Source organism: Rhopalosiphum maidis, chromosome 2, assembly GCF_003676215.2.
Source record: "Rhopalosiphum maidis isolate BTI-1 chromosome 2, ASM367621v3, whole genome shotgun sequence".
In the NCBI taxonomy this organism is placed as follows: Eukaryota; Metazoa; Arthropoda; class Insecta; order Hemiptera; family Aphididae; genus Rhopalosiphum; species Rhopalosiphum maidis.
Window position 1 is genome coordinate 40287287 of NC_040878.1, and position 144179 is coordinate 40431465.

At 30.4% G+C, this 144179-nt stretch overlaps 3 protein-coding genes across 5 annotated transcripts; 2 read left to right on the plus strand and 1 right to left on the minus strand.

Moving 5' to 3' along the window:
* Window positions 1-2452: 2452 nt before the first annotated feature.
* LOC113555028 (ecdysone receptor-like) lies at window positions 2453-42499 on the plus strand. 2 transcript variants are annotated; one of them, XM_026959307.1, is made up of 8 exons: window positions 2453-2686; window positions 5884-6802; window positions 34574-34960; window positions 38373-38500; window positions 38575-38739; window positions 38816-38974; window positions 39050-39272; window positions 39367-42499. In XM_026959307.1, exons 2-8 carry the CDS (start codon window positions 6295-6297, stop codon window positions 39609-39611), a joined length of 1815 nt encoding a protein of 604 aa, XP_026815108.1. In that variant the 5' UTR covers window positions 2453-2686; window positions 5884-6294; the 3' UTR covers window positions 39612-42499. The 2 variants fall into 2 exon arrangements, with proteins under 2 accessions (XP_026815108.1, XP_026815109.1); XM_026959308.1 differs by lacking the exons at window positions 2453-2686; window positions 5884-6802 and adding exons at window positions 24429-24733; window positions 26504-26949.
* A 4217-nt stretch (window positions 42500-46716) lies between these two features.
* Window positions 46717-59592, plus strand: LOC113555031. 2 transcript variants are annotated; one of them, XM_026959312.1, is made up of 6 exons: window positions 46717-46846; window positions 46943-47011; window positions 47254-47346; window positions 58712-58780; window positions 58992-59084; window positions 59410-59592. In XM_026959312.1, the coding sequence occupies exons 2-6, from the start codon at window positions 46952-46954 to the stop codon at window positions 59527-59529; spliced, it is 435 nt and encodes a 144-aa protein (XP_026815113.1). In that variant the 5' UTR covers window positions 46717-46846; window positions 46943-46951; the 3' UTR covers window positions 59530-59592. The 2 variants fall into 2 exon arrangements, with proteins under 2 accessions (XP_026815113.1, XP_026815114.1); XM_026959313.1 differs by having other exon boundaries at window positions 46775-46874.
* A 3070-nt stretch (window positions 59593-62662) lies between these two features.
* Window positions 62663-103185, minus strand: LOC113554103 (reversion-inducing cysteine-rich protein with Kazal motifs). Its single transcript, XM_026957796.1, has 15 exons — window positions 102968-103185; window positions 100420-100469; window positions 83918-83998; window positions 77393-77432; window positions 76084-76244; window positions 71942-72182; window positions 71452-71588; window positions 70002-70260; window positions 69087-69363; window positions 66875-67383; window positions 65960-66164; window positions 65672-65829; window positions 65236-65363; window positions 64870-65132; window positions 62663-63344 (listed from the first exon to the last, which is right to left on the minus strand). Exons 1-15 carry the CDS (start codon window positions 103065-103067, stop codon window positions 62930-62932), a joined length of 3024 nt encoding a protein of 1007 aa, XP_026813597.1. The 5' UTR covers window positions 103068-103185; the 3' UTR covers window positions 62663-62929.
* Window positions 103186-144179: the final 40994 nt, after the last annotated feature.

Below are 144179 nucleotides of genomic sequence, written 5' to 3' on the forward strand. Positions count from 1 at the left end.
GTATAACTTTATATTTTTTTTTCATTATTATTTATTATATATGGGTTCGTGTTCGTTTGCCTCGTTCAATATATAGCGCATGTATAATTTCAATATAGCAACATTGACCGCGAACATTGTGGCTACACATGTATACGTATGCTCTACTCCTTGTCTGTAAATATTACGTCGAACCGGCCGCTGTAGACTTGAAACCGTAAAAGTGAAACAATTAGGCCAATGCGGATATCAATTAATTTGCACATTGCACGGTATCCGATTATACGTAATTGTTTTCAATGAGATACTGCAACGGTTGTTGTTTACGTACATTTATTATATTAGGGTACCAATATAATACTGCACCGGTAAATCGAATGGAATTACTAAGACCTACCTATAAATATTATTATACATACTCGCCTCATACAAATTAATTACGATTTTTCTTATATACATATATATATATTTGTATTGAAATCGTTAAATTTACGATTCACAGTAGCCGCACCTGTTGGAAAAATAATATCGAATTAGTGTTATTTTCACTTGTATTTGCGGTGTGTTTACGTATAGCGCGCAACAAGGTATGTGCTACCGGTTATTTACATAACTGCAATGTACATCTTATGACCTTTGAACAGATCAAATATAAATGTATATTATTCTCTTTTTACCAACCATATTTAACACAAGCATCATATTATACCATGTTCTGCACACAACAGACGGCGGTTATAATAATATGGTTAAGCGCTCGGCATAATTATTAGTGTGGTAAACCATGTAGAACTATACATATACGAAAAATCATTGTTAATAATATACGTACTTGAAATCTAATTAAAAGCGTGGAATCGTATTGTGTTATATACCATAATAATTTAACGTATGCATTTATATATATACAGCGGTGGATTTCATTCGTCGTTAGTTGATGATGATGTTTATGGTAATAATCGTTGAATATTATATAATAATAACTAATACCGTGTCCGAACTACGCATAGTAACTGTGTGTAGTGTACTGTTTATCGGTAAAAATAAAACAATTTCATTGCTATGTGTTCAACACAAATTACAATATTTCCCGGAAATACTTTTACGATGCGTGCTGTGTAAAAAAGTCGAGATTATAAAAACAACACCGTACGGAGCTGGATTTTTATTATCACTTATCAGTTTCTTTATTAGTCTATGTTTTCTATGGCTTGTGTAGTGGCGTGTTTAGAATTTTTACATTTTTACGTCCTGTGTTTTCGTACGACGCGTGAAGCATTCCGCTCGAAATTTGCATTAGGTATAAATTGTTATTACTGTTGCCGCTACGAATTCGTCTAAATAGTACCTAATAAATTATAATATTTACGCCTATAAATAAATGTTTTGATTTCACCGACGAAAAGTTTCGGTATTACTGTAATTTTTTTTTTAAATTCGAGCAACGAAAATATAGAACGAGTTTTATTGGAAATTCGTTCATTTCATATCGTTCGACTAAACGAGTAATTCTTTGAATCTCCGATGAATCGGGTCGAAAAAAATCAGCGCATAAACATAATATACTCTCGCTCGTCTTCGGCCGAAAGCGAATACGTACGACGTAAACAGCCGTACTGCTGTCGCGGTCGTACGCACGGTTGATACTTATAACTTTGTAAGTTATAGTGCACGTGTCATATACTTATCATCATAATAAGTACTTAGTACCAAACGTTTCACAACTTTATCGTGGGCTTGTGCGGTAGATTATTGTTATTGTATATTAATCGCGCGTGTAGTGAACGTTATTTAAGCGACGATTTTGCAATGGAACTCGTGTGCGCGATCATTCATTAATGCTCGTAATGCGCTGTATACGTTGAAACTGGTGCAGTTTTGTTTGATGCGCCGTGTTGGGGGTCATGGTTCACGTCGTCGTCTCGTCGCAGAGACGGGCGGCGGCGGCCGTGACCGGCAGTCGGCGAGAGTGAGTGGTCAGGATCTCTGATCGTCGCCGCCGAGTCGGAGGATCTCCTTGTACCGGTTTTTCCGACCGCCGCTTACCGTCTTTTTCCTTTCGCGCACCGCCGCACGCGCAAGTACGGTTCACGTTTGGAAATCGCTCGCGCACGTTTCCACGTCCGTCCGCCGAACACGAACGAACGATCGGGCGGCGGTGGTTGCCACTGATTCCCCCCGCCGCCGAACCGTCCCGCGACCGTCTCCGTCCGACGACCGTTCACCCATTCGAGCGCGGAGCGCGCACGGGAAACGCCCGGCGCGCCCCTCCGTCCCACCACCGCCGACGTCGCGTCCCCGACCCGCGGACGACCGACCGGCACCGGAGTTCCCCACCATCCCACACCGGCTCAGCGAACGGCGGCGACGACGACCGACCGCCGACGGGGAGCCCCGATCGCGCGCAGCGGCCGGGCGGCGTGCGGTTCGCGTTACCCCGTCGTGGCGTCGCCGGAGCAGTACGCATCGCGCCGTCCGTTACGCACCGTCCGTGTGTCTACTCGTGCGACCGCCGCCGACGATTTGGACTACGATCTATTCGATTCTCACAGTGACGCGAGTGAAAACCGCTCGTGCATGTTACATCGTTATTGGCTATATTATTTTGACGTCCGATATTTCTCGCGCCGTCGCCGGTTGTGTCGCCCGAATAAACCGTGCGTGTGTTGTGGTGTCGCGTTCGAGCCGCTTTCCTTGGACGGACGTGGTTAGTTATAATGTGTACCTACTACACACATCACGCTATTAATAATAAATATCACTTATAATATTATGATATTATTTTTTCCTCGAAATAGCACACGGCAGCGTATAACGTATCGTTGAACATGGTTTTTTTTTTACTCGTACTGATTATCCCCACGGTCCGGTGTAGATGGATTTAGGTGCCCGCGTTTTCCGTCCGCTCGATTGCCGGAAAGTGGAAACGCGTTTCTACAGGTCATAATAATTATATCGAGATCTACTCGGCCCGCATCGCCGTCGTGTCGTTCGGTGCGTGGGTCCGCGAATTTGGGTCATTATTTCTGCTCGTTACAAACGCTACTTTTATGCCAACACCGCGTATATTGTGTACCGTCTATATATTATTATTATTATTATTAAATATTATTGGCGAAAGACAACAAAAACAAACTCAGCTGTCGGAAAATCGTTAACCACCCTCGTCTCCCCCGCGGAGTTTAAGCGTCGACACTCTTGCGGCGTACGTTTTTCGCGGGACGCGGCGCTCCGTGCGACACGCGTCAGGTCGCCTTATAATCTTTCGCGTGTTGTGTTGGGTTCCACTGCCGCCGTGACGAAACTTCCGCCCTGCGAGCACAGTGGTGGCGATGACACACATCTGCACGACAGGACGTGGAATTCGTGTCATCGTCACCGTCGACGTGTTTTCGTAAACCGCCGTTACTGCGTCGTCGTTGTTTACACGTCACGGACAAAACCACCAACACCCCTCCCCACCACAGTCGAGCCTATAGTTCCGTTTGCTGTGCGTGGCCGCCAAGTCTGGTGCATGTGGCCCGGGCATGCATCCCAAACGTGATCGCATCTGATGATTGTTTGTGTCTTATTACTGTCATACCGTTCATCAAAAACGTTCTCGACACTCGGGGAGTCGTACTTTCATATTTTCTATACAACGCTAGTAAAACAAGTCCCCGTTTGGTAGACAAGTAAACACGAGTTTTCAGATAGTCAGAATTGAAATTTTATTGAATAAAAATAAAAAATGTATTGGTTGTCGCTGAACGAGCAGGGTTTTTGTTGTCTTTTCAGTGCCGATTGATTATAGGTAGTTGTATTTTAATTTACACGAAGAAAAATAACGTACCTGCGTTAAATGGTGTTGTGAGCATTCGTTTTTAAAAATATGGTTGACAACGTGTTGACTAAACTTAAAATTAGCTGTATCGATAAACTTCGGTTTTATTTTAGTCATACGTTAAATATGTTATGATGCATTTTGTGCGAGCGCGTGCTATTTATAGAGCTAATTGAATTTGAACTGTATGTGTCTTTGAGATTCGTGTTTACGAAATTACTCGTCGTTGCTAAAAATCTTAATTGGCTCCAATGCACATGTTTTTTTAAATTAAAAACTCGTATGCCAAACAATTAGTTCGTTTCTTGTCCATTGTAAACGACGGCGATATTTGTTTTTCGCTTTCCAGGAACGGCACTGTTCATTTTTTATGGACAAAAAAAAATATGACCATAGTGCATAAATAGTTATGAATGTAACACATCAAGTCGAATCAAACGAATCTTGACGGTGGTGCGGAATACGAAATCTAAAGAGAAGTCCCTCCCCCATAAGGCTCGCTAACTATAAACTTTATAATTTTGTTTGACCAATTTTGTTCTCCCGGAAAATAAATCTGTCACAACTATGATGATTGTTTAGTGAACACTACCCACCAATGTTTGGTGTGACTAAAGCGATATTGTAATAATTATAATATTTCAGAAATTCTTCAGTGATGACGCGCTTCTGTTGGCGTTTCGACTATATACTTTTATTTTAACGTTCTTACATTACACAGACTTGTTACAAATCACGATCGTGTTATATGTGCATAGTGTATTATTGTTTACTATTCAATATTGGTTTCTATTCTTTCGTTTTATAAATTAACTGCGGCCTCTGTAATATCTGCAGTATACAATGATCAATCAAAACGGCTGTATGAGTCACAACAAAACTACGACCACGGGTGCGTTATCAGGAAAGCAAGACGGGAAGTTTCAAGTTTCCTCACCTGACATTTTATTTTGCGGCCAATATAATTTTGCTCCCTCCCTCAACCGTTTTAAACGTTATGTTTGAGCTTAAATATTAATTTTCTATGTGCTATTTACGTAATTACTACTTTATGATTAAAATATTTATCTTATTTTAATAGGCAGGCCATTTAAAGTTTTGTTCATTATTATATGGATATTACCAGGGGTGACGACCCAGTATTTTATAACAACAAACGACCTTAAGCCATTTTATTATACTGAGATTGGTATATATATTTTTCAGTAGTACACAAAAACAAATAGTAAACGATAAAATGTACTTGATAATCTTTATTTTATTTAAACACAAACACAGACGCACACCTACACATATAATATCGAATCAATATTTTCTGGTAGCTTATTCATATAGTATAGTTGTCGTCTTGATCTTGAATAGCATTTTATAAAATATAATATGGTCTATGTTAAGGTTATTACTTACTATAATAATATATACCTACCTACCAATATATTTAAATATACAGATTGTAAAATGGACAATAAGTCTATTATAAATAAGCATTTTATCATTAAATCTGAAGTCTGCACTGGTGCATATTTTTATCACATTGTACTATAATTTATTCACAGATTTCTATACTATAGTACCGAATATAAGTATGGAAAGAAGTAATGAAGTGCATGCTTTAACTAGTATACTATGGAGTTTCTTTCTGGAACTTCTATAGTGTCTTATAATAATCACGAATTAATTAAAACAAGGATGATGGACGTATCCTTGATTAATATATATATATGTATACCGAATTCCTACAATATAATAAATATTATTATAAACTGCATTGGTTCGATCATGAACTTATTGTATTAATTATTTCTTTTGGCTCAATAATTGTGGTTTATGACTGTTTAGTATTTAAAACATTATATTTATATTATCGTTCATTAAAAACTAACCCGTGTCACCCCACTGCATAGAACTATTATAATAGGTATACTATCACACGACTTGGTGTTTGACAAAATTCCATCGTCTCCGCTATGTGTTAACTTTTTTTTAATTACATAATGTTCACCATTGTAAAAAACTATAGTGTGTAAAGTTAAATAATTTAAATTACGGTTTCCTAACTCAGCTCGCGTTTTTGTTCGCAGGTCTGGAAACAGTCACAGCAGCAGGAACAGTAACAGTGACAGGCGACAGTGTCGGCGAACGAGACCGTGTATCGCGTATACATATAGTGTCATAGTGTCGCGTTGATAACGTGCGAGGCGTATCGTTGAAAAGTGTCGTATCGATTTTTATATTATTATAGTAATACAAAAGTGGTGTTGCCGCGTCGGCCGGTGTGCAGTGCGCGTCTCGACGACGACGAAAGTGCGTGGCGCGCGTATAGGCTGCGGGACATGCACCAACGCGGCGACGTTCAAGCGGACGACGGTCACGACGAGCCGGCCACCATCGCGGGGTGGTGCGCGTAGCGGCCGAATCGCGGCAGCGAGCAGCACGCCGTGCCGGACCGTAACAGTCCATGCGTGATAACGTGCGACCCGCACGCGGCCGCAATGATGGACCAGAAATGTGACGGCGGCGGCGGTGGTGTCGCTGCTGCCACCGTCGGTGTCGGTGGCGGCGGCGTCGGCGGCCTCATGTCGTACAACCGTGGCCGTGGTGGCACTGAGGTCATCATCAAACCCCGTAGTCCCGCTGTGGTGCAGGTGGCCACCGGTGGCGGTTACCACGGCCTTCCGACGGCCTCCGACGCTGTCATCGTGCGCAGCCCGCCGGGCGGCCACTTACCCGGGCCGCAGCAACAAGCGCCCCCGTCACGCAACGGTTGTTCCACCCTGTTCAGCGACATCGCTGGCGTCAAGCGGCTCAGGCCCGACGATTGGTTGGCCGTCAACTCGCCGCCAGCTTCGTCACCCGGCACGTCGCACATATCCTACACCGTCATATCTAACGGTGGCGGTGGCGGCGGCGGCGGCGGCGGCGGCGGCGGTGGTGGTTACAGCACGTCTCCGATGTCGACCAACAGTTACGACCCGTATAGCCCGATGAGTGGCAAAATCGGTGAGTGCTTAAACATAAATTATATGTAGTTTTATGAAATTCTTTCAAGGCAACCCCTATTATAATATTATGTTAAGTACAACGTCTCTCAGTCCATCTAAACTCTCCTCCCCCTCCGTACACCCTTACACACGGCTAATGTCCCGATGTCCGTCTCATGCGGTGCCAACTGGCAAGTTTGAATCTTTTGCATTTTCCATCAGTTCCTTATTCGGCGCGATGCACCCGCGTACACTCTTATTTAGATTTATCGTGTACGTGTGCGTATAAGGTTTTTGTGAAAAACATAAAAAAAAAAAACGACAAGCCTATTGATTCGTTTGTCGAAAAGTATTTTCGTAATTTGGTCAAACGTGTCAACAAGGCGATAAAATTATTTTAATGTCATAGTCTTTCAACGAGTGGTCTACAAGTTTGATGTGTGTAATAATACAATAAATATTATGCGCGTCCGTATTTGCTTGGCCTAGTTAGGAAATCAAACACTTGAAATGCCGCGGCCGCCGGTCTGTTATTATTACCATTATACGTTTTTATAATTACAATATATCGTACGGTCGGCAAATAACCGTGCGAATAGAAAAACAAACCGAATGACCGCGCGGTGTATCGCCTACCAGTTTATAGAAATGAAAAACGGTAAGCCTTGAGATTGTTATTTGCTAGGTGTAGGAATAATATTATAACCCGTACAGCGCGCGTCTCCGTACGATTTTCGTTTTTTTTTCTGCCGGCGTCAATATTTTTCACGAAAAATCATTTTTTCTTTGTATGCGGTTCGGATATGAATAATAATAAAAAAATGAAAAAAAAAAATGAATGTGTTACTCGTTGAATTAGCTACGCGAGTTATACACGCGACTATAGGTATACGTTTATTGTATCTCTCTCCGACTACACTTATACATTTTACTATGTACACGTACAATTTTTAACGACCTTGGTGGAACTAGGAATATTCACGTCGTCGATTGCGCAATAACCAAACGTTTATGTGTGTAAATGCAGCAAGAAATAATAATTATCTCTAAATAGTAATAATAATAAAAAAAAAATTATTTAAACGATTATGATGTGTGTGTGTGTGTGTTGTGCTTATAATACATATATGCTATGTGTACTATATATACACGCATGCATAATACTGTTTTACTATCGTACACGCTGTATATAGGCCACACACACACACACACACACACATATTATTATAATATACGATGGGTACACTCTGCGGGGTATCAATCACGTAATTGGGTTACGGAAATTTATTCAAAGTTCTACGGTTGACCTCTGCGGACCTCTGGGTGCCAAAATGTTTTTTTCTTTTTATTCTTACAAAAGAAAACATTACTTCGTCAAAAATGGCGAAAGAAAATAAGTAGTATCGAGAGCCATTATATATGTCGTCGTCGTGGTCGTCGCCGTCGTCGTTCCGTTGACGTGAAGGTGGGGATTATTAATTTTGGGATAGACCTTGTGTGTTTACACACTATACAGTAATATATATATAATACATATATACATCACACTCGCGCGGACTGATACGAAAACAAATATGTAGGTCATTGAGCCTCGCGTGTCTGTATATCTCTTTCTTTTCCTCTCCCCGCTGCTGCAGTCTCCCCACCACCCCTCAATAACATATTATATATATATTTCATTGGCTCGCCAAGCCAACGGTATAATATTTTTTTTTTTGGTCGTGGTCCTTCATTTTTTCTTGAAAACAAATATATAATATACATAATATACATTATAATATTAGAAACCGCTTATTGTGTGTGTTCGAGATAGAAAATAAAAACCCACTAAAACAATCTCGGCGACACAGGTTAGGTTAATATAATAATAATAATAATAATAATGAGTGATAAAAAATCGAGAAAGGGGAATATATTACTTTATTATACAGCAACTTCATCGCCTGCTGGTACGTTTTCTTTTATTCTCTCGCATCCCATCATCATCAGATAATGATAATATAATAATAATAGTAAAGCATATTTCGAACGTAAAAAATACCTAACGGTACCTACAATAGGTAACAACTACGTATACTCTGTAGTTTTCTTCTTCGCGTCCGTTGCGCCGTGTAGCAGCGCGCTCGTCGGAGAACAATATCGCCCTTGGGTAGCTTAACCTTGGGCGGCCGCGGAACGGTGGTACATTAATATAATATAATAATGTTATATACGAGGGAGAAAGAGAGGAGGCCTTTCTCTTTGTCCATACATCGTAAAAGAACGTTTCATGTAGACCGTCCGCTGTGACAATAACAAAAATATTCGTTATAACGGATCACTGCAGCGAACTTTTTAATTATTTAATATATACTGTGTGCTCGATCTCGATGTGTGCAACGTAGCCACGTAGGTACTCGTCGTCGTCATCGTCGAGTCGATCGGCTAGTTATTACATATTATTATACTATTATTATTATTATTATTATGGTAATCTGTAATATAATGGTTTACGCTCGTTTTTTTTTTATCCGCGATAATATAACTTCTTGACCTTGTAAACTACGGCGAAGGATACACTCAACTGATAAAAATATGTAGGCCAAGCTTTAGCGCCTTTAGCGAGAAGTAAACTTTTTCGCGGTGTCTACTTACATAAAAATAATCGCGAGTGTACAATATATTATTATACAATATTCTGTATAGAGCATGCACTACCTAACTTGACTCTTGTATGAAATATGAATAGACACGACTTAGTAATATTTCTTTTGAAAGACATTGATAAGTTTTATGCTCGGTCATACTATATATTTTATATAATATCATTATAATAGATAACGTTTTTTCGTTTTATTTGTGGTTAGTTTGCCAATAATGATATACCACAACAAGGTTGTGGACTGGTGGTAATTATAGTGCATGATAACTATATCATCAACTCTAGTTGATTTCCAGTTAAAATTAAATCGATGGTTTTGCGTTAAAAAAAATCTTGTATCTATTTAAACACTGAATCCGAGTGTGTACAAATCGAATGAAGCGTGTTTTTAAAAGTTAATGATAAAAAAAAAAAATTGATTCATATTTAATTGAACGCACATTTGTCTGCGAGAAAGGACATCGCTCAAACGCACAACTCAAATGCGGGTTGATGTGGTATGTTTTTTATATTGTACTTGTTTCGTATACGCTACCCGTATGCGCACATGACACATTAATTGGTTGAAATTTTACAGTTTATGACGTCGTGTGTTATATTATATTATGCCGCTCACACACGACCGTCGGTTGTGTATTATAATAATTCATGAAATTCTTCAACTCTTTTCGACGTCTCCCCCCCCCCTCAACCGCCATCACCTCAGACGTGTGCGTGCGCGTGCGAGCGTTGGACACATAACTGTGTGGGCGTCTATTCGTTCAAAGGGTTGTACGAGTCAAGGACTTTCGATCGCGAACGGTGTGATCGTGACACGACAATAATATTATTGTTGTTGTATCGTATTGTGATAGTAATTATTGTTTATCAATTTATCACTAAGAAGGGAAATCGACGAGGATTTCACGAACCGAAGGGAACGCTCGCGCAGTGAATGGACCGAAACGAAACGACGACACGATGACTACGACGATAATAATCGGACCAAGGTCGTTGGATGATATGTTATGATTGTTTTCCTTCGCGGGCCGACGGTTTCAGGAAACGCGGTCGCCCGTCGTCGAAAGGGATCGCGGCGATCAGTCCTGTACGTGTTTTTTATCCTATCAATGTACCTAGGTGCATTATATACTTGTATGCACGTATTACCTAACACGTAACGGGGCATCGCGGTGTTATGTCGGTAGATAAATCATATTTTTTCTTCCCTCCCGGACAATGACGAATACACAATACACTACGGGTGTTCTGTATTGTCACTCCGTAATGAACCGTGTGTGTGTGTGTGTGTGTGTGTGTGTGTGCGCTCGCGCTAGAAAGAAAAAAAATAACGTTTACCACATACAACGACGACGACGACGCTGACGAACGACGCACAGCGTACGCGTTAGATAACAGCGGCCGACGGACGTGACTACTTTTATTTGAGTATATTATTATTATAAAAATGGTGAAACGCCGTCGGTTTTGGGATATTGTTGTACACCGCGAGACGGTATACTCGTACGTTATGTGGGTCATTCGGTGTTTAATATATTATATTATTATTATTATTATAGAAAGGGAACCGACATTTGACCTACACCCCGGAGCCGGTTAACCAGCCGGATTTTTCGTCGTCTACGCGTACGCACGCGCGACTGAATTTTTTTCTCTTAGTCATCACCGTGCACAGTATTTATATTTGCTGGAGAAATAGTCAAAGTGAAATCTCCGTTTTTTTTCCATCCGTTCGTCCGTCGATGAAGTTTATTTATTATCGTCGTTACTACCGATATCCGGTCCGCTGCATCAGCCGCTTTTTTTTTTTTTTGTATACTAACGAGTAATAATAGTAAAAGCGTATCGGCTTCTGTGAATCATATGTAATATACATCATCACGAGAGTATAGTGATCATATTTTATGGTCGTTTATTGACTCGGATGCGTGTGCCGTGTACGACTGGGCATGTTTTATGTTAATATGCCTACATGGCCGATAACTCTGTTTTTGTCTGGCGTGATTTGTTTTTTCACCAAAAATAAACATATATTTAAACGAATTATGTCAACGATTTAACAATACAGTTAAAAATTAACCGTTATCTCTACATGCTTGTATCGTATATTTTTCACTCCGCAGATTAATATTGAAATTTAATTCGACAATATTATACGTATTGAATTCGTAAAACTCTATACTTAAAATAACATCACTTGACATTTACGAGTTATTGACGGTGTTGGTTCACTAGCCCCACTCTCCCATAACTTGATTGTGTGCATTTAATAATTTAAGAGCTTGGTTTCGAATTTCGACGTCTGACCGATTTCCTTCGTGTATAAAAATGTTTTGAAACACGACCGACTGACCAATATTATTTTTGCTCGCTATACCTACCTATCGGACTTTTGCATATTTAATCGGCTCGTTCGACTGCTCGTCGGCCGTTGTAAATAAATAAATCTATAACACTATTATACAAATGTGTTTTGTATTTAATTTTCTTAGCTGCACGCATACATATTTTTATATTATTATTTATATTATATACGTATTATAAGTCCGTATATTATAGAGCGGGTCCGGCGTTTTCTAAAATTAAAATTTCTACGACCCGAGTACCCGACTAAAAATACACACACACACGTCGTACAAGTACGTGCCGGGCGGCGGAAGGTTCCAGTCTACCGGTAGTATCGCGTTGTTGAGTGTTGGTGTGGGGAAACGCGATTGGGAGGGGGAGATGGATCTTTCACTTTTCGAATGGGGACACGGTGGCACTGAAAACCAACAGTCACCGCGGCGGCGGTGGCGTGAGCGGCGTTTTTTATACTTTCACTATATAATATACAATAATAATATATAAAATAATATAATATACCATTTACAATATCGTGAATAACATTGCTAGTCTTTTATATTAATAATATAATCGACACCACCATATACGTATAGTGCGTGATTGATACGCGTGCCCGTCAAAAGCAGCAGCGGATATTAAGAAAAAGAAAAATTAACCGTTTACCCTGAGTTGATTGCTTTTATCTCGAGAATTCGTTAAGAGTGTCTGCGCACTATATTTGTTTTTTCTCACATTGATCTCCACGCACAATATAGCAATTTTTCGTTCAACGTGGCCTTTCTTATGGTTTTAACTTTAGCATTAGAATAAGTTGAGCTATAATTAAACTTAAATTTAAGAACATTATCTGTGTTTAAGCGTGAGCATTTTTTTTTAATGTTTAAATTTGTATGAAAGTTATTAGTGTTGTTAAATTGTAATATTTTACATACTCATATAATTTGTATAACATCGAAATATTATGAAAAAAGCTAACTTACTAACACAGGTCATGTTCTTAGCTTTATGTTTGATAAATAATAAATTCACTATAATAAACAATAACGTAAATGTATCATATTATGAATGAATCGGAGACAGAAAATGAATATTGCGCTGACATGCTCTTATTATAGAATAATATTGTACGTACATGAATCGTTTGGAAACGGTCAGCAGGACCGGGCATAGAGACTATTCGTTTTTCAACAACCTTCGATCGAATGCGCGCAGAAAACACTGTATCTCATCGAATTTATTGTATTAATTAATTTTGTCTGTAGTTGTAGCTAAGGCTAACAGACAATGTACCGTGTTAATATACACACCCGGAGAGAAGACTCGCCTTCGTTGTGTTTATTTCGTTTGTCCGCTCAATCTGCAGCCGTCGTTTGATTAAAAAAAAATAATAATCTCGACTAGATTATACGTTTTTTTGTATTTAATGGTGCCGCCAATTTGTTCAAATACTATAATATTAATATATAATATACGAGTATGTATGGCGTACCATATCTACGACAAACGAACAAAAGATAAATTAATTTTGGGAATCAATTGTTTTGTTTTTATTGTTTTCTCGTCTAGGTATTTTATAGTTTTTCGCGTCTGTGTATTTTTTTATTCGACTAAAACAAATCAAAGTGTAACAGTTTTGTATTAAGCTCGTATGTTTTACGAACTCAACGTGTATTTACCATTAAATTAAAAATCGTTCAAGCCCCTATTAGGTTAAATATTACATGTTAAAATGTAGGTACGTCCATTATCATGCAAGGTTACTATATTATAATTTAGAATATTATGAGTGTAGATGTTGTTTTGGCTTGTAAATATATATTTAAAAAAATTAATTTTATGTTTTATGTTCAAATGAGCAAATGTGATGTACGATGTAGGACGTGGTGGTGTAAGAGTAGTCCCATGACACAGTTTTAAAGATTCTCATTAGTGGGCTTATATATTTTTATTTTAACCTATACTTGACCGATAAACACTCATAAATCGAAAATTGATGTATTAATTACATGGAAAATTGTGCATTTCAATATTTTTATTTTAGTTATTATGTAATTTCTTCCTTCAATTTAAACCGTATTTTTTATTAGATTATTATTATTATCATTTTCTATGAGCAGTGCCAAAAAACACCTTTTATCTATGGATTTTAACCGTGTAATCATACTACAAGTTTCGTCGGCTAACGTCATTTTATCGTTCGATCAAATGCTTTATAAATGTTATGGATAGTAATATTCGTTATTAGTTACTAGTTTATTACTTTATAATAATATGCGTGTACCGGCCGTTATCCCTCGATTCATCGAAATTCTTTTCTCCATATGCGTACACCATTAATTTTCCATAATTACTAGGTACTATTCGTTACCCAACTCTCCCGTGATACATTATTATTAATTAGGTATAAACAGTATATTTACCAGCATAATAATACCAGATTGGAATGTAATAATAATAATCATGTGTCTTTAACCGTTTCAAACTTTTAAAATATCAAATTATTTATTTTTATACTCGCGTGGGTATATAGGCATGTAACAGCCTGTACATATTTACATAATATTATATTTGTTATTTAGTAGTATTATAGACTTAATATTTATTAGTAGTTGGATTTTACGTTGGATAAAATGGATAAAATGAAAACAAATGTACACGATTTCGTTTCAGTCGATGTATCCTTTAATTCGTATATTTGTAATGTATTCAATACAATAATTATTTAAACTGTCGTTTGTTCGCAATACACATATAATAACACACATCTAAAATATTATTATGTACAGCAAATCCAGATAAAATGGTACTGTTATTGTTTAATTAGCAGTTTTTTCATTGATATCTGTAGATCCGGATTCGTGTTGACATAGGTGTTAATGTGTTACAAAATTTGTGATTTGCGTTAACCTTGATAATAATTTTTTATTATATTTTTATAATAATTTATTGTGCGATTTGATTTTCGACAGTCACATTTTCTATTAATAATCTCGTGTATTATACGTGAAGTTTAATTATTAATATTTTGGAAATCGTTGTCAATCTCTCTTCCGAGCGGTTGAAGTCGAGCACATGTTTAATGTATTTGGGCTGAATATTTTTATACACGACACACACACGTGTTGGATTGAAAAAAAATACGTTACATTTTGCCAATGAATCAATGGTTTTGGAAATCGATTGTGTATATTCATACGAGAGAATCTCTACACATGCTGAAAACCTACGGGTCACGACGCCCAAACGGGGGAGGTGTTGAGTAAAAATAAAAACATTTTGTTGCAGTGATTGTTGTTTTCGTCTGTTCCTCCGACTTTCGTAGTTTTGAACGGTTTCGGTGAGCGCTGGTTCGCCATCTAGCGGACGAACAGTGCGTAGACGTCATTCGGTTTGCTACTCGGCCGACAGATAGCATCGGACGTTACGGCTGCTCTGTTGTAACGACACCATCGGGCGATGTGTGGCGTGTTGGACTCGGACAACGCTTATCGTCAGAAGTCAGCCTTTAACAGAATTCCGTATTCAGACACGGTTTCGCGTAACCGACAAAATTAATGGAAACGTAAAGGTCGAGAACAGTTGGACTTTCTATACTTGGGGGAGGAGCTTGGGCTTGTAACTCGCAATTTCTCACCGCGTATGATGTTGGCTTAAGTATGGACGACTCTCCGAATTTGGAGTTGCGATTTCATGAGTACAATGTTGAAGACAATACCGTGTGATGCGATCTGTTTAGATAACACGTACTTTCTATTTTGGTGACCGGCGAGTGTGCCGAGTGCTATAGGTGCTACAGCGTTACAATGGTTGTTCATTAGTAGTGAACCGTTTTCAAAAATATCGAAATAACAATTTCAGTGCAATATGACGTCGTCGTATTATTATCGTCAATTGACAAGCACGTCGGTCAATAAACGTTTTAAATCTGATCGACGTTCGGTCACGCGGGCGTTCAAGTTCCCCTAGCGACACTCCCCCATAGTCCTATTATGTAGCTATACTCGTATAATAAAACGACCGCGCTCTAACCTATACCAACGGACGAAAATATCCTACCCCCATCGGTATATTATGGCGTATAAGCTCGTTCGAACTACAGATAACTATAGATACATTACTACTACTACTACTACTACCTATATTTTATGAGCATGTGTTTTTTTTTTTTCGTAAACGATTTATTATTTTCAACGACCCGGCCCAAAGGTCAATAATATGTTTACGATTAAACACACCGGTCCCCCCCCACTCCAACCCCGGACACCGCCGCCGACGTACTCGCGCATACCCATTGTAGGTCAGCAGCAGCTGCCTGCCAACGCCACCGCGTTTCCCCGCACCGTATAATATATAATAATGTAATATCATTACACTATTATTATTATTATTATTATTTCGTTTTCATTGTCGTTGTAACGCGTAACGTGTACCTCCTATATCATAGCTGTGTATGCGCAGCGTATTACCATTTATTGTAATGCGCTTCGCTCGACGTTTATCGTCGTTATAGTCTACAAATGGTTAAGGTTTTTTTTTTCCACTCCTATGGAGATACGACCTACCGCTGGCGTCGCATATATTATATTTATACATACATACATGTCAATATTATATCATGTATACCTCGTACGTGTATATTGCCTCTTGTCATATTATACTATTTATATACATAATATTATACTTGCTACACTGTAACTTGCAGTCAGCCTGCACGACCGATTAGATTGCGTTCGGTCGATTATCAACACCGTATATACCACCGGCTATGCAGTGTATAAAATTATTACACGCGCCGCCTTATTTTCGATGGTATTATATTATATTATTTAAAAAACCACGTACCCGCCGCCTCGAGTTTTATAATAGTATTACAATGGTGGCGATATACACAATATGTTGGTTTGGGCCGAGTCCAATCAACCTGTCAACCCGTGACAACCGAAACTGATTTTTTTCCGTTCTGACGGAATTCCCCCACTCACCTCAACTTACTGTATCAAACACAAAATTATCACCTCTACCATCATAATCATCGTCATCTTCGTCATGATCACGGTTATTTAAATTATTATGTGCGAGTTATAACACACACGACGACATTGATTTTCCAGCGCATCGTTTATTTTTTCCACGATCGTTTTTTGAATGTTTTTTTTGTTATTGCTATCTCAAGGCCGTTTTTTTCTCGTGAAAAACTAACCATCATCATCAATACTGCGTCCCAGTGGCGAAGCGTCATAGGAGACAATGAGACAACGTCTGCCCACTAAGAAATTAGAAATTTAGAACACAGGACAAATAATTTTATTTTATAAAATATTTACAAATTTTAACGTCATTTATATTATAAAAATGATATATGTTTTAATATTTGTTAAAATTGGTTTTTCGTTGTACAGTTGTCAATTATAGTCTTTGAGAATTATTAAAATAGATTAGATGCGCGCGATACGGCTGTGCGAGTCATTCCAAATATTATATTATATCATGGAGACGTTACGATGCTACGTCTCCCAATTATGGGCGCGCGGGTATAGGGGGGACTTTAATGTAAGTGGGGTTTACTATCTTCGCTATGAGACACGTCTCGCAATTCGGATTTCCTCAATTATTGACATCGCCATCGCGTTGTCACGCCATCGTCCCCTGTAGATCGCTATTACTGATAGCCGATAGGTACCTACGTTTTTTTAATATTGTTGTTTTTATATTATAGTTTGTCCTCATGGATGATGATTAGGGCTCGGAAGTTGTTGCACTTGCATGTTTTTTTTTTTGAATCGTTAGATTTATTGATAGGTGAGCTAGAAATTCGTTCTAAGACACTACGAAAAACATATCAAAAGTTTATAGTGCATATTTTTAGAGCACATTTGTACTTTTGTAAGCGCATAAGTGCATGCATATCTAGTACTTTTTTAGTGCATTAAGTTCCGAGGCCTACTGATGATTTAATTTATGTCATTTCGAACGATGGAATTATTAATTATTCACACGAAAAAAAATGTATTATCGATTAGGTAAAATTAAAAGGGAGGAATCTATGCGTATTAGTGTTATTTTATTCAATGTCTCCCCAACTAAAAACTTAAGCTTCGCCACTGCTGTGCCCCACAAATCCACTTCGTAGGTATACAAACGGCAACACCGATCGTCGACAGCGAACTGTCAGTATCATGTTATATCATGTGAACGTGTACTCATATTAAAGTAAAATACTTTTGTGAATATATTTTTAAAAAACTAAATAGCGTTTTTCACGTCTTCTGAACGTGATGCAGTCTTATTGTGCACCACGCGCGTCGTGTGTGGGGCCGTGGGGTACCCAGGAAGATAATATTGCGCCAACGCAAACCGATAATGAAGTATGCACGTAAATTATTAACTCGCTCGCGTACTTATCTCTGTAGCGAATAATAAAAATATTAAAAATGCTAGCAAGGTGGTTCAGACGACAATCTTAAGATACATTGCACATATTATTCATCGCTCGGGCGATGTTATAACATTGCAATATTGCAGCGGTGTTTACCGGCCGTGACGGTTGTGACGGTTGATGTTACAGTAGTAGCTGTGTGAAATGGCAATGGTAAACACGGAGCTAGAAGAATGTACACGGAACAAATGACCGAATAGTAAAATAGAAGAGGAAAAAGTAAAAAAAAAAAAAAAAAAAAAAAAAAAAAAAAAAAAAAAAAAAAAAAAAAAAAAAAAAAAAACGAGAGGAGAGCGAAAGACGGTCGCTCAGACAGACCACAAAAAGCGCGGCCCATAGACGTAATAATAGCCAAGCAGTTTGTTGTGGTCGTTTATAGTTCGTATATTATTATTACACGAATTGTATGTACATGGAGAATTACGGAGCGTGTGATAATATCTGCAGCCCGGCCTAATAATGCGTAATAATATTTTTACGTTTAGTCATCGTCATCTCGCTCTCTGTAAGATATTTATTATGTATACATATATGTGTGCCCTGCAATATGTTTATGCGTTGTTATTATTATCGCGTGTATAGTTGTCCTTGGAACGGACACGCGCTTGTTCGGGGTGTGTGTTGGGAACATAAATTTATTATTATTATTGGTTTGTGCCGATCTCTGGCCCGGACGCGTATTTTATTAACGTGTCAGTGATTTAAACGTTGGCGGTGTGTATTAAGTGCACATTACAGCTGCAGCCGTCGGTAAATCGCTAATAATATCTCTAACATCCGACGTTACCAGGTAACGCGCGTGACCCGGTTAATAACTGTGGCGATTTGCGTTCGACGACTTCGGATCCAGCGAGATGTGGTCGTGTCTTGCTCGATGAACCATTCGGCACGTGCAAAGTTTGTCTTCGACATTCGGCATTACATAATATGTGCATATTTATTACCCAGCCATACAGTCGATCCGTACAGCTGGTCGGACGAAAAGTCCATCCGGAGGCGGGCGGATAAATACCTTCGGTCGTGTGTACATGCGTCATATTTTTGGACACAATAAACACAATAATAGTATAATATTACAGTTTCTCGCGACCAAACACACGTGCTGCACAATGGCGCCGAGGCCAGAGGCACATACGCCGCGCATTGTTGAGACGCTTCAGTCGTACAATATAATATCATTACGGCGTTTCGTTCGTTCGGCATGACGTGTACCGACAAAAACGTCGTAGGTATACTCGTACGATAACTATAATATGCGCGTGCGACGTGATGATGTGATATGATGTAAAAAAAAAAATTGTTTTCGACAAATTTTAATGGATAATAAATAATAATAATACCACAGGTATACCTACGCCGCTTAATAGTCGTGGTGGGCACATGCTGCAATTTCGTGAAGGTTATCGCGTCCGGATTTGACGTCGAGAGAACGTTTGTCGTCGTCGATATTTGGTGGAGGCCGAGAAAAGATTTGAACGCATAAAAAACACCACGTTATCGATCAGAATATCTAGTGTTATAACAATGCCAGCGGGAGTTGAGCGTATATTTTACGTATTGTTATTATTACGACGTTAACGCATCCGTGACAAGCAAACAGAAAAAAAAAATAATAATGGCGGTGGCGCAAAAACCTATTGACGCTTGTGAAACGTTGCCAAAGAATAATATGTATAATAATAATATGTGCATGCTTGCGAGTTCGAAATAAGAAAAGAAAATCTTATTTGAAATCGGTCGAACGGAGATTCGTGGTAGGAAACCTCGAGTCCTTCTCCGGTGGAAAACACGCTCGAATTACGTATGGTGCTCAATGTTCGTTTTTGTTTTAATTCGATACATACGATTAAGCGTATGATGCTACAACACTCAACGGTTGTAATTATACCCTGAGAAATAATTACTTGCCTGTACATAATGCTTTTTTATTGTGCAATTAAACTGTCGCGTTAATTATAGTTAATTTTATTTTTGTCCTCGTTCGATTGCGATCTGTCGTGTTTTACAACGTGGGTGTTTTGTTGACGACACGATCATTGCAATATACTTCGCCAACTACAATTTATATAGATTTGGAGTTGCAGCTTAGGCATGAGGTATGAATACGATGAAACACATATATTCGTATTTACCGTCACTAATAATAACGTAGAAATTGTACATTTTTATTATATTATAATATTATAATTTGGATAATATTTTTTTAGATAGAAAAATATTTTCCCAAACCATTATCATCTTTCCGGAATCTATTGGCAGAGTGAATCATTTTTTAAACGGATTTGTTATAAATTTAATAACGCGCGGTTGGAATACGCTATTGTGTTGCCTATATTTGCATTTTTAAGGCGCTTTTTGATTTTCTCCGGCTCTTGGCCGATACAGGAATAACGTCTTTAGATTTAGGATAATAATTATAAGTGTTGTATTCTGTTTTATTCCAATTTTATTTAAATTTGAATTTTAGCACACTATACGTTATAAACGGCATCATAATAATTTTGTTTCTATTTTATCTATCTATCTATGATATAGAATAATACTTTTAAAGTTGAAATTTAAGCACCCCCCTAATCTATTTATATATAACCTAGCGGCTAGAATAAATCACTTGTTAATACCAGTAACAGAGAATATTAATATAGCAGGTACGTTTTTAAAAAATAACTTGGTCTAAAAAACTTTATATCTGCAGCTATTTAAATATATAAACAACTTATTACCCAATTAATATTTATAATTTTAAAAATGTTTATACATTTAAATCAGTTTTCTTCCAACTCTAGACTTTTTGATTATAAATCTTTTACAAGACCTTTTAAAAATGTAAAATTATTTTATTCTTTATTTAATTCTTTATGCATGTTTATTAGTGTTGTAATTATATTGTTTACTTTAGCTTACTCTTAATTTTGTACTGAACTCAGACATATATACCCCAAAACAAGGTTTATGCTTAAAGGACTTAATGCAAACATATATACACCTAGTATATTTTTATTTATATTGTAAAATTGTATTGTTTTGCTAAATAAATTATTATTATATATAATAATAAAGATTTTCGTATAACTACTTATCTTCATATATTCAATTGTGTAATATCATATATGTGACGTGTTAGAATTTTTATTTATTTTACTGATTTGCCCGAGGATTGATATTATATATTAGCAAACGTTAATATAACGAGGACGGAGTACAAACGTATTACGAAATCAGACGTCTGATTCTTATTTAAACTATGATGTTCGAACAACGTAGTGAAAATCGGATCGTGGTCATATAAAAAAATAATTATATATTTTTCTTATTAGTTTTTTTTCTCATTCTGATTACTATTCCTTTTTAAAGTCAATGTTATTGCCGTAATTACTCGTATAACTTACACGTTGAATAATAAGATGAAATTACTATTGCGTTCATATTAATTATATCTTTATTCTGTAGTGTGCTATACGCATGTCTTATGATCCATAAATAAAATGATTCGAATTAATAATGTTGTACGAAAATTAGAGTTAGGATTTTAAATCCATACATTTTATCTAAAATATTGCATTTATCATCTAAAAACTCTAAAATTATTGCCCTTGAAAATGAATTAATTTTATAACTACATGTTTGTTAATAGAATGAAAGTACCTATTATTTAATAATGGATGAGATCTGTTTTAAAAATAGAATAAAATTTACATAATATATATATATATGTATGTATTCAATCGAATAAATCTGAGACTAGGTATTTCAAAACTAGATTATGACATGTTTAAGGTATTGTATACAAAAATGAAAACTATATATTTTATGTAACCTTGTCGCACAAGATTTTTGTTTGATTTTGTCATATTTTTTTAATAATTAGGTAAAAAATGACATAATAATTAAAAACTGCGCTGAAAACGCCAAAGTCCTAAACAAATCTGTTGTTAAATTAGTATGAAGATGAAACACATTTTGTGTAGCTTGGAAAGCTCCGTGTCAGAAAATAAAAATAAGATGTAAATTTTCATTGAAATCTTAGTTAATTTAATACCGCTTCTGTGGTATTCTAAACGCGCGTGTTACTTCATCAGTCGTCTCGTATTAGAATAGTCTACTGAAATGTTTTGATTTTGTGAGCAATGAGCATGTAATTAGACTGTATAACATCTTGGACTGCGTACAATAATTATGTGCATTCGTAGAATACTTTTTTCTATTTCTTTTCTACATTTATAAGCACAGATATTCCCTTTTACGTTCAGAAGGTATACGCGCAATCTCCAGATGGTTCGACCAAGCTCGTAAATTGAAATCGTTAATATATATATATATAAAAACTGACTCGGGGAAACGTAGGTCGTGCAGAGCCGTCGTATACAGCCGTTGTACAGCATAAGACCTACTATAATAATATCCCTCCAGAGAATTATTATTCTTTTTTTTTAAACCTCCAAGAAGAGACGCAAAATCAACAAATGAAACTGGTTCTTATGTTTCTCTCTCTTTTTACTATCTATAGTCTATACCTGTTATACACACACACACACACACTCGCGCGCGCAACGCGTATTGCTTAACGAGTTTTATTCACTGCGTGTGTCTTATATTACAAGCACGTCGTAAAGAATGTCTAAGGGTTGAGAACACCGAGAGAGGGTTGTATAATGTATAACACCTGCTGTACCTAGAGGGGGTTGCTGGAGTTCGGCTTTTAACCCCGCGCACTGCAAGGTGTGCATCAAAAACCGCTTCTAAGAAACCCGCCTCCGCGGCCCGCAACCGACCCGCGCTGCTGCTGTTGTTTGGGTTTATCTCTATTTGACTGAAACGTATATATATAATAATATATAACCGAAGAAATAAAATCCGTTTCGATAAGACTATAAACGTGAAACTACCGCTACCGACATGTCTCTTTCTGTCTAATGGTAATAATAATAAAAAAAAATCTCGCAGGAGAACCGCTTGTGATGTGAAGGAGAGGACCGTATGCGTTAGTCATGGATTTCCATGTATAAAAAAATATCCATTAATCATTCACGTATGATATGAACAAAATTAATATTAACCCCTTTAAACATTAAAATGTATGACCACGTTTGAAAAAATCTCCCGACAATCAGCCACGTGATCCGATTATGTTATAACTTTTTACCTACACACACGTCATATATATAATGTTCTATAGTATATGAGTTAATATTATGCGTTTTACTTTTTCGTAAAACATATTTTTCGTCTAATATAAAAATCATTATTACTATTTGGCGTGTCGTCGAATAAAAATAAAATATATCATACGTAATGTTTTTTGATACTTTCTTGAGAAAAATTGACTGAAATAAAGATCGTCTACTTGGTATCTATTTTTTTTTTTAACCGAGTAAAAAATAAAACAACGATTTTCCTATACAACAGTCGTGCGGCATCGAGGTAGGTAGTAAATTATTCTCTTCACACACGCCGTAATAATCGTGTAGTAAAATACGGTGACGCGGGTAGGATAGGCGATGGATGAATAGTGCGTGTATAGGGTAACTCGTAAGAATTTGAAGTGCATCTCAATAATATAATAAATAATAATATATATTATAACGGGTTACCGATTGGACGCATTATATATACATTTTGAGATTATGTACTACGTGTGCTGTTCAGTGTTGTGATGACGCCGAAAACCCGTAGGTACCATAAACACTATTTATATTACTACAACTACGGGTTCGCCGGTTTCGGATATATACAAACGATAAATAAAAAAAACGTTTTTAAACGTCCACGTCGCTGCCTCTGCCGCGGAGAGAGTACTACTTTCACTTGAAAACGTCGTAGCCGAGAGAGTGTGTTCTCACTCGTGTGCCGTAATATCAACGTAAGACCGTAGAAACGCTTGTATTTTCTCGGTTTTTGGTCGATTCGCTCGTCGTGTTTTGTACTCGAAACATTACGATTTTACGACATTATAATATTATATTATTGTGCTTTATACACGGTCGGACGCGGTCGCGGTATAATAATAATATAGTCTTGGTATAGTCGTCATCGTTCGTGTATGATTGTGGTGGGGGTGGCGGAGGTGTATTAAGCGGGCGGGCGGGCGCAAAGTGTTGGCCCTGAACTTATCCCCACCCAGCGGTCGTGACGACCACGGCGGCGGCACTCGCGTGTTGTGTTGATATCGGAGGCCAATGCCGCTGCCGCCCGGACGTCGCACTCTCTCTCACCTGCAGCCGCCAGTTCAAGTTCATCGTTCCGACAGTGTCATCCCGTCGCGCGTTCAAGTCTCCTCTCGTCGTCGTCGTCGTCTCGACCGTTGCGTGTTATTTATTTCTCTGACACTTTTTATCAGTTTTATAGTTTCCGATACTATATATTATTGTTATTCGTCTTTGAAACGTGTGTGCGTTCAAATTTTAATATTAATTTTGTGATCGTATGTGTCAAGTTTGACAAAAGTTTTTGGGTTTCGGTTCGGTATTAAGTGTATTTCGTTTTCGTTGTTACATGTCGTCCCGCTCGCGGGCGGCTCGCTGTACGAGGTACGAGAATATAATTTATATAATAATGGCTTAACGAAATGGGTGTTGTAGTGATATGTTATGCGAGATTAAGTGCGACTAAAAAAAAAATTCTGATTACAAGCATGTGAGATACTTCACAACGACTAAGAAAAACACTGGTTACGGTTTTTGTTTTTTTATTTACCAATTTTTGGAATTATTCAAATTGAATACATATATTTATTCTCAAACTTATCAATACCCCCTTCGTCTTGTGTTACGACCATAATGTGTGTTTTTTCAAGTCAAGTGGTGTTCTCAAAATAATTTGTTACTCTTATAATTGTTTTACTTGATGATGATATATTTACTGTTGTATGCGTTTAGACGTTTAGACGGATAAACAAAAATATAGGTGATAAGAAATATCGATGATACTAAAAATATTATTATACCTGATAACTCAACTCTCAGAACACTGAAATTGCTTTTGAAAATCTTGGCATAGCATATCAAAACGACAACCCAAAATCACCTGTATTAAAAAAATGACATGTTTCAAAGCCGTTTTCGAATATTCGTTCCCAACAATATAGGATATCAGGTACGTCTCCGCGTCAAAAACTTTAGACGCGGACGATGAGAGAAAAAAATATGAAATATGACATTCAGCCGCATAAAACGAAATATAATTGAATAATCGTATACCTACGTTAATTTGTTAATACATTATATATAATGTGGTTACATTAAACATTTATTTCGTGGTGGATACCATATAGATTTCTATAAAGATGACATTGTATACGACGTCGCTCGTATCGCACCTGTATATATAACGTGCGTGGAATGTGGTTTTTTTTAATGGACTTTTTCAAACAGTCGTCGCAATGTGACACACAGACAGGCTCAACATCAACGACCCTACGCCTATATAGTATAATAATATACATTTATACACGCGTGTTACAGATAAACAAATAATCGCTTAGCGCGTTCTTAATGGGCCTGTGAAAATAAATATAAAGATAAACACTGCTATCGACCGCGTTTTCAGCAATTCGAAGGTTTCGTATAATATATAATATATCGTATCGCTATCCGCGCTCCTTTTCGAATAATTATTTTCGGGACTAACACAATTTCTATCGTGCAACTGTCGATTTCTTACCTAGATCTTACCGATCGCGTGTGTAAGTACGGACAATCGTCCCGACATCTGCATAACATAATAATGTTATAATGTTATATCGCGGTGTAAGGAAAAAAATAAAAAACCGTATTTGATGGGCCGGCGATGGAGCACAAAAGATTCTATTGTGTGCACGCAATGACGTCACTTTATTATTAAATCGCTGCTGGTTCCTCGCGTACATATTATAATAATGTAATGATATAGTTTAATATAAGAAACGCATTCACGTGATGTTACTGCTGCTGTGTCGTAGCGACGTCGTAGAATAAATTATAACAAAAAAAAAATAAGTAAATTAATATAATTTTCACTGTCCTTCCTGGGATAGACCGGCTTGGGGGTGTAGACAGAGATATTGGCTCTCCAGATGGGTTATAGGTTTTATTTCCGGTATTTCCTCCCATTAAGGTTTAGAAGTCATAATTATAATAATAACATAATTTCGTTACAAGTCCCAATTCGGGAGAAGTTTTTGGTATATTTTTAAAATAAACCACACGAAAAACGGTGGCGAAACACGTTGACGGGTCTTATCACACAAACACATAAACAAAAACACAATGATACATGTATATATTATATATATAGTGGACGTTTCCGAACCCGTTTTACAGAAGTACAGCTACTACTATCCCGGTTATTTGGTCGTACTTCCGCGGTCGACCTCGCAGTCACGACCTACGGCCCCTAGTCGGCCGCGCCTCCTCTGTTATTCACATGTAAACCGGCCGACTCGGTGACATGTTGCGACTCGCGTCGCAGAACGATGGGGCCATGACTTCGTCATCCGAAGTCACCTCGTCGTCATCGTCCTCGTCGTCGGCGGCTGCTTCTGCAGGGTTCTCGGCCACCAGTATGTTTATCAACGCATTCTTCAGCACCAACATCAACAGCCCAATGACCCGGGAAAGCTTTGAGTTTCTGCAAGACCTCGACGACAGCTTCGGCGAACAGCCCACTTACACTACGCATCAGCAGCGGTATCACCAGGACACCATCATGAACCGGTTCATGACACAGCACAACAACAATTCGTCCACCGTCCCCGTGATAACAACAGGTATATGATGACGGTCACCTACGTTTATTTACTAATGGAATAATTGTCGCGTCGTCAAGTGGTCGAAGTTTATTTTTAATTTACATTGTACACTCTCGTTGTGCGATGACTAGCAGGGTTTGTCGTTCATCACTGACTGAGGGGGAAGGGGTTATTTTAGTATTGTGATTAATGATTATAATTATTAATATGTTCGTTCGTCATCTTATTGTCGTCCGTGCAATGGACATCATAATGTTGATATGTCGATTGTTACTTCAGTATTACCGGTTTGGTTTGGTTAAGATAACAGAAACGATTGTTTCAATACGTATATATCTTAACTCTTGAAATGGTTAAACGGTTTAAAAATTGTTTTAATAATAGTCCGCGCATACATAGGTACATAAGATCTGACTGTATGTGCGATACTCAACGAAATTGCGCATTCTGCAGTTCGGCTCAAGTTTCTCCTCTAGTCTGTATTCCAAGATTATAACCAATCCGCGCGCCGAGGTAATAAAGTATTTATTCCAAAGTGTCGTTGAAAAAATAACTCGTTCTATTGTAAATGTATGTACGATTAATCTTCCATTGAATAAACGCCGTCCCGTGAGTCGTCACCAAATCACGAAAAGAGACTGTCATAGTAATCTGTGTAAAAAAATAAACTGAAAAAAAAGTTGAATCTTATTTGCGACATACTGCAGACGTATAATATTGTAGTGGTGAAGTAGTTGGAATATCTCGAAGAGGATCGTACAACAAACTCGTTGTGAACGTACATTATACAGCAAGTACGCCTACGTTTTGGCCCACAGACACAATAAACGCACACACGAATAAATCCGTTTAAATTCTTCGCGTGTTTTATTATATTTTTTTTACTTAATATATAATGCATATATATATTAAAAATACACAAGTATTGCTTATTAGTACTCTTGACCCGAAATGTCCCGTTTCTTTCCGTACCAGACGACTAATTTTTTTTCCCGATCCGAATAATTTTTGAGAAACAACTATATAGATAATAATACTATATTTGGCGCTAAACTGCTAAATGACTTATGTAATGAATGCACAACACTAATTATAAGAACTACAGTGTTTGAATATTTTGACGGTTATTTGTCAAAGTTTTTTAATATTTAAAAAAAAACTGATAATTTCATATAAAATAATATTTTGCTTATTTTATGTGAGGTATATATAGACTTACTATACTATCTACCTCAGCACCTTATAATTTTAAACATACATTTAAAAATATATATAGTACCTATAGACATAAAGTATTTTATTGATATAGGTGTCGACTGTCGTTCACTACAGGGCGTAATATTTCCACGTGTGTTTTAATTTTTGTGGACTTATTTATTTAAAAAAATCGTTGTTATATTAGCGAGTAATGACCATTAACACCAGATTATTTTTAACGTATGTTATGGAATAATAAATTAACTATGAATTATGTAAATATTTTTATGTCACTAGGATATTATACCTATTATACCCCTTATAGTAACTAATGTTTAAAAAAAAATTGTTTACTAAAATAAATCACAATCCGTGTTAATGGTTGTTATAATTTATTGTATGCTATTCTGGTTATTAATTTTGTATTATATATTATACTATTTTTTTTAATGCATCTAAAAAAATATTTGCGTTTAATCTATTGTTTTTTTTTTTGTAAAGTATAATAAACCGGTTCCCATTATTTTAGTTAAATCAGACTTATGATTTGTGAGTCACAACCCACAAGTGTATGGGAGTGCACTAATACGCGACAAAATTTCTTAACACGTTCGTGCAACTTCCTTCCGCTCAAGCAATTTATTGAATCCTATGATATGTTTACCGTTAAGTCACGATAGGTTTTTCGATCGATTATTAATTTGTTTCCAATTATTTATCATGCTCATCCGGTTGAGTCTTTTTAAATTCATTATTTAATAATTATATTGTTTTTTACAATAATATTTTCCACAAAGACTTACTTCCTCTTAGTCTTAGAAATTTATTACATTTTTATTATTATTTTTTTTTTTTAAAGTTTTTTCATGTTACATTACTTGTATCATCTGCATATTCGTTTCGAGACATCGTCCCAGTGACAAACACCTTATAGTGATACATAGTGAAGTATAAATCTGTTCCAGTTCACCATTAAGTAAAATATAAAAATCGTTGTTGTATATACTTTTGATTATTAGAGTTTGAATGTTTTGTGATTTTTATTGCTTTTTGACGCTTTTATTGGTATTGAAAAATTTAAATACAATTAAAAATGTACAGAAAAATCATACTATAATTATAAACAGAAAATTAAATATTTATAATTATTAGTTGGGTTATCTATTTTTTTGAGATTTTCGTTACTTATTTTTATATACATACCTGCCGGTTACCAAAATGAACAGGCCTAATACCAAGTATTCTCAAATCCTAAATAATTATTTTTTTCCTTCACATTTTTATTTAAATTTAATAATAATTTATTTATTGCTAGTTTAGATATCGTACAGGTGAAAAAAGGTTTAAATATATTTATATTTTATTATTTTGAATTTTTTCACAGTAAATAAACGTGTAGGTATATTTTATAGAGTTTTCAACATTTTTATTGCACATTTAAGCGCTTCTATAAATATTTTTAATTATCTACTTCTTTTAATATTTGTTGAATTATAAATTCTAAGCCATGTTTATTACTTTTAGAAGAATATAAAAATATATAATTATTTAATAACATTTATTTTACAAATGTACCTTATTACATTATTAGGTACCTGTATTTTTAGTTCTTATTAAGAATTTAATTTCTGACTTCTGTCCTATAAGTTTATATTATTATAGCGTTCAATAGTCTCAAGTCTGTTAACACATTTCATGTTGATATACTATTTAATATGACTTAATAAGAGAGTTCAAATTTGAATATTAATTTTGTTCAACCTTGTACTCGCGAAAATTAATGAATAAATGCCATTAAAGTACTTACAAATTCATATCAATTGTTAACACCACATATTAGAATCGATAAATGATTGTTAGTCATGTGTATTCGGGTGATACATTAGAGTAGTTAATCAAACTGAAAAAACTCGACGGTAAATACGACCCGTGCGAATACCGCCATCATTAGTCATTGACGTAAAAGTTAAAATTATTTTTCAAAACCTATAGGTACTGACCCTAAAGTTAATTAAATTAATTACCTAATTAAAATTACATTTTATATTATTTAATATAGTACTATATTATATCGGTACATGTAAAGCATTGTCTTTTTTGATATCCAAAACCCAAATAATTATATAATATAACATGTTTATTGAGGAGTTTATAAAAAGAGGTAAAGTTTATAATTGCTTAGAGTACATTGTGTAGGTACATATACGTTTACGTGCTCATTGTTCTTACTCGCGCTACCAATTCTATCTTCGCGTTAATTATTTCTTTGCTCATTATTGCGAATAATATATTATTCACATTCGGAAGTTTTTTTTACGTTACCGAAGATTCTCACCATTGCGAAGCACTCTGACATCACCAGAAGCAACAGCAGCAGCAGCAGCAACAACAACAATAACAATAATTGCTGTTCACTTGACCGTGGCAGTAGGAATGAACCTTAGTCGTCGTTCTGTTCTGCCAAATGCACGTGCCTTAGTATACGCGTGTATATCGCATAAAACGGATATTATTATCACCGTCGTCCAACTGGGCAAATATACTTATAAACAGTAATAATTATAACGATTAACATATTTTTTTTTTATCATCTCATCCGTGATATACGTGGATGTCTCCTATAAAATGCAGCCATAGTGTGTATACCTACTTATTGTGTATAACTCTAAAATTCGCGATTTACCTCTTTTGGTCGTGTGTTTCCTCCACAATACGGTATTGTCAATACCATAATTCAGTCAATTATTACTTTTATTTTCACTATTAAAACCTCCATCACCTTGCACTGAATGTTAGCTACATTATATTGTTACAATATATAACTACGTAAACGTAACTTTATTAAATAATCTATTATTTTAGAAATGTGATCTCTTTTTACACACTATCTCTGTTGAATTCTGGACAAAGTCCGATTTGAAAAAAGTCTGTACTTATCTTTTCACTGTCGAAAAAGTCTTAATTTGTTTTTTGAGTAGGTTAAAAAGTAAAAAGTCATAAATTATTCAATTCACAAAATTAGAATATTGTATAATATTATTTAATTATTGATTGTTAAATAATAATTTTGATTATAATTTATAGCCCATACATTTATAATTTAATATTGTATAAGAAAATTAAGTACATGTGTACTGTGTAGTGTAGCTTATAACATTTTCATTTTGTAAATTGAATAATTTGTATTTTTTTACTTTTAGACCGATTACTTTCCATGATCATACCAGAATATTATTATAGTTAAAAAATATAGTAATTGTATTAAGCCTGGCGACTGCCCATAATATTATATTGAGAAAAAAACTTATCACGACAGAAAAATATGTAATAACAACAATGATAAAAGAAAAAAAATTAATCTTGTTTTCCATTTTTGTCTTTCGTTCTGGTTGTTATCTAGACCGCAGATCTTCGCGGTTTTCTGATTCTACGGCCTTCACGGGCTGCGAGTCTGTTTTTTACTCACTTCATACGTCGACGTCTGTTCCGCTCGTCGACCGCACAGATTACTCGGCGAACGAATAATGTAATGTGCGCACAACCGTTTCCGTCGTCAATGTCATGTATACGTATAAATGTAAAACATTAGCACGTAACTGTGAGTCGAATTTACGTCAAAAGCTTTCATTTTTTTCCTCCTCTTTTGATGACGTTTCCTATAGGTTAAACGACGACAACGACGGCTATAATTTCTTCCTTAGGACTTTCCTCAACACTATAAACATTATTGACTACGTAAAAATGTTTTTTTTATTTTTTTTTTATTTAACAACAAGCGCATTACTACTTACAGCTTTTCATTCTTTGCTTGTACACAATACACAATCATCGTCGTCGCCGTGGTCGTTGTCGTTAACCGGTTTCAGTTCTTCGAATTCTTCTTCGTCGCCGCACGCCTTCACCGAGCATATATTATTATCGTTACTATTACCTCTACGACTGCTGCATCGTGCGTTTACTCAAGACACATTACACACACAATATGATACGAAATAATAGTGTTTCATTCCCGTGGCGTTTGTGATCGATTTTTTTCTATACAATAGATTGTTGACGATGCTGTATTATTTTATCATTATTATCGTATATACGTTTTAAATATTGTAATATATATGTACAGAGATAGAAAGATTAACACTCGATAAACCGGTCTACAAAGATTGTTTTCTCCTTGTAGTTGTAGTGGAGCTGAGTTGCAGAAATTTTAAACATGGTATTCGCCAATCGGAAACCCAAAAATTAGCGTACGCTGTGACAACGACGTTGTTGTTCTGCAGTCACGCTTACGTTCAGAAGTGGTTCCGGCAATTAGCGCAAAATATATTCCATTTGCCGCTGGCTTATTGGTGTTCGGAGAGTTGCGTTCGATGAATATTCATTTGATTTTAACGTCGAATAATTAACATCTGTCCCAGTACAGTACGTACGTCCGGTGCGCGAAACCCGTGAACGAAATATGTGAGTAGGTACACGCCAATTTTATATACATTTTATGTTTGCTCTTTGGCGTCTCCGACATCAGTGTGGTCGTTTCTCGCATTGTTTTGTATACAGTCCACACACGCATATTATACGACATGCTACTTGAACGATAGATTTATCAATTGGAATGCGTTCGTTTTTATTTATTTTTATGTAAATGTGCGTGTGCGTGTCGTGTGCGAGGTCTCTCGAGGATTACTGTTGGGCTAGGTCGTGGGGGAAGAAAAAAATGTGCATCTCGCCAGACGTTTAAAAACAACGCACACACGAAAGCAATTAATCTCTTGGGATTTATATATTTTTTTCCCCACAAACCATATAACAATAAGGCTGAAACCCAGTGTGTGTGTTTGTGTTGCGCGATATCTATTCGTTTCTATTTCTGTATATGATATGTTATTACTATTGCGAGAATGCGTCCGTCGTGTCGGCGACTATTGCGAAACGCGGACGGCCTTGAACGTCGTCGTCGTCGAGTGATTTTTTCTTTGGAATAATAATAATAAAAAAAAAAAAACTAGTCTATTATATATCATTATTATTTACTTATCCGGTCGCTTTTGACGTTGCCTTGTATAGTCGTAAGTGCGTCCGTTTTCAGATTTTGGTCGAATGAGAAAAATGAGTGTACAATGATGTAAGCGTCAAAGGTAAAGACGATGTATTAGTTTATATAATACATCATAAGAGCCAACATTTTAGGGATCACAATAGAATTACACAATTACTCGTTGATATAACTTGAAATATTTTATTTTTAACATGAAATCGTGTGACCGGAACACTTTTTATTTCAATAGGTAATAAATATATAGTTTAAAATACTTTAAAAACATTATTTTGTTTAATTAAACACATTTTTACTTTAATGATAAATATATATTTTAACTTATTTATAAATATAAATTAAATAATTAATACACGCATACTTTATTTATAAGTTCAAGAATTTCAGAAGCCACATTGTTTAATAATATAGTTTATTCATTAAACACGTCAAGTTTAAACACTAATCAGGTAAGGTGTTTTAGCTATTCTTATTATTTGATGAAAGCTTACTATAAATCCTTTGAACATTTATAAAATATTATTTTATGAACAAAATTAATAACATAATGCAAAACTATTGGTCATTGATATATTTTGTATACAAAGAAAAAGTGTTTTTAGAGTATTTAAAATACGTTAATCAAAAAATATTTGAAATACCAAAATATTATATTTAAATACACGTATCTGAATATTCTGAATACTTGTCAAGACTGTCCACAGGTATCCCGGGATATCTGCAATCTGCTTGACGTCTAGTTTTAGTGCTTTTTTAAACGGTATTTACCGCTGAAAAAACAACGTTGCCCGCATAATATTTAATGGTATATTCGAGACCCGCGTAAACGAGGCCTCCCTCGTAGGTGGCGGTATTCTCCTGCGGGTTTACTCGGGCCCGCGTCAATTCTATCGCATTTGTCATTACAATAAATAATATTATATGATGGACACCGTTCGAGAACGCACTGCGCAGCGACAAAATAATTACAACGACACGATACTATTCGATTCGAGGGGCATTAACCCCGCGTGACGCAATGCCGCACATGGTATTATTATGTTATTATATTGTATACCACAAATATATACATATATATTTATAATATATGTTATCTGAAAAGATTTTTGGAGGGAAAAGATTTGTGTATAATAACATAGGTATATTTCGTTGTCGATCACAAGGTCACTGGGTTCGTCCACTCGCGACGGTGTCGGTCGTTACCAAACAGGTTTTCGGGTTCTGTTTACTTCCTCTTCTCCCACACCCCGGCCCCTTTACACCACTCGCCCAAGATGAAAGTAAAACATAATATTATGTATAGGTATTAATATTTAAGTGATATATTTTTTATATTGGTATGTAATAATTTTTTCGTTTATATTTAACCGTTATTCCTTCTTTTTCCATTTGCAGTCAAAGAGGAGTTGTCTCCGCCGAATAGCCTGTCGGGAGTCAGCAGTCACTCAGATGGGTTGAAGAAAAAGAAACTCAACCACGCGCCCTCGACCGGCGCCGTAAACACCACGGCATCGGGCCCTGGTGGCGGTGGCGTGGGCGGCAATGTGTTGAACAACCGACCTCCCGAAGAACTGTGCCTGGTGTGCGGTGACCGATCGTCCGGTTACCATTACAACGCTCTCACGTGCGAGGGATGTAAAGGGTTTTTCCGGAGAAGTATCACCAAGAACGCTGTGTACCAGTGCAAGTACGGCAACAACTGTGAAATCGACATGTACATGAGGCGGAAGTGCCAGGAGTGCCGGCTGAAAAAATGCCTGACCGTTGGCATGAGGCCCGAATGTAAGCGTTCATTACTCGTATACTAAAATAATAATTAAAAAATACTCATATTTCGATTTAAAACTAAAATATCGTAAAAAAGCCACCGTAAAAACATAGATAAAGTTCTTAATTTAAATTGGATAATAGGTCAATTCACTCTAATATTGAAGCTATCACAAAGTTAGTTTTGTTGAACGAAAATTTACTATACCGTACGTGGATTAGAAGAGTTAATAAATAATACGATTACAATTCTTACATCCTCTAAGTTAAAATTAAGAATTTGAGTCGTATGCTTACGAATTAAAACTTTTAATTTCTTTAATAATTGAAGAATAATGCAGAATTATAAAGTTTTTGCAGAGCCTGTAAGTTGTCTTTCAAACATAATAACGATACTATAGAAAAAATACAAAATATTCGCCCAAGACCATAACCAACACGTCGCACCAATAATTAAAAAAATGGTGTTTACTAGTCACCTATATACTAGGATTCAATTGGCTCTTTTTTCCTCTTTAGATTTTTTGACTTGATAGGTTCAGTTGTGCCATTCAACATTTTTCTCGTGAAATTTATTAATGTGTATTTGTTATACTTTATTAAAATTATAATTTTTAAAACACAAAAACGGTAACTATACGTGTATTGATTAAGTAGAAATCTGAAATAGGTCTATTAAAAAAAAAAAAACATAAAATTATATTTAATTTTTGGTTACCCACAAAATAATGACATTTAATTGAAAAATTATATATTGCAGTTTGAAAAGGTTCATTAATAATTTATAGATTAATCATGCATATTTTTCTAGAATCAATGACGTTCCAAAAATATTTAAACCAAAAAATTGAATAATAACATTAATAATACAACTCCTTTATCGATAGCTATTGCGTTTGTTTTTAATTAATAATTATGTTATGTTTGAAAAATGTATTAAGAATGCTGTTGCGGGGGCGTGACAAGGTAAGGTTAGACCAGAATAAATACTGAAAATAAGTCTTGAATCAAATAATTTTACGAACGGTTATTTAATAAAATATACTAATTTCTATGTAATTAATGACCACACAATCCGGTACATTGTCTCGTTTAATATGGTATGTATAGTACAACTTCATAGTCGACTAACTATAACATAACATAACTCATAATAACACGGAGTCACGGACACTTAACTTAAACATGTTTCATACTTTCGTGAAAATACGTATATACAGTATACCTACATATTACATAGTATTGTATAATCATGATATGTTTAAAAAAATAACTAATTGATATATTTATAAGTCTTAATTGTATATAAAATACAATTTTCATATTTTAAGTGGGACCAAGAAACGAGAAATATTGAATAGTCTTACAATGTAATATGATTAGTAATTTATTTTAGCAACATATTTTTTATAACTTTTTAATTGAAAAATTAAAACACTTATAGTAGCACGTGGCTTGGAAATTTCACCCACTTTTTATAATTTTTATTTGATACATTTTAATCTATAAATTGATTTAATAAAATCTCGTGAAATCGGAATACGTTGGACAAATCGTATACAGACATAGTCGCCCAAATTATGCAATTATTTATGTAAACAAAATAATCGTTTTTCGAATTCAATGGGACTCGAATGAAGGTCTGCTGTAGGTTGGTATATTATCTCACACTAGCCGAGACGACTGCAGCCAAGTGGCTAGTTTTAAGTTTTTTTCCTTGTGGTTCTTATATATAAGGAGTCCGATGACAACTGTTCGATTAACGTACCTATATTGTTGATTTGTTTGGTTATTTTTTTACTATATATTGTGTGGGGTGTGATGCCAATAGGAAAGTTCGGTGAGTTCGGTTCTAACTTAAGTAAACATAGAGATTACCACTATTATACAAATATTCGTATAATATACTGCTGACAAATAATATTAGTTGTATACTACACAAAATATTATGTTGTGAAGAAATCCCCTTGTGTACAGACGGACCGTATCCGCGACAACAAGAATTTGAATACTTACGCGGTAAACGATGACAGAAAATCGAACTTTTCCAAATCCCCACGCCCTCCATATAAATAATAAGTAGTCGTGTAAGCAACCTTGACCGGCTGTGGTAGTTGTGGCATTGTAGCGAGCTTTTTTTTTATGGTAGGTACATTGACCTTTTTACGCCGTTTTTATACTATATTATTACATTGATATCGATCGTCAAGCGTGAATTTTTACTCGTAATTTCGCACCGCATACTAAATTACGGTGGGTCTAGAATTATTGTTTCTTGAATAATAAATGAATTTCAAAGGCAAAACACGTTTAGAAGACCGTGGTTGTATTACCATACTACCTAGCGCGTGCCCGATTAATTCACGCGTTTTATCGTGCAATTATAATTGCTCTACACTCGTCGGGTGTATCTTTGTTTATTTATTTTTCGTTTTCGGAGGTCACATGCACAAACACTCATCGTCCGTCGTATAATGCGCCATTATAGTGAGCTCCACATTATAGACTTTTGCGTCATGTTTTTATACGAAAATGTTATTTTCATTATGAAACGTCCACGGGTGTTATTATTGTCTTGTTGGAGTTTCTTGTACAAAAATTAATAATAATTATATGCAACAGTATTGTAAATTATTTATACATATTTTATAATAAATAAGTATTAAATATAATTTTTTTTTTTGATTAATGGGTAATTTCAAAACATTTAAATCGTTTGACAAATAATATTCTATTAGCCTAAAATGTTAAAGAATTTACAATGGTTAATTTCATCGACACACTTCCCTTATACATACCATTATCAAACATAGGTATAACAATGTTTATGTTAAGGTATTATTTAATGTGTTGCACTGCTATAATAGCACCTAATTTAAAATTAGATGTTATACACTAAAAATGTGTTCTGTTTTCATTAGGTGCAGTTATAATACAAGTATTTTTTTTACTTATTCAATTGTAAATGTTGTTTTTATAGTCTATTATTTTAATGATTATAACAGATAGTGTAATGAGTATGTTTTAAAGTTTTAAAGCGTTTGCACATTATAATAATCATCAATTAAACATTATGCCTCCGAGTGAAGTCCATTATTTTAATAGGCAATTTGGTATTTATATTAATATTTATCAAATAAATCTTTTAAAGTTACAATATTTCCCATTCATAGTCCCAAGGTAATATTAATGTATAATATTCGTAAATTGCGCATCGGATAAATGTAATAGGTCATTAATATTCTATTAAAATGTGTATTTATAAACATAAAATTCTAATTGTTTTAAATTTTGGTGTGCCATAACATGTTTTTTTGACCTACGAATATTTGTTTAGTTAGGTATACGCCTACCTTAAAATTATATCAAATTATTATTTTAATTAATATACCTATGTATTATTTTTTAATATGACGTTGATTTTTAGGTGTTGTACCAGAAGTTCAATGCGCCGTAAAAAGAAAGGAGAAAAAAGCTCAACGAGAAAAAGATAAACCAAATTCTACTACAGATATTTCTCCTGAAATCATAAAAATAGAACCTACAGAGATGAAGGTAATTAAAATTATAATCACTTCTAAAAAATAATTTTGTATTTGTATCTATAATATAATTATGTTTTCTTTTAGATTGAATGTGGTGAACCAATGATAATGGGCACACCTATGCCGACTGTACCTTATGTAAAACCATTGAGTTCTGAACAAAAAGAACTGATTCATCGACTTGTCTATTTCCAGGATCAATATGAAGCACCTAGTGAAAAAGACATGAAGCGTTTAACAATAAATAATGTACTTACTTGAATTTAAAAAAAAAAAAAACATTTATCTACTTCGGTAATTGTAATTATTTAATTCATTTTTATAGCAAAATATGGATGAATACGATGAAGAAAAACAAAATGACACAACGTATCGAATCATTACTGAGATGACAATACTTACAGTTCAACTGATTGTTGAGTTTGCCAAACGATTACCAGGTTTTGATAAACTTGTAAGAGAAGATCAGATCACTTTACTTAAGGTAGTTATTTTTTATAATAAATTAGTTTTGTTTATATGATTGTTTACATTTTATTAATTTATTCTGTAAAAATAGGCTTGCTCAAGTGAAGCTATGATGTTCAGGGTAGCTAGGAAATATGACATCACCACTGACTCGATAGTGTTTGCTAACAACCAGCCCTTCTCAGCAGATTCTTATAACAAAGCTGGGTTGGGAGATGCCATTGAAAACCAACTGTCGTTTAGTCGGTTTATGTACAATATGAAGGTAGATAATGCAGAATATGCTTTATTGACTGCCATCGTCATATTTTCAAGTAATTATATATATTTAACTCATTTATAAATAAAATTATACTATAATATTATTGGTGTATAGTGATTAATTATTTATTTTTCATATATTTTTAGGTAGGCCAAATTTACTAGATGGTTGGAAAGTGGAAAAAATTCAAGAGATCTACTTAGAGTCCTTAAAAGCCTATGTAGATAATCGAGACCGCGACACAGCAACAGTCAGATATGCGCGACTTCTCTCAGTACTTACTGAGTTGCGCACATTGGGCAATGAAAACTCGGAGCTATGTATGACACTGAAACTGAAAAACCGAGTAGTACCCCCATTCTTGGCCGAAATATGGGATGTCATGCCATAGTAGATTGCTTCAGCTAGTTACCTTGTACCTGGTCACACCATTTGTGTTGCTTGGTATTATTTTGAGGACTGTCAATATTTTTTGTTAGTTCAGACCCCTGACAACCACTTGGCAAATATGTGTAGCTCTGAACATCAATTTGACTATATTTTGTTCTACTTCTTGGATGACTATTTAAAATACAGTTTACTAATTTTAATAAAAATGACATATTGAAAATTAACTATCTATCTAACATGTCAGGTAATAATATTAGTTTACGTGTTGTCTTAAATGCGCTTAAAAATAGCTAAATATATAAAGTTTGAAACTGTAGGTAAATTAGGAGTTGTTTTTAAACACAAGGTGTATAGAAAAATGTTAGCACTCTTAGATTTTGTATTATTATGTTTGAATTCACTCCTAAATCAAGACATAGTACTGTTAAGCAGAATTTGTTTTTAACTAAGAATTTTTAACTATGAGGGTGCTATATTGTTTCTCTGTTATCCTCGTGTGGTTTTTGAGACTGTATGTTTTGTACCTGCGTGTTGGATTTTTTCTTTTTAAAATTATTTATATATATATTATATATGTTTATCAATAAGCCAATTAATTTTATTATAACAAATTTATATAAATATATTTTTTTTTTTTTATATATGAAATGTAAGAAACATCATTTCTATTCGCGAAACTGTGATATTAGTTTATAATAAATTGTATATGATAAAAAATATATTGTGTATACTAACATCTATTAGTTAATAATCATAGGACGTTTGATGTAAACGTGTACAAACATAGGTTCAGGGCTTTAGATAAATGTGGCACTCTTTTATGTACATAATTATAATATTATTATTTTTTTATTACTTATTATTGTTATGCTTTCAAAACCTAAATAAGCAATTCTGTTAATGGAAAGTATTTTATTGCAAGTGTATTTAATTACAAAATATTAGAAACAGTTTTGATTAGATGAAATTTTATATATTTTAAGTACAAAAACAAAATTACAAATAGGAAATTAAAATAGCTATTATTAATGTGTGTTTGTGTGTGTATTGAGATGAAGACTGTAAACATCAACATTTAGATATTTATATTATTTTATTATTATTAATATTTTAGACCAATTGTCTTCTAATTGCTTTACTGATTTCTTTTTTAATGATCAATAACTTTTAGGCCGGTTATCGTTTTCCTTTTTATTTATTATTTTTGTTTTCATTTAACATTAATTCAGAACATTTTTGGTATGGTTCAATAGCTTTAAAGATAGTTTTTAAAATAAAATTTTAGAATTATAAATACTTATACATTTTCCTTTATCCTCATAACCATAATTATATTCTTTTTTTTATGTTGTTTTTTGTTATTGTCATTAAAACCAAATTGATGTATCCTACCAGTGCAATAGTTATCAAGTTTATTAAATGTTGTCCATAGTTTTGTTTTCACAGAAAATCAATTATCTGGTGGTATATAATTATATATTAATAAAATACCAATTTTTCTTGGGTCATAAGTGTAATTGTTTGTTTTTAAGTAGATGAAATAATTATAATATTTGTAAATTAGAGTGTACTGGGTGTTATTTTCAATTATTATTATTATCTACTAAATAACAGTTACTTATCACAAGTTTTAGTTTGAATTTAAGAATAGATAATTTTTGGCTTTTATTTTCTCTCCATCTACATGTATTTATGTATCATATTTTTTGTTGTTGATTTTAAAAAATACATTTGAGTACACTCTAAAACATTGTCTACTAGTTAAAGATATCCACTGTTATATTTCCTTAATATTGTAATTTGTTTAAAAAACACAAAGAAATTAGTTTACTGAGATGAATAGTTAATATTTTTAAAAAGCTCTTTACCAACCGATTCAATTCGAAATTCCTACCTGATATTATGATATTTTTAAGAGATAAATAGTTTATATAATTTGTAGATGAAATGATGTTTTTTACATTCTATTTATTTGAGTTGATATCTTTAGTAAAAACAATTTCATTCATAAACGCAGAAAAAACCGCCACTTGTCAGTTTTAATACAATTATATATTTATAATGTTATGTACATTTTTATGATTACTTTTGTGCAAATGTTAATTCTTAGGAAATTGAGTGTAATTTTAATATTTTTTTTTGTAAAGAATTTTTTTTTTTAAATACCATTGAAAAATGATCTTGTTCTTTTTTATAGATATAAGAATGTGTATTGTCATAAAAATATTATTTTGACCATAGAAAATATAAGAATCCAATGTTAATAATTATGTGTTACGTACAACAGCCTCACGTTTGTTTTTAAATCTCCAGTATTATATTTTTGATAAAATAACAATGAATTCAAATTGTACTTCATCAGAATATATTTGTTCAATATAAGTTTAAAAAGTGGCCTTAATTTGTAGCTAGTACCAAAAGGTCAAACACTAAACTTTTTTGTTTAAAATATCATGACCACCATTGTGAACTGCATTCTGCACCAATGACACTGTTTATGTTTAAAATGTAACTCGTTTGACTTTGCATGTATTGGCAACTTTGGAGTGTACCGTTTAATTTTATCATATCTATGTAAAAATAAATATAAAATATTTAAACAAGTTAATTTTAACTTAGAATTTTTATCACGCATAGAATTTCTAAATTCACTGCCCTTCGAAACAATTAAGCCGTATTTCAGCGCACTTGTGCAGTTAAATCTCACATGCCACTGCCATTTTTTTCTTTTTATACTTAAAAAAAAAATGTTATTACAAACGTTTGATATTGTCTTAAGTAACACGTTAATACTCTCTCGAGTATGTACCATTGTATGTAATCCGTGTAGTTTGTTTAAAACGCTAATATTCTGGATAATAAACAATAAAATCGTTCTAAAAATATAAACGGTGATTAGAATTTTTTGTACTTTTTGTTTTTATATAATATTTTTTACATGTATATAAATACGTAAAGTACATTCTATAGTTGCGCTTTTTTACATTTTGATATTAGCTATAAAACCGAATGTTTTATAAAGTAATAAATTAAAATTATAATAATTCTACTATACCTACTACTACTACTACTACTACTACTACTACTACTACTATTACTACTACTACTACTACTACTACTATACTACTACTACTACTACTACTACTACTACTACTACTACTACTACTACTACTACTACTATTACTACTACTACTACTACTACTACTACTATTACTAATAATAATAATAATAATATTAAAGAACGTGAAAAAAGGATTTGTACTTTTGTAGATCACGATTATAATATAACTACTTACTTTTGAGTGTATATTCTATATAGTGTGACGCATTGTATAATATATTTTGTAGACAGTTTAGACGATTATAATTTTAGTATAGTATACAGTCGTTAACGTTTACCGAGTATGATAATATGTAGGTACAGCAAGATGCTGTAACCGTGATAATGAATATCCGCGAGATGTTAAGTTCTTTATGTCTGTAACTACAGTATGATAGTAGTGTTGTTAGATGCATAGTAAATTACAACAATTATGGTATATATTTTTTTTTATTTTCCATTTTATAATTTTTTTTTTCAATTGGGTGCGCATTAACTCCTCAATGAGACTGACACGATGAGAATTATGTTAAAGATGGTTGATAATGTGTTAAATATCATACGTGTTAATTCGTTGCAGCGGTGAATTAAAAACCGATATCCATCGATGATAATAGTTCGCAGGAAAAAACTTGTAATATTATGTATTATTTTTTTTTCCCAATTGCCTATTGAATTATATTATATTCTACGACAAAATAAAATGCTGTTTTTTCTACATATATCCGCGTTGTCGTGTATAAACATTACACCAGAAAATTTGTTATGATATTATGTATAATCAAAGACGAAAAAATCTAATAGAGTGCTCGTGCAAAAAAAATATTGTATACCTACTCGTACGGAACATTTTGGAATATTATAATGCGGAAAAACATTGTGCGACGAAAACTATTAATTAACACTATCTGTCTATCTATATTCTATATATATATATATATATATAATTATATAATGTACATATTATGTTTTATTAGTACGGACGAGCTGTTGTTAAAATGTACGCGAACGAACTTTGAACACATTTTGTAAAAAAAGAAACATATAATGATAAAAAGATAAAAAAATAAAGGACTATATAATAATGCTGTTTGTTTGTTTTGATATTATATTAATATTAAATTCTACTGCTGATTCGTCGCTGATGCGTCATTTCAGGTATTCACACTTTCAGTCATCGACTTGTTGGTGCTAAAATATTTACAGGCCATTTTTAAATTATTATGTCAGGCGTACAGCGCTAGGACGTATGTGTACAGGAGTTTGCCACTTGTGCAGTATATCTATTATAATATATACCTACTTAATGGCTATAGTAGGTACACACGTGCCTGTAGCCTGTATGTATATTTAAAATGCAAACAACTAGGAATGCAACTTTTAGAGTTTATTTTACTCGACATTTTGCCATTCAGCACGATTTAATGACTATGATTTTTTGTGCGTTTCTCGTGATTGTAATTTATATACAGAACTATACAAACGACAATATATTGTATAATATGTATAAATTATCTTCTTTTGTTATTTGTTTTATACAATATAACAGTGCCAGAAAGCTTTTTTTCTGGAGAGGCGCACTTATTTTTTCTCTAGTTTTTGTTATATTATATATATATATGTATATATATATAACATATATATATGTTATATTATTATTTTTATTATACTTATATATTACTTTATGACTTTTTATAAAACGACATAGGTGATAATACACGAGCGGAATACCTAAAAACAATAAAAGAGATAATTATGAAGAAAATAAGTAAACTGCAATAGTTAAAAACATACCATAATATAACTTTGTAACCATGCAGAAAATTGTATTTGTATTTTTATCTTAAGTCTATACTTTTAGCTAAAGCATTATCTACTACATATTTGGCATTTTAAATTGTGATTTGTTATGTTACGTACGACTTGAAGATGAATCACAGATATCTAAGTAATAACAAATTATCATAGATTACTTTGTTTTATATTAATATCAATTAAATGAATTTCTGTTTACTACATTACAGCAATATGTGGTTCATAAAAAAAATATATATATATTTCAGATGCGGAGGAAGGGGCTTTGACTGTTGACAAATTTGTCATTATACGATTGGTCATCTGTTGGACAACAGAAAAAAATGTATTTGAGAAGTTAGAAAAATTTAAAATGATAAATTTTGACTCGATATCAGCAGGACAGGGTAATAATGAAGTATACCTATTAATAAATATTTATATATATGTATTATATATACATTATACCTTTAGGGCTTTAGGTATAACGTATACCTTATATGAATTATGAATAATGTCTAAAAATTGTACCAACGTTTTTGAAAATAAATTCTCAAGTCGAACATTTAAATATTATGTTGGGCCTGGGTCTGACACGTGCAATTAATATTTGTCTGTATAAATTCTTTCATTTTTCCGCTAAGGAATTTGAATATTTCAATCTTGGTATAATCTGCTGTAGGTATGTAATAATAATATTGTTGTAGGCATTTGACAACGTGTATCTCACACGGTAGAAATGCGCAATAAAACAGAGAAGATTAACGATTTGTAATAAATTCTATACAGATAAGTGATATTTGACAAAATTCTTCACATATAACATTGTATAATACATAATAGTATTTACGTTTACGTTTACGTGCGCATTTTTTGACAAGTCGTATTTATTTTATCTGATATGTTGGACAACGATTATGACTTATGAGCTTGAATAATTATATCGAATTATCGAATGCGCAATAATTCAAATATTTAAGTATTATAATCAATAATATTTTAGAAAACATTCCGTTGAACATTCTTGGAATAATATTAAAACTACGAAATTTAATTTGGAATTTTATCCGTATTCACCCTACAATTTTTGTGGGTAATCTATCGGGCGTCTGGGCCATATACTGTAAACGATGTCCACAGCCAGAATTTAATCTCGATTAAAGCGCGAGGGTGGTGGCGGTGGTCTTATTAATTAAATGTATCCAAGGGTACATGCTGAATTATCTGAGCTGTTGAGAATATTCAGTATGGGTTTCGGACAAATGCTCTTGGGGTTCTTCGTATTCAATTACATCGATATAGTGATCTCCTTTTTTTATATGATTCAATATAAAAGTGACTTTTATGGGACCGATATCATAAGTATATTGTCCAACATATCACCATACTTGCTATGTATACAAAATGTACTTTTTACTTTGTCCATAATCATCGCGGCTTCTCGCGTAAACGACACGGTAAGAGTAATAAGTGAATATAAAGACTCATGTGTTTTTGTTATTATAATAAAACAATTTTTTTTATCTATTCTGATTTGTTTTATCAAATTCAAGAATTCTGATATGTTATTTGTAATTACATTTATTTCAAAATGAATCTTATACAAGTACTGTAATCAATAAGTATTATTAATTTATATTACTTAAATTTTAAAGAAGGTGATAGCGAAGATTAGGTTAGATAAATTGGTAGATTTTTTTAATAAAAAGATTTAAGTCAACTTTTTTTTGTCGATTTTTATTAAATAAAGAGATCAATAGATAATAAGAATGATGTGAATAAAGCAATTTTGTTTATATTTTTGAATAATTATTATTTTCTGTTTTACCTACACTGAATTTATGAGTTATCATTAGGGCTCATCGAAACCTAAAATAATATGCAAATTTGACATAAAAATGTCAAAAAATGTCCTTAAAAAATGACCTAAAAAAATTACGAATATTTGTTTTAAATTAATAAACATTTATTTTTTTAAAAATTGTACTCTTTTTTATTATACAATTCTATATATATTTATCTAAGCTTACAAATAACTCAAAATATAACATAAAAATTACAAAAAGTGTTCTTTAAAATAAAATTAAATAAAATATTACAAAAAAAAATAATAAAATTTAGGTATAATAATATTCACTACAACATGATAACGACAATTGTAATCGGCGAGATAACATTGGATAGTTGGTTACTAATCTTAGTCCGTGGAAATTTTATGTCGCGTTTTTAATTTCATGTGTATATAAAATCATTAAAAACAACATTTATAATTCTAATCACCTTTTTCCTACCATGTAACTATGTGGCAAAGTGTATTTATATCGAACTTATGATTAGAAATAGTAATTTAAATTATTATAAAACTAAAATGTATATTAAATGTCTGATAGATTCTAACTTTTGAATATAATTTTTTTTATATTTTTGTATGCTTACAGAAAAGGAAGATGATTTCATATTTACGGTTGATTAAGATTTCAAGCTTACCTGTAGATGCCAAACTTCAAGTAAATGATGTATTAATTTATTTTGACGAATGATTTTTATAAATAATATTCGTATTAAATGTACCTATTTAACAATATTTGAAAAAGTAATCAAATGTAACTCATAATCGTAACACAACTTTTTATAAAAGTATTATAACATTATTATTTTTATCTTGTTAGTTACGGTTTTAGTTTTTATCTATAATTGAACACTTTTTTTAGTATTAATAGTTTTTATTTTTGTGATAACCAAAAATTAGGTGAAAATGTTCATGAACCAACTAACAGTTTTTGATATGGATAAAATAACAGCTTTTGGAATTTTCAATGTAAATTTGAATCTCGTTATGTCGGTAAGTAGATATAAATTTATCATATAATTGAATATATTATTTTTAAGATTCAATTAATTAAGTTATAAATTACTATAATTTGATGGACATAAACGAGTCGAAAAACTTTGCACGTCCCACGTCCCTCGTATCCTCATAATCATTGTATTGTTTGCAGAATTTGATATTGGGGAGGTCAAGCCATTTAATGAGCTCATTTAATGTTTCGATATACCTAATTGAAAATATTCCTTTGAACTGAATACTCGCAAAATATTATGTCATTATAAGTTGTATAGGCTAAATAAAAAATGAGATAACCGTTTAAAATAATTATTTTACGTGGTAATCTAGTTAGTTAAAGAGGATATAATTAGTATTTATTTCAAAGAAAAGCATGATGTGGCCTCAAATTAAAATTTTTTTTGTATAAAATACTATTATAGTATTTATAATTTTCAAATTATATAAAATAGTATTTCAAATGTATTTTTATTTTAAACACAAGGTTAGTTATACCAATACTATTGTCTATTATTTATCTACTTGTAAATAAAAACATTAATATTTTGTAAGATTATATAAGTATAATTCTATATTATTTAAATTAAATCTTATGTTTGCTAATGAATTTAAAACTATACTAATATTTTTGTTATTAGTTATCGCATACATAAGTTTCGTGTTCGTTACGTGTGTGTTTATTGTAAGTAAATAAGTAATATTATTTGAAAAATAAAAAAAGAATATAAAAAAAATATAATAGATAAATACATATTATTCTACGAATTTATATAATATGTAGGTAATAGGGGTATGTTCATTTTACGACATTTTTTCTTGACTGTACTAGTTTAGTAAGTTTATAATATTTCACAAGTGTTCAAATATACGTACATTTTATTGAAAATAATAATGTTCGTAAATGTATTAATGGCGTATATATATATAGTATATAGTTAGACTTAGTGGCGTAATTTGGAAAACATATCAGGGGTTGCAAAAATTACTCAGGATGCTCAAAATCACACAGAGCAAAATCAACTCACACCCCTAACTGTATAAAAATAAACATTGTCTTAACATAAAATACATTATAAATTTATATAATTATTTTTATGTATAGATGCATGTTGTTAAAAACTATATATTTTAAATTTGTATAATTAATATATAGTACACAAACATTAATTTTATTTAAATTTTAAATCAAATAATCTTTTTAATTATAATATAATAAATAATATCAATCGTTTATAATTTTAAAATTGTAGGTTGTAGCAGTCTCATTGTTGTTCTCTATTTTAATGTATTTATAGTAATAACTAATACATTTACCTTAATTTTTATTTAATTTATTATAGTGAATTGTAATCAATTAAATTATTTGCATTGTTGGAGTATTGATAATATTTAATCTCATTTTTCTCATTTTTTAACATTTTTTATTTCATAATTAATTAAGAGGATGTAATAACCGCCTGAGTTGTACTCCGTCTTACACACTCACGACAGAGCAAATTTTTGTTCACCAGTTTCAATATTGTACTGTTAGTTTTGATATAAGAGTGAACTGACTTATTATAAAATGTAAAGGTAAGATTATTATCTAGAACTCCACGTAGCCTTTTATTGATATTATTATTTTTAAGTAAGTTATGATCATTTTAAAATGTCCTGAATAATAATCTTACCTTTACATTTTATAATAGGTCAGTTCGCTCTTTTATCAAAACTAACAGTACAATATTGAAACTAGTGAACGAAAATTTGCCATGTCGTGAGTGTATAAGATAATGATATATGATTTAATTATTTTTATACATAATTTGAAACTTATTGGTTTTGTTAACTATTTTTTTTAACAGATCATTGTTCTACTTATAACTGGATTGACAACATTGTTACAGATGAAAAACTATTTACTTATGAAACAGTATATGAATAATACAAATTTATATTATGCAAATTTTTCTAAACCATCCTAATACTCTTACTAGTATGTGCTAAAAAACTTAAATCTAGTTCTGTAAACTGTTAATAATTAATTCTTATTGCATATCGGATATAGTTTATTAGTGAATTTAGCTAGACGTTAAACAACTGAATAACTGATAAGTTATTTTTAGGATAATACTGTGATTTTTTTCATTAAAAGGCATTTTGATTTGTATTCAATTATTCATTGAACATATAGTCTGTATTTCTTTTCATATTTAATGTTAATATACCTACATAGATCATTGTTAAGTTGTTTTGCAAATTTATGTTATTTTCAGTGTACTTTCTGAAATCAAAAATTCAGCGGTGAAACTACTGAAATGTTATTTAATACAATAGTTTTAATTTTTATAAATTTTAACAAGTTTTTTTACGAGTATTTAGATGAAATTATAAGTATCCATGAATCATTTATATCAATCAGTGGCGTAGTCAGGATTTTAAAATATAATAATATTAATTTTTTATTTTTATTATATTATAATAAAATATATCGTACAAAAAGTGTCCATTTATCTATTGTAATAATGCTATATTTTATGATTTAAAATTAAACAAATTAAGTATATTATATTAAATTCTAATTTTTCGCTTCAGTTTTGTAAATTAAACATAAATAATTAGATTTAGTATTGTATAGTGTATTACAGTAGTACAGTTGGAATGTAGCAAGTATGATAGAAATCGATTATTTGATATGAATAACGAAAATGTTGAAATCTATACTTTGACTGGGGGGTTAGGTTACGCGCGGTTGTATATAACATATAATATATATGTTCGTCTATAATATTAGTATAGTAGTATCCCACACGGTCAACTTATAATAATAATATAATATTAATAATCATTATATACCTGTATATTTCATGCAAAAAAATACAATATACATTATAGATATTAATCGTAATATTAATTAGAATAAATAGTTGCAATCTTATTGCATAATGCTTGTGGTGGGATGAAAAATTTAAGTTCATTACAATTAAAATACATATTATATATCTAATTCAATTTAAAAAATGCACAATAAAAAAAGATTAACAAAATAATGAACAAATTATACCATTAAAATTTACAATAATTGATATGTACTCTGCAAAATCTAGTTTCCTCAGAAATAACTAAAACATGTTTAAATTATTATAAGTGTCGTAAATATTAATTTTAAGTAGTCTAAATATTTGAATAGCAACAGATTTACAAATTTTAATTCCAATTTGCTTTTTAAAATTTTGGCCAGATATAATGATGTTTTTTTTGTATCGTATACCTATATTGTGAATGAGTTATCTTGGCAATGTTATGTCTAAAATTTAATTAACTAAGTAAAGCATTATACAAATATAACTTTTAATAAATGGGACATTCAGTTCAATATATTCAAGACTATTACAATACATAGATTTTAGCAATACAAATTTAATTAACATATTTAAGGCAATCTTTAGCCTATAAATATGTGAGTAATATGCCTGTCCCAAAACACTAAGTACTTCATAGCTGATAATGGAATATATTAATGATAAATATAGCAAACGTTTAATCTAGTCGTTGAAAATAAATCTTATTTCATAAAAACATAGAAAAATGTTTGCAAAATGTTAGTTAAATAACTAATATGATTATTCCATCCTAATTTATCATCAATTGTTATAACTAAATATTTAATAGAGCTTACCTACTTGTTCAGTGCCCCAAATTCTAATATTGTACAGATTTTACTAATATCATTACAGTTTGACGAGTGAAAACATATTTTGTGACATTTGTTAATAACTTTTGAGCTATTTTTAAAATAATTAAAATTTAATATATTAATACTTAATTGTTATAAGTTATAGTCGAACCAGTCTTTTATAATTTTTTTTTTGATAACATTAGCGTTTTCATACAAAAGATCTATATTTTTATTAGAAAATAATATTACAATATATATTATTTGCTATATATTATAACTAATAAATTTGCATTTACTATAAAGTTTAATAAACCATTAATAAATATAATAAATTATAGTGATGGGTTGAACCTATTTTTTTTTTGGTGTCGAGCCGAGCGAACCCGAACCGAACCGAACCGAACTATTAATATTTTTTATCGAACTTAAATTTAGTTCTTTGTTTTCTTATATAAAAAGAATTTTGAACCTACCTAAATGGTAATAGTTCGATTCGATTTACTTTCATTCTGAGCCTGAATTACCAGTTGTTCGATACGGTTCGACATTCGAACAGTTCGACCAAATCACGAATAAACAATTTATGACTAAGAACAGTTCTCTACGGAACCCCATGTGTAATGTCAAATTGATAACTAAAAGTATTATTTATTTTAAATACTTTCTTTTTGTTTGATAAAGATGATCTTATTAGGTTATAGATGTTACCTTAAGTTATTATTATAATATATATTTTTTTTAGAAGAATAGTTACGATATTAAATTAATAATACTTGCGTTGGTTTCTTTATATTAAATTATTGAAATTATTATTTAATATCCGGATATACATACTAATACATTTATGATTCATATATTGATGATGAATGATCATAATTTGTGTACTCAACAAAATTCTACAGAACCAATTGCTAAGAAACCAATACAAATATATAATTTAATATATAATATAATATGTACAGCTATAAAATTGTTGCTATGAAATAAACGAAAACAGACAGTATTTGTATTGAATAATAATAAATTATTCAATAAAAACAAATACTGTCTATTTTAGTTTATTTCATTTATAGGTTAAATATAAATTGTATAGTAATAAATATTATTTTTCTGTTCAATTAACACAATTAATTTTCATTTTAATACTAAATTTCACCTCAAGGAAAGGCATTCTCACGATGTCTACCGCTTTTATAACAACTCAAAAGCCAGTTGTATTCTTATGCAAGTGTTTAGGCATCATCAACTTTTCCTATACATCAGGACCCGATGGGCTTTTAATTCAAAACACAAACTTAAAATGTTATTCATTTGTCGAATTTATACGACTAACCGCATTACTTATATTTACGTACAACGTTCAAAACCGTGTCTTAATACCAGAGAAATTAGGTATTTACAAATTTTGGATCATCATAATTTCAGCAAGAATATCAGAAAAATGGATAGTAAAGTATTATTTAATACCCGGATATACAGTTATCCATACTCATTAATGAAAACTCTGATATTATATTTTTTGTAATATTTTAAATTAATTAAAATATCCATAAAATACGATTACTTTTAGTGGATGCGATATATATATTATTAATAAGTTTTTGCACAATATTCAATTTTATAATTAAATTTGTATTCTTCAGTTGATAAAACCATGTTAATTTGTATAATTTTTTTTTTTAACGGTTATTGCTACATTAAAAATTAAAACATTAAAACAAAACGGTATTTTGAATGTACTTTCTGAAATTAGAAGTATCATCGAAGACACTTCCGAAAAGTGTTTAATAAAACAGTTATAGTTTCAATTAATTTTAAGAAATTGTTTAAAATCAGATGTTATTATACGTATCTTTGAACCATTTGTACCAATTTATTACAAAATGTAACCTATAATTCAAATTAAAGAAAGTACGTGTATTATATAATACAAAATTCTATTTTTATGCTTAAAATTTGTAAATTAAATACAATAAATAAAAAGAAAGTTAATTATATTTATAACCAGAATACGATAATAATTTACAGGATGATTATTTTATCAAATAACACTCATTATTTCAAAAAGTATTAAAAGTTTAGACAAGCGGAGTAGTGGACAAACATTTTGCGGGGATCACTCCACTCCGCGCGACTAAACTTTAAATACGTATAACTCACAAACTACTCGCCCTAAATTCAATTTTTATGTATCAAAATACTCAAAAAATTATTCTGCTTTGGAATATGAAATTAAAAATCTAAGTTTTCATTCAAAAAAGTAAAGAACTGAAAAATTTATTAGGATAAAAAATATTTAAAAAAAAATCTTTTAATAAAAACGTTGTTTTTTTAACAATTTGAAACTACGTAAAAAAATATTTTCAAAAACATTAATATTTTTTAAAATAATGAGTGTTGTTTGATAAAAGAGTCACTCTGTAATTGTATATATATATTTTAAATTTTTTGTTAGATGAATTTTAGAATTTTAATTTTTGTGAAACTATGTTTTATGTTGAAATGTAGTTGCTTGTAGTGAACGAACAAAAATCTATAAATAAAGAGTACATTTTACAGTTCTGCCGTACAGTAAGAGATGAGTTTAGCTCGTCATTGAGTATTTTATAGTTATTTATAATAGATGTATTTAATTTATATAATTAATATATATTTATAAAAATTAATTGTAAACAGAAAGTTACATACATATTACTGCCTCTCTCCCCATGCAAGTTGGATAATAATTATAGTTTGCAGATTGCTTATCAAAATATAATTTAATTAGGGCACTATGGTCATTGGCCAACCAATGTAAGTATCATTAAGTAATGATATTAATTCATAATTGGTAAATCAATCGAAAAAGAGTTTCCTACTTTTATGTTTTTTTTTTTTTTAATTTCACTAATGTGAGTACTTGATGGTTGAGTGTTTCATCACTTTAATATTTTATGGATAAAAATGAAAAAATGTACCAAAATGCCCCTAAATTGCCTATCTAATGCGCCGTGAATAATGTTTATTTGAAAACCAGGCAGGAATAAATATAAATAAATCTACTATTTAAACATTTTATGCAAATAACAAGTATTATTCCTTTACTTTAAAGAATTTTTGGCGTTATGTTCGTTGAAAACGAGATATAATTAGATATATTATTGGCAATTGTCATATTTTTTTTTTAATTTTGTAAGACAAAATGATTAAACGATATAAGTTACACATGCCCTGATTAGTCACATTAAGGACGTTACTAGAACCATAAATAACACTATTCAATTATAAATACCAACAACCATATCGTTTAGTCTTTTTACTAAACGAGAAAGAAATATGCAAATAAACTAGTACAGGTTGGTATTTAATATATAATATAATATTATACTTTAACTGCTATATTGGTGTTGTATTATTTTAGAATATTTTTTTATTTAGTACCCGTTGGAAATTTATAGGATGTACAATTTATTTAAAAATTTCTTAAATTGCTGATATTTATATAAAACACTGTTGTATAAGAATTATTTACAATTTTTATAGTATCATGTATTATTAGTATATTTCAGAAATTGATGACGTATTTTTAGTAACGGAATTACAATTTATGCTATGCAAAGTGTACAATAACAATTTACCAAAGTATGTCGGAAACAAAACAAAAATGAAACGAAAAAATAATAAATAATAAAAAAAAAATTCAGTGGGGTAATTTATGTTTTTAGTGAATAATCACAGTCAGAATAAGCTATACTGCAATGATGGTGGCACAGTTTCGGTGATTAGGCGCGTTGGCAGCATTGTCGATATATTTGTTCGCGACCATCTTGTGAACGGGATTGGATTAGATGAGCGCGCTGAGACTCAGGTCATTAAAATTTATTGATTTGACTCTAATGTCGCATTTTTAATTTCATGTGTGTATAAAATCATTAAAAACTACATTTATAATTCTGATCACTTTTTTTCTACCATGTGGCCAAGTGTATTTATACCGAAATTATGATTAGCAACAGTAACTGGGAAGTTTAATAAATCATTAATAAATATAATAAATTAAAGTGATGAGTCGAACGTGTTTTTTTGGTGTAGAGCCGAGCAAACCCGAACCGAATCGAACCGAACTATTAAAATTTTTTATCGAACTTAAATTTAGCATTTTGTTTTCTTTTACAAAACAAATTTAGAACATACTTAAAATGATAAATAGTTTGGTTCGATTTACTTTCATTCTGAGTTTAAATTACCAGGTGTTCGATTTAGTTCGACATTCGAACTGCTCGACCCATCACGAATAAACAATATAGGACTAAGATTTAAGAAGTAAGAACTGTTACCACCGAATCCCATGTGTAATTTTAAGTTGATAACTAAAAGTATTATTTATTTTGAATAATTTCGTTTTGTTTGATAAACATGATCTTATTAGGTTAAGGATGCTACCTCTTAGTCATTCATAATACATATTTTTTAGAGAAATAGTTACAATATTAAATCAATAGTATTTGTGTTTGTTTTGTTGTTTTAAATAGTTGAAATAATTATTTAATACCCGGATATACAGTTATCCATACTAATTAATTTATGATTCTTTTATTGATGTTATGATCATAATTTGTATATTCAACAAATTCTACACAGTAAGATTGCTAAGAAAACAATATAAATATATAACAATATAAAATAAAGTAGTTATTATTTTAATCAATAATTTATTATTATTCAATACAATTACTGTCTGTTTTTGTTTATTTCATTGCAACAATTTTATAGAAAGTTAGAAATATTATATTTCTGTTAAATTAACACTATTGATTTTCATTTTAATAATATATGCCTACCTCAAGAAAACGCATTTTCACGATGTCTACCGCTTTTAAAACAACTCAAAAGCCAGTTGTATTCTTTTGCAAGTATTTATGCATCATCAATTTTTCCTATATAATATAATATTTACAACTATAAAATTGTTGCAATGAAATAAACGAAAACAGACAGTATTTGTATTGAATAATATTAAATTATTCAATAAAAACAAATACTGTCTATTTTAGTTTATTTCATTTATAGGTTAAATATAAATTGTATAGTAATAAATATTATTTTTTTTGTTCTATTAACACAATTCATTTTCATTTTAATACTAAATTTCACCTCAAGGAAAGGTATTCTCACGATGTCTACCGCATTTATAACAACTCAAAAGCCAGTTGTATTCTTATGCAAGTGTTTAGGCATCATCAACTTTTCCTATACATCAGGACCCGATGGGCTTTTAATTCAAAACACAAACTTAAAATGTTATTCATTTGTCGAATTTATACGACTAACCGTATTACTTTTATTTACGTACAATGTTCAAAACCGTGTCTTAATACCAGAGAAATTAGGTATTTACAAATTTTGGATCATCATAATTTCAGCAAGAATATCAGAAAAATGGATAGTAAAGTATGTATAATATTAATGATATTTTGGTATATGTTATAGTTAGTCTTTTGAATAATGTTCTTAAAATAAGTAAAAAGTTAAATAATTAGGTTGATATGTAATGAATTCAGAATTATTCCAGTTAAATAGTAGAATGAAATGCAGGGAAATATTATTTATCTTATTTGAACCGGTTAATTTATTATTGAAACTATGGTTATTACATAGGTATAGTTATAATGTTCTTTTCAATAAATTATTTATAAGATATATTTATTTTAAGGGTATATCTTTACTTCCATTAACACCAGATATTTTAATATTTAAGTAGTATTAATCCAAATAATAGTTATCGTAATTTACGCAATTATCATTTTTATTTTAATAGGTATTTTAAAAAAAAATTCCTTTAGATTCTAATGTCGTACCATAGTTTATAGCTATAACATGTTCTATTTCTACATCTTCCTTTTTTTTAATTGTATTTATACTATTATTTTAACTATAATGAAATTTAATTATAATTTTTTCAATATAAAAAGGTGATGGCCGGGCAAACAGATAGACTGAAAGAAGAATTAAATTTCAAATATGATAATCTTATTATTATATATTTGTATAATATTATCCTTTGAAGTAGAGAAAACCTTTAATTAATAAAACCAACGTTATATCACTTATATAATGAACGAAAATAACGTTTGTTTATTTTTATTTAATAAATTTTTCACAATTACTGATTCAAAACCTTAACTACCACATATATATTAATTTTTTTGTTTTTAAAGGTTGATCAACGGCATAATAGAATACGATGAAAAACTACCGGCCATCTTAACATTGCATTTCATTCACCAACGTCCGATTCAAAAAAGATGTTGGTACATAATTTTTTATTTTGTATTCGTATATTATGTTTGTATTGCGTTCATATTGTTAACGATCATACCGTTCAAAGCGATGAACATTACTACTTTTTCACTTTATTTTTTTCGTTTGTCTTTCCTCATTGACGTTACCTTGGCAATTTCATCTTATTTTTACCTATAAAACTTGGAGTGTAGATTCCAAACGTTGAACGGTTTCTGGACACAACTTCCAGACGGATTGACAACGATTTCTGTTGTTGCCAGCGGATGGTCGAACGCCGAAATCACGATTTTGGTAGATAAAACTCGCCGGCTACATGCTGAACTATCTGATCTGTTGAAAATATTCAGTACGGGTTTTGGAAAAACGCTTTTGGGGTTCTTCGTATTCGATTACATCAATATATTGATCTCCTTTTTTTATATAATTCAATACAGGTATGACTTATATGGGATCGATGTCATTGGTATTTTGATTCTAATAAGCCCATACTTGTTCTGTACACAAAATATACTTTTAATTATGTCCATAATCATTGCAGCATCTCGTGTGAACGATACGGTGAGTATGAAAGTTATGATATAGACTCACGTATTTAAGTTAATAAAATAGTTCATGTTATTGATTTTGATTTATCGTATCAAATTCAGTAATTTTTAATTGTAATTTGTAATTACATAACATTCAAAATTAATCTTTTATACATATATCTATATGTACTGTAATAATTATGTATCATTAATTTTTTTCTTTTTGAAGTAAGGGATAGTTTAGATTAGTGAAAAAGGTAGATTTAATAAAATGAAAATAGAAATTGTTTTGTTAATTTTTAATAAAAAATCAAATCAATAAACAATAAGCATGATTCAAATAAAATAATTTTTAAAAAATTATAATTGTTTTTTATTGTTTCTATACTAAATTTATGTGTTAAAATTTTCAATATTAATAGATTTGTTTTTTTTTTATAAAAGATATTATTTTTACTTTTTGTTTAAAGAACAAACTAAAATATTTTTAAAAAGTTATAGGTACATTATAAATTAAATCAATTATATATAATGTTACTTGTTGTTGGATTATTAAAGAAGTTATTATAAATAAATAAACCATAATTTTATTTACTCTGTAGTCATAGTTTTTATAATTTTATAAAATAATAACATTTCAAGTTCTTATTCATTTTTTAGCCATTCCATAAAAAAGCAACTTAGTTAAGAATAATTTAAATTTATATTCCAAGTTTATCATTTTAAGCGTAAAAAAACATTATTTATAATTTTAATATTATAGTTACTCGAGGCTGAATGTTTTGGCAAGAATAATTTTTAATTAATATACTATGATAATTGTTTATGACAATAAAAGGTCTGATAGATTTGTACCTTTGAACATATTATGTTATGTATCTTTTTATGTTTACAGAAAAGGAAGATGATTTCATATTTACGGTTGATTAGGATTTCAAGTTTAGCTGTTGAAACAAAACTCCAAGTAAATTATAAATATATTTATTTTGACGAATGCTTTGTATAAATAATATTCGTATTACCTTTATTAAACAATATTTAAAAAGCTAACCAAATGTAATTCATAATCGTAAAACAACTTTTGATGAGAGTGTTATAACGATATTAGATTTAATCTATAAATAAATACTATTTCTTGTATTAATAGTTTCTATTGTTGTGATTACAAAAATTAGGTGAAAATGTTCATGAACCAACTAACGGTTTTTGATATGGATGGAATATCAGCTTTTGGAATTTTCAACATTAATTTGAATCTTGTTATGGCAGTAAGTAAATGTGAATGAACTAAATTAATATTTCGATATACGGTGAGTTAATGATGTTCCAAGATTCATGACAAATAATAAGATATTTATATCTTATTAAAACAGTATAACTGTTCGTAACACCCAATTTATAATATACCTAGTGCATAGTTAGACTTATTTACATATACATCTTTATTGAAACCTAAATTATTTTTGTTTATTGCAATGGTTCATGTAAATTGACATATGAAATTTACTTCTAATGTAATAATGATTTATGATTTAATTAATTTTTTTACATAACTTGAAACTTATTGGTTTTGTTAACTATTTTGTTTTACAGATTATTATACTACTTATAACTGGATTGACAACATTGTTACAGATGAAAAACAATTCAAATATGATACAGTATATGAATAATACATTAGTTTTTTATGAAAATATTTCTAAGCCATCTTAATATTGCTATAAGTGTGTACTAAAAAACTTCAATTTAATACTTAAATAATTAATTTTTATTCACATATGGAATGTACTTAGTTTATAAGATCATTTAGCTAGACTTCTAGAGTCTATCTGCTAGACGTTATTCATCTTATTAGTTGCTTTTAAAATATCACTGTGGTTTTTATCATTTAAAGACATTCTGATTTTTTCTAAATACAAATAATTTTAATTTATTTTTATTTTATATTTAATATTATCTTTTAATGTTTTTATTTTACTTGACTTATTTACATATAAATCTTTATTGAAACCTAAACTATTTTTGTTTACTGCAATGGTTCATGTAAATTGACATACGAAATTTACTCCTAATGTAATAATGACTTATGATTTAATTAATTTTTTTTACATAACTTGAAACTTATTTGTTTTGTTAACTATTTTGTTTAACAGATTATTATACTACTTATAACTGGATAGACAACATTGTTACAAAAACAATTCAAATATGATACAGAATACCAATTACAAAAAAGATGGAGAATAATATTTTTGAGGAAATGACATATCAATTTGTCTAAATATGTCTCAAAACAATTTAAACATCATTTAAATGTACAACATTATTTTGTTTATTTTTAAAGTCAAATAACAATAAAATATAAAATCGATATGTCATTCCTTCAAAAATATTAATATCTATATTTTTTTTATGGGTGATTTCACTCTAATATTACTTAAAAACATAGAAAAAATGATTTTACATAAATGCGTTTTGGCCATGTTGCGTGTGGCTAGAGAGGGAAAACAAATAGTGCACTGATATCCTCTTAACATAAGAATACTATTTTGAATAATAATTTTAAGTTTTGAGTTAGATGAATTTTAGAATTTAAATTTTGTAAAACTATATTTTGTGTTGAAATTTTTGTTATTGAATGAACAATAATTTATAAAGAAAGTGTCCATTTTATACTTCTGCCGTACAGTTAAAGACGAGTTTAGCTCGTCATTGAGTATTGTATATTTATCTATATCAGATGTATTTGATTTGAATTCAATAATAATTAACTGGAAACAAAGTTGGAAAATTGTAGTTTGATGAATAGGACACTAATATGATAACTGACAACCAATGTGAGTATTATTAATTTAGGATATTAATTGGTAAATCAATAGAAAATGGTTTCTTACTTTTATGTTTTTTCTTAAATTTTAATAATGGGAGTACTCAACATTGATCATTTCTTGATGGTTGAGCGTACTGTCACTTTAATATTGTATGAATAAAAAAAATGTACTCAAATGTCCCTAAATTGCCTATCGAATGTGCCGTTAACTGTATTTATGTAAAAGTATATTGGTATATTCTGTGGTGGAATAAAAGGAGGACATTTACAATTCAAAGTTGTCACCCGAAAACCAATTCAGTTTTCTTTTTCTAACTGAAGTTTTCGGTATTACGTTTTTTGAAGACGAAATTTAATGAAGTGTATTGCAGACAATTATTATAATTTATTTTAATGAGTTTTCACTGTAATAAAGAACGATATATAAATAGGGTGATTCTTTTATCATATTATACACTTATTTTTTTGTCAAGTATTGATTTTTTTTTAAAAATATTAGTACCATTCTTTTTTCAAACCGTATGAAATTTAAAATTTTTTTACCATTTTATTTGATAGTGAAACCACTATCAACTTATCATTTTTAAATGATAACCTATGTTTAAAATGTCATATAATTATATATGAAAATATGTACCTCTTATTATCTATTACCCGTGTGACCATTGGTCTTCAGAAACAATAAGTACATATTATAAAAACCAAAAATCACCAAACATTAAAAAAGTGTTTATCGCTAAAAAAATAACGAAAAATAATAAGTTGAATGTTAAAATTCATAAAAAAAATATTCCTATTATTTTAGCACATTTTAAATGTAAGTTGCCATTTTAAAATCAAAATTTGATAGTGGTTTCACTATTAAATAAAAGGGTAAACAAATAAAGTTTCATATAGTTTGAGAAAAGCATGGTACAAAAGATTTTGAAAAACAAAATGAAACAATGCAATACTTGATGAAATAATGAGTGTATAATGATAAAAGAATCACCCTGTTTATAACTCAATCTTCAACTTTTTTAGTTTAACAGATATAATACTTAATTTTGGATTATGTTCACCTTTTATTGTAATTTAAGTTTCAATTATATTTACTAAATTTCTATGGTAAAATACAAATATACTATGACTGATACTTTTTTTTGTAAAAAAATCATTATTATATAAATTAGTTCCTACTTTAGAAGTTAAATTTACTATTAGTATTTTTTTATTTGATTCTATAGTAAAATCTTCCACAAGCGTATTTATATTAATATAGTTTAATCGTTTCGTTTTAAGAGTTTATAGTATTCATTTATTATCAGTACATAATTAGTTTTTCAATGTCATGTAAACGAAATGTTGTTTTTTGGTTTATTAGTAAATACTGTTACACTCTACAGGTATACTAATATATTATTATCATACTTAACCCGGTTTGAAATTATTAAAACTCGTACTTTAATTTAAAAAAAACCAAAATATAATATAGGCTATTTACATTAAAAATTAAAGTTAGTCATCTGCCAAAAATATTTTGATCGAAGCCAATAATAATAATTAATTGTTAAGCTGTAACAAATTGAAAAATTAATCCTTGAAAATTATTTAAAAGTTTGTTATTTTTAAAATTGTTTGAAAGTTTTAATTAATAATTACACTACTTTTACTTAACATATTAAAGGAATTATATGATAAAATAAATATATGACTTGTCACAAATATATGCTGTCGGCTTATACTAAATGACATTGGTGTAAAATATTAATTAATGACCAGTTTAATGTATATATTACGAATGAAGTTGTTTATACGGTTTTTAAGTCTATATAATATTATTGTCGATCATGCAAGATAGTAATTGGCTGGTGTAGTAATATTTTAATGGTTAGGATTGAATTTCTTAAATTAAAAACATAATTGTTGATCTGTTTCAGCAAAAAAACATTTATTATCAATAAATACATTTGTAAATATAACATATTCAAATAATAATAATAGGTAATAAAAATAAAAATGAATGTTATTTAATGTAAGGAAAACATTACAACATTGTATAAAATAGGCACGTAAGAATAATGCTTTTTTATCACAGCCATCGCTAATAATATTATAATCGTTCTATATATAATAATATTACTACTGTAATAATAATAACAATAATAATATGTACATAATAACTATTACTTACTATCGAAATATTTTTAAACCATACAATATCGAGTTGAGTAAAATGCTAAAACAAAAATGAAATGAAAAATAATAAACAATAAAAAAAATTCAGTCGGATTATTTTTGTTTTTAGCGAATGAGCACAGCCAGAATCAGCGTCATGGAGGCGATGGCGACACTGGCCCGGCGATCGGGTGCGTCGGCAGTGGCGTCGGCATCGTCGTCCGCGACCATCTCGTGAACTGGGCTGGCCGAGATGAGCGTGCTGAGACTCAGGTCAATCGTGACCCGGGGACTTGATGTTTCCACCAGTGTGGACAGTTTTTCCGATTCCCTGATGCAAGCCTCCAGTTGCAACCTGGTTGGGTTCCGGACCGTGGACTCGACCAGTACCAGCAGGTCTTGGTACATGGTCAGGTGGCCACGGACTACGCATTCGGCCACCAGCACGTGCCTGTCCAAAGCCCGGAGTATAGACTTTGTGTTCAGTGCGTTTACCGAAGGCTTTTTCAGCGTATGCATCACCCGGTCGACTTGTTTCTGACTGAAAATCCATTCAATGTACGTTAATTATTTAGAGTTCAATTCACTAGAGGAGGGGACATTTTCGCGACCTACATTTTCAATAATAATATTATAATCAGAAATGAGGAATACTTTTCTAAAAATGTATAAAATACAAATTAAACCGTTGTATGTTTAAAATATTAAAACTAACAACCTTTTAGATTCTGAATGGGGTGATGAATGTATTGATTTTACAAAGATGTGTGTTTTTTTTTATTTTTTTTTTACTTTTGTGTCTGTCATCACGTTTTGGAGTAGTAGTAATACTTCGATTTTTGATTTCAGCCCCTCTTTGAAAAGGAAAATTCATCTAGTTGGTACGTTTGGTGGTCAAAAGTAAAAAATTTCTAGTAGTTTTCAAAAACGTCGGGAAAAACCCTGAAAAAATGACGGAAAAACGGGAATTTTTACGCATAACCACTTTTCGACAAAATCGATTTTTTGATTTTGCTGTAATTCAAAAACAAATCATTGTAAATACTTGAAATTTCCACCAAATTTTTATATTAGCGTTATTTATTTACGATTAAATTTTCAAAATATTTAGAATTTTTTAAGCTACTCATAGCCAATTGAAATTTTCGACTTTTTAAAGTTTTTTTTCTTAAAATGCCGATAAAAAAAATTTGGCTATCCAAAATATCTTTAAAAATTTAGTACAAGGTTTATTATAAGTTGAACTTATCGTAATAAAAAAAAAATAAAAAATCGCTAGTCACAATTTTTGTTTATAAGCATTTAAAGTTCAAATATTTACGAAATATATCAAAATCGCGAAAATTTGCAAGAAATTTTAAAGTTGAAAATTCATAAAATTTTTATGATTTATACCTAAAGTTAAAAAACCCAATACAGGGTTATTCATAAGTTTTTCTTCAAGTAACTGTAAAAAAAAATTCCAGCGTCAATATCAAAAAAATGTTATGAGCGTATGAAATGAAAATGTTTTTCGAAATCATGTAAAATAATGATATATTACAATTTAAATATAGGTAATAATATATTTTCCTACTAATTATCATTGACTGACAAATCATCTCCGTTCAGAATCGTTTTTCGTATACAATGATACCTGTCATTGCATTCAAATTTAACACATCCGTTATAGTGACCAGTGACCTACTCTCCATCTCTACTATACAGCAGAGCGATACCTACTTGCCCACTTTTTTTTTTTTTAAACGATGTAAATTATATTAAATGATGCAGATTATAGAGGTATAGATACAATAAGATCTTATTAAGTAATCACGTTTATTTTAACTCAACTAGGTAGTAGGTACAATAAAAAATAAAATCGATCTTATCAACAATTGGTTAGTTTTCGTTAATTTTTAATTTTTTTAAATTATAAAGGAGAGTAGGTATAAAGAATTTACTATTTTATATTAATTTTATAGCTAAATTTTTTTTTGACGTGATAAAAAAAAATTTTACTTCTCACAGATAATTTTTCTATGAAATTTAATCACCTATTAATATGTTTACGGGGGTGAACATACCTAAAAAGTAAACGCAGAGCTCCGGCGCATTTGGGACAGCAAGCCCCGGGTGGAGTGATACCCAGACATCCTTTTTGGGGCAGTTTCGGGCAGTCTACTGCGCCTTTTGCGGCACAATACGGCCGACCGTTGTGTCCGATGAACCCGGAAGATGCACACGGTCCTGGGTAGTCGACGCTCGCCGATTCCGCAAACGCCGCGCACTCAGATGGATAAGTATTGCCATCTACGCCGCATACGCTTCCCGTCGAATTGCATCCCACCTAAAAATTGACAACGACAGGTAAAAAAAAAATGTTATAGTCACACGGCGAGTCAGCGAAACGACTGAGGACTGGGTTGAGGCTGTTATCTTTGGGGACTTACTAGGCATGGGCCGTTGTAGGCTAGCGTTTTGCCAGACCGTAATAAGTGACACATGTTAGAGTGTTCCACGTCGTCCGTATCGCATACCACACCTTTAGCTGCGTCTTCGCATGGTGTCTTTTCTGAAACTACAAGTTACACATCACTGTTTCGAGTTCTTATATACAAGAGATACGTATCAAGCAATTTTAACGCGAATTCCTAATATTAAATTTGATCTCGTAATATTGTTATATTCGTTCAATATATACCATAAACATCAATAAGTATATATTTTTCTAAAATTGATAATCATTTTAATTGTTTTAGTAGGTTTTTATATTTTTTTAAATCTTTTGAATTTCGAAGGTAGAAAAAAAACAATGTACATAACTGGCAATAAATTTATGAAATGCGTTTTAATAGTTGTCAGTTTATTTTTCTTATAGAGGCTTACCACATTTGTATTGAACACAAGATTTCTTCAACATTGATAAGCACACCTGACGGGCTGGCACGCACCTCTCATCCGATCGACAAGTGTGATCGCCGGCGCAAGGATCGTCGCTCCAACATGTGCCGAACTTGAGGTCCACGTCAGATAGACCGGCACACCTGGTAACACGTAATAGGCACAATATAATATTATGATTAATTAGAAAGCCGGCACAGTTCGATTTCAATAATATCCCTCAAACCATAACCGCTCCAAGTCCGACGGTCAGAGCGAAACGAGTGTACTCACTTGGCTAGACACGAGTTGGGATAAGTGTTGCCGTTGGAACCGCAGACGGGCACGTGGTGAGGAGCGCAGTTGCACGGCAGTCCGGTGTGTCTGTACCGTGATACGGCGTTGACGGTCGTGGGTTCGCAGTGTTTCTTTGTGCAAGTGATTTCGCCGGCGAAGCAGTTGCACGTGTTGCAATCCATCTCGAACGTGGATCCGTGGTCTATAACATCAAACAAACAATCGCTGCTGTTTCATCCAAATGTATAACATAAAAATCATAATGAAATATCAGCCACCGGTTACCCCTCGACTTCTGATAAGTTAACCAGATAACGTTCTATGAAAATACTAGCAAAACATAATTTTTGCGTTCCAATATTAAACATAATCCTAGGTTTATAGATAATATGAAGTAAAAATAAAAACTATAAATTATTATCATATTAGTTGTAAATTATAGTTGTCGACAAATAAATTAGCTAGTAGTTATTTTTAAATTTGTTTTGTATAATAATTTTGTAAGTCAATTTTTAAATTTTTGTAAGAACAAATCGGATGGTCTGACTTTTAATTTCATTCTTTTTTTTTCGAGTGACGAGACAAAACTACCTAGTTCTTCACATTGCGTTCTTAGACACTCGTTATTATTAAATTATTATTATTTGTTTATTTTAATACGGAATAAGTATAGTATATTATAGTGGCTCAGTCTCAATCGGACTAAAATGTATAAGATTATATTTGTTGAAATGGGTTTTAAAATGGTTCCGGGTTATTATACATAATTTCCAAGTCGTTTGGAGGTCTGATTAAGTTTCACGTCGGTTCTACAAACAAATATTATATTAAAGGTACTCGAATGGCAAAACATGTCTCGAGCTCTAGATACACTATACATTCATCAAGTAATGCGTATTTATATTATCTTACCAATCGGTTTGCCAACCAACCAACAGGGCTGCATCTGCGAACAGGGTACCTGCTGACATTTTTCGATGCCCTTCTTCGTGCACAGGCAGATCTTGACGCAGCCCTTTTGACCGTTGAACGTGGGTATGCGAGCGTACGAGTCTTCTGGCACGAGGAAGTGCGACACCTCGCCCGCCTTGCACCCAGCCACGCACCGGTACGGCTTACATCCACGGCCAATCCTGCAGCCTCTGTTGACCAGGCATACAGAACCGGGGGCGCACGGATTCCGCTTGCACGGGGTGGTCACCTCCGGCAAGTCTAACGCTGTGTTCTGTATGACGGCCGTCTGGCTGTCGTGTTGTAGTCGCGGTGACTGCGGCCGAGGTGCCCCGAGTTCGGCGAATGCTCCGAGCGGCACGCAAGGCCCGGAGTCGGGCGACAGTCGCGCGCAAAGCGCGTTCGCCGACATTCCCGGCGCCGAGTTTATCCAGTCCAGGCACGTGCTCAACAGCTCCAGACAGTCGTCGCTGTTTTTTACACAAAAACGAGCGGTTATAATACGTAATTTATCAAGGCTATTGCGCAGACACGTATTTGTTGTGAAAAGGGGTGGGGTTGAAAGCGATCGTGTAACGAAAATTAAATTATTCGGGTCACGGTATAAATTTTCTCACTGTGGCAGGCCTGTCCTGTCCATAGTTTAGTAGTGCAGTGGGTGAGTAGCGAAAGTAATAGAAGTCTATTATTTTGAATGATAACGAATATTTTGACATCTATACTTTGATTAAGAAGTTAGGCTACAGTAATATTTTCGTAACTCGACAGACATTTTTTTTTACGCAATATATAATTATAATTTATTAATATGGGGCAAACGGTAGTCCTCTCGCATCGTTACAGTGGGGTATTAAAATAATGTATATGACGAACTTGTAAAATTTCACGAGTTCAGACAAATATTTCGACAACCTATATTGGCTGTGAGTGTTGTGACGCGTTGTTTGGTATTCGGTGCGCAGAAATGTGTATACTATTGTAGTTCTATTATATAGCTCAGATGACGTATATAATATATAGTGCGTGATCTGACAAAATAATAACAATAAATCAAGACCTCCGTGTGGTGAACGACACAACTAGACAGACGTCTGTGGTGCTTGCCAACAGCTTTATGGCATTGTACGAGACATGAAGTGGCCGATCGATACGAATTGTTTAGTGTTTTCCATCGATATACGCGCGTGCCCGCAATAAAATATCGTCACTGGCGGAACGCCACGAACGTTTGTCAATATCGTGCGTTCGTATATATATTTCTATGTGTGTATGTGTGTGTGTGTGTGGTGTGTACAAGTTTGAAATTGAGGAATTCCGTGTCAACGGTCTGAAATAGTATTAAATGTATTATGTATGTGTGATATTTTTAGTCCGTATTGACGGCAAAAAGTGAGCTATAAATCGGATACAACTATATAATATTCATGTATACTGTTTGGATGCAAAAGACAGAAGTTAAAAAGAATAAAAACCTTGTCTGTAACTGTTGAGTTATCATTTTTTTTTTTTTTTTTTTTGGTCTCTATTCCGATTGTTTGAAATCCGAATGCCGACTTACGAAAACGACACCGTACGCACAAACCTGGCATTACATGTAATCGACGGAAAAGAAACAAAAATATTGGTACTCGTGTTATTTATAAAATATTCGTAGATCCCGCGCGATATTAACCGTCTTTTTAACCGTAAATATGCGTTAGCGAGCTCTGATAGACCAAAACGTAAGTATAACACGTCAATTTTGAGATTCGGATGAGTCAAATTTGTGTTCGTCTTTGCATGGAAATTGGCTTATCAGTTGAAAATAACAATGAATTGAAAAAAAAACAGAGGACACTCACTATTATTGTCTACTATTTTCTACGCGTATTGTACGTTAAATCACTAATTAAAACATTTCATATATCTATACATAGATAATTGTCCACCTAACAATATTGCTCTTCGGGGCAGAAAAAATGTCTAAAGAACGGTATATATTATGTGTATGGGTTTTCCCTAAAATATATTTAAGTTTGCGCGGCTCTTTCACAGTGTCGTATTTAGAATTTCACTATCGGGGAGGGGAGGAGAGCAAAAATGAAAATTATATTCCTTTGCTCAATACCTAAAATAATGTCTCACAAGTCATAGTCAACAAGACAACCTTGAATCGGTGTAAAGTTTTACTTACCGACAGATTTTGTTGACGTGCGTTTGTCTAGTACACGGCCGTATCTGTAGGATGCAGGCGACTGCTTTCCAACTGTCGGGCATGCACTTGGTGATGTTTTTCAGCGGTAACTCGTAGTTGAACAGCGTGATGGTGCCGCGCTGACGCCACAACGTCACATCGTAGTGGGCCGCCTCATCCGTCTGCGGCGAACAACTCCGGAACAGCTCAGTAGGCCGGTTGTTGAATGCCGTACAGTAGTTCAGGCCGTCGCAGCCCAGATCACACGGTTCTTCGACTGTTTCGATACAAAAAGCAAATTGTTTTTAAGCGTCCGGCGGCAATGATCGCGGAAATCGTTTGCAGATTATGTTCATACAATAATAATACACCAATACGTAATAAACTATCCGTCTAAATTCACCAAAAACAAACGGATCATCACACAAGATAACATCCGTACGGTCGTTATAATAATGTCGTCATTAAACGGTTTTCGTATAATATAATACTTATAGGTAAACGATTTTTTTGCTATTAGATCAGATATCGTGATATAGAATACGCCTATGTATATTTATTACAGAAATATGTAAAATTTTACTTATGACAGTTTTATGACGAATTATCGCGCTTTAATATAATAATGCTATATGACAGGTGTGGGCCGTGTGGCCGACATGACTATGTTCGTGAACCATATGGATAAATATTATGATACCAAAAGCTAAAATGTTTATAAATACGTTTTGTAATATTTAATAAATTTTTATAAATGTATACAAAAAAATTCATAATAATATAATGAGCAAATGTTGATTTTATAAATGCTTATATTGCGAGTCGCAAGTTGGCCACCCCTGTTATATAAAGTATAATAATATTTATATTATTATACGAAAATTGCAGAAATCAACGTGTATACTGTATGCTTACCGTCGTCCAAACACTTGAGCAATCGATCTTCGTTAGGATGCGACAAACATTCGAAATTGAAATCGTTCCACGATGAAGACCATTCATTTGTAAACGTTTTCAAGCAAAGTTTGCGACATCCCGCAATTGTCGCCTTTTCACAACAATGTAGTTTAACGCTATCCATGCCGAGTTTCTCTATTTGTGACATCGGTGCAGGCGCCGACGTATCTTTCTGCTCGGCCCGTTCGCTTTGCAAGAAACATTGCCAAAACCGGTCCTAAAATGGAATAATCGTTTAAATCCGACACGTCAAGTATTATCTACCTAAAACGTGTATAATAAATTATTCCTGAATAGTAGTAGAGTGATTGATTTTATCCTAACCATATACAGTTGTATATTGTTTTGGGTTTTTGTTTTATTGACGTGTGAGTGACGTGAGGTCTTAATCCTAATACATTTAATTTTTGAGGAAAATTAGTGATGCGTATATAATAATACGTGTAGGTATTTAAATATATAATTTCACGAAACGAACAAATTGAACAAATGGTATAATAGTTATAGTTGTAGAATATTTTATTGTTTAAATTTATAATATTAATGTAAATTCAATAATAATTATATTTTATCTTTATTACAATTTTAATCAATTTATTATTCTAACATCATATTATACATATAACTTATGTTTTTACGGCTATTATATATAGTTATTAGTTAACATATTTTTTGAAAATATTGTGTTCATTTTTTGAAGATTATTTAATTTAAAAATTAAAAACATGTTTCACAACGAGAATAATTTATGTAAACGAATAAAATTATGTGATTAAAATTATAAGAAAATATTAAAGTGTATATCGCCTAGGTTAGGTTAGGTAATAATATTTTTTAATATATCGTTATCTTACACTGAATCAATGACTATAGCAATGCAATGAATAATAATTTACTATTATGTTAATCAAAAAATATGTGTAAATTCCGTAAAAATAATACAATTTATCAAACAAAACACTTTATTATTTTGTTTCCCATCAGTGAAAATTTAAAAATGTTTGTTAAAATTTAAAAGGATGTTTATAGTTTTTTTATAAATGATAATTTTGATTATATTTTAAAGTTATTATCAGATTTTACACGATAACAGTCCATATTATAAAGTTGAAATAAATGTGTTGTATTAGAAATATTAGATGCTCATGTACCTAACTATATAAAATATTTAAATCTATTAGAAAAAAATTGAATTGTGGGAGATTTACTATATTTTGTTTAAAAAACGGTTAAGAAAATAGAAACATAAATATAGCTAAATAGTATCGTTGTTGGCAACCTTAGACACGAATTTGTTGTAGTCCGTGTATTAGAAGGAAAGTTAAGGTAACCATTCTACCATACAGTATACGCTGGCGTACTACACCATTGAGTATGTAATGTAAGTGTTAAATCTGAATTTACTCACGTCCAACGACGGCGGTCCGCATCCTCTGCCCTCCAAACTGTCGACTGCCTCGACGTCTGAGTCGAATTTTCTGCGCAGACTGTCCTGACAGGCCTGTTCACACTGCGTATCCGCGGCTAACTTACAGCAGTGCAGGTCTGCAAGGCGAAACGAAATAAGCCAATATCATTAAGTATTCAGTTATTATTATTATTATTATTTCACCCTTTCCATCCATATTCCCAAAATCAAAGATGACTTCTATGTGTGTTTTTTTTTTATAAATCTATTATATCAAACATTTTGTCGTGACTAATCGCATACCATTTTCTAAAGAGTTGGAGTGACTGTCTATCGCCTGTTTATTAACGGTCGAAAAAAATATTTTTAGTTTACGTTTCATGTCTGATTTTAAGAAGCCAGAAAGAGAGTAAAACAGTATGTTCCATCCAATCCCGCCCGATCTGGATGCTTATGATACAGGTATAAATCTATACACCACCTAACTTACATTTGTGTCCGTCGGACGATGGTTGTCTGGCGGTTGTATTTCGGGTACACCGGCGGTGCAACTCGACCGATGTGGTGGCTGTGGTGGCGGAACGCGTGTCTCGACGATCGGCCGAGCACAGATCGAGAATTTCCTGGTTGACTGCGTGTCGGTTGATGGATGGCGTGTTGGCTAGGAATTTCTCGCACGCGATCTGACACTGCGCCGCGTCCGTATTGTCGCCACAACACGTATCTTTGACCTACAAAATACACGACGAGCATAAATAAACATGATATATGTATATATATTATTTAATACGCGCAGTGAGTTTGACAAAAAATACCCACGTAAACGCCCACGGTTTAAACATAAATACTATACAGAGTGATTATTTTAACAGTCGCATAATATTTTTTTACCCTTTCGAACGGCAGTGTGTAGGTATATCGAATTTCATATTTTTGAGTAGAATTTTTTTTCTGACGTATAGAAAAATCGAATTTCTAATCAGTAGTGAATTATAGTTAAAATAGTATTTAAAGTTTTGATGCAAGCGGACGCAGCGGAACAACATTTTAGTGGGCATCTACTCCTGTTTCTGTACCACCCATGTCTATATGCACACCTAGTAATAAACTACAACAGGGAAATTCAAGGTTTATGTATTGAACCTTTCAGTGATCTATTGAACTTAAGTGTATGGCATTTTCCAACTAAATAAAAACAGAAAAAAAAAACTGTGAAAAATATAACTGAACGTGGTTTTGTTTAATGATATCAGTTTATGATTTTATGAATACTAATGAGTATTCAGATGGTATCATAAGTTCTAAACTTTTGACGGGTGGAAACGTATAGTGAGACATATTGTACACAGTATTATTAAAATAAGTCTTGTGGGCACACACGGAACAAAACCCGCGACCCATCAGAGAAACAAATATTTCGTCGGTCCTTATAATATGTTTAGTCAAATAGGCTCAAATCCAATCATAATAATCATATAATATAATTAATAGTATCGTAATAATTGTAATCATTTTTTAGAAAATGACCAATGAACAATGTTCTCGAGAGCAGCCGTTAACGTGTAGTTGCAATGTTTCACTGATCCTATTTCGCTAATCGCTTCATATTATACTATATTTTGTTTCGTTTGTTTGTCAGCGTAACAGAGTGTGAGAGTTCAATCATATAAGACACACACATTTTTTCGTCCAAATAAAATTAGTTTATCATACGATCGGACGAGAGACGGGCGTAAGAATACTATAAATTGTATTAACAGTTACGTTTACTTTTGAATGATGACAATTAATAACAAACAGAATCGGTATTTTATTACGTGATATAAATTTCGGTCACTCTGTATAATTATGGTTCTCCAACGACGTAATGAACCATGTGTGATTATTGAGACGCACTACTGTTATGCCATGTACCGAAATAAAAATCCCGTTAAATCGTTGCGGTTGCTTTGACATAAATTTTAAAGAATATGAAAACGTTTACTTTTACACTCCATAATTATTCGCTTTTGTATTGTATTATTTGTATAAATAATAAATTTTATTTAAATTAAAATATTGAAGAGTTTATAAATCTCTGTATCACTATTAAAATACGATATATATATACGAAGGATCGTAAAGTATACAATTATAATTTAATCTATTATCTTTAGCTTTAAAATTAATTTCATTAGTTTTTACAGATTACAAAGTATTTATAATATTTAATAAAATAAAGACAGAGTTCACGCTAAGTATTCACAATAAACGCAATCGTAATTTGTCAAATAATAATTTTGGATGGTTTTTGGGAAGTTTTAGAGAATATTGTTTATTAAAAATCACTGATGAAGCACAGCGATACATATGAGCATCGTGTGCATTTGATTTAAAAAATACTTGCACATAACGTAAAACGTTTGAAGATATTGTACACAGAAGATAGAAACACGTGAATTGATAATTATTTGATATTATGTATTATCCAAAAACCAATTACCATTTTCGTCTGTGGAATCTATAAAGAATATTATAAAATTCTGTCCAAATTAATGCAGTTTGCAACTTTTGTATGCACGAAACGAAAAGGACACTTCGATGTTTATTATATGTTTGCACGACGAAAACGATAAACTGCCGTCGGACACGACATCAATGCCGAACAGAGTTGTTAATGATGGTAGAAAAAAAACTAGTGAGGTAAAATATATGCATAGGTAATATAAAAAAATCTGTACCGTCAGATGCAGCGTTATATTTTATTTTTCAACCACGGTGGTAATCCGCAGATCGTCGGCAACGGCCAACGAGTATCGCTTTCGAACGCGCGTGAAATCTTCTCGTATACTCTTCTTTTTAATTGAGTACCCACATAAATTATAACTCGCTGCTGGACCGATCGTATTAGCGTATAAAAATTATACTCTCGATGATGATGATGATGATGCATTGGACGGTCGGGCGGTTAACATTATACTCGTACGTGTAACTATCGAATATGCGAGTACGTCTATAGTTATGTCGAAAGACTGTCTAATGAGTAAATAGTATAAGTATTAAACTAATAACTGATAAAAGTGTCTAACTAACGAAAAATGCAAAATCGTTGAATATAATTTTAGGTACCTACTTACCAAAAACGTAACATTAATAATAAATTTGACTTGATAACAGAAACGTATAATTTAACATGTAAATATAGTAAAAGGTATATTGTGATGTAATATATTACGTTGAAAAACACATGTGTTTTACACTTTGGTTAGTCGTTGTTTAGTTTTTAAATTGAATAGGTACATTGATTTTATGATTATAAAAATAATTTTGAAATGTTTCTGTTTTTTTATACCTTGTAAAGCGGCAAACTGAAATTGATTGAAGGAAACTAATATCGCTTAGCGTAAACTAGTTTTATGAATATTTTAAATCGAGTGTTATTAGTTTTATTGAAATTAATTTCACATGTTATTTAATACGTATAACTTCATGCATATTGCAAAAAAACCATAAGTGCACTGTATGTATAGTCATATTGTTAACTTTTGTATAATTTATACACAAACTCCTATTTTAAGATAAAAATAAGATATACCAGCTGTTCTAATGTACAACGAAATAATGTTGTAAATATAAAATATTTGTCACGGGGTACGTTCATTTCGACAGAAATGTCTTTTGGTTAGGATTTTTTCATTTATCTAGTCATATCTCATCGAACTTAGTACCAATTTTCACCGCGTGTTTGTTTCAGCCTGTCATCATCGCGTCGGAGTCCGTCGGAATTGTTCTTGGATATTATTTTTCGTTGACGACACGAAGATACGGTGCCGCATTTGTTATTGTTCTCCGTCATACGTCCGGACTTGGAGACGTTTTTCTACAGGCGGCTCGTAAAAAGTTTGGCTTCGTTTTGATTGGTTCTTTCCTCTTTGGACTTGGTGTACGCGAAATCGGATTGTATACACCATCGATAACTTTTATCCGCGTTCTGATCATTGTCGTTGGCCTTTGGTTGCAACACGTGTTTGATCTCCGGTTGATTTTATAAGCGTACCGCCATTCCGCTCTGTTAGATTCCAAAATATTATGACCCAATTGCACTAATTAAATAACTGTAACATATTGGTTCGAGTTTCCACAAAAGAGAATACTTAGCGGTACGGGTACGTGCATATGCCAAGACCGTGTCGCATGATCATCATTATGAATTATTAACTTAACCTATTGGCTACCTGCCGAAAGTTGTATGCGAATCGCCTGTAGTTTACCGTCTGGCAGATAAGCCACATTTTATTATTATTGTCATCTGTGTGGTATTATCATAATTTATATTATATTGTTATTATTTGCATGTCCCCGTGACCTAATTATACTGTTGTCGTATTTTTTTATTACTAGCTATTATTATTACCGTGTTGTTTTTGATATTTTGTCATGTACACATATTACTGTGCATTATCTTTTAGTGGAAAATGCTTTGTATGATTGTTTTTTATGTATATTAGACCGATTGTTTCTATTCGTTATTGATCGACGTATTTGTTAGATTTAAAGTTTCACGTATACTCGTGTTAAAAAAAAAAAAAATAAACATACGCAATTCCGCTTTTCAATGTACCTACGTTTACACCTAACACGCAATGGTCTTACCTGTTGGTGTTGTAGACAATTAAAGAAATCTGTTTCGTCTTGGCAGTCCCTGTGCACAGACCGGGACCCGGCGTTTCGGTCTAAACAGGACAGTTGGCAGCCATCCGACCTGGCCACGTCGCAGCACTTCCTAGCCGCATCCAGCCACTTTATCTCGGTATCTGCACATATACCATCATCAAACGTTAGTTAGGTACATACAGTATATACTATATATATATATATATCTATAATATTATAATAAAGTGTTGGGCGCGAATTGGATGGGCTTAGTGGGGATTATTCATTTAAATATTAGCTAAACTATCATCGTCAGTGTGACTCAATTTGTTCGTTTGTAAGGTTTGTAACTTTTATAAATACACACACTTTTTTTTCATCTTTGGTTCTTTTGTCATTCAATCTGTACTGTTAAATTATTACTGTATATAAAGGTGTAATGCCTCGCTCGCATGACTCCAATCATATGATCACATTATTTGGTCAGGTACTCGGGTGCGTGTAACCGTGTTTAATTAACGAATCTCTACAGTTTGATTTTAAAAATAATTGCGCACGACTGCCTATTTAATTAGACACGTACGTCGATACGGCTAATAACTATACTATATACATTGCTACTTGTATAATCGTCATATTATTATCTACCCTCATGATTGTATACATTTCAATATCGTTTAGGGTATCGTGTAACGTCACGCGTTTACTGTATTATTAGTTGTATTATATTTATACTTCAGATATGATAGTATAATGTAGTTATATAGCATACTCATCTTAATATACACTATGTATAAATTAGGCTTGACTTGACTTATAATATTTTCCAAATTCATTAGGAAATTCGATTTTATCACTGCACATATATATATATATAATTTAATCACTGATATATTTTTACCATAAATATTTTTGCGTTTAGTATTAGTTACCTATTTATGAATAAATAAGAGAATATTTCAAGTTTTTTTTAGCGTCTTATAGACTTTTGACAAATCAAGTATAATTTAAAATCTGAAGAAAAATAAGTAATCAAGTTTTTTTTATTAATTTAATTTTAAAGATTTTTTTTTAAGTGTTTTAAGTGTTTTAATGTTTTCCTCGTTGACATACAATTTAAATAAATAAATATCTTAATTGGAAAAATGTCACATAATTTTGCATAGGTATTTAATGTAAAATCAACGTATGTTCATATTTCTTATAATTTTATAATCGTATATTAAGTTCGGATGATACGGTGTTTTTCACTCATTATATTTATCATTCAAGATGCCATTTTATATATATGATATTATGTTTAATTTACCTTGAGCCGAAGACGACATACACCATTCAACGTGCCGGACCTGAGAACAAAACATATAAACGTATGATTAATACATTAATACAATTAATAATATAACGAGGAATTGAGGTACCTGCAATAAATACCATAATATATTTAGGTACATATTATGCGGTCTGCGGACTACTGCGGTCAATTTCAATCAGATGTCTAACGAATTTACCAAATTTTTAAAATCACAATTATTTTTATAATTTAAAATTTAGCGACTAAATGCGCTGTAATAGTATCACGTGTACTATTGAAAAAATGAATGCAATATATTAGCTGCCGTATTATATTCGATAACGTTATCTATTTATGGAATTTGGGAGCATTATCGGAGTATATCGGAGAAGACGGCGCAATCGAGTTTGGAAATTAATGTTCGTACCCCATCTTCGGCTTATACTATAATACATAAAGAAAATATAATTACAATTTTTGTAGAATGCAAACCAATAGAAACCTCACTGTAGTATAGCATATACCTGTTACAATATGCGTGGGGAATATCGGCTTACTCGTATATATTAAAAATATAACTTGTCCCGAGTGTCTGGGATAGGGTCATATACTCATATATATTATAAGATATCTCGAAGGAATATATGACGAACAAATAATAAATAACATATGTCCGAACGGTGGCGGACTCACTTGGATAATCCTCCGCCGGCTGTCTACAGCAATGATCCTGGGATTTGTTTTTTGTATTTATTTTTATTACTATTTGGTTTTTTTTTTTTTTAAGGGTCTAAGGATAGGGGATTCGGTTATACGAATGTGTACAGTTTACCCAGAAACAAAATAAAGGATCGGGTATCCTAGTCGGAATTCATTAGCTCGTATAATATATAATAATATCATATCAAATAATTATAAATATCAATCCTTTGTTTTGTTTTTTAAAATTAAATTTTATTTTTTAACTGAAATTTATTACGGGCTTACATGTACAAAAAAAAAAAAATCTAAGTTTATTTCATCGACAATAATAAATATTTTAATATACTCGCGTAATATCGTTAAAAACGTTAATAGCCATTAGAATGAAATAACTGTCATACTAAAATGTATAAAATATAATATATAGTTATTATACGAATTTTTTTTTTTTAAATAACTCAAAAAATGAATACTCAATATTATATGACTAATATAATGAGGTGTAATATGGTAGTTGTACAATAAATTGTATATGGTTAGTTTTAAATTTAAAACCATACAGGCTAATGAGTGTAATGCACGCGATACATAATCGATATAAAATTAAAATACACAGGTAGCTACGATCGAAAATGTGTACAACTGTACAAGAGGTGAAATACAATATTAAATTTTTTAGATATAACAGTGAAACATTCGTTGAAAAACGTTGTAGTGGCGTACACAGAATACACAATCATTATGCACATATTACACATAATATTGAAGTGTGTACTCGCATATTAAATTAAATATACCCAATCTATGTGTGTGGAGTAATAACGCACTGGAAATCGACTGCTATCGAGTGATCATAATATAAAACACGGAAGTGTATTTCCAAGTACTCGTATACTATATGTACAACTACCACACGAGTCCCCTTAATTTATTGACTATCAAACACACGGGACTACCCACTATTTTCGTTGTATCCATTATCAGGTATCATTACATATTTTATTAGAGAAGTATCTATACCATAATACTAGACGTATACATTATGGCCGTACAACTTACTGGATAGGTAGGTACATCTGTTTAAATTTTAAATAAACGTTCTCGACGATCACTCAAGGGGGTGGTCCTGGGTGAGAAGTCGCGTCATTATATTCCCGTTACGCGTACACTGGAAGATTCACACGCTACATTATCTTTTATTTCGTCTCTTATATTGTATAAAATATAAAAAGTCGTATAATATTACGTCGCACATATACGAGTATTATTATGGCCATCCGACGATTTTAAGACGCACATCTCACAGGTATTAGAAATTCTATAAATCAGGTCTTCCAAACGACACGTTTTATTGCGTGGATATAATTCACTAGCGCGGGTTTTCGCCGGACCGCAGATGAGAAATATAATTTGACATTATATAAAATACATAAAACTGGGAGACATCAACACGATAAAAGGTTAAACGTAACTACTGCGTATTATCGCTATTACGATACCGCTTAATATAATATCATCTACGGCGAGATGATAATAATAAGTAATAACAATATAATAAATCGGAAATGTTTGTTTTGAAAACCACCGGCTGTTGCGCAGTTGATGTCTCCTTCTCCCCTCTCTTCCCGTGTAGGATACATAACCACTATGCACATATCATACACGACCGCGTGTACGGGCGTTGGTGTGTATGCGGTCGTATCTCGTTAATAAATCAAACATATTTATCGCCACTGTCCCGAGAAGGTATTTTTTTTTCGCGGACCGAAGGGCCTATAGATTACTATCACGGACACGAAACTTTTTTTGAGGTGGATTAATGAATTACGATGTTAGTCGACATGCCCGCAGAAGAAGGTGAACCTCCCCCCCCGCGGACTCATCACAACGAACTCCAGACCGACGTCGAGCGCGCGTCTGGCGGGCCTAACCCCAAACGTCCCGCTGAGAGTTATTTTACGGCACGGTACCTACTTAATTTTATTACATGTCCCGCGACGTTTGTCCGTTGCAGCAGTGTGTGTATAACCTACCTGTTTAATAGCGTCTCCAAAACGGGCGGGAGAAACGCGCAAGTAGGTATATTGCACCTACGCCGTTTATTGTTTTTTTTTTTTTTTTTTTTAATAATATTAAACTCCGGTGCAAACCGCCGACAAACCGGTGCAGCAACAGTGTGACAGTATATCGCGACGACCGAAATTTCGCGTCAAACGAACGACCGTGATGCGTTTCGTATTACGCGGCCGCGGCGGCGGTATTATCCTATAGTATAGTATGTCAATGTGATTGGCGTTACGTATTATTATATATGTATATGTATATGTAGGTTGTGGGCATATAGATCGTGATCTCCACTCATCGTTGCGGCGTTCCTATAGTGTCTGCCGGACGGTTTTATCGACGACGGTCCTGCGCGCGGCACGGTTTGACGAGAGAATATAATAATAGTAATGGGCGATACCTACGACTGCAGTACCAGTCGTCGAGAGCAATGAGATAGTGACGTGAATGCCGAATACGTTCCATTATTGCTGCCGACTATGTGGTATAATAGTATATAATATATTGTATGGTATTATAATACGCGTATTATATTGTACACACCGATACGCGCGTTGATGCGAAATCCATCGTTCTATTGATTCGCGGCTGTCGGTGAAATGGCGAAAGAAGAAAAGCGAACGTAACGGACGGATTTGCAGAAATGTCTGAAGACCAAAGAAAACAAATACTCGTGTACATTATTTATATTATTGTTGTGCAGTTTGCAGGTGTAATAGAAGACGCTGACGCTGCAGCTCGGTTGACGTCGTGTGACGCGGCCGACAGGGTGGGTAAGCGCGTACCTACTATCATAACTCTCTGTAATAATATAGCCGTGCGATATTATTTGTTATTTAAATGCTTACTGCAAATTATTCTAAGTTCTACGGATTAAAAATTGCCCATATTGGCCGAATTTCATCTCAAACCCTGTGGAATAATACTACTGTCGGGGCCGATCGGCGGAAACAGCTGTACGGTTCTCATATACCTGTCCACTTCGGCGTAAGACCATATAATAATGTGTAAAATGCCACTATCTCCCGTCATAAATGATTCTGCATGGTATTATGTTTTAAGAACACTTGACGTTTTATCATAATAATTGCACGTGAATGGTTTTTAACCACCCTTAGATTATCTTTTTAACCGCACCGTCTTTGCGTTACTTTTAATATCCTTCCACGTCATTTTGGTAGTAGTTTTTCATTTTAGTTTGAATTCGGCGCCGATATAGACCGTTGTTATCTGAACGACTCAAACGCGTGATAGTCCCCGTTAACCGTCACATCCATTCGTTTACATAATGGTATACTAGTAAAGTATGTTGATTTTAATGATTTTATTAGCGTTTTCAAATGTTGATTTTAATAAAGAACATAATATCGTGTAGTTAATGGTTATATAGATAACATGAAATAACATTATAAGCTTGACATCCGACGTGGAATATTGTGACGAGGATATAAGACGTATATTTATGTATATATCGACGATCGCAGCGACCGCGGAGGCGCTCGTCGTGAGAACCAGACGGACTCCCGCGGTTTTTAATTTTATGATAGTTGCGCGTTGTTTCTCGTGTTGATATCACACACACACACACACACAGATATACACTCGCTCTCTCTCTTTTGTCGATACACCATAACTCGTGCGCACCAGACGGCATCATGAACATAAAATACTCACGGATTATATACGTATGGACGCACATATATTTTAATATATATTTATATGCGAGTGTACAGTGTTTACGATATAGGTAGCCTATATACTATATAGTGTTGTTTTAAATCACGACACCGGTGACAAGGATAAGTGGTCATCAAGATTGCGGGCGCCCGGTGCGCGTGTGTGGCAGCCGAGTCGATTTATCACGTCGCGTATACTCTGCCCGGTGTACTTATATACCAACGTACGTATTATATTGTGTATATTATAATGCATGAGTATGTGCGTGTATGTGTGTATGTGTGTGTGAAATTCTGAGGAGGGGCGGGGGTCAAGAAAGAAAGAAAAAAATCGTTTTTACATGATATTATGTACAGGACGATTCACCTGCAAGCATACTCATCCCAATTTTTTCTACCTAAAAATTAATTGATTTATTCAAATAATTCTGATCTTTAGAATTTTTAAGTTTACTTAAATAAGGACCATATTTTCAATTATATAGATTTTTTATACCATATTATATGTGAAACAGAAATAAAAACTTCTTACTTTCAAATGAAAATTAAAAATTGTACAATATGTAGGATAATAGTGTTTTTTCAATAATAAAAAATACATTTAGATCTATTATTTATTACATTTGGAACAATGTTAAAAATTATAAAATGTCATAAATTAATACTAACAACTACGATTGTCTAACTATTATAGCTTATAGCCTCTATACTCCTAAACCCATTATCATAGTCTTAGTACTCTTAATACACAAAATTAAATAATTCAAAAATTACTATAGTAAGAATTTCCTTTTGAATAATAGATTCATAAATATTTTCGAAAAATTCACTACAGAACACTTTTTAAATGTTTAAACAAATTTAAGCACTTAAAAATATGATTCTTCTAGATACTTAAAAAATTCAAAAATTTGAAATTTAAATAAATAAATTATCGATGAACCTAATTATCGAGGTGAACATGCTTGGTGAATAACTTACACTTATTATGTATATATATATTATATATATAGCTATAATAATTAATATTCGTTCATACTCAGATTTAATGAAAATTCTTCTCATTTCTTCGTGGCCAAGGGACGCATATCGTTCAACATTTCGTATAATTTATTATAAAAAAAAATATTTTAGAATATTCACTTTATTTTCGTGTATGCATAATATGTGCGCATTACACGCGCGACAGACGCCGAAGGGAGAAAAAAGACACATTTCGGAAAACGAGCCAGATCCTGCCGGCAGATAATATGAGCGTATATATATATATATAATATTATGGTGTGTATATGCGCACACCGGTGTCGGATTAAACGGACCATGTGTAGGTATTCACCCCAAGAGTCGGGTCGGATTACCCACACGTGTTGTGCGTGCGAGTGTGTGCGTGGAACGCGATTTATCTGAAATGACTCCAATATTATATTATTTACAGTAGAGTAGGTGCCCATAATATAATGGTCTTATAACCCTGCGTGGGCGTGTGATGTGTAAACACGGTCGGTTATATCGCGCGACCATATTATTGTAATATCGTTGTCGTCAATTCGGAGGCAAAATTTTAATATTATTATTATTATTTTCTTTTTTTTTAACAACCAGTTTTTCATTTGTGTTTGTTTTTTTTTTTTATTTTGTCTTTATTCCTGTCTCAATATTCGTTTATAGGGAAAATATCGTGTAGGTTTTTTTTTTTTACCTCTAAACACAACAACTGGTTTAAATACGGAGACATCATCGTTCCCCGCTGCACCACACCGACCACAACACGACGAAACATCAGATAAAAGTACGCGACACCGCTTCAGCTAGTATATATTCACTTAAAAATGTATTTGTTATTTACATGATATTAAATTATTATTCAACGGGAACGGATAATATATTGCTGTGTAGTTATTTGTGTTCAAATTTTCGAATTTGAAAACTTTCTAAATGATTGTTTGAAATAAAATGTTTACTTACGAATAATATAGAATACGAGTATTAAACTGTATAATATTATATACAATTTTAGTTTCTACAAATTCTCATTATGATTACGGTATTTAATATATTTTTAATATTTAAAACACCAAATATTGAAATAAATACTCACGTTTTTGGCGGAACAATGATTATAAAAATCGGTTATCCGCCCAGCTATTTTGTCTTTTGGGTATTCTTGTAGAACAGCCAACTGCAAAAAAAAAAAAAAAATGTTTTATATGAAACAGTCATCAATATGTAACTGAACACAAGATAAAACTATTTCATATTAATATATATTATACGTAACATATTCCACATTTAAAAATTAATAATTTTATTTCCACATTCTTAATATATAAGATTGTTATTTGAAGATATAAGCTACACGCGACTATTCCTACTTATAAAATACAATTTATTTTATGATAGATTGTTATCAGAATTCATAAAATGACATAAAGTTATAAATTTATAATCCTGATAGCTGTTTCGTAAAATCATAACTTACGATTATTGTACTACATGATACACGTATGGAGATAAAATTAACATGCCTTTAAAATGTATTGAATATCTAGTAAAAATCGTGTATTTTTTTGCTTTCGATGTTTTTAAAATGGGTTTTATTTAGTGTATTACGGGCAGTTTAAGAAATATTTTGAATTTTTCTTTATTTTAATACAAAATTATTTTTGAATAAATTAAAATTTAAAATGTTTTATGTTGTTTTTATTATATCTTAAAATTATCATAATTCATAAAATGCGAGGTATATGAAATATATTTTTTAACGTAATAACAATCCATCAAACTGTTTATGTTTTTTCGTGCTACTATATTTATTTCCACTTGATGGTTTTATGGTGAGATTTAATATGATTTCTCACAGTGCGCACAGCTTGAGTTTGTTTTTCTGATACACGGAGCTGACAGGAAATATTGGACGTTATTAATGAACATCTCTAGTTTAATCTTGAAACAGTAAAATATCAGTGAATTAATGTCACGAGAATTATATATGTCACATCTGGTTATATAGTCGCGTACATATTTTATAAGCGAGGGTCTAAAACTCTTAAAAGAATTTCACATATTATAACGAATATATAATAATTTTAAGTTTTAATGTATCTTATGTATATGTTATTATGAAATATTGTTTTCTGAGAAAAAAACATGTTTATTTTTATTTCATTATAATTTATATACGCAATAAAAATCAGTTTGAAGATTCTAAACGTCCAAATTTATTAACGTAATAAAAATGCGATTTCACAAACTGATATTCAGCCGTTAAAAAATGTAATTATATTTTTTGAATTACTCAATTATACAAATATTTATCGAGAATCTTGAATTTTAAATATTTTTAATGACTATTAGGAATAGTTTTCGTTTTTTTTGGACTATATGCGGTGCGGTGACAGGTTTGATTAAACCTAAATAATGTAATACTTCTAAGCGTATATAACTACTTATAAATAATATTGGTATAACCTCTGAATATATATAATTATAATATTATATATGTTGAATGTCACATAACATCTTCAAAAATATTTTACCGGATAAATACGCGTAGTCAGGGAAACGATAGAAGGACATTGTCACGTATTACGATGAAAAGAAAATTTGATGTACTTATACCTATTTTATATTATAAGATAATATTCCTTACACGTTACTATGGCGTAACGTGCATAGACCAACGCTATATCATCGGATATAAAAGAATGGTATATGTGGTGGTAAGTGACAAAATTACAAAATAGTCGTCTGGCATATATTTATGAATTATATTAGTATACATAGCATGTACAATGTATGTTTTTCGTTCCGCGAGACGAATGTTTTTGGTTCAAAATCGTGGACTTGTTTTATTATGTATGAAGAAGTTACAATAATAATAATAATAATAATAATAATAATAATAATATATTTTGTGTCATAACGTAATTGTCACGGTCATAAATGACCCGCGTATAATATGATTAGATAAAAGTATTGCAATTTGATTTTTTTTTTTAGTAAAATTGTTAAAATTTAAGTAGACCAATTTTTTAACATTTTCAGGACACTTATATTCATCGTAATAAATATACATATTACATTATGCAGTTAAAAGGTTATATATTTGACATTTTACGAATTAAAAAAAATTGAAAAGTTGGAAGTAGTTTTTGTGATGATGCACATCAATATTATACATCTATAAATTGTAAATACACATTACTTTCATGTACATTTTATGATATAAACAATATGGTTTTCATAATAAATGTAAATTGTAATGAAAAAAAACACAGAAAATATCCAAACTACACCCCGGTGCTTCTTAAACGGTACTCTACTGTATATAATGGGCGAATATCGTATCTTAAGTAGTTATTAGTGACGTTTGGTTTTCACTTATCGAGCTCACTATAATAATATAGTCACTAATATGATGCGTCCGTAGATCCTGTGCCGCCGCCGCCGCCGCCGCGTGCCGCGGGCTGTTTGCTTTTCGACGTTTCAATTAACCCGTCACACTCCGGAACAAGGAGAGAAATTCTCAAACATATATACAGTAGGCATATGAGCCGAAATAATACAACAATGTTATTGTCGAAGCTGTTGGTTTGTGGGAAAATGTATTATTTTTAGCTTACTGTATAACATATTATAGCTTCAGTAGGGAAAAGTTTGAATTAGGCGTAGTTATATAAATACGATTTTTAAATCTGTATTGTGTATCTTTTCGATTGTTTATGTTGTATTTAGGCCTTTTTAGATCATTTTTAGTAAGTATTTTTTTTTCGATATTTTTAATAATTCTCTATGAATTATTTAGACGACCCCATTTATTTCTCAGTACACGTCACACATGCCTACATAGAGAATGCATAATTTAACGTACTATTCTTTGTAGGGGAGTATATAATATGTGAATATTATATATTATTCGTGTGTCGTGTGTATGCGGCGGGTGGCGTGTTGAATAATGAAAAAAAAAATACAAAGCCTATGAAAAAATGCATTTGAACGACTACAATAATAATAAGAGTAAAAACAATAACACAATCGGTAAATATTATACACAATATATACATATATTATAGTAATATAAATGTCATTTTTTGAATGCTATTATTTTTCTCTCGATTACGAATTCGGACGTCGGCGACGGTATCGGTCCCGTGTGCGTGCGCGTCCGACAAACAAATAGAAATTCGGTTCGTTGTCCATGCAAGTCCCGTCGAGTATATAATAATATTGTATAATACTCGTATTATAATGTTAGTCTGCTTTTAATTTATTTTTTTTTTGTTGTACGCGTAAGCCACTCAATGTCCATATCCGTTTTACGCGATTCAATGTTCTTCCGTTTCCCATAATTTGTAAACACCAAGAGTTGATACTCAGTTAATCGTCAAAGAGATGTTTATAACATTATTAGTTATTACTATAGTGCTGTTGACGGACGACAAACGATAAAACAAAAATCCACTATACCTACCCGAATCGAAAATCGTCACAATCGTTGTATAACCTAAATATTATAAAAAAACTATTAATATTTTAAGTATAGTAGCACCTATCTTAGTGTTTCGAGTAACTAAATTATTTGGTTTAAAAATTTAAAAATGAAGAAGGGAAAATGTCCGCTGTTTTAAACGTTTGGGTTTAGCGTATTATAAAAGTAAATTTACATTTTACTGTGACGAGTGTGATGTTTATCTGCGAAAACGTTATTATTTAATACGACCATTGCAGTTAGACGGTAGGAGAGTATATTAATAAATTGGTAGTAACTTGTAGTCGTAGTCATATAGCAGGTGATAGAAAACGCCGAGAAGATAGAACTTGAATAGTGGCAGGATCGTTGTGGTATAGACGAATAGTGTAATACTATTTTATGATAAAGTACTCCGTTAGAGTATGTTATGGTCACTGAAATGTTTTATAAATTAAACGGTTACTCGTAGAGACGACGACGATGAGTGTATATAGGGCTATTATAAATTTAACATAAATTAAAAAGTCGTAAATCGTACTTTTTGGTTAAAAGTATTATACGTTTATTTAAATTATTATACATGGTTTAAAGGCGCTTAATAAACAATATAAAATATAAATCTAAAATAAGAACACTACAAAAATTTTATTCCGTAGTATGAAACATTAAGTTTAAATTATAGATATGTGACAATTTTGTTTCGTGGATGTGGGTTAATTAACATTAATTCTATGCCTTTTTTTTAATAGGTTTTGAATTAATTAAAATAAGCGAATAATTATATTATTAGTATTAATTCAATTTATCGTCCTTGAAATACACTAAAATATAATTATTTTTGTTAAAAGTATAAAATCACTTAACACTTTCCGGAATTAAAAATAATGAATTGGCATGTGCGCACGCGACGTTTGCCAAACCATCTAATATTCTAACACTCTAAATATGTTTTGGACCATATTATGGTTACATGACGCTTATATAAATTATTTTAATACATACGCACTAAAATCAGTGATTTTAATAATTAGTTAATTATATCAGAGTAATAATAGAATTAAATTGTAATTTAATTTGATATGGAAGCAACGTGATTGTATTACGTTTGGAAGTCTCTTCGAGAAATATATTTTAAATTCCATAATTTCGAGTGAACAAACAACTAAAAACTATTTGACACAATCTATTATCCTGTATACAAAGTATATTATAATGTATAGTGCCTGTGTTATATTATAGACGTTTAATTCGAAAATAATGACATCGCGGCTTATCGATACATAACAGAATACCTATTATAAATCATAAATGTATACAATACATCACTATAAACTATTTAAAGTCATACGTATTTGACGTATCGTCGTTTTTTAAAATTAACTATACATAATATCATATACACGGATCAATATTTAAATGAAGGACACTATGGTTGTTTGAAAATGATAAATTAGTGTAACTCATAGCAGTATAGTATCGTAATGGCATGGTTGTACATTATATTCTATTTATGGCAGAACTCGGATACGCGTGTCACCCACAGTCGACTATTATTATTTTAGAAATAATATATTTATATAACTTATAGCATTAATGTAGGTACCCCATAGTCCCTACAACACGATATAATAAGTCGTGAGTGGCGTACCTGCAGATATAATAGTCTTGGTTATTCACCCTGTTTGCGTATGCTGTTCAATATAACAGTGGTGTGAAATATTCACAACCTATATTATGTGGAGTGCTGCAGTGTGTATTATAGTATAACTGCGACACGTCATTTATGAGGGTGGTCAACGCCGATCCTTTTACTGTATAGGTTTCTGCAATTGGTTCGGGGGTCGAAACAGGATTGGGCGAATAAAGTGAAAATGAAACAAAGAAATTGTATTTTAAAATATCGAAACATCGTACGGATAAAATGCGCATATTACACGCGTGGTTAAACGTGATACTCGAAACTGTCACTGATTTAATGATAAATATATCCTTAAAAACTCGTATGATTTATATTTAAAAATTCGAGTTTGGACGAACAAGAAGCGTACTACGTTTTGTTCCCGCGGCAATCGGTTAAATATTTGAAAATATTCAACCCCCCACGCGCGGGCACACACATGCGGACAATAAAATATTATGTCGGTGTACAATAGTAATAATAATAACACAACGATTTCGGGCTGTGGAAAAGACGCAAGTGCGTGCATATGACGGTGCACCCCGCGACGACGAACAAAAACCCGTTTTGCGTCTCGCGGTATACGATTATATTATTATTATTTACATTAATATACATATTATTATTGTAAATATATATATGATGCCAGTCGGAGGTCGTCGCCAAAACGGTATAATATTTATTTTCGTTATTACAAAACATATACGGACGAGAGGAAGTCACCGCGACTGGTTTGTGCCGGTTTCCGACGAGGCATATTAAAACAAAAGTTTCACTACTGCGGTGTTACCTGTGTTTGCCTAGCGCTCGCGATTATTCAACATAATATACCGACTGTATTATAATAATAATAATAATATATTTACAAGAATGTCGTGTAATTGAAACGTCGACTTGAGATCGCGTTTGGACGTAGGCCAGCGTCGGGTCGTCGTCGTCGTCGTCCGTTGTTTGTTTGCCTATTAACTTTATCAAGACGGCGGCGGCGGCGGCGGTGCACCGGTTGATTTAAGACATCCGCGCGATAGACGGGACACCTCGGCTGAGTTGGCCTCACATTATGCACACTCGTATATCGTACACATATACACGTTCACACGTAGCGGTACAATCTGCTTACACTTGCACGTAATAATACTTAACGAGCAGTAAAGGGCGCGTTGTGATTTATATATTATTATTATTATTATTATTTATTATATATAGGCATATAGGTATCGTGATGGGTTATATATATATATATATATATATAGGTATAAATATACACGTTATTGCATGTGCGACGCGGAAGAAGCACACGTGTGCGGAATTCCTGTTGTACGCTGCAGGGTTGACTGTGCGGTGGTCGACGTTGGAAAACAACACCAGCGTATATAGACAGCAGTAAGGCAGATTTTCAAAAAAAAAAATTATGTGGTATTTGAATTAGTGTAGAAACTATTTACACGTTTTTGTTTCTTCCAAAAATTTCTTTAGAACTTGAAACATGCAATTTACATGCACTTTGGTTAAAATATTCGAGAAAAGCATATTGTTTAGGACTCAGCGTTCAACATAAGTCAAAATGTGGGCATCACAACTGACGACCAATATCTAATATATTCGAAATGATGGAAAAAACATGCTAATGCTCTTAAATCATAATAATATTGCAACAGTTCGCTCAATAATTGTAATAATCTTTAACTATTATAGAATATTAGAATGAAATGAAAAAAAATACGGTCATAGGGGGAGTGGCGAGAGGAAATCGCAAGAACACTCATCAAAACAACAAAACCGTCACTGTATAGTGTTAATGCGTTGCGAGGACTTGCCAGTATATCACTTGCCTGCGCTCGTGAATTTTCCGATCGGTGTCGTTCGTACGGACTTTGGATCTTAATTTATGTTTTATCACCGAATTCTGTGTGAAAAAGTTAAGCGCGCATGTCTGAGCCGCTCGACCGGAAACGACCGTACCATGATGTACATTAAAAAATATATACGTGCAGTATGCGCACCTTATAATGATATAATATTATGTATATATATATTGTTAAAATACGTGAGTATATAATATAATTATCATTTGGAAAAGACACATTCTCGAGAAAATGACGTATACGATACACGTTTCGTTATTATTACTATTGTTATTGTTATTATCGTGAAAATACGTTTTGAATTTTTAATATAAAAAAAGATATCATATTGTGTTATATTTGCATTTTATATTATTGTGGTCGGCGGATATCAAGACTCAATATTTTTTAAATGTTTCAGATTTTTATTATTTTTATCTTAGTCAGATTTTATTTGAAGGTTTATTTTCCGAATTCCGAATTCCTCATTAGCTGATTTTTTTATAACTTGAATTATTTTTGTTTTCAAAGCCAAATTGGCTGATGGAATATATAAATGTTAAGTCCAGAATTCAATTAATGATAAAATTAACATGACGATTTCACCGGAAGTAATGGTCAAATTAATTTAATACGTTTTTAAATAACTCTACTTCGTTCTGTAAATGTGTTTAGTTATATAAATTTATTTATATTTGATATGTAAATGATAAAAATAATAATGGTTGTAACAATAACAAATTATAATATACTGCAACCGCTTAAATTATATCATTGAATTAAATATCGCTTAATTAAAGTTTAACATTAATTTAGATAACAAAATACTTGTTATGCTTATAACATTGTTTTTGATCCGTATAACCTTTTCATTAATAAAGAATAACGATGTTAATTAATATTTATGGTAATTTAATTAGTAATTTATATTTGTTTAATTTATTAAATAGACTTTGACAGAAAATTAATAATATAATTACTTAATAAATAGAACGCAATAAATACACGCATCCAGTAAATAAAAAAGAACGCGCTTTTCAATCGTTTTTTCGGAATTATATCCAAATTATGCGTTTTTATATTAATACATAGTGTTAAAAGTTATGACTGTTGATCCCATGTGAAACTCATTAACAGATTACGTTGACGTTTATTAGGGTGAAATGAAATTCCCCTACTACAAATCTCGTTTAAAAATAATTACCATGGTTCGGAACTAATTACTGTTTAATTATTTAATAGATTTATATTTGAATAAAAATAGAGAAAATTATGTATTAAAAATATAATTAAAAATGACGCGCGAACTAATTTGTAAATAGACGCGTATACAAGCTTGATTGTAAGAAATATGTCGAAAAATAGTAATTATAACCCTGAACTCGTCCGCACATTTTGATGTGTTCGCTTATTTTTATTAACATATAATTTGTTCAAGATCATTATTGTTCAGATTGATTACGGCGAAACGAGTTTCGAGATAAGATAAAAAAAAAAAAAAAAAGTGCTCAAACAATAATATAATTAAATTTGTAGGTAGGTACTAATAATAATGTGAACGAGATGAAAATATTGGATATTTCGAGCGACAACGTCATCGCAGACGATAAATGGCGGAAATATACGTCGTAGTTGGGTTCACATAATGTTTACATGGATTTTCATTCGTTCGGGGAGGATAATATGATATAATATTGTTTCGGCCCGATAGACCATAATATTGTATACGAGAAAAACGTGTCAATGTTTTTTCAGCCTCCGCCACACATTTCACATTCCCACGTGCAGAACCGCGGACATGTGCGCGCGCCGAAATACGCGTACGCACCATATAACAATACTTAGTATAATTTATCTAGTCGTCTATCTCTCTCTCTCTCTCTCTCTCTCTTTAGAAGGCCGGCTGAAACTTCGTGTGCGTGTGTGTTTTTGTACACTTAGCGCTGCTGGAACCGAGACGATCAGCCACGAATCCCTGAATGTGAATTCCACCTCGAATTGGACTGGGTGGACGTATATTATAGTCGTATATGCATGTATTATTACGATGCACGTATCTATTATATGATGTGTAGGTACACATTTTGTCACTGGAAATGCGGTTGAAGGGATTACACCGAGCACAAAACTCACGGACAAAAAAGATATTCGGAAATTTACATAACAATATGGCGCGTATACCCAGGCTACGTGCGTCAGCATTCAATTTGATTGTGTACGTGTAAAGGAGAAAAAACTTAATCATAAAAATTATAATAACGTAGGTACAACACATATTATCTGTCATTCGGCGAAGAAAGGACAACGCGTGTCGTCAACTTATTATAAGTACCTATATATTATATTATATCATTATTTAGAATAATATTATGCATAATATATAGCTGGTATGTGCGATGTACTTACCACACGTAAATCGTTAAAGTGTAAAATGTTTGAATGACTTAAAAATACGTTTCATCTGAATATAAAAGTATTTATGTAAAATATAAACCTATAATATATATTTAGAGTTTACATTGAGATACTTACAGAAATTTCAATTTCGTTATTTCTATTTTATTCATTTCAATAAAACCCTCATTCGTTATACTGAATCACACAAGGTTATTAACTCATGGATTAACGAAAATTATTAACAATAATATAAAATGACGGTGACTATTTTAATGAATAATTTCATCTTAGCATAAAAATATACTTTAAATTAAAATAAATACATCACAAACGAATAAATACGGTTCCTTTTGCATAAAAAAAAAAAAAAACACGTACTACTTATTATCAAAGATACATGGTATATTATATACAGACAATTATAATAGTGTAATTATAATAACTACAATAATATAGTATATTATAAGTATCTGTATCTGCTATATTTAACATCTTATAAAAATATAATACTGTGCATGCTGTAACTTAACCATAATATAATGTATGTGTATATTCCCGAAATACTATGAATATTTTCGTTCTGTTTTTGTAGAGAAATTATGATTATTGTAGTCTTGTTATGAACGATTGTATAACAACACAAAATATTGGACTTGCGTCCTTAAATACAATCTGCGCAAACCATTTAATATTTTTTTAAACTTTTAGTTACAGCGCGTATACGTAAAAAAAACCAAACCTCTTTCGAAAATAGTTAAGTCGATTGTTTAAGTGGCGTACTTATACTTTAGTATACATATATCGCCATTACACACGGCTATAATGTTACTTTAGAGTGTTTTCCGACCTAGGTGGCTATAATATGCAAATGATGAATACTAATGCGGTTTTAATGGATTTTTTAATGTGAGGCGAGATAATTGTCGCCTTATGTGGTATCAATATGTAAATTTCACTCGTTAGGTTTGGCAGCTGTTTAGATAATCTCACACCTCCGATCGATCTCATGACATTAATAAATAGCCGTTTAATTTTTATCTCCATCCGTGGTAGGTCATTGGATACGTTTGACTTCAGGATATTGTAATATTATATAGGTACTTACTATATTCACCATAAGTCCATAATATATATACCTAATAATATGTTAGTGCATATACACAATCATAAGTATCTTTGTGGTATTCTAGGATAAGTCATAAAGAAGAGATAATATTATTTTTCTACGCAATCTCGATCCGACATTACATAATATTGTATCGATCGATCGCAAAATATTTATTTTCCATAAATTGTAATTTATCATAGTATTAATAGTTAAACATTTTATGATAAAAAAATTATGACGTCTTTAGTTGCTAACGATTATGACTGCGATAATAATGATCTATAGACAATATTAATTTTTTCATAATGGCCCCCACATTAGGAAGAATTACTCAAAATCATCTTTTTCCACGACGTCAAGTAATATAATAGATTATGAAGCGTTCAATAATATTATTGCCGTATCATAATATAATAATAATACTGTTACTACTATGTCATAACATATTAATTTATAAATTATAATAATGTTGTATCAATGTTCGCACGGTTCATCACGCATGCATCGTAATCGATATGTTAACAACAGGTTAGAATATATTCACTCGTCGTCCCAAGAATCGAATCATTTTTCGCGTAATTATTACACCGACTGATAACTGTTGACTGTAAGATATTGCATATATTATACTCATACAATATATATATGTAGTAATTTAATCTGCTGCAGCAGCCGATAACAGGTACGACATACTTGTTGATTCATTTTACATAAAACACTCAGTATCTCAAAAAGTGTGTTTTTTTAAATATTTCTTAAACCACCATTTTTTTTAAACTTTTGGAATAATCACAAAAATTTTTGATTTTAAAATTCAAAGCGAGTAAAGAGCTTCAAAGAGTAATTTTTTTCTGACATTTTCGATGAATAAATTATTAAAATTAAAATTTTCAACGAGTATTTAGGTACCTAATTAATTTTATAACTAAATTAAGTTTGTATAAGTCATAAAACTGACACGAGTGATACAGTAGAAAATTTCTGGTAAAATGTTTATTCACTACAAAAGTTTAAATAATTAAAGTTTTATAGTTACTAGTGAAAAAGTTTAAAAAAATATATACAGTATAATATGTGATTTTTTTTCTGGCAGCAATTAGTTAAACCTATCATATATGTCCTTATTTAGTCCATATAAAAAATAAAGGCTTCAATAAACATTTTTACCATCAAAATTGTTTGTATAATCAGATTCACAAGTTGGACTATTTTAAATGTATCCAAAAAAATTTTAATCTAATTTTAATTTTTTTTTTTATTTACAGTATACTAAAAACTAAACATAAAAAAAATTAAATTATACATGTAATGCTAGAGTCTCTTAATGATAAATAAAAAAAAATTGAAAATATTAATTAGAACAAAAGTTATTCTAAAAGTCAGTTATATTTGTTACACTCTGTTTAATACAAATACATTATTTTATATAATAACCTAACCTAACTTACATAAATATAATTTTATAGATTTCAAGTATTAATATTTCAATTAATTTAGAAAAAGTATTTGCATAAGTAAATCAGATTTCTATCATAGCAGAACATGAAATGTATTTCGATATTCTAAGAAGTTAATAAAAATAAAATAGCTCATTTCATTAATACGATAATAATGAGGGTTTTTTTATCATGCTACATTGATAAGACTTAATAAATTGTTAAATACCAATGGTAATTATTTAGTAATCTTATTATTGCATCTAACCAACGTTATCACACCGAGATTAAAGCATAGAGTATACCTTAAAACACAAGTTAATAAAAAATTGTTTGGTCGAAAAGTAATTTTTAGTACTTATATTAATCTACTAAGGTGATTAAATATTGAAGGGTCTACTTTACACGATAAAATTGTATTTTCGAGATGTATAAATATTATAGATTTAAATAATTTAAGGATTTGGTTTATTTTATACTTATATATTGCATAACAATTTTGAATTTGCTCATTATTCTTATATTTTAAGATCGTATCTATACAAGTTGGAAATAATTCAAATCATTTGGTGATTTTCTAACATACCTAGTCATTTTCGCAATTTACATTATAGTCTATTAATAATGTTGTCATCAACATGCAGGTTTTTTTTATCTACAGGTAATAAACTTTTCAAGTAAAACCTTAATGATAAAACCAATTAGTTTAACTACTCATTACATAAAGTACTCAATTATAATGTAAGTTCAAGAAAGTTTAGGTTCAAGACAGTAAAATTTAACAAAGACTTTAATATTACAAGTTAAGACATAATTATCATTATTTTTAATATTATTAATAGAAATTTAATTATTGAAACATAGCAATGTAAATATTATTTAATATAATATCTTTAGAAATAACACGTCTATTTGGGAGTTTTATAGTTTAGTCTTATATAGATTTGAAATCATATATATGGCTGAATTCTGTCTGATAATATGCCTAATTAAGTCCAGTTTTTACCAATAGATACTCTAACTATAATATTGCCAGTTCTAAGTGTGTAAAAATAGAAGAACAATTATTTTGTGTTATTTTAATTTTTGTTGGACTCAATTAAGATATATTTTCGACTTAATTATTTTATTTTTTAGACCAAATTAGGTGTAAATACATCCGTTCGTTTCAACGAATTTACATCGTTATATATACTAACCTACCAAGTGTAGTGCTGTTCTATCTTATAGCAAGTAGACGAGCTGTGTTTTAATTGGTCGGCGACAAACGCGAGTGAGCTGCCGTTAAAGTACATAAAATCGAGACCAAATCGCTGGCTATATAATGTTATTATTATAACCACACATAGAGGCATATTATTATTATAGACAATATTCAAAACGAACGTTTCACATGTTATTTTTTTGTTTTTATACCGCACAAAATTCTTGACGGATTTTATGTCCCGACGCAATAAAACGGCACGGCGAGGGCAATAAAAAAACTCCTGGCTCAGATTCGTACACGTACCGCACACGATACGTCAAATATAATATCGTTTATTTGATCGTTCCGTCCATGTTCATATTTTCATGTATACGCGATCGCATTTATACGAGGTGCACATTATAATATCATTATGCAGTCGGTGTTGTTTGGACAAGATTGCATTTCTATATGAGACTATATAATATTATATTGTGAGTATAATATATATATTTTATTTTGAGACGTAATAATAATAATAATATAATCATTTCAATTACAAAATGTTATAATAACGTTACTCGACGAAAATCGAATAAGAATCATTAACATTGCCGGAAGACGGAGAGTTGGTTTGAAGAGACATGCAGATCGTTGACTAAAAAAATTCTTTGTTTCCTATAAACATTATTTACGCGAATGGCAACACCTGTTAAAATTTCAAGAATTGAAAATTTCATTAAATAATGTTAAAATTAAGATGAATTTGGAAGCCGTAAATTTAAATAAAAACATGTACTTATATGACTAAATTGAAAAAAAAATGATATCAGGATTAGAAACATAAAATACAAATTATTAACTATTAACTATTAAGTACATATTTTTATTTAGCACAAATATATTATGATCTCTTAACTATTTATCAAGACACAAATATATTTGTGAAAGTGAAAATTAAAAAAAATAAATATATAAATGTTTAACAAGTAAAATATTTAAGAATAAAACATCTATAATAGTTGTATAGGATTATATAAAAACAACTCAAAATTTAGATTCCACTGATTCTAGATATTTAGTGGAAAAAAAAACAAAGCATTGTTGTAATATTATTATTATTGTGAATTGTTATTAAACCATAACGTTTTTTCAAGTGAAGCGATTAAATATTTTTTTCACCGAATTAAGCTTTTTAAAATGTTAAATATAGTTATTAATTGTACTCGATTTTTACCTATAAATACGAGAGTACATAATAAGTATACGTATTATAATAGTAATTCGGTGTATTAATTTAAACGTAATCGTTATAATAGTTATTTAAGTAATTATGATTTATGATTATTTTAAACACGGCTACCTAAACGTTGCAACGACAACACCAAAAAAGTAAATAATATTTTATTAGAGTCCAATAAATGTTTAATAGGTTTTAGCAGACGTCTTGGTGACTAAACTCGCACGTAAGTGTGAATCGAGATCAAAACTGTTCGTAAACGTGTGCAATAGTGCAATGTGTGTACCTGCTATACGGATAAAATGCAATCGCAGGCGATGTAATAAGAAAAATATAAGACTTTTATGCTCGACGAACATATTATTATCATATTCTTTATTATGTCTTAATGAATAGATTTTATATTGTTATATATTGTATGATTTGTACAACTTACACGATAGTCGTCCGGACCGGTGGCGAACAAGGTGTTAGGACGCGTTTTGTAAATAGAATGATAACGAAAATCGTGTGCGAAACAAACGAAAAAGGAAAATAATAATAAAAAAAAAATGCAAACTCACATAATACACCTGTCACCGGGGCGTTATATTGTTTTTTACGCGTCTTTCTCGTGGACACGAATGCGCGAACAAAACGCTCGGCTGGCAGGGAAATTATTGTTCTATTATAGCCTTTAGTACACTACCTAGTACTATACAACAATAATTAATAGTCTATCATAAGTATAATATTATAATAGCGAACGGGTCTTTTGATGTTACAGTATATGTACAGGATGATTCTCCGCGCTGCATATTTTTCAGCCAAATATTAAGTTTGTATAAAATTGTAAACACCATATGACCGTTTATAAAACTATATGTACATTTTTGAAAACGTATCGAATTATAAAGCTGCGGAATATTTTTTTAGAAAAATGTGGAATATTTTAACCCAAAGCATATATTTATTAGTGTTTTGAGTCTCTAAACTTAGGAAGAAACTTAGGTAGAAAAAGGAGTGAACCGATAGTTAAAGTTTTTATTTTTTGTATACTATTTTGAACTATAAGTTGTAATTTATTAGTAATAATTTTTTGCAAACATTGCAGATGGTAGAATTTTGGTGAAATGTAGTTCTATGTAATGTTTCGTACACAAACATTATAAATTATAATAGATATCGAAAATCAATTTTTTTTTAACGTACAAAATCGCTAAAAATCACAGTGATAAAAATATAAATAAGTAATTTTTAAAGCAATCCGAAACGGGGTTTGAAAAAAAAAAATACGAAATTGTATTATGAAAATTATAGCACGTTTTGCGTTCAAAAGACTGTAATACTATTTCGACTTGGTAATGGCTCTATATATTATGTTGCATTTAACAATTTTCCAAATTATGCGCACGTATAACATAATACACGTGTAACCGCGTAAGTGTAGATATACGAGAGTGAAAAACTGAAAAATATCGCGCGTTCTACGAAACTTATTCGGTATAAAACGTCATATTACAATTCAGTCGATGGTAGGTATGTACGCGATGTATATTATAATATAGGTATAATAATATCTGACGGACGAAATAATTTATGAAAGCAGACATGTCTTGGCAAAACTTACATTATTCGTTCATATATGCACTCGATGCGCGTTGTCGGCGAATAAACAATAATTCATAACGCACAACTGCACAAGACTTGGCCGGTCGTCAAGACTGTATACATTATTATTATTATTATTATTATTATTATTATCGTGTTAAGGCAGCGGTTGCGGATCAAATTCGTGCGGTATCCGCGGTCGTGGTCACCGCATCACTCCGTACATAATATAACTTAATAACTATACCCTACACAAAATATCTATACGTATAATATTTTAGTATATTTGTGCGCGCGTGTATAGGTTACCTACCTGCAGTACGCTATGTGCAGTACTATATATTATAGGTACGTTAAAGTATTGTAATCTTATGAATGATGTACCTATACGTCGCGGTGACCATAATATAGTACTACCTATACATATATATATATGTGCGTATATTATATGTCCAAATGACGTGTATCGCGTTACGTCTCAAGCACGCACACATTATATATATATATATATATAGGCAAGTATAATATGGCTCTGTGTACTCGTATATATATGTATGAATCACAATAAGCACAATATGACGGTTATACACGCGTCGTATATAATATCTGTATATGTGTAATATATATGTATATAGGTGTTTGGGTACTCACTTGTTCGCAGGCTCTCTTACAGTTCCCGGTCACGCGGCCGCAACACTTGGCTGTCAACACACAAATATAATGCAATATAAGACAATCGAAATCGTACGTACAGTTTATAATGTGTACACGAATAATAATAATACGATATACCGTGCACGAACACGGTGTCGGGTCCCGCGGAGAGTCTGTACGCGCGCGCGTAGACCACCCGGTCATGCGATCTCGCGATTTATCGTCGCGCCCGACGCGTCTATATAATATGCGCGTGTATCGATATGCGCAGTCGATATGATGTTATACGACGTCAGACATGACGTTCCTATTTTACGATATTGCGTCCGTCACTCTCCGCCCGGAAAACGTGCGTTCGTATATATATGTACATCAAACAAGTGTACAACAATATATACACACGCGATGGGCCAAGTGCATCGCCCTAGCCGGTCCACGAGTATTTTTAACCCGAACGGCGCGCGACGGGTGTACGCGACGGCGCGAGAAAATTCGCATTTATCATGCTCAATTATTTCCGATTAAAAAGTCTTGTGCCCGGCACACGAACGGCGCCTCGTTAGTACACGATATTATTATTACGATGGTCTATCTCGGATTTCGTGTACTCGCACAGCGAAGATCCCCTTCCCACCCTCCCATTGACACGTTACACGGGGTCTCAAGTCGGAAATAACCTTATGGTCTGTCGCCCGCGCGTCCCATTTAGAAACTCGCGTGTTTGAACAACGTTGCACTCTCACTGGCGCGCGGGATATGTCCGTAATCGCCTTTTGCTGTTTCAGATCAGTGTTTAATGTATATAATGTATATATATATATATATATATATAGCTAATAGTTATATGCCCGCAACGTGTTTGTACTTCAGAAACTGTTCATCGACGTTTATGGCCCAACGGTTATATATGATTATTATTTATTATTTGTACTGTATCGGGGGAAGAGAAAAATGACTAATACGCGCGACCATCTCTCGCTTGAACATACATATATTATGTATACATCATCATCACCACCACGTATGCATACATAGTATTATACGACCACTCACTCCAACACGTGTTTTTCGTATCGGCGTCTGTTTTTCGTTACACGCATGCCACCGGCCGGGAAACGTGTTCAATGGGTATTTACGAAATTCGATACAGAATTTTTTTTACTTTTATGTATACATTTTTCGGAATACGAGTTTATATAGCATCTTAGTCGGTAAAGTATGCTGCAGCTAACGTCTCCGGAAAAACGCGTGAACAACGCAAACGTTTGGAAAACAAATTTGAATTACTGGACTAGACGATTGAGGTATACATATATATTGTTTATAATGTTGATGTTATTCAATAGGTGTATATATATATATATATATATATACATTATATACATAATACATATAGTTCATACTATTTTAATGCAGATTTACGGTGGTGATGGATTCGACGACCTGTCATGTCAAAATCGTGATCGATTAGAATCGTGACGTAATAATTATTGTTATAATAGTACACGCCGTTCCGTGGCATATATGTCACCAATGAGAAAGATAAACTATTTGCTTTAATAACATAATAATATGACGTGTGTGTTAATTAATAATTGTTCGTGTGTACATTATGGAGGGAATATTTCGCCCACAATGAATTTATATTTTACTCTGACTCTATACACATAGCGCTAAGTCATATTTTTGTAATGTAAATTTAAAATTTCAACATAGCTGCTTAGCTGCGGGTAAACAAAAAAAATATTATTTTAAAATAATAGAAATTTATAGGTACTCATACGAAACGATGCAATTATATTTATACCATATTTTTTACTCCGGTTATACATTTAAACTTTTAAAACATCCCGAATAATGTTGATTGACATAACTTGCAACAAATATGTATGGTTTAAATTGCGACAAAATTATGTATATAATAAATTAATTATTTAGCAATACGATTTTTTTAAGAATATATGTTTGAATATAAAAATGTTAATTACATTGATTTTAAATTTATAAAACATATCCAAAATTTCAACAATATATTTTTTATGTAAGCAATTATAAAATTCTATAGTTCAAAACGTTTATTATACTTCTCTGGCATAACGTAAAAAATGTCTATCATACCAAAAATGTTGTCTACTATTCTTTTTCAAAATTTAATAAACAGTAATAAAATTATCAAATTAATATAAATTAAATAAAAATAAAATAATGTATTTTTCTGATGAATATATTATGGTAAGTATCTAATATATTGGTAATAAATTTATTGTTATTTGAATATTTATGGAGTATTTTATAAATTCGTTTTTTTTTTTAAATTTTCAACCAATCCAACCTTGCTTTTCTATTATTCGTTCGGCTAAAAAAAAATTGTCTTTTTTTTAATAAATAACAACATGCCGTTGTGTCAGTATTCACTAAGTATAGCAAATTTTGATTTGCGTGGATGTGTGGTGTTCAAAACTTTTATTGTTGTTATATTATTAGTATACTAATAATAATTGTGTATAGAACATAACTCGTAAGGTTACACAGAGAATGAACTTACCTTTTTCGGCATCGATAAGACGTCCGGCGCATAACACCAACAAGAGATAAACGATCAACATTATACTGTGGTCAGGTGTCTTATGGATGATGCGGATCATTATTCGTTTTGCTGCATATCCGTTGGATCAGCAATCCAAAAACTTTTATAAAAATGATTTTTTTCTACCCGCGAATAAAATTGTACGAATTCGCAGAACGGACGATTAGGCACGAGGGGCACACCACGCGATACTGAACGGCGGTGACAACGAACGCGCGTACTGCACATAATGTTCTATTTGGAGGAGGAGCGTATGCGGCGGCGGGTGTTGTCGGGCGGCGCCCCGATATACTCATTATTATAATATATGTATAACGTACAGGTGACGCCATCTGGCGTGCCGGACTCGATCACGGTTCTAAAAATACGCACAGCCTCCTCCGGACCATTCATCAAACGACAAACGCCGCAGTCACGTCACGTATCGTTTGTGCTTACACTCCGCGGCGGGATAGGAGAGGATAATAATGATACGTTGCGCAGTAGGCAAGAGAAATAAATCCCAAAATTATCGGAAAACGAAAAGATGGCAGTATAGGCACAGTATACTAAGTGACCGCGTACGATTTAAACCAAGACCGTAAGAAAACCACGTATAGAGATCAGTCAACTGTATATTGGCGTTAAATAATTAAATTATTATATAATAAATGAAAAAACTAACCGATTTTTTTGTGAGTACTAATACATAATATAATATAAATAAATCATTTTTTTTTAAATTTAAGTTACATGTTACATTTTTTTTATAACAATAATAATAAACTCTGATTTTTTGCAAATTTTAATAATAATATTATCAACAATAGATAATAGAATGTTATGAAATGATACGTTTTCTAGTTTACACGAGTGCGACGCGCCGCTTACGTGCAGCCTGCCAGCCTCTGCCCTATTATATATAGTTTATTAAAGTGCACCACAACACAGGTTAGGGTTCCGAACCCTGGTTGTAAAATATATTATACCTAGTCAATTTCACCAGTGATAAATTGATCAATAAATAAGTTTTAATTTTCAAGCATTTTAGTAAGTGTTATACAAGTGCCCAATTAGTTTAGTGACCCTAAAATGCAATCGGTATACTGACCCTAATCAAACATTTTATGTTAGGCGCAATTGGTCCCATGCTCAAATTTACCTATTATCAAATTTAAAGTTAAAAATATTATTTAGGAAATGTCATATGGTTTTATCGATAATATCATTTTAAAGTGAGTTATGAACATTTTAAAGTTGTAATATTTTACATAGCTATAACTCACTTCAAAATGATAATATCAATAAAACCATTTGACATTTTTTAGATAATATTTTCATTTCATATTTGATCATATTATAAATTTATTTTAAAATTAAAGCTAACATCGCAAAATATGTTCTGCTGAACGCAGATTTGCTACGATGAACGTTATGGTAAGACAAATATAAATAAATGCGGGTATAACGTCCTCTTAACGTTCAATTCTCTGGCTGTAGAGTTTTTATTAATGACAACTCTTTATGATTTTATATATTTGAATTGATATAACATGTGAAACTCAGCTTCATTTCCTATTAGCAGATGAAGTAATAAATTCAGTAGTCATGTTGTTTTTATTTAGCTTGAATCTTTAAGTTAATAGATGTCAATTTTCATACAAAACCGTTTAGGCCGATTTGTCTTGTGAATTCGGTAATTAAGAAAGCTTAGAAATTTATTAGGTACGCTTTTGATAAAAATGGGTATCGTCAACATTGTTTTCGATGGTATGTTTGTTGTAGTTATGAGTTTCTGGCTATCAGATTAGTGTAAACCGTTGTTTTTATTATTGCGTAGAGTTCAGTGAAAACCTTGTAATGATTATTAAATAGTTTTGGTTTTTTTCTTTTTTTTTTACCAAAACATTTGGTGATGTGGTTAATGATTTATTTTTATAGAATTAATTAGAGTTGTTTCCTATTAGATAAAATCTGATTATTTTTAATTTTAGTTGGAAATTCATGTTTTATCTATCTAGTTGATCGACATGGTGCTGATGATCTATTTAATCGAAGTCCAAAGATCACCGTCACGGCGGTATCTTGGAGGTGAATGATAAGTGTAAAATTTGGAATGCAGTTCTATTTGATTAACCAAGTAAAATAAAGTTAGATAAGATGTTTAATATAAAATAAATAATTTTCAGCTTCTGGTAGGGTAGTGATTGTTGATAGTAAGCAACTACGAGTCGGTTGTCGTTTTGTATTTTCAACTATAGACGAGAAAACTTGTACTAAGAAAATCCGTAAATATTGTAGAATAACTAATTTCATACAACACGGGAGATAGAGTATAATGCATGTGCACTGTGCCTGCGAGCAACGGTATCGCGACTGCATTTAATACTAAATAATATAATTATATCGTTTAATTGTTTTGTTTTTGTGTAGGCACCTAGTTATAAGTTCTCAACAAAAAATGTTTATTCTGTTTTTATTGAACATCTTTATACAACGTATACATGTGTAAGTTATCACAGGTGTTATGTCGATTTTGAACTCAAGCTGTTTTATAGAAAATCTAACGTTAATATACAACAGTGTGTATGTCGGTAATGACGGTAATGTAACTATTGTATTTTTAAATGTAAATCGCATTTTGTGTAATATGAATTATTTAAAACGCTTTTTATATATTTTATTGTGTTCCAATATTTTTACTTTAATAGTTAACTGTAATATCTCCAATGACGTGGTGACAAAATTGAAGTACATTATTTCTGAAAATGATGACATTTGGAAAAACTGTATAGGTAAAAACAATAAAGTTATAGTCGATGGAGAATTTATAAAATTGGAAAAACATTTAAAAGATAGTAATGATTTTCTAAATTCAATTCGAGTAGATGATCCAAATTATATTAATAATTCTTATACTAAGAAATTGTTCGTTGTTTCAAATACACTATATACATTTTTGAAATGTAAGTATTCCATTTTAGTTGCTAAATTACTCAGATTTATTAATAAATCTATTAAGTCATGTCAACATATTAAAGACCCACCAATTGACACGGATGATGTAACAATGAATAATTGTATTGAATTAACCTTGGATAATTTCATAATAATGAAACCATATCTTTCAAAAGCAATTTTCGGATTATTTTATTTTAATAACCTGTCTGAAAATCTCAAATTAAGTGACCAAACATTGTTAATATCACTATTGACCATCAATAAATTTTTATGCAACAAAGATAATGTTGTTTATGAAATTCAAAATTATAAAAGATCATCAAGTGAATATGATAGTTTAGATGAACAACATATTTTTATTGATGCCGATCAACATTTTATTAAATTGGTTAATCAATTGATTTATTCATTAGAAAACTTTTTATGTACAAATTGCTATTATACATTTACGCTTTTGGATTACAATAATGGAGATAGCATATGTAATGATATTAAATGTGGTTCAAAATATACTGTTATTAAAAAAAAAATAAAAGACTTTATAAATATGAGCTATGTTAGAGATTTTAATTATTTAAATAGTTTAAAATTTCATAATGCTATGAATGCTGATGATTTAGAGAAATATAATCGTAGTAACATATATGATTCACAATATGTGTTACTTAAAGAAGTTTTTGGAAATGAAAATGATTTTGCATTTCCACCAATGGAATTTGGATTAGAAAATAGAAAAAACATAGTTAAAATTATTAAAGATGTAGAAACAAGTTATGACATAAGAAAAGTATTAAAATATCAAATTTATTTAACTGAATTCATTGGGAGCATTTTTATTTTCCAAATTCAACATATAACATTTTCCAGTCAATACTCTTATAAAAAAGAAGCGTTTGATGAACTCGAAACATTAATTAAATGTTTTGTTGACTACGTTGATAACTTTATACCTAAAAATTATCCTTCGATTTTGTCACGATTCATAAATGAACTAAAAAATGCATTACTTACGGATCTCAATCAATCTGAATCCAATGGTGTATTAATATCAAAAGAATCACAAAAATTATTAATGCGCAATTCGAAGATTTGGGCAGAAAATCCGTACACCGACTTGTATTTGAATATATCAATGCCAAATTTAATTAAAAAAATCCTAGAGCTCCATTACAATAAATCTTTCAAAACAATATTTGAAATTCTTTTACAAGAATCGAATACACCCGATCATTTTTATTCAATACAGGCTGAAGATCACAAAAAAATGGAAGTTTCCTTCAGTACTTCTAAAATTGATACAGAAGTAGTGTGTTTACTCTTAGCAAAAACACGGGAATATTTGTTATTACTGTGGTCCTATTTAGACAAAATAGAGGATAGAAATAATAGAAAAAACCAAATGGCAGGTTTAATGAAAACTAAATTACAAACAGATACTGTCAATTACTTACTACTACAAGATGATCTAAGACCGTCTTTTGATAACATATTTCTATACATGGCTCACGTTTATAACAAAACAAATGATTTTCGACTTCGGATGATTTTGTTACCGGTATTGGTTCATTTCAAAAGAACTGAATGGATATTGTACAAAGATAACGACAAAATATCTAAAAAAATTACTTTAATACAACGAACACTAATTATGGCTGTAAATTCACTACAATACTATGAAGTAAATAAATGTAATGTTGCAGAACTTAATCAAAGTATTGTTAATAAATTGTCCACATATATTAAACAAAATATGAACAGCACGTACAATATACATTTACAATTCATTTTTAAAACAAAAGTATATAAATACGACAACTACAAAAACCATACATATATCAATGGTGTTATAGATACAACCACGTTTAGTGATATTTTAGAAATTATAAATGGAACATATTTGACTAATATTAAATTTTATTGGCATGGTCTCGAAATGAATATTTTAGAATTAAGTCGAGATCTCACACAAAATATTGTTAGTTATCAACGTATACTTAAATTTGAAACACTTATAATACATTTTCTTCTTGTAAAAATATATGCTCAACTTGAGTACCTTTTTAAATTTCCTATTCGGTTGACCAAATTCAGAATAATAGCAATACGAAAATATTTAGAAGAATTTAATCGTCTTGAATACTCGGTACCTCTAGTATTGGGTTTACAGAATATTTTTCAATCATATTTGAACATTTTTGAGAATGAAGATATTTCTGAGAAAAACATTAAATTATTTCAAAACCAAATCTATGATCAAATAAAAGATTATGGTATATTTGAATTGGATGATATACAAAAATGGATGTCATTCAACGATTGTTACACGTCGTTAAAAAACGATATTGAAACATTCAAAAAGTATTTAATAAATTTAAAACGTAATAAAAAATTGAGTTTTAAAAATGATTTTGCTGTGCCAATGATTTGGAAAGAAATTAGTTTAAGTAAATCTTATTTAAATCAATAACGATAAAGTTAGCTTGTAAACGAGTTGTAAATAGTATACTGTCAAATCAATAAGAGCTATGCCCGTAAATAAAATTATTCACGATTCATTTTTACTTTAACACCGGAAACTCGATGAGCTTATGTTAAATGTCACCTAATCAATTAAATTAATATTTTTACGTTAATAAAATACGATACCATTTTATGATTATAGTTTTTTTTTCATACCACTATTTTTTAGTAAATTTATAACATCTAATTTTATTTTAAAAATTATTAATGAAAAATAATTTTAATAATTGAGACTTACTTGTATAAAAATAACAAGTGAAAAAGTATGAAATTTACATAATGAAGTTTACCTCATTACAATAATATAAACGGTGGTCACACACATTCTAACCATCGTATGTTGCGTATGACTTATGAACTAAACAACCTTACTCACTTAACTTACTAATTCAATTTTAGTGTATCTATAGTTATTACTATTCTATTCCAATCTAATATTTATATGTAATATGTAATTAATTATGAATTGGCATCTGTTATGTTTTGAAATAAATAATATAATTTTTATTTTTTGAGAATGTGCGTTTATATGCAGAAACAGTGTATAGGTACCCCTATAAAAATATTTAAGATATTAAAAGTATAAATATTTTATTATAAAATATATGTTTATACTAAGTAATTATCTAATTTAATATATTATGATAATATATATTTTTGAATACTGTTTGACTGAGATTTTATAAACACTTTTTCCTTAAAAAAAAATCCTCATTGTATACAAAGACAGTGTATTTGGCTTTTGGTTTAATAAAGTACTAGGTCAATACACTTTCTCCGTATATACTGCATCTTTATTGTATAGTCTAACTTGCTGTAGATTGGAATAAATAAAATTATTAAAAGAAAATGGCTTATGATTACACCTAACACGCTTTTTTTTTAGTTCTTTATTAATATTTTGTATTTTTTTACTACACACTGGATAGGAGCTAATTTTTATTAGAGCTCTTAACGATCAAGGAAAGGGCACAATTTTATAAGCCAAAAAGTATGTGAAAACACCAGCGTACGAATATTCACTTGTATGATTACAAGTGTTATTTTAATTGAAAATGTCTTCAGCAATTGCGCGCACAGTCGATAACATTATTAACAACTACAAATTTATTTCAGTACGGTATTGCATTTTTTACTAGCTTTTATTCCATGTATGCAATGAAGTACTTAAAGATATTTTTGTTTTTTGTTTTATGTTCCTTTAATGTGTCTGAAACTATCAGGTATGACGAAGTTGAAAATGTATCTCTAATAATAAATAATCTGATCTCTAAAAATAATAATTGGGCGTCTATTATTGAAAATCGCAAAATATTAATCATCAATAAATTTCAAACAATAAAGACGTATTTAACACAGTTTGCTACAAAATCGCAATCCAGAACTTCATCATCGTCACAAACAGAGTTATACGTTCCAAAATCAAATGTATTACAAACATTGAGCTTTATGTACACAGCTTTAAAATGTGAGTATGCCAATTTGATTCGTGATATCTTACAACATATTTGTCAATATAAAGAATTGTTTTGTCAATCTTTAACTGACGATAAATGTATTGATGAAATATTTGACAGTCTTAAAGTTCTACGAAAACATTTGGACAAAGTCATTTTCAATTTATTCAACTTCAAAGAGTTATCTTCAAATTTAAAATATAGTGACCAAACATTAACAGTATCGTTTTTGATTATCCACGTTTTCTTGTACAACAATGATATTAGAAACGTAAGGAATCATGCATACGTTTTACTGCAAAAATTTTTTCATCAAATGATTTCTTTGGTAGATAACTTTATTTGTAAAAGATGTTTATTCGAATTCACGAAATTAGATACTTCGAGTGATATAAAAATACTAAAAAGCGATTCGCTTGATAAATATTTATTGCTATTGCAAGAATTTAATGATATAGGTTTAATCAACGACGAATATATTGCTGATTTATACAATCCGAATAATTATTTGATGTTTAACAGCTCAGTAGAATTAAATGATATAACGATAACATCTATATTAAAATCCGTTCAGAAAAAAACAAAGGACATTTTACAATTCGTAAAAACTAGTTATGACATAAAAAATGTATTCAAATATCAAATATTTTTTATTGAATTATTAAGGAGCATATTTTCTAAAAAAATTATAAATTTAATAAAAAATTCGAGTAATCATTCTCAACTTGAAATGTTATACAATAGTTTTTGTAAATACATGGATCTCATACCCGATAATTATCCGCCTACTCTTTTAAAGTTTATAAATGATATTAAAAATGCTTTGGAAACTGATCTCGAATCAGATATACATAATTTTGAATCATTGAATAACATACAAAATATACTGAGTGAAAAATCAATAATATACTCGGAAATCGAAAATTCACAAAGTGATATCATGACTATTGCATCATTGACTGATTTAATCATAAATATAAAAGTAAGCCCATATTTTACAGCGTTCAAACAAACGTTTGAACTTTTTTTACAAGAGCCAAATATATTGAATGATTATTATTTACTAGAAAAAAAAAATTACGAAAAAGTATCTTCAAAGGAGCCAAGTGATTCGTGTACGGTTTTGCCTCAACTACGGACTGGATTAATTTGGTTTTGGGTAACGTTAGATAAAAATAAGGATAAAACATTACTGAATGACATAAATTCATTATTAATAACTTTAATTAATTGCATCAGTTATTTATACAATGCAAAAAATACCAATTTAATGGTTAAAAGAACATTGTTACACTTTTTAAATCATTTTGAAAATCCAAACTATCGTATATTTGTAAATATCGATTCTTCAGAATTCATTATATCAAAACAGTTAGTATTTAGCACTCTTATTTCATTGGATTTTCACGAATTAGACTATTGTAATGTAGATGAAAAAAATGCTACACTTTACATAGAATTACATACTATTTCAAAAATCATTGAAAGTGGTATTTTAAAATTTAACAATTCCATGGAAATTATGAAAGAAGCAATATCAAAAATTTATAATTTATATAAAAATGAACAAACGTCTACGGATGTTATAAGCGGATACAAGCGACTAGATGAGGTGAATTCGTATAAAATTCAATTTTACTCGGATGTATACAAAAAACAAGTTTTAAATATATGTCAAGATTTATATCAAGATATTAAAATACCGGATAATAATGAGATGGATAAGTTTCAAATGACTGTTTTGGAATGGTATATATCTCAAGCATACACAAAAGTCTTATGTATGTTTAAATTTCCAAGTGAACTACCATCATATGAAATAATAGTTCGTGTAAGAGAAGGTTTGGAAATATTCAAAAATCTTACATTTTCAACATATTTTATGAAAACTGTAAGAGATTTTGTTGACATGTATTTAGAGTACTTTGCAGTAGAAAAAATAGATCAAAAATATATCCAACAATTTATTAATAAAGTGAATGTTCAGTTTGGGGCTTACAATGTTTCAATCAAAGAATTTAAATTTCATACCATACAAGAATTTTACAATTCATTCGAAAGAGATATTGAATTTATACAATTATATTTTATAGATATTAACAATAATAAAGTGATTGCAAATGAAAAAGACATACCCATGTCCATGTTTTTGGATGAATTAGATATGATATGAAAAATAGATAATGAACCATAGAATTGGATTTTATTTGTTATTAATTATTTTAAATTTAGCATGTTAAAACGTAATGGATTGGATAATTAAAAATAAAATTTGTAAGATTTTAAACATTATATTAATTTATTTTATAATATAGATTCAAATAAAATAAAGTTACTAATTTTTGATAATTAATGTAAATTTAATATTATAAATAAAGTGTTCAAGTCCTGTACTTTAAAGTATATAAATCTTTAAATTTAACTGAATGTCATGTATCTTAGAAAGACCAGGAGGTAGTTATAGGAAATAGTATAATAGTCTTTTATATTATTATTGTGTCATTATAATAATAATAACCCATAATTATTTTAAAGAAGAATATTTTACCAACGAAAGTATTACCAAAAAAGTATACATTTTGATTCTAATAATTTAATTCTATTATAATTTTAAATAGGATTTTTCATCTTAAATTAAACAAAACTTTACTTTTGGATATTTATATTTGTTAAGTTTTGTGTTTAAAATTAAAAATACATTTTATATATACATAAGATAAGTACACGTTATAGTTGCCTATTTTATGAGAGAAAAATGATAATAATTTTGAAGTTCATCAAAAATATAATATTATAGTCAGTGACGTTTTTAAGTATATCGCTTAAAAACTTACAATTTTTTAAGGTTTTGTTTTACAAAATGTTTAAAAAAACATAAACGTTTTTAACGTTTCTTTAGTAAAATGTTTAATGACCCATTTAATTTATGACGCTATACCTATAACTGTTTTTTGAACATAACTTAATTTAACGTTTATCGCAAATAAAGTGCAAAAACGAATTAAAGAACTAAACCAATATTTAGCGGTTAAAGTCACTCTGATAGTCACTAAACAACAGCAACTCACATATTTTTTTGGGCGATTGTAAACTCCGCCAGAATAACGGTTAAGATAAAAAGGTTATTTTTTTACTGAGGACGTTGTTAAGACGTTGAAGTCGAATTAAATATAATTTAACCACTCTAATTGTTAAGAACTCATCTCTTTATTTTTTTTTAATATGTAAATGCTTTATTTCAAAACGATTTATCGAAATTTTATAATTATATTCTATTTTGTTAACCAAACAAACCATAATATTTCATAATCAAAATTATACTTTTTGTAATTTATTATATAATATAGTATTTTTAACTGCTTGTATTATGATAAACTTAAATTATTACATAACCTTATGAGTAGCCACTATTTAATATAATATAGCTAAAAAAAGTTGAATGGTTAGAATAAATCACAAAATACCTAAATACACGAGTATTGAATTTATTCTCATCGTTTTTTTTTTTTTTTTTTATATAATTCAAAGTCAAACGTATTATTATTTTTACAATTTGAATTTTTAAAACAATTAAAAACATTGTTGAAAAAAAAATCTATCATATATCTATAATATAACTGTATAGTATAAATGTTTTTTTTGCATTGTTCTGTCGTCAGTAATTACCCATGATATTATGGCATTATTAAATGCTCATATGTCATTTTTTAGCCCCCACTACCCAAACTCTCGAATACCTACCCGATATAAAGCTTATATACAACGAGAATGGGTGACCATTAAGATAATTTGGACAGGTTAGGACTAAAGCGGATAACAACTAATGACGAATGATAAATAGTTCAGTACGTAATAAATTGTAGTTATTAATTTTAGACTTTAAGTCGCACGTCATATAACAAAGGACTGCGCTATCCGATCATACAAGGGCGTAATCGATAAACTCAACAATATCGCCATCAATGTGCGTGGAATAAAGGATACGACAGAAAATATTTTTAAGTACCTATAAGTTAGTAAGTTACCAATCGACTAATATTATACTATACTAAATGTAACTAAATTTTTTTTTTATTATTAGTAATAGAAAATAATAAATCTCTTCTGCTATATACGAGTATGTATTTATTTTTTTTTGTATAATATTATGTTTATTGTTTTATTTTTTTAAATTTGTTTTCGGTGTATAACCTATTTACTTGTATGTATGTCCCTTCGTTGTACACAATGTGTATTATATGTAGAATGTTTGTGTATGCGATCGAAGTAGTATGTAAAAGGGGATTCTGGAGCCTCATCCTCATCCCTCATCCTCATCCTCATCATCTCATTAACTGAGCCGCCGCCCGATCCGTGACGTATACGATATACGTCACGGATCGGGCAGCGGCTCGATGATGAGGTGATGAGGGAAGAGCGGGGTAGCGGGGTATATCGTATACGTCACGGATCGGGCGGCGGCTCAGTTAATGAGATGATGAGGATGAGGATGAGGGATGAGGATTAGGCTCCAGAATCCCCTTTTATATACTACTGATCGACGATTTCATAAAATTGTTTGTGTTAAAATACCTAAGATTTATAATATTTAACTTGTTCGGTTTTTTGGTAATAAATTTAAATAGTTTTAAAATAGTAATAGTAATATTAATAATGATAATACATTTTTGTAATTTACGTTTTAACAAAAAATGATTTAAAAAACTTAACTTGCAGTGTAGTATAAGCACTTGTGTAATCACATATGTGATATTGATTTCACATGAAAATAATATTATAAATTATAGTAAAACGAGAACGTTATTACAGAAACAGTGGTATCCTAAAGTGGTATTATATTTTATTACGAGTAAGTGATTTTACATATAAAATGAAGTATTTGGAATCATTTGTGTTTATTTGTATCTTTTACGTTATTTCGAAATCATTAACAAATAGTACACGGTTAATTGAATTATTAAACACCATAAACTCAATGATTTCTAATAATAATAACTGGAATACAGTTATTCGTCAAACCAATATATTAATTGATGGAAATCCAAAAACGATTATCAGTTATTTAAGTGACAATTTAAATTACGATGATAAAACTTCAGTTATTCAGTTAAACGAATCAAACGTGCTAGAAGTTTTAAATTTGGTGTACACCGCTTTCAAATGTGAGTATGCTTCATTGGTAAGAGATTTACTAAATACATTTTTTGAATACATCTCATTGTGTGAATCATATTTTGGAGTGAAATCCGTAAACACAAGTTCAACAACTACCGAACACAATAATTGCTCATATAAAACAATTATTACTAAATTTATTGAATTTAAACAGAATATTGTAAAAATGATTTTCAATCTATTTAATTTTATGGACTTATCACAACATCTCAAATTAAGTGATCAAACGTTTTTGAAGTCATTGTTGACAATTAATCTATTTCTATGTTACCACCATCAAATTGATATCGATAAGTCGACGACAAACAACTATTACGATATTTTACCTACTAATGCAACTGATATGAACGATACATATCAGGATGATCGTCGAACAGATTATATTATTGTATTAAAAAAAGTAGTTGTTCAGATGAAAGACCTGGTCGACCACTTTCGTTGTAAAAATTGTTTTGTTGGCTATGATTATTTCAACGACTCATTAAAAAATAACAATATTAATATACCGATTACAACACATGACCACAATACAATAATCTACGACAATTATTTAAACTCATTAACCTCAAAAATGAACAATTATAACGATATAAGTTTACACAATGATTTATATAATGTTGAAATGTATGATCCACAGTATTTGTTAGTCGAAAAAGTATTTGAAATTGATCATTATTTTAAACAAACAATGTGGGAGTTTTACGAAGACACGCGTAAAAGCTATGACATTAAAGATATATCAGATTATCAAAATATGCTAGTTGAATCAGTTAACATAATTCTTTACAGAAAATTTAAACATATAATTAACACGAAACTCGAAATTGTAAAAAAAAAGCAACTTTTGAATGATTTATTGTCGAGTTATAATGATAATATTAATAAAATGATACCATCAAAATTGCTGTCAAATTCTTGTCGGTTTTTGGTCAAAAAAATGATTTCACTAATGACGTTATCAGAGTCGGACGAAATGTATTTATCTGAAAAAGTAAACTTATTGAAACTGTTGAATGATGCTTTGCCAGCTGATTCGTTACATACTAAAGATTTTGAAGACTACATCAATAATTTATCGATAGCAGATTTAATTAAAAATATCACAGAATCTACTCATTTTAAATCATTCCGCCAGACTTTCGAACTATTCGAAAGAGAATTGTATACAAACGAAGATTATAAATTACTCACGATGGATGCCCATGAAAAATTAGAAAAACAGTTAGACGGAAGTCGGGATATGGACACGTCGTGTAAGGCCACTACAGTTTTGCGGCAAATCCTGGCTTCGATCAGTCGGGTGATAGAAGTCATGGAGAAACACGACGTGTGCACCAAAGGCGATGATATCACCGTCAAAGAAGACTGTTTCCAGGATAATTTGAGATTGCATTTGAACAGTGTATTCTCATTTATTGATGATCTGATTGAAAAAACGACCGATTCTAAGTTGCACCAAATGTTGCTTCCCATATTATTTCATTTGGAGAACATGGGGTGGGTTTACCGTGGCGAAAATGACGACGAAGCGTGCACGCAGTACATTACGATTCATCAGTATGTATTGTTGACTATGGGCTTGATAGAACGCTACGAATTGAGAAATTGTAAATCGCCAAAATACAATCAAACGATTTACGACGAAATTACCGTTTACGCTAATATTAATAAGTCTATACCCGATGGAAAATCGTCTGATACGCCTAGTGCTGCTGCAGATGTTGTCGTCGAGTTGAAAACGCAAATAGCTTTTAAAACAATAAAATATAATAATAAAACGCACCAAATTAGCATGTACAGTTACATTGACAATCATATGTTCAAAGAATTTTTAAGTCACCACACTCCTGCGATATATTCAAAGAATTATCAATTTTATTGGTATGGACATAAAACAAATGTTTACAATATAGTACGGGGTATCACACAAAACGTAATCGATTATCATGACATACTCAGATATCAATTGATTTTAATGCAATGGTTTATTTCTACAATCTACATAAAAATAAACTGTCTTTTGAAATGCCCATTATCCGAGTTCAAAATTAATTTGATAAAGCAAAAGTTATTAGAGATCGGTAGTGAATTTAATTACCCGGAAACCGTAAAAAACGATTTTGTGGATACCGTTAAAATGTATTTTGATATTCTTAAGCGTAAAATTCCCGAAGCGTCCGAAACGCCGGAAACGCCCGAAATGCACAATAATTTCTATAATTGTATTAAAAAAAAATTAGAATTATTTGATTTTATTGCTATTGAAGCCGAATTATCAGAAGAAAATTGTTGTCTAGGTTCATTAAAAAAGTACTTTGAAATCACAAAGATAACTATGTTTATGATGAATATTAATTTATTATAAATTGGATACTGATATAGCTATAATTTTGTGAAAAACTTAAAAATTTAAATATTTTTAACTTTTGTCTTTTAATAGTTTGTTATTTAAATAAAAAGTTTGAAAATCTATACATTTATTCCATAAACATTATATTATAATACGCATATTTTTTAAACTGTAAGATAGGGTTACATTTTTAAATTTGTTACCAGCCCTTGTCATGAATGGTAAAAAATGAGTTGTATAAAATAGATATGTGTATATTAAGTCTGTTATAATTTTTTTTTTTTATTTCATTATAATATATAGTAACCAAATAAAATATACCTACCAGCTATCGGATAATTCAAATGTATAGATAAAACTTAATAATAAATCGTATTTTTTTTAACATTGTATTATTAACCGATTTGTATAAGATTTAGTGCTAAAATCGCACCTGTAAGATGTAGGTCTAAATATCGATAATTTTTCGTTGAACACGACTGTTATAAAGTATTTTATTTTTTTATTTTAAAGATTCAAGAAAAATAAAATAAATAATTATAGGTATTGAAAAAAATGTTAATAATAAAAAAAAATATTGATAATAATAGTTATTGATACTACTGTTTTTAAAAAAACAAGAGTAATAATGACTGATATATAGTAATCATATTAATACGTGGTATAAATAAAGTTCAAAAGTCCCAAATTTCATAAAATCCACTGAAGGCACTGATAAACCTAGTTTAACTATCCGTAACTTAAGCTATACCATTGAACAGCGTGGCAAATTTTAAACTTAATTTAATTTTTAAACTAAGTTTATTTAATCTCGAGTTTAAACCATTCTGGTACAACTGGCCTTTATTAATATTTACTTAAAAAATATAGTAATGTTTTCACTATTAACTATTGTTTTACAATAATACTGGTAGTGAGATAGAGAAAAAGTCAATATAACATCTTAATCTATGGTTATAATAATTATAAACCTTTACAATTCTTTATTTATTTTTCAAAAGTTATATACGAACCAATTTGCTCTCTACTCAGCACTAATTATTTACGCACTAAACGTTTAGTTCAAGGAATTTAAAAATGTTAATTCGATTTCCATCTACTATGCACACACTTATTGTGACACCTATTTAAAAAATGCAGCTGTGTGTGTAAACATAACTGCAGCAAAAATACTATTATATTATTATACTTACACCGACACGACAGTCGAAACGCGCATTTCGACCCTCTTTGTGACGCGTATGTACAGAATGATTCATAAAGCATCCTCACTCAATTTTTTTCTTTAATAATGAATGTTTGAATTTCAAATATACTTTATAAACTTGAATTGTTCATGTTAGAAACCCATTTTTTGTAAATTATTTAGCGGATAATTTTATTAAAAATGTTAATGTACATAGTTCAAAAAATCAAACGAATTTCTTAGCTATTAAAATATTAATTACACTAAGCATAATAATCCTTAACGGTATTATCAATAATTAAACGCATGCGGTATTGAATCAAGTACGAGTTACACGTTTTGACGGATTGATATTAGTTACTAATATTTTTATGCTCATCAAATCCCCTATTAGTCTATTACTAATAGATCATAGTTTATTATAAATAGACTATTACCGTAAATACATAAAGTTAAATAACTCGAAAAATACTCGTTCGAATTCTGATTTTGATAAGTCAAAATGTTGAGATAAATTATCAGCTTAATAATTTACATTAGAAGCGGGCGTTCTCGATGAAAAACAGAAGCCTGTATTTCCACATGACACTATCCTAAAGGAGTAGGTACAAACAGTTTTTAGAATTTAAAATATATGGTCATAAAGTATAAGTTGAAATTTCAAAAATCAGACTTTGAATAACTGCATAATATTGCCGAAAAAAAATTTGTGCATGCTTGTTGAATCGTTCTGTATAATATTATTATAAAACGGTAAGAAAATATTTTTTGAAAAAAAAAAAAAAAATCGCTTACGAAGATGTGCCCCGACACCTGCCGTATGTATATTGTATAGTATAATGCAATTGTAGTATATACCTATATATGTATATATATACACACTACGAACACGCTCCTCGTCTTCAAAATGACGACCGGCTAGTCGACCGCAGTAGGTATACCGTTCGAAAACGTTTAACAATACAATTATTATTAAATCGGTCCGTCGTTATAATAATATTAAACGCATAGTATATACAACGTGACCGCTAAAAACATAATACGATTGTGTCGCGGTTCGGCGCGTCTTTGTAATCCGAGAACGCAGTCGTAACACGATCGTCAAATAATAATAATTATTGTTATGTGTATAAATTATGATTTCGTAGCACTGTCTAGTATAATAATAATAATAATAATAATAGTACCAACCCGCAAAATATTTTTCGGGCCAGTACAATAAAATATGATATTTTGACGGCGACGAAGAATTCGGCGCTCAAATGAAAGGTAAGAGAAAATATCGTCTGATAGGGTTCATCTATAATATAATATATACGCCGCGGTAGCGGTAAATAATATTCAACGGTCGTATCGAATTCGGAACGTTTTCTCACTTCAAGTATCCTATACTATTGTTATGTGATATGCGTAAATGGTAGGCGGTAGCTTCTTTTTTTATAATTATTATTATGTACGCGATTATAATACACACACCCGCGCGCGCCGACGGGATATCGTTAAATTACTGAACCACACGAGAGGCCACGTAATATTATTTGAAGCACGGGCAGAGCAGAACGCTAAATTATACACATTATACTTGTTTGAATGCACCAAAAACTTAGTAGTATTGCCGAAACAGTTAACGCGATAAAAAACGCGAAATTTTCGATATTTTTTAATTTTATTAAATCGGCCTTCGTCACTTTTGGACGAAATCGCCGTAAAAAACTGATTTTACGAATATTTAAGTGTTTATATCGTAACGTTGTAGTGTGCACAAAGGACCGTCGGCTTCTGTTTTTATATCAAAACAATCGCGAAAATCAAAAATATTTAAAACTTGAGTACACTAAAACCACTTTTTTGAAAAAAAAATCATATTCACGTTTTCGGGGTGTAGGACATTTTTTTGGACTCCGAAAATTTACAGTTTACATGCATTGAGAGTAGTGTTGCCGAAACAGTTAAATTAAAAAAAAAGTAAAATTTTCGATATTTTTATTTTATTTATTTGCCTTTGCCACTTTTTAACGGCATTCGTCACTTTTGGACGACTTCACCGTAAAAAACTTATTTTACATTTTTACGTATTTTTAAGTGTTTATATCATACGGGAAGGTACTATAAACGTTGTAGCGTAAACAAGAGACAATCAGCCTATGTTTTTATTTCAAAAAAATCTCAAAAATCTAAATATTCAATACCAAAGTTCACAAAAACAACTTTTTTGAAAAAAAATCGTATTCATGTTTTTGAGGATGAAGGATATGTTTTTGGAATCCAAAAATGTACACGTTTGCAGTAGCATCCTGTACGCAGTGGCGTGTTTTCAATTATTTTCTGGGGGGGGGGGCTTCTAATAAATCCGACAAAAAATATATTTGATTTATAAATATTCTATATTAACTCATTTTATACAAAAGGTTGGTTAAAAAAAAAATCATTGCATTTGAAGATTTGCAAGACGATTCTATGCAATACCTATGCATTTTCTATTAAGAACCGACACACATCACAGAGACTTAGAGTACAGATAAAGCTACATATGGATTTTTAAAGAATTTTATATGAATTTTATGGAATTTTAACAGTTTATCAGCTCTATTATATAGGTTTTGAGAATTATTAAAGAATGATTAGAAACTTTAAAGATATTAACTGTTGCTTTATGGAATGATTGAGAAGATTTATGGATTTTCTATGAATTTTATGGAATTTTCATGGATTTTCAGCTCCTTTATGGATGTTTAGAAGATTATTAAAGAATTGTAAGGAATTTTCATGATATTAACTTCTGTTTTATGAAATGAAAAAGGAGATTTATGGATTTTCGACTCTTTTATGGAGTTTTTGAAGATAATTGAAGAATGATTTGGAATTTTAATGATATTAACGTCTCTTTTATGGAATGACCAAGGTGATTTATGGATTTTCAGCTCCTTTTATGGAGGTTTTGAAGATTTTTAAAGATATTAATGGATTTTCTATGATTAATATGAAATTTCAACAGTTTTTCAGCTCTTTTATGGAGGTTTTGTGGAATTAACAAGGAGATTAATGGATTTTCGACCCTTTTATGGAGGATTAGATGATTATTAAAGAATGACTTGGAATATTAATGATATTGACTTCTGTTTTAAAGAAAGACCAAAGGGATTTATTAATTTTTTATGAAATTTATGGTTTATTATGGATTTTCGACTCGTTTATGGGGGTTTTGAGAAATAACCAAAGATATCAATGGATTTTTGACTCTTATGAAGATATTGAGGATTTTTAATGATATTAACTTCTTTTTGATGGAATGACTAAGGAGATTAATGGATTTTTGAGGATTTTTAAAGATATTAACAGGTTTTGAGAATTATTAAAGAATGATTAGGAATTATAAAGACATAAACGTCTCTTTTATGGAATGACCAATGTGGTTTATGGATTTTCGGCCCTTTTATGGAGGTTTTGAAGATTTTTAAAGATATTTATGGACTTTCTATGATTAATATGGAATTTCAACAGTTTTTCGGCTCTTTTATGGAGGATTAGATGATCATTAAAGAATGATAAGGAATTTTAATGATATTAACTTCTCTTTTAAAGAATGACCAAGGAGATTAATGGATTTTTAAGAATTTTTAAAGATATTAACAGGTTTTGAGAATTATTAAAGAATGATTAGGAATTTTAAAGATATAAACGTCTCTTTTATGGAATGACCAATGTGGTTTAAGGATTTTCGGCCCTTTTATAGAGGTTTTGAAGATTTTTAAAGATATTTATGGATTTTCTTTGATTAATATGGAATTTCAACAGTTTTTCGGCTCTTTTATGGAGGATTAGATGATTATTAAAGAATGATAAGGAATTTTAATGATATTAACTTCTCTTTTAAAGAATGACCAAGGAGATTACTGGATTTTTGAGAATTTTTAAAGATATTAACAGGTTTTGAGATTTATAAAAGAATGATTAGAAACTTTAATGATATTAACTATTGCATTATGGAATGATGAAGGAGATTTATGGATTTTCGACTCGTCTATGGAGGTTTTGAGAAATAACCAAAGATATCAATGGATTTTTGACTCTTATGAAGATTTTGAGGATTTTTAATGATATTAACTTCTTTTTGATGGAATGACTAAAGAGATTAATAGATTTTTGAGGATTTTTAAAGATAATAACTGTTGCTTTATGGAATGATTGAGGAGGTTTATGGATTTTCTATGGATTTTATGGAATTTTCATGGATTTTCACTCTTTTATGGAGTTTTTGAGGATAATTGAAGAATGATTAGGAATTTTAAAGATATTAACTTGTCTTTTAAAGATTGACCAAGGAGATTAATGGATTTTTGAGAATTTTTAAAGATATTAACAGGTTTTGAGAATTATAAAAGAATGATTAGAAACTTTAATGATATTAACTATTGCATTATGGAATGATGAAGGAGATTTATGGAATTTCGACTCGTTTATGGAGGTTTTGAGAAATAACCAAAGATATCAATGGATTTTTGACTCTTATGAAGATTTTGAGGATTTTTAATGATATTAACTTCTTTTTGATGGAATGACTAAGGAGATTAATGGATTTTGTGGATTTTTAAAGATAATAACTGTTGCTTTATGGAATGATTGAGGAGGTTTATGGATTTTCTATGGCTTTCATGGAATTTTCATGGATTTTCGACTCTTTTATGGAGTTTTTGAGGATAATTGAAAAATGATTAGGAATTTTAAAGATATTAACTTGTCTTTTAAAGATTGACCAAGAAGATTAATGGATTTTTGAGAATTTTTAAAGATATTAACAGGTTTTGAGAATTATAAAAGAATGATTAGAAACTTTAATGATATTAACTATTGCATTATGGAATGACCAATGTGGTTTAAGGATTTTCGGCCCTTTTATGGAGGTTTTGAAGATTTTTAAAGATATTTATGGATTATCTTTGATTAATATGGAATTTCAACAGTTTTTCGGCTCTTTTATGGAGGATTAGATGATTATTAAAGAATGATAAGGAATTTTAATGATATTAACTTCTCTTTTAAAGAATGACCAAGGAGATAACTGGATTTTTGAGAATTTTTAAAGATATTAACAGGTTTTGAGATTTATAAAAGAATGATTAGAAACTTTAATGATATTAACTATTGCATTATGGAATGATGAAGGAGATTTATGGATTTTCGACTCGTCTATGGAGGTTTTGAGAAATAACCAAAGATATCAATGGATTTTTGACTCTTATGAAGATTTTGAGGATTCTTAATGATATTAACTTCTTTTTGATGGAATGACTAAGGAGATTAATGAATTTTTGAGGATTTTTAAAGATAATAACTGTTGCTTTATGGAATGATTGAGGAGGTTTATGGATTTTCTATGGATTTTATGGAATTTTCATGGATTTTCGACTCTTTTATGGAGTTTTGGAGGATAATTGAAGATTGATTAGGAATTTTAAAGATAATAACTTCTCTTTTAAAGAATGACCAAGAAGATTAATGGATTTTCGTCCCCTTTATCGAGGTTTTGAAAATTTTTAAGATATTTATTGATTTTCTATGATTAATATGGAATTTCATCAGTTTTTCGGCTTTTTTATGGAGGATTAGATGATTATTAAAGAATAATACGGAATTTTTAAGATATTAATTTCTCTTTTATAGAATGATGAAGAAGATTTATGGATTTTCGGCTCTTTTATGGGGTTTTGAAGATAATTGAAGAATGACTTGGAATTTTAATGATATTGACTTCTCTTTTAAAGAAAGACCAAAAGGGTTTATTAATTTTTTATGAAATTTATGGTTTTTTATGGATTTTTGACTCTTTTATGGAGTTTTTGAGGATAATTGAAGAAGGATTAGGAAGTTTATAGATATTAACTTGTCTGTTAAAGATTGACCAAGGAGATTAATGGGTTTTTGAGGATTTTTAAAGATATTAACAGGTTTTGAGAATTATTAAAGAATGATTAGGAATTTTAAAGATATAAACGTCTCTTTTATGGAATGACCAATGTGGTTTAAGGATTTTCGGCCCTTTTATGGAGGTTTTGAAGATTTTTAAAGATATTTCTGGTTTTTCTATGATTAATATGGAATTTCAACAGTTTTTCGGCTCTTTTATGGAGGATGAGATGATTATTAAAGAATGATAAGGAATTTTAATGATATTAACTTCTCTTTTAAAGAATGACCAAAGGGATTTATTAATTTTTTATGAAATTTATGGTTTTTTATGGATTTTCGACTCTTTTATGGAGTTTTTGAGGATAATTGAAGAAGGATTAGGAGTTTTATAGATATTAACTTGTCTGTTAAAGATTGACCAAGGAGATTAATGGATTTTTGAGAATTTTTAAAGATATTAACAGGTTTTGAGAATTATAAAAGAATGATTAGAAACTTTAATGATATTAACTATTGCATTATGGAATTATGAAGGAGATTTATGGATTTTCGACTCGTTTATGGAGGTTTTGAGAAATAACCATAGATATCAATGGATTTTTGACTTTTATGAAGATTTTGAGGATTTTTTATGATATTAACTTCTTTTTGATGGAATGACTAAAGAGATTAATGAATTTTTGAGGATTTTTAAAGATAATAACTGTTGCTTTATGGAATGATTGAGGAGGTTTATGGATTTTCTATGGATTTTATGGAATTTCCATGGATTTTCACTCTTTTATGGAGTTTTTGAGGATAATTGAAGAATGATTAGGAATTTTAAAGATATTAACTTGTCTTTTAAAGATTGACCAAGGAGATTAATGGATTTTTGAGAATTTTTAAAGATATTAACAGGTTTTGAGAATTATAAAAGAATGATTAGAAACTTTAATGATATTAACTATTGCATTATGGAATGATGAAGGAGATTTATGGATTTTCGATTCGTCTATGGAGGTTTTGAGAAATAACCAAAGATATCAATGGTTGTTTGACTCTTATGAAGATTTTGAGGATTTTTAATGATATTAACTTCTTTTTGATGGAATGACTAAGGAGATTAATGAATTTTTGAGGATTTTTAAAGATAATAACTGTTGCTTTATGGAATGATTGAGGAGGTTTATGGATTTTCTATGGATTTTATGGAATTTTCATGGATTTTCGACTCTTTTATGGAGTTTTTGAGGATAATTGAAGAATGATTAGAAATTTTAAAGATAATAACTTCTCTTTTAAAGAATGACCAAGAAGATTAATGGATTTTCGTCCCCTTTATCGAGGTTTTGAAAATTTTTAAAGATATTTATTGATTTTCTATGATTAATATGGAATTTCATCAGTTTTTCGGTTTTTTTATGGAGGATTAGATGATTATTAAAGAATAATACGGAATTTTTAAGATATTAATTTCTCTTTTATAGAATGATGAAGGAGATTTATGGATTTTCGGTTCTTTTATGGGGTTTTGAAGATAATTGAAGAATGACTTGGAATTTTAATGATATTGACTTCTGTGTTAAAGAAAGACCAAAAGGGTTTATTAATTTTTTATGAAATTTATGGTTTTTTATGGATTTTTGACTCTTTTATGGAGTTTTTGAGGATAATTGAAGAAGGATTAGGAATTTTATAGATATTAACTTGTCTGTTAAAGATTGACCAAGGAGATTAATGGATTTTTGAGGATTTTTAAAGATATAAACAGGTTTTGAGAATTATTAAAGAATGATTAGGAATTTTAAAGATATAAACGTCTCTTTTATGGAATGACCAATGTGGTTTAAGGATTTTCGGCCCTTTTATGGAGGTTTTGAAGATTTTTAAAGATATTTATGGATTTTCTATGATTAATATGGAATTTCAACAGTTTTTCGGCTCTTTTATGGAGGATTAGATGATTATTAAAGAATGACCAAGGAGATTAATGGATTTTTGAGAATTTTTAAAGATATTAACAGGTTTTGAGAATTATAAAAGAATGATTAGAAACTTTAATGATATTAACTATTGCATTATGGAATGATGAAGGAGATTTATGGATTTTCGACTCGTCTATGGAGCTTTTGAGAAATAACCAAAGATATCAATGGATTTTTGACTCTTATGAAGATTTTGAGGATTTTTAATGATATTAACTTCTTTTTGATGGAATGACTAAGGAGATTAATGAATTTTTGAGGATTTTTAAAGATAATAACTGTTGCTTAATGGAATGATTGAGGAGGTTTATGGATTTTCTATGGATTTTATGGAATTTTCATGGATTTTCACTCTTTTATGGAGTTTTTGAGGATAATTGAAGAATGATTAGGAATTTTAAAGATAATAACTTCTCTTTTAAAGAATGACCAAGAAGATTAATGGATTTTCGTCCCCTTTATCGAGGTTTTGAAAATTTTTAAGATATTTATTGATTTTCTATGATTAATATGGAATTTCATCAGTTTTTCGGCTTTTTTATGGAGGATTAGATGATTATTAAAGAATAATACGGAATTTTTAAGATATTAATTTCTCTTTTATAGAATGATGAAGAAGATTTATGGATTTTCGGCTCTTTTATGGGGTTTTGAAGATAATTGAAGAATGACTTGGAATTTTAATGATATTGACTTCTGTTTTAAAGAAAGACCAAAGGGGTTTATTAATTTTTTATGAAATTTATGGTTTTTTATGGATTTTTGACTCTTTTATGGAGTTTTTGAGGATAATTGAAGAAGGATTAGGAATTTTATAGATATTAACTTGTCTGTTAAAGATTGACCAAGGAGATTAATGGATTTTTGAGGATTTTTAAAGATATTAACAGGTTTTGAGAATTATTAAAGAATGATTAGGAATTTTAAAGATATAAACGTCTCTTTTATGGAATGACAAATGTGGTTTAAGGATTTTCGGCCCTTTTATGGAGGTTTTGAAGATTTTTAAAGATATTTCTGGTTTTTCTATGATTAATATGGAATTTCAACAGTTTTTCGGCTCTTTTATGGAGGATTAGATGATTATTAAAGAATGATAAGGAATTTTAATGATATTAACTTCTCTTTTAAAGAATGACCAAGGAGATTAATGGATTTTTGATAATTTTTAAAGATATTAACAGGTTTTGAGAATTATAAAAGAATGATTAGAAACTTTAATGATATTAACTATTGCATTATGGAATGATGAAGGAGATTTATGGAATTTCGACTCGTTTATGGAGGTTTTGAGAAATAACCAAAGATATCAATGGATTTTTGACTCTTATGAAGATTTTGAGGATTTTTAATGATATTAACTTCTTTTTGATGGAATGACTAAGGAGATTAATGGATTTTGTGGATTTTTAAAGATAATAACTGTTGCTTTATGGAATGATTGAGGAGGTTTATGGATTTTCTATGGATTTTATGGAATTTTCATGGATTTTCGACTCTTTTATGGAGTTTTTGAGGATAATTGAAGAATGATTAGGAATTTTAAAGATATTAACTTGTCTTTTAAAGATTGACCAAGAAGATTAATGGATTTTTGAGAATTTTTAAAGATATTAACAGGTTTTGAGAATTATAAAAGAATGATTAGAAACTTTAATGATATTAACTATTGCATTATGGAATGATGAAGGAGATTTATGGAATTTCGACTCGTTTATGGAGGTTTTGAGAAATAACCATAGATATCAATGGATTTTTGACTCTTATGATGATTTTGAGGATTTTTAATGATATTAACTTCTTTTTGATGGAATGACTAAGGAGATTAATGAATTTTTGAGGATTTTTAAAGATAATAACTGTTGCTTTATGGAATGATTGAGGAGGTTTATGGATTTTCTATGGATTTTATGGAATTTTCATGGATTTTCGACTCTTTTATGGAGTTTTTGAGGATAATTGAAGAATGATTAGGAATTTTAAAGATAATAACTTCTCTTTTAAAGAATGACCAAGAAGATTAATGGATTTTCGTCCCCTTTATCGAGGTTTTGAAAATTTTTAAAGATATTTATTGATTTTCTATGATTAATATGGAATTATATCAGTTTTTCGGTTTTTTTATGGAGGATTAGATGATTATTAAAGAATAATACGGAATTTTTAAGATATTAATTTCTCTTTTATAGAATGATGAAGGAGATTTATGGATTTTCGGCTCTTTTATGGGGTTTTGATGATAATTGAAGAATGATAAGGAATTTTAATGATATTAACTTCTCTTTTAAAGAATGACCAAGGAGATTAATGGATTTTTGAGGATTTTTAAAGATATTAACAGGTTTTGAGAATTATTAAAGAATGATTAGGAATTTTAAAGATATAAACGTCTCTTTTATGGAATGACCAATGTGGTTTAAGGATTTTCGGCCCTTTTATGGAGGTTTTGAAGATTTTTAAAGATATTTCTGGTTTTTCTATGATTAATATGGAATTTCAACAGTTTTTCGGCTCTTTTATGGAGGATTAGATGATTATTAAAGAATGATAAGGAATTTTAATGATATTAACTTCTCTTTTAAAGAATGACCAAGGAGATTAATGGATTTTTGATAATTTTTAAAGATATTAACAGGTTTTGAGAATTATAAAAGAATGATTAGAAACTTTAATGATATTAACTATTGCATTATGGAATGATGAAGGAGATTTATGGAATTTCGACTCGTTTATGGAGGTTTTGAGAAATAACCAAAGATATCAATGGATTTTTGACTCTTATGAAGATTTTGAGGATTTTTAATGATATTAACTTCTTTTTGATGGAATGACTAAGGAGATTAATGGATTTTGTGGATTTTTAAAGATAATAACTGTTGCTTTATGGAATGATTGAGGAGGTTTATGGATTTTCTATGGATTTTATGGAATTTTCATGGATTTTCGACTCTTTTATGGAGTTTTTGAGGATAATTGAAGAATGATTAGGAATTTTAAAGATATTAACTTGTCTTTTAAAGATTGACCAAGAAGATTAATGGATTTTTGAGAATTTTTAAAGATATTAACAGGTTTTGAGAATTATAAAAGAATGATTAGAAACTTTAATGATATTAACTATTGCATTATGGAATGATGAAGGAGATTTATGGATTTTCGACTCGTCTATGGAGCTTTTGAGAAATAACCAAAGATATCAATGGATTTTTGACTCTTATGAAGATTTTGAGGATTTTTAATGATATTAACTTCTTTTTGATGGAATGACTAAGGAGATTAATGAATTTTTGAGGATTTTTAAAGATAATAACTGTTGCTTAATGGAATGATTGAGGAGGTTTATGGATTTTCTATGGATTTTATGGAATTTTCATGGATTTTCACTCTTTTATGGAGTTTTTGAGGATAATTGAAGAATGATTAGGAATTTTAAAGATAATAACTTCTCTTTTAAAGAATGACCAAGAAGATTAATGGATTTTCGTCCCCTTTATCGAGGTTTTGAAAATTTTTAAGATATTTATTGATTTTCTATGATTAATATGGAATTTCATCAGTTTTTCGGCTTTTTTATGGAGGATTAGATGATTATTAAAGAATAATACGGAATTTTTAAGATATTAATTTCTCTTTTATAGAATGATGAAGAAGATTTATGGATTTTCGGCTCTTTTATGGGGTTTTGAAGATAATTGAAGAATGACTTGGAATTTTAATGATATTGACTTCTGTTTTAAAGAAAGACCAAAGGGGTTTATTAATTTTTTATGAAATTTATGGTTTTTTATGGATTTTTGACTCTTTTATGGAGTTTTTGAGGATAATTGAAGAAGGATTAGGAATTTTATAGATATTAACTTGTCTGTTAAAGATTGACCAAGGAGATTAATGGATTTTTGAGGATTTTTAAAGATATTAACAGGTTTTGAGAATTATTAAAGAATGATTAGGAATTTTAAAGATATAAACGTCTCTTTTATGGAATGACAAATGTGGTTTAAGGATTTTCGGCCCTTTTATGGAGGTTTTGAAGATTTTTAAAGATATTTCTGGTTTTTCTATGATTAATATGGAATTTCAACAGTTTTTCGGCTCTTTTATGGAGGATTAGATGATTATTAAAGAATGATAAGGAATTTTAATGATATTAACTTCTCTTTTAAAGAATGACCAAGGAGATTAATGGATTTTTGATAATTTTTAAAGATATTAACAGGTTTTGAGAATTATAAAAGAATGATTAGAAACTTTAATGATATTAACTATTGCATTATGGAATGATGAAGGAGATTTATGGAATTTCGACTCGTTTATGGAGGTTTTGAGAAATAACCAAAGATATCAATGGATTTTTGACTCTTATGAAGATTTTGAGGATTTTTAATGATATTAACTTCTTTTTGATGGAATGACTAAGGAGATTAATGGATTTTGTGGATTTTTAAAGATAATAACTGTTGCTTTATGGAATGATTGAGGAGGTTTATGGATTTTCTATGGATTTTATGGAATTTTCATGGATTTTCGACTCTTTTATGGAGTTTTTGAGGATAATTGAAGAATGATTAGGAATTTTAAAGATATTAACTTGTCTTTTAAAGATTGACCAAGAAGATTAATGGATTTTTGAGAATTTTTAAAGATATTAACAGGTTTTGAGAATTATAAAAGAATGATTAGAAACTTTAATGATATTAACTATTGCATTATGGAATGATGAAGGAGATTTATGGATTTTCGGCTCTTTTATGGGGTTTTGATGATAATTGAAGAATGATAAGGAATTTTAATGATATTAACTTCTCTTTTAAAGAATGACCAAGGAGATTAATGGATTTTTGAGGATTTTTAAAGATATTAACAGGTTTTGAGAATTATTAAAGAATGATTAGGAATTTTAAAGATATAAACGTCTCTTTTATGGAATGACCAATGTGGTTTAAGGATTTTCGGCCCTTTTATGGAGGTTTTGAAGATTTTTAAAGATATTTCTGGTTTTTCTATGATTAATATGGAATTTCAACAGTTTTTCGGCTCTTTTATGGAGGATTAGATGATTATTAAAGAATGATAAGGAATTTTAATGATATTAACTTCTCTTTTAAAGAATGACCAAGGAGATTAATGGATTTTTGATAATTTTTAAAGATATTAACAGGTTTTGAGAATTATAAAAGAATGATTAGAAACTTTAATGATATTAACTATTGCATTATGGAATGATGAAGGAGATTTATGGATTTTCGATTCGTCTATGGAGGTTTTGAGAAATAACCAAAGATATCAATGGTTGTTTGACTCTTATGAAGATTTTGAGGATTTTTAATGATATTAACTTCTTTTTGATGGAATGACTAAGGAGATTAATGAATTTTTGAGGATTTTTAAAGATAATAACTGTTGCTTTATGGAATGATTGAGGAGGTTTATGGATTTTCTATGGATTTTATGGAATTTTCATGGATTTTCGACTCTTTTATGGAGTTTTTGAGGATAATTGAAGAATGATTAGAAATTTTAAAGATAATAACTTCTCTTTTAAAGAATGACCAAGAAGATTAATGGATTTTCGTCCCCTTTATCGAGGTTTTGAAAATTTTTAAAGATATTTATTGATTTTCTATGATTAATATGGAATTTCATCAGTTTTTCGGTTTTTTTATGGAGGATTAGATGATTATTAAAGAATAATACGGAATTTTTAAGATATTAATTTCTCTTTTATAGAATGATGAAGGAGATTTATGGATTTTCGGTTCTTTTATGGGGTTTTGAAGATAATTGAAGAATGACTTGGAATTTTAATGATATTGACTTCTGTTTTAAAGAAAGACCAAAAGGGTTTATTAATTTTTTATGAAATTTATGGTTTTTTATGGATTTTTGACTCTTTTATGGAGTTTTGGAGGATAATTGAAGAATGATAAGGAATTTTAATGATATTAACTTCTCTTTTAAAGAATGACCAAGGAGATTAATGGATTTTTGAGAATTTTTAAAGATATTAACAGGTTTTGAGAATTATTAAAGAATGATTAGGAACTTTAAAGATATTAACTATTGCATTATGGAATTATGAAGGAGATTTATGGATTTTCGACTCGTTTATGGAGGTTTTGAGAAATAACCATAGATATCAATGGATTTTTGACTCTTATGAAGATTTTGAGGATTTTTAATGATAATAACTGTTGCTTTATGGAATGATTGAGGAGGTTTATGGATTTTCTATGGATTTTATGGAATTTTCATGGATTTTCGACTCTTTTATGGAGTTTTTGAGGATAATTGAAGAATGATTAGGAATTTTAAAGATATTAACTTGTCTTTTAAAGATTGACCAAGGAGATTAATGGATTTTTGAGGATTTTTAAAGATATTAACAGGTTTTGAGAATTATTAAAGAATGATTAGGAATTTTAATGATATAAACGTCTCTTTTATGGAATGACCAATGTGGTTTAAGGATTTTCGGCCCTTTTATGGAGGTTTTGAAGATTTTTAAAGATATTTATGGATTTTCTATGATTAATATGGAATTTCAACAGTTTTTCGGCTCTTTTATGGAGGATTAGATGATTATTAAAGAATGATAAGGAATTTTAATGATATTAACTTCTCTTTTAAAGAATGACCAAGGAGATTAATGGATTTTTGATAATTTTTAAAGATATTAACAGGTTTTGAGAATTATAAAAGAATGATTAGAAACTTTAATGATATTAACTATTGCATTATGGAATGATGAAGGAGATTTATGGATTTTCGACTCGTCTATGGAGGTTTTGAGAAATAACCAAAGATATCAATGGATTTTTAACTCTTATGAAGATTTTGAGGATTTTTAATGATATTAACTTCTTTTTGATGGAATGACTAAGGAGATTAATGGATTTTTGAGGATTTTTAAAGATAATAACTGTTGCTTTATGGAATGATTGAGGAGGTTTATGGATTTTCTATGGATTTTATGGAATTTTCATGGATTTTCGACTCTTTTATGGAGTTTTTGAGGATAATTGAAGAATGATTAGAAATTTTAAAGATAATAACTTCTCTTTTAAAGAATGACCAAGGAGATTAATGGATTTTCGTCCCCTTTATCGAGGTTTTGAAAATTTTTAAAGATATTTATTGATTTTCTATGATTAATATGGAATTTCATCAGTTTTTCGGCTTTTTTATGGAGGATTAGATGATTATTAAAGAATAATACGGAATTTTTAAGATATTAATTTCTCTTTTATAGAATGATGAAGGAGATTTATGGATTTTCGGTTCTTTTATGGGGTTTTGAAGATAATTGAAGAATGACTTGGAATTTTAATGATATTGACTTCTGTTTTAAAGAAAGACCAAAGGGATTTATTAATTTTTTATGAAATTTATGGTTTTTTATGGATTTTCGACCCGTTTATGGAGGTTTTGAGAAATAACCAAAGAAATCAATGGATTTTTGACTCTTATGAAGATTTTGAGGATTTTTAATGTTATTAACTTCTTTTTTATGGAATGACTAAGGAGATTAATGGATTTTTGAGGATTTTTAAAGATAATAACTGTTGCTTTATGGAATGATTGAGGAGGTTTATGGATTTTCTATGGATTTTATGGAATTTTCATGGATTTTCGACTCTTTTAAGGAGTTTTTGAGGATAATTGAAGAATGATTAGGAATTTTAAAGATATTAACTTGTCTTTTAAAGATTGACCAAGGAGATTAATGGATTTTTGAGGATTTCTAAAGATATTAACAGGTTTTGAGAATTATTTAAGAATGATTAGGAATTTTAAAGATATTAACTGTTGCTTTATGGAATGATTGAGGAGATTTATGGATTTATAAATTTTTCTTAAAACTGTAACAATAGTTTTTGTTTGATTTTTCATCATTAGGGTTAAGATAATTTAAAATGTTGTTAACTAATAAATTAATTTTTAATTAGATGGTGTATCCAGGGCTTGGGTTAAATTTAAAGATTCTTTAAATACTGTTCATACTATAATCTATACATTGTAAATTAACAATACTATATCAAATAAGATTAAGATTAATAAAATTCTACTACAGTTACTACCTAGTTTTGGAATAAAAAATGTTAGACTCAATTGGTTTAAGAGTTACTTAATAAATAAAAAACAAATGGTAAAAATAAATAATGTTGTTGATCAAGAAGGTTCTATTAATTATGAAGTTCCGCAAGGCAGTGTATTGGGGCCTATTTTATTTATATTATATATTAACTCCGTCTGTGATATTAGTATTGATGGCTTGGTCGTTACTTTTGCGGATGATACATGTCTACTTTTTTTGGACAAATCGTGGAATGGAGTTCATGATAAAGCTACGTTTGGTTTGAATCAATATCAATATTTTGATAGGCATTATCTACTCGTAAATAGAAGGAAAGGTGGAAATCAATTATTACACATTTTAATGGTATTACAAGTTTTTTGACGACCCATTTTAATCCGAATACGATACGTAACGTCAGCGTGACAGTTCAATGTTGAGAACCAATAAATTGTTACAACCGTAGGTATAAACAGGAGGTCGTAGGAGCCAACGCACATTTTTCGTGCTCCCTTAATTATTATATATTATCAACTTCATCTCGTTATAGATATTATTATTTTTATTATTATTAATAATTATTAATATACAAATAAATATTTGAATTACCTATATAATATATTATACAAAATAAAATAAATAAATATTAATACAATTGTGCTATGCCCCTTATAGAAATTCATTAAACGTGTCAGTAAAATAGAAAACCGTGCGTAATCCAAGTAGTAGATGAGTTAAATTTGAATTCAATGTTAAATAATTTTGTACATATTCTATGAAAAACAATTTTATTTTTCATGTTATAACTGTTGGTATTGTCAGAGACGGATTTACACATTTCCGTCCTTATGAGGAAAATTTTATTTTGCCTCTCCATTAAATGTATACACGAGTAAAACGTATTTTTAAGTAATTATTTGGCATAACTACTAAAAAAAAATCATATAGACTAATACTAAACAATAATTGATAATATTCATAGTGCTCGAATAGAAAAAATACAAGTAGTATACTAATGTGTATTAAATATTTATTGAAATAGAATTTATCAGGATGTTATACAGAATTAAAGAAAACAAAATACTCAAGATATATTATATTATATACCATCGAATAATTTTTGTAGATATATAAATTTTGCAAACCAAAATAGATAAAAAAAACTATTAATTAACCAAATTGATAACATTATATATAGATTGTGATTGGCTGAAAAGATTTGTATTCCCACTTTTGTCGAATATTAGATTCTGCAGAGTGATGAAGATTTGTGTTTATTGATTTAACAATGATGTGTTTTTACGATATGGCACTTTTTTGGAAGAAATAGTTGGCAGAAGGGGAGTAAAAATACTTAAAAATATTATATAAAACTCCACATAAGTTATCTTAAAAATATCAAAAATACATGGTCACAATTTTTTTTTATAATCATTCAAAGTTAAAATTGTTGTGGTACCTAATTAAAAATACTTAAAATAATTATATAACTAAATAACATTATAATAATTGATAATTTAATAAATTTCATATTTTCAACCAATCGTAATAGCAATAGTGAATACTATAATATTTACTTTAATAGAAAATATATCAAAAAACTAATGATATATTTTTCGATCGAATCGTTATTCGTATACAATGAATAATGATTAATCACTGAATTAAAACTTAGCATATAATCTCTTACAGTGATATGCACAGTAATAATGTTTACTCGACACCTACAACTATTTATAGAAGAGTGGTTACCTACTTGTGTGTATAGCAAACAATATTGGAGCAATTTTTTTATGATAATATTTAAAAATTATTTATAAATTCGATTTTTTATTTTGGTTTGTTCTACAATTGAGTATTATTACAACTGTGTTTTTAATTATTTACACTTTTATCAGCGTACCCATCTCATCTCCACAACAGACGTCGGAATTCGATTAAATCGATTCTGGCCATCGATATAATCCGATCTGCTTAATCCGGATCATCCTAAGTAGTACGAAATGCAAATACTTTTCTTGGCAGAAAACTTAACAAATAATTCGTGAACGCTGCTGTAGGTATTCCAACGTCACAGAATTTTGATCGGGTGCAGGAGTTCCGCGGTAGGTATGGATCATATTATTATTATGTGTACGCTACACCTGGTTGTAGCTGAACACTCTATATTATACTAATATAATAATATAATGTGAAAGAGGTCGGCAGGAGCAGTTTTTGACGGTTCGGTCGGACGTCACTCGACATATTATTTGCAGACATTTTTGACATTTTTCAATTGCACATAATGGTATTATATGAATAAGTATAGGTATCTCAATACCGTCGCTCCGGGCATAACAACAAGTACATTGGGTAAGTTTATAATATTATTATAATATGCATATTGTGTTATAGGCGTAAATGTATGTAATTCAAAATTCCGTTTATCAAGTTAATCCATGTACTATGTAGAATAACTAGATATTTCATAAAATAACGAATAGTTAATATTAAATCAATAAAAAACTAACTACTTAAGCGAAATAACGAATATATTATATTATTTAATTATTCTATGTTTCTATATTTTTATTGGTATAATATTATACATACACAAAGATAACAATAATTGATAAAAATAAAACAATTAATAACGCCGACCCAAAAGCATAGCTTGTGGTGGGTGCAGCAAGTTCGATACAATACTAAAAAATTACAATTTTTATTTATAATGTACATGTAATATTTATATTATTATTAACGTATTGGTGTAATATTAGTATAAGCGTAGGTGTAAGTGTAACGATTTGTTAATATTGTATCATTGTTAGTAAGTTAACGAATTCAAATTCTATTTGATTGTACCTATATATAATTTTTCAACAAACAATGACTATACATAGTATGCGGTTCGTACGTATTGCCATGTAAATACCTAAATTACTGTAATTTCCAAAAACACTAGCAATAATAGTTGTATCATACTATCTTCTATAATAATAACACTCGTATTAATTGGTAATATATAGTGTTTACAATATCGCAATTAATTGTCACATCATACACAATAAATTAAATCAAATAAAACAAAATAAAAACTATCACAATCATTACGTTTTTTTTAATGTTATTTTATTATATTTTACAATTATTTAATTTTATATTATTATTTTATGCAATTGACGATACGTACATTCAACACACGAATGTCATTAAATTACCTACCCAAAACGCCGTAAAAAAATGTCTACGGTACTACGGAGTATGAAAATTGGCTCATTTGAATTATCGACAATTTATTTAGAAAAATATTTAAAATATATAGGTATTTATAAAAATCTATAAATATATTTTTTCAAAGCTTAAACAACAGTTTTTTCACAAGTTTTTAACGATTAGACATATTATTGTATTATAATATCATAATCTCCATGAGCTACAAACATACATTAATTTATATATATAAAATATATAATCGAATTTTGTGATTCAAAACGAAATTCCCGTGAGAGTTATATTGGTAAGTTGTGATATAGGTATATAATGTTATCAATAGCCGGAGCTGGGCGCCAATATGAACAAATGGTGTACTCTAAATTAACTGACTTCTAAGCATCGCTTCGCTTTACACGCAAACGCATCCTTAACGAAAACGATGTATTATTTTTTATTTCAATTACAAGTAGAAAAAAAATCGTCGTCATATCCAAAATCGGTATGCATACTGCACGGGCCTTCGTTTCTTGATTGGATAATAGTCGCGTCCGATACGACGACGACGCAATAATATTATTGTGTGGCCGTGTCGTAATATTTATGTACGATTACAATAATGCGCACTGAGACTGTATGCGCGAAAACCGTTATGGGCATAACGTAATAGGTGCAGTGATGTATTGTGAGTTGTGCGGTGCTGAAATGCACAACAACGATGTGTAGAAACAGTCTCGGATATTATATTAATATCATGTCATATATCGTAATATTATTACATTCCGCTGGGACAATAATTCGAAACTAAATTATTCAACGCTGGTACAATAATAATAATAATAATAATAATAATCTAATAATATCATTGCCTCCTCGTCGATAAATCGTAATATTTAAAATACCTTCATTATTATTACGCTGTAATGAATAACGATTACAATATAATTTACATCGTGCAGCTCGGATCGTTGTTGACGATTATATTTTTATTATTGTATTACACGTGTTCGTAATAGTAATGATAACCATACAATGGCCTATTGATCTGAACGGGTAAATAATAATGATCATATTTATTTGATATTTTAAACATTACAAGTATAGATATTACAAATAGTAATAAGATAAAATAGATTAAGCATTAATTCCCTTTTTAAAAGCAAACCTTATGTTAAAAAAGAGTTCGTTCGTCATATACACACTTTTATAAACTAATAAAATTATGTAAAATAAAAAATAAAAAAAAACAAGAACATATGATAAAAGATAAACCAAGTAAAAACACGTCATGTTCTATAGAATATGTTTCTAAAAAGTTTAATTTATTCGCAAGATGCCTGGGATTTTTAGTATTAAATACTATATAAGGTCATTACGAGGATGTTAACACGCTATTTTTCTTCTCTTTCACTCTCTCTCTCTCTGCCCTATGGACAACATTGTAAATAATAAATATGCGTTCAGCAGAACTAATCTTGTATTGTTAACTTTAATATTACAGTGAGCTTTTTACGATAGTTCAATTTTTCAGTGACTTCTGTAAAAGCATTTTTAAATTGTAATATTTTACATCCATATAACTTCCTTTTTTTGCAGTAATTGTTCATAACTTTAAGTTTAATAATAAAACAACACTCCAATATTAAAACTAGTATATGATTGGTTCTGCCGGACATAAACTTGTTCGGTTACACGTGGGTCAAAGAGAAAAATTACATAGTGCGTGGACATCCCTAACTCCTAAGCAACTATTTATTTATACTTCTTTAAACATAGATGAATTTAACCAAAAAATATATCATTATTATAAAACACCTACATAATACGAAACTAAAGCTTTGACACACAATACAACTCATAAACATTCACTAAAATATTAAGAACAAAAATTATAGGTCTTTTTAATATTAAATTAATTTTTAAAATGAAAAACAAAAACAAAAATATTAAAACGACTAATCGTCTAATGGTTAACTAGAATAACAATTTCGACGATCAAAATCGAAAACTTAAAATGTTGAAAATTCCTTTTCCGTTTTTTGGCAGCAAAAAAAAAAATCGTCCGCAGACGACGTTACTTTTCATTTCATCTGTTGCCAATTGTGCATTGTGACCGTCGCTGTGACACAGTTCGTCACGCTTCGCCTAACCGTGTCCCTTTGTGAATGTCGTTTTAATGTAACATGTAAGTATACATTAGTTTAGCTTTATACGAGTAATTATGACGGCTGTGTCTGATCGAGTACACGCGAGAGGAAAAAATCCAAAACGAAACAAACGATGTCAAACGATTTGGGTAATCGTGTAACACATCCAATGCTCGACGAAGGCACTAAATAATAATATTATATAATCACGAATAATTAAAACAAGCAACGCTTGATATTATTATTATTATTATGTTTATCATTTACACGTCATGTCCGTGCGGTATAATGTTCAATAAATCCATCATCATCGCTCAACGAAGAAATACCGAAGTAATAAAAATATAAATATTATAATCGTGCATTTTTTCACACGGTAAAAATAGTAAAAATTAATTTCAATTCACTATAATGTCACAAATTACAAAACAAAATATATTATATCAAGTTATAATAATATGATAATAGGTAAGTATAAAAACAATTATTATTATAAATCGTGATTAATATAGTTATGTATACGAGTATACAAATAGATCATTCTCGCATAATAGGACTTTATAAAAACATTTAAGATATAAAATGTGGTAGATGATTAACAATAAATGGAGGAAACTGAAAAATAGTTAACAAGAACAAATATTGTGACCTCCGAAAAATACAACAATGACAACGGCTAGAATCTATTCTTATAACGCAATATAAATTGAAATAATGAGTGTACAATATGACATTGGTATATTTGTATTTGTTATATTTTAAATATATTATTACAATTAAATTAACCAATGGTTACTGAGTTGTTGGTTGAAAAACTTACTAGACCAATAATATGTTTATATTTTGTCGATATTTATTATTCGTTCATGACGATTATATTATAGTCACGTAGTAATAATTTCCTTTCAAGTCGATGTCATATTGTTATAGAAGTAATTTAAATTGTATTTTGAAAGAAAAAGGGCGCGAAAAATAGAAGATTATAATCGTCAAATGACGAACCACATGATATTAATTATAATTATACAACACACTGGCGTACTAATTTACTGTTTTCATAATTTTAGATAAACAATCACTGCATCTGCGCAATTATCCGTTTGCAACGTTTCGTTTTAAGTCTTCATATATATATACACTATATTCCTTAAATATGAATACAAAACAACTAAAACTAAAACTATAGATTATATCACGATTAAATTCCTAAATAAAAATTTCTCATATTATTTTCCATATTTTAAAAATTTTGAAATAATAACAATAATAGTAAGTTGTTAACCACAACATTCCGCTTAAAGATGCTTAATAATCTTTTTAATATATTTAATATATTATTGTTTTCTATGAATGGTATCATTACAATAAATAAAACATTTCAACCTTAAACAGCCTAAATACCTTTAATTTTAAAGTTTGTTGAAAAATATTTTTGCTCGGTTAAAAAGTTAAAACATTAAAAAAATGTATACGCTTGCAATATTATTAATTGTCACTATCAGTTATCGTGTCTTTTCAAGTTGCTTTATTTTCATAAAACACTACTATTTATTTATATTATATGGTATAAGTCCATAACAATAATTGCATTAAAAAAAAAAAATTTCACATAATTGCGTTTTCTTTTCATAAAAACATAATTATAATTATATTTTTGTTATATTCATTTTAGAACTGTGACTCGTCTGTCATATTGACATATTGTTATTGTTGAAATTGCCTTATTTGCATAAACATTATTTAAATTTTTATTGTAATAGACAATGTTACAATATAAATTCCCATTAACAAATTACTATTTCACCCAAACATATTAACTCTAATTTTTCAAATCTCTCACAGTTACAAAGAACACTATCAGATAACCCAGTTTGATGCTGAAATATACGCTGTGTCCCAGTACCTAAAATAATTAACCAAACGAAAGTTTACATAATAAAAAAAAAATTAATAGCATCTATTTGTAAGGTTCTATCATTGCCAATTGGATGACCTCCCTTTCTGTTATTTTTTTTTTTTTTAATTAAATACTCTTGTATTACATATAATTTCTATTAAATTTTTTTGTTGTGTATTCCCTTTTATCGAATTTTTAATTTAGCTAATACTAACTTAATGAGTTAAAAAAATAAGTTAACTCTCCTAGCGTTATTGTATTTAATATTATTTTTTATTATAATATTACATGTATATACAGGGCTCCCACAAAAAGGGGACTGATGGACCTTGAGTACAGGGGCCCGGCTATTTTAAGGGCCCGTAGGCCCTTATGAAATTTATTTGTAATTTTTATAAAGTCGTATGAAGTGCCCGGAAAAACGTTTAGTTCAGGGGCCTGGCCCGCTATTGTATGTGAGACCCTGTGTATATATATATATATATATCGTGATTATATCGAGAGAATATATTTACAGCTTAGAGCTTAGACCAAGCCTTACTATACATATAGTTACTAGATAGATATATTAGTATACAAATCAGTATAAACAATAAACATGTAACTATTTTGTGACAATCGAATATTTTATCATACTCGTATTTTCTTGCATTTTTAAATTAATTAATTCGGTATATTTCTGTATTATTCTGCTTAATGCTTAATAAAAAATATTATTTATTACATCAATTGTTTTCTTTATGTACATATTATTATGTATAATATTATGACTACCATTTCGGGGTCGCCAAATCGATTTCCATTATTTATTAGGATAATGCGTTGTTGATGCAGGTGATTTGAATTGTTTAATCGCTTGTTTTAAATTCTGAACGGATTGAGGAAACGATTGATTTCCAATGGCAACGGTCGAGTGTGTCAACAAATTTCATGGTAGCTAACGTGCTTCGAATATATATATATATATATATAATGTACATAATATTAAAATATTTTATTTATTTTTATTTAATCTAAAGTATAACAATATTGACAATATGGCAATAATACCATAATATATTTAATTATAATGAATTTAAATAGTTTCAAATTTACAATTTAATGAAGAAATTTTGTTTTTGGTTGTCATTTTTTAATACACACAATGTAAAAACAAAAACTGTTTTTTAAACGTATTCATTTTTTACCACTAGACACTAGACAGACAATCCCTAAATATGGCACAAAAAATGGCTGAAAAACAATAACCGTATAATCAGTAGGTAGTGTCTTGCGGCGGAAATATAATCATTTTACAGTACCTAGGCTATATATAACTAAAATAACAGTTATCGCAAATTCGTAAGTGTATCCGATTCCACCTGTCGGAATTCGTGGATTTCAAAAATAAAATCATCAGCTTTACTTATAAATCGTAATATTCAATGACATACAACGATCCGGAAATCAGTGTCCGGCAACCGCAGCATATAACAAAATACTTTATGTCATGCTGCGGATAATATTAATTAGGTATTATAATTTATATACAGTAAAAAATAAAACATAGTTATTTGTAATACGCATTAGACGTTCTTGACGCAAAACGTCTTGCGAGTGACGTCCATCGTCAGTATTCGCAATGATTATTCGCGTGACCACGTGCACATTATTACAATAAAAAAACACTTCCGGAGCCGTTTATAAAATATTATTATTTACTTATGTGTTATATTGATGGACGATTGGATCATGTGTTGAAGAATTTATTTAACGGCATCAGGAGGAAGCGATTTGAATTGTGGGCACATTATTTGTATTTTTAGTAAATTAATTATAAATTATATATTTAATTGGTTTACGAGTAAAATATATGAATAAAGTTAAGAATGGGCTCAAACAGATTCTTTATTTTACTATTTACTTATCAACACATAAACAATGAATACAGTTGGCTCATAGAAAACTATTGTTTTTTTTTTTACTTTTATCTTTTTGTCATTTGTTAAAAAAAAATATTCATAATGATTGAATAAGTAATAGATCTTATTTATATTTATTGTCATCTGCAGCAACGATGATATGAATTATCAACTAGTATTTCATACAATATCATCATTTATATTGTTCATATTATTATTGCATTTTATTTTTATTCAACATATTTAAAAGATTTCAATAGCAATACTGTCATATTATAATATGTACAAATTTTAAGTGTCAAAAATCCTTGTCAATAATTGTTAAACGTTCTACATATCTATTAATCATTACACAAATATCTATAATATAATATTTACTAACCGATTGCTGTAGGGTTAACAGGGGTGATGAGGGGAGTTAAGATTAGGTATTGATTGAGTATTATGTTAAAGT

Bases quoted from the DNA above. Each gene is read 5' to 3' on its own strand.
- LOC113555031 (XM_026959312.1), top strand. From the start codon at position 46,952: ATGATTTCATATTTACGGTTGATTAAGATTTCAAGCTTACCTGTAGAT. The intron at 47,012-47,253 runs GTAAATGATGTA...ACCAAAAATTAG, and splicing joins CTGTAGATGCCAAACTTCAA to GTGAAAATGTTCATGAACCA. The intron at 58,781-58,991 runs GTAAATTATAAA...TACAAAAATTAG, and splicing joins CTGTTGAAACAAAACTCCAA to GTGAAAATGTTCATGAACCA.
- LOC113555028 (XM_026959307.1), top strand. From the start codon at position 6,295: ATGATGGACCAGAAATGTGACGGCGGCGGCGGTGGTGTCGCTGCTGCC. The intron at 34,961-38,372 runs GTAAGCGTTCAT...GTTGATTTTTAG, and splicing joins CGTTGGCATGAGGCCCGAAT to GTGTTGTACCAGAAGTTCAA. The intron at 38,975-39,049 runs GTAGTTATTTTT...CTGTAAAAATAG, and splicing joins ATCAGATCACTTTACTTAAG to GCTTGCTCAAGTGAAGCTAT.
- LOC113554103 (XM_026957796.1), bottom strand. From the start codon at position 103,067: ATGATCCGCATCATCCATAAGACACCTGACCACAGTATAATGTTGATC. The intron at 65,830-65,959 runs GTGAGTACACTC...ACGTGTTACCAG, and splicing joins CCCAACTCGTGTCTAGCCAA to GTGTGCCGGTCTATCTGACG. The intron at 65,364-65,671 runs GTAAGCCTCTAT...TGTAACTTGTAG, and splicing joins TTGTGTTCAATACAAATGTG to TTTCAGAAAAGACACCATGC.